The sequence below is a fragment of the Pipistrellus kuhlii genome, unplaced genomic scaffold (assembly GCF_014108245.1).
Source record: "Pipistrellus kuhlii isolate mPipKuh1 unplaced genomic scaffold, mPipKuh1.p scaffold_m20_p_5, whole genome shotgun sequence".
Lineage (NCBI taxonomy): Eukaryota > Metazoa > Chordata > Mammalia > Chiroptera > Vespertilionidae > Pipistrellus > Pipistrellus kuhlii.
Genome location: NW_023425551.1, coordinates 15,124,943 through 15,269,121, shown reverse-complemented (window position 1 = coordinate 15,269,121; position 144,179 = coordinate 15,124,943). Strand labels below are relative to the sequence as shown.

The window sequence follows — 144,179 nt, the reverse complement described above, 5'->3', positions numbered from 1 at the left end:
AAAAACCACATTGGAGTAAGGATTTACATGTTTTTATTACTTACTCTTTCATATAATGTTTTGAGTCATTTACTTACATTCTATTGAAGCATATGGAATAGCTTCATTGAGAGGTATGGGTGGTTTACTGTGAAATACACATGCTTTACGAAAATGTTGATTACTTTAATTGTAAATCCCTGTTTTATCTTTCAGTGGTAACTTAATAATAACAAATCTATGTTTCCCATCAGACAATCAATAACATTGGTTGATTACTCTGTGCCAAAAATTTTCTTTTATTCAGTGGTCCTTTTAACCTCAAAATAACTTAAAATGTAAGGAAACCTAAATATACACATTCACATAGTTTGGAAAGGACTTGGTAAACATGTGGGTAAGGATTTTATTATTTTAAGAAAGACTAAATCTCTACATGTCTACAGAGAGGACAAAAATTGAGGCAGAGAAGGAGTCGGGTGGAGGGGCACGGAGAGGAAGCAGAGTAAGCAGGCATTCTCACAGGGATACTGGAGCAAGACCAGTTTCCAAAAGTGGTTTAGTGCAAGAGAAGAGTTGTTAAATAGAAATATTTAAATATTGTTCACAATAACTGTTGTTGTGGGAGTCAGTCAATGAATGCCTCATGTGTCCAAGACACAGTTGAAGTCTGTACAATTTGATTAATAGGAGTCATGGGATTTAAACTAATCTTGAAAGGATTCTTTCCCCTGTGACTGGCTGACTGGGAAAGTCTCTACTGGAGGGAAGGCTGACCATGGACTTGCTGAGGGCTGTGGGAGAGTGAACACCAAGGGGGAAAGGGAGGGAGGGTACTGTGGAAAACTCTACTTTCTCCTCTACTCACAGAATACTTCAGGTACTCTCAACACTTTACTTTTGGCCACTAAATGTTTGAATTTTCCACACCAACCGATTCTGACACTAATTGCCTAGAACTAGTGCAGACCCCACAGGTTAAGGGCTCACTCCCACAGGATTGTCCTCCCGAACCCTCACTTCAGATGCCAATTGCAAGTAGTGGATCCCCAGGTTATTCACAACTTCTGTCTGACTTGGCTATTAACAGAGGTTCCCGCGATTCCCTCCTTAGGTTTGATTGTTTGTTGGAACAGCTCACAAAACTCAGGGAAACACATTTTCTGGTTTGTTATACTAGAATAATAAAGAATATGGTAATAGATACAGAGGAATATCCAGATGAAGAGGTACAAGCAAGGGTTCTGAGCACAGGAGCTTCTATCCCTATGAAGTTGGAGTGTAGATATGTTCACCAACCCAGAAGCTTCCCACATCACATGCTTTTAGGATTTTTATGGAAGTTTCATCACATACACATGATCAATGGTTAGCTCCAGGCCCAGTTCCTTCCTTCTTGGAGAAGGGTGGGTGGGACTTAAGGTTTTAAGCTTCTAGTCACGCCTTGGTCTTTTCTGTGACCACCTCCCATTCAAGAGCCCACCAAGAACCACCTCATTGGAACAAAGGTCTCCCCTATCACCCAGGAAACTCCAAAAGTTTTAGGAGTCCTGTGTTAGGAACCAGGGTCAAAGACTAAATACTAACAGGAATCAGGGGCAGAGAAATATATATATTTCTTATTATTTCACAGAGGATTTAAGGACACAAATGCAAGGCTTATAAGAAGGCATGGTGTGCGATTGCAATACTTTATAACTGATTTTAGCCCATAAGAAAATGAATCATTTATTTTTTTTTTATGACAAAAACTTAAGCCTCAATCAAGAGAAACTAGATTGACTTTTAGAGGTTTTAAAGTTCACGTTTTACATTTGTAAAAAGCAGCACATGGATTATACATAAATGCCATTCCCTGGACTAACAGAACACATCAGTCCAATAATTGCTTTTTGAATAATGCATATTAACAGCATGAGACAAAGCATGCAGGGCTCTGCACTCATTGGCAACAAGAAACAGAAAAGGACTTCATGTGAACTGTTAAAACCATGGTTTGGGAGTAGAAAAACAGACCAATAAATTATTTTCAGCTCTGGGGTGGGGGAGGGAGGGGTGACTGAGCAAAAAAGAGAGAGAATTCATGGACATGTACAACAGTGTGGTGATTGTGGTGATCAGGCAGGGTAGGGTGGGGTGGGTGAAGGTGAAAGAGGGCATAGGGAAGATAAATGATGATGGAAAAAATAAGATAAAGTGAAAAATAAGTTAAATAACAACCACAATTTAGGTTGCTCACATTAAATTGTTCTTGGATATGGTTAGGTTAGCAGACTAGTGGCCACTTTTTTTTTTAATCACATGTATTCATAGAAAGAACTAAATCCCCGTTTCCCTTAAATTTATAAATGGGACTATGTTTGATAACTTACAAAGAAGGGAAAAAGGTAGGGCTGACATGAGGCAATTTATCCTGTTAAGATAGTAGAATCAAGAATAATCCAAAAGCCCTGAACTATAGAATTCAAGAGAATGTGATTGAAGTCTTAACTATAGCACTTAAAAACTAGGTGACTTTACACAGGGTTCATCACTTGTTTGTTCCAATTTTCATTTATTATAATGAGATAATTATACTTAGAGTCAATTTCTGAGTTTTAGGTATCTTATTTTGCAGAGGGATAATGACATTTTCTTAACTGAACAATAAAGAGAAAAAATAAAAAATAAATATTTTAACCTGATTATACATTGTCACCAAAAACAGTTTTGGTTCTATTTATAAGAGAGGAGAAAGATAGATATTGGATAGACAGCCAACAATGTCTACAATATAGAAAAATCAGTATAGTAAATCAGTTTATTCACTTGTTTGCACATATTACACAGGCAGTTTCTAACTCTGGATGAACTGACATGAAAACGTTCACCTCAAGATTTATTGTTTGCAGCTCAGGTTGTATTTACTCATGGTACAATTATAAAATGGGTTATGAGTGCTCATTTATTTCCAGTGCATTCCAAGCAATTCAGAACATATTGGGATTATATTACATAGAGGTAAACTCAGAAAGTACCAGAGGATTTTTAACTCTCCTGACAACTGTGGGAAACCTTATCCTGGCTGACCCCAAAGCTGAACATCTGATAAGTGAAAGTCTCACAAGATGAAGAAAACAAGGAGTGGAATTAGCTCTGAGGATTTAATGCTCACCAGCAAGAAAGGATAAGACAAGTGGCTTTAAAACCAGGCTTTAAAACCAGATGGCCCAAGTGTAAATCCCTAGCTTTTCTGCTTGCTGGTTATTTGACCCTTGGGCTATTGACTCCATCGCCCCAAGCCTCAAATTTTCACCTACAGAACTAGGATCATAAAAAATACTTCAGTGGGTTGTTAGGACAGTTATATAAGACAATAATGTTAAAGGCCTACAGAGTTTATTCATAGCCTCTTACCTAGTTTACAATATCTCCATCTGTTAGTTCATCCAGACAATATTTATACCTCTTAATTCAGTGCAATCCACATTTCCTGGGCTATCTAACTCTATAGTTTGTTCTAGGGAAAAAAGTACTAAACAGTTATAAAAATAAAACACTAAGAGTTTCAAACAATTCACACAGTCATTTGACAAACTTTCTTTACACTTACAAGTGTAATCCTAATTTTCCAAACTCCTTTATTGAAGGAATGAGCTCACCCCCTCCCCAACACAACCTTTGGTTTAAGGCATCAAATAACACTTTAAGGAATTTTTGCACATGATGTTGAGAAATGGCATTGTATCCAATGCCATTAGCATATTTACATGTGCTAAATGAATATTTCCAGTATAGCTAAATGAATGTATACTATAATGTATATCTCAAAGAGAGGTTCCTTGAAGAAGGGTGACTTATAAAAAAAAAATACTGACCCTGCAAATAAAATATTTTTTTTCTCTATAAGTTATTTAAAAACCCAAGAAATTTGTTAGGGCTTGACCTAGAATTCTGGCTCTTTTACCTGAATTTAAAAAAAAAAAAGTGTTTCTGTGTGTTTTAATCCCTTGTACACGGGAGATGAAATTACCACTCTGAGTGAGTGGCCTGAATTCAGGAGAAATATATGCCCTGGGCTATTTTGTAAGCTAAGGTGAGGTTGTGCATCAGCCCTGGGTCTGTCATTGACTGGATGACGGGCTATGACTCACAGAACATGGGGTTTATTTTTGCCCTTTTCCCTGACTTAATATGTGACCTCAATCTTTTAACCCCTCTGCTTATGTGTCCTCCTCTGCTCTATGCCTTTATCTTTAGGAAATTTATCTTTATAGAAGATAAAGAAGAAGTAAAATATTGCTTGATAGAAAAAATGTGTTTTGCCATAGCAAAATATTGATTTCTCTGAATTGCTTTGTAAAAATGAGATTTCATTGAGGAACACGAGGATAGAAAATCTACCAAGTGTTGTGTTAAAATAACACTGCTGGTTACTGTGGTATTTGTTCCTGATATTATTATTACTTATAGTGCTATCTATATTCGTAGTGCTTTACTACAGAAATGCTGTGGTTTGAAATTTTGTCCAATTAGATATGTCATTTACAGAGCAACATAATAGGGAAAAACTACCTTAGTATATGTAACTATATATTATTTCTCTCCTCTCTTTGTCTGTCTCTCATTCCTGAAGAGAAAACAAAGAAAGCTCATTACTCATGTGTCTGAGACAGTAGTACAGGGAAAGGAAAGTATCTTTAGGAGGAGAAATGCGATTTGGCTGTTCACCTAGAAATAACAAGTGAGTTGGTGAGTTGCTTCTCTGAACTTAACTGAGCAACAGCATGGAGGATAATTGGCTCAGCAATCAGCTTCAAACTTTGAAGGGCCGTGGACTCATCAAGCGGGTTTCCCCCTCATTTTGGCGGTTTAAAAAATTGTCATTGACTCTCAAATATGAGCCAGGCCCTATTCTGAACCCGGAATAAACAACACAAATAAGCTTTTCTTTATAATAGAACATCAGGCCATGCTTGAAAATAATACTAGAATGCCAATGTAGGCTCCTATAAAAATTATATTTCTTGTCAAATACAAGAAATACATTTTATTTCTTCGTTCACTATCTCTTTACTTGTTTCCACCTGTAACCAGGCCATGGCAGAGCCACACCAGTCTGCCCTATACATCCTTCAATTAGCATTACATTGTTACCTCTAACCAAAGGTATCTCATGTCTAAAGTTAGAAACCCCATAATGTCAAAACCTGAAAAGACCTAAGGGTCAGCTCAGTACAACTATCTCTTTTGAGCCCCAAAAGTACAAAGAGATGAAGTAACTTATTGACGGTCACAGCTATTGCCATGAATGGAACCCAAATATCTTGGCTCCTGAAGTCAAAGTTGGTTACTATTTACTACATCAATTCATTATACTGTTCAGATTTTGACAGTATAGCTTAATGTGAGAATTTTGGAAAGTTATTAATTGACATAACCTTTCCATTTCCCCATCTATAAATGGACAAAGTTGATAATAATTTCATGGGAATATTTTTGTGGGGATAAAAATTAGATATCCATATGATGTGGTGAGTATAGTCTGCAAGTGCTATTTAAGCAGGTAATAAATGAAAGCAATGTGAATTGTAAAAAAAAAAAAAAAAAAAAAAAAAAGTATTTTTTTCCTGGAGTACTTTGAACAAGTCTAGTTAAATTACAGAAACATACAAGTTCTTAAAACTTGAGCTTTAGATGTAATCTGAAAAAAATCAAAGCGCTGAAAGAAATGACTGAGAAATGTGTGTAAGTTTCTTGAATGCTTGTTTAATTAAAATAGATATTTAATTCCTGGAGTTAAGCCTAGGCCAAATCTTAAATGATATGTAAAGGAACACAATAAATCTAAGTTTGGAAGAAGAAAAAGATGGGTGAAGCAGGACAAGCTTCCAGCGAAACTTCCATTTATTATTTTTTCTTTTTAAAATCTCCCAAGTTGTACACTTGGCCCTAACAATTAGATTCACTGCCCTTCAGAACACAGGAATATGTCAACACATATGACCCCGGCCATCCTGCAGATCGAATAAGACCAGCAACAGTCCTGTATTTCCCTCACTTTTGTCCCTTGCCTGAATTTAGCAGGTGGCTGCATATAATGTGAGCCAGCTGCAGGTGACAGAACACAGTCCGAAGCAGGTCCCAAAAGGGAGCTTGTCTGCTCTGTCCCTCACCGCTCTCGGCGTTTCCATTTCCTCTGCCAAGTTCAGTCTCTCTTGCCCTCTGCCTCTCTGCAGGCTATGGATGTGCACACACCGAGGTCTAAATTGCAGGGTGAAGTCATGAAACCTCAAGCCACAACCCTCCCTCATTATCATTTTCAGTTCTTTTCACCTTGACCATTACAAACCCTGTACATAACTTTTTTATATGGAATATGAATGCACATTGGCCAAGAGTAGTCATAAATTAGTTATGCCAGTGGTTCTTCTTTCCATATGAGCAAACATACAGCCATCTTAACAGCTCTCTACACGTTTTCCTCTATTATAAACCTTGAAAGCTGTGAAAAGTTAAGCTTTATTTTAAAATTTCACTTCTTCCTCAGTTGGACAACCAGGCAGGGACCAATATGAAAGCATTAGAATTTTTTAAAATCACTTTGCTTTGAAACAAAAAAAGTAAGCCATCTCTGTAATGTGCTTTGGTAGTATATTTTCCCATGAAATTAAATATTAGGTAACGTATTTGCCAGGGCAGAAGCTGGATGAGGACCCTCATTATTTTATGGTGGTGATGCTGTTGGCTTCGTGTGTGAATTGCTCTTGGCACTGTCCTTTAAAATAGAACCTCATGCCCAACCGGTTTGGCTCAGTGGATAGAGCATCAGCCTGGGGACTAAAGGATCCCAGGTTCGATTACAGTCAAGGGCATATGCCCAGGTTGCAGGGTTGATACCCAGTAAGGGGAATGCAGGAGGCAGCCAATCAATGATTTTCTCTCATCATTGATGTTTCTATCTTTCTCGCTTCTTCTCTGAAATCAAGAAAAATATATTTAAAAATAAAAAAGTAAAAGTAAAATAGAACCCCATTTGTACTTCTGGCAAGTGTCCAGACTTCTATGGCATATACTTTGTATACATACTACCTTCTACCGTTTATTCTATTATATTATCTCCATTTAAAATATATATATTTTTTAATATTTTTACAGAGAGGAAGGGAGAGGAATAGAGAGTTAGAAACATCAATGAGAGAGAAATTTCAATCAACTGCCTCTTACACAGCCCCTACTGGGGATGTGCCCACAACCAAGGTACATGCCCTTTACTGGAATCAAACCTGGGACCCTTCAGTCCACAGGCAGACGGCACCATCCACTGAACCAAACCCATTAGGGCAACCTCCACTTTTTAAATCCCAGTTTCTGCATGCATCTTTTTCTATACATATATATGTGATTTTTAAGGCTGCTTAGTAACTTTTCAGCATGAAGCATAAATGACTGGATGATAAATAAATGACTACGCTTCTCAATGTGATCTGTACATTTGTCTCAATCTCACAATTAAGTTTTAAAATTAACCCCCCAAAACCAACATTCTGCTTGATAATCCCATAGCTCATAGGGCAATCAATGCTAAGTTAATTCATGTATTTGTTGATTTCTGCTCTGTACCTGGCTCCTTGTTGTGCAGTAAAACAGTTCAAACAGTGGTATGTAAACAGGCATGGTTCCCAACCTCATGGAATATGCAACACATACACACACACACACACACACACACACACACACACAAATAAATATATATATACTAGTGGCCTGGTGCACAAAATTCATGCACATTAAAAGGGAATTAATTAAAGGAAATATTTTAATATTCCTATTTGCCCTTTCTCTATAAGTATCAGAGATGAAAGAAAATTAGTAAAATGTATATGAAAATCTCCCTCCTGTCAGAGTCTGGGGTACACCAAGGGACCCAGAGTCAAGTACATGCCCACCCACACATGACTTAAAATCATGTGAGACCAAGACCCGGTCGGCCCCACCCCTACTGAATGAGATCCAGACCCGGCTGGCCCTAACCCCATCAAGCCCTCCAGATGGGAGCTCAGCCTCATGTCCCCTGGCCTGGTGCTGGGCTAGGGCTCAGCCTGAGGTCCCCTGTCAAGCCCCACTGGGCAGGGGGCACAGCCTCAGGTCCCCGCCCCAGCCCAGTGCCACTCAGCCTCAGGTCCCTGCTAATCACTCATTATGAGAACCCCACCTCACTGTGGGCATAGCCATCTTGTGATGATGTGAGGATTAATTTGCATATTATCTCTTTATTATATAGGATATACGGTTTTAATGGCTACAACATCAGCATCAGATCAGTATTTTCTCTTCAATGCATTTTACTTCAATAGACCTTGTGATACCTTCAACATACTAATATGTATTTGTTTGCATTTATGACATAAGCAGTATTTACCTTAAAATTATCTAGTCTGACAGAGACTGCAGCCTGGCACAAAATCTTTCAGTTTTCCATTGAAGGTTGCTAGCACTGTCCATGTAGGAATTATTGATTAAGATTCTTCCTTCCTATAACTCTCTAATAGATTGTAGTCTCTGTTACTGTAATAGTTTAGGATAAAATTTATTTCCCTTTGCTCATTATAAAAGATATTTCCGTTGAGGGTCATGGACAATCTTCACTACCTAATAAATCATAGCTGTTATTTGACTGTTAACAAAATTAAAGAAGTGTATTACTGTGTGTGTGTATTTTTGTTTGTCTATGTGTACACATGTGCATAGTTTTAGATGTTTATAAATATGCAGCAAGTGATCAAATCCTGATTTTCTCTTAAGCACACAATTTTTTATCTTCTCTTTCCTTTTTTCCTCATTAAAGCATTTAGTTATGAAGTGGGTTGAACAGACGTAACATCTTCCCTCTAGCGTTATTGTCAAAGCTTTTATTAATCACATCCTTGCACAAGGCATTGGGTAGTTGCTGTACCAGAAGAGCAGCATATTCATAGTTTCTAGACTTTTCCCCTGTCAGAGATGATTCTTATGCAGCTTAATCTTCATATTCATGAAATTAAAATATTGGGTGTTTTGTTTGTTTGTGTGTTTCATGGAAGATTGATACAATTTACATAAACTCTCATTCTCCCACATCAGCAGTCATGTGGAGGTGGCTATTTTATCTGGTTCTTTTTCTTTCATAGCATGTTTTCTTTTCTCTGTTCTTGAGTCCGTCTTTCTCACATAAGAAATCCTTAAACATTTTAATATCTAAAATGTATAGGATACTAGGTTTATGTTGATTTTTAACTGGCCATTTTTTTCAAATCCTCTTGAGAAAAATATCTTTAATAATTATAACTGAAATAGCTCTGATGTGCACCATAGCACTGCACAATCCCAGAGGACACCATTATCATCTCTGTGACTTGTACTTCACATCCAGATGTGCACATGGGCCCACCTCTAGCTCTGGTCATTCTCCTACAGTCCCAGTCAGTCCACTGAATGTCCCATCTTCTCAATATCAACACGTCTAAAAATGACATTTTAACTCCTCTCAGCCCAATCAACTCTGCACTGATTTCTCTATTTTTGTTCTTTCAATCACTCAAAAGAAAATTCAGTATCTCAATGTCCTCCTTGCCTTGGATCGCCTTAGTCACAAAATGAATTGAGTCATCCAAATGTCCACATCTTTTCCTTGCTGGCCCTAATGCTCCTAGTTTAAGTTCCTTATTATTCCATGTCTGTATTATTGCTAGTTCCCTTGTTTATCAGGGCCTTTCTCTTTCACTGATCAAGTCTGCACTTCAAACTTCCATTGAAATTAGCTTATTGCCACAACTCACAGAGATGTCCACTTCCAAGAATTTCTATGGAACTTACATGGTTATTTTCTAAAATAACCAATAAAGTTGTAAACTTCTTGAGGGGCAAGGCCTCTCCTAATGCATATTGTACCATCTCACGTCCAGCACTGTGACTGTCACCTAGACTATGACCAGGGAATAAACACATGCTCAGACAGCTCTCTGAACTCCAAATGCATGTCTCCGGCTGTTTTCCTCGGCAAGGTAGTGAGCATGGCAATGTCCCCTAGAAAGTACTATGCCTAGCCCGACCAGTGTGGCCCAGTGTTTGAGCATCAACCTGGGAACCAGGAGATCAGGGTTTGACTCCCAGTCAGGGCACATGTCCAGGTTGCAGGCTCTATCTCCAAAAGGGGGCATGCAGGAAGCCACTGATCACTAATTCTCTCTTATTATTGATATTTCTATATCTCTCTCAGTCTCTACTCCTCTCTGAAACCAATAATATATATATATATATATATATATATATATATATATATATATATATATATATATTTTTTTTTTTAATCTTTAAAAAAAGAAAAAAATTACCATTACTGAATCCACCTACCACCATCTCTCCTGGATCAGTGACAATAACCTCCTTCTATTCCCCCACTACCGCCTTTCTTTCCCATAGAATGCACTGTAATGCATTTAAAACCCAGGTCAAATAATTTCATTCATTTGCTAAAAACACCCCATTCTAAATAAAAGGGCAAACATCTATGTCTACAAAAGGCCACATCATCTGTTCCTAAGCTACTTCCTCACTCTTGTCTTCTACAGCTCTGTCTCTTCACCACTCTGCTTCAGCTATACCAGGCACCACGCTGCTCTTCAAAACACCAACTCTCCCTCCTCAGGGCCTTTCCACATAGTGTTTTCTCTCTCTGGCATGTCCTCTCTGACATTTATATATCTACTCCCTAATTTTACTCAGGGTGTTTCCCAGAGAAGCCTTCTCTGACCCTATATCAAAATTATTACCTAATCCTATCACTATCTCATTAACCAATTTGTATCTCTACTGTTTTTATTTATTGCCTGCCTTCTTCACTAGAATTTAAACTACATGAGGGTAAGGAATTCATTGAGGAAAAGAATCATTAAACATATCCTCTTTCTTGGATATTTGACTATGAGCTGAAAATAGTGGGAATAGAAGCTGAAAAGATGCATAAGGTTAGAGGTATGCATAGATACTTTCTGAGTAAGAAGAATCTATGAGTAATTTGAATCAAGAGAGTGGGCTTTTAGGGAAAGGCAGTTATAATAAATGCAAGATAGACAGAAGCCCCATCAATATAGTAACGGGGGAGTACTGAATACTTTTTGCTGAAGGCAATGGTGTGGTCAGTAAGTTATGCTAGATTCTTCCTGGTCCTGGACAACATTTCCATATGTCAAAGCCTGCCTGTTCAGCTCTACTCCCTGCTCAGGATAGTTTCAATCTGCTCTGGTATTTGAGGAGGCATATACTTGTTGAAGTACTCTAAAATCTCAGGAGGAGGTAAATATAAAGCAATATTAACAGTCACTTACAAAAAGGTTTCACATCTATTTTTCAATTGAAACATGAACCCTAATGAAGCCGTTAAGAGAGGGATGTGTTCACTTGACAAGTTCAGCCAAGTTTCCCTTGTGGAGGTTACACAACTAATGCATGTATGATTTCTCTGAGTCTCATGGTCCTGCCACCATTTCAAAGAATCACATAGCTTTCCTTTGAGTCATGGAGACCATTTAAGCTCCAGATTGAATTTGTACATCATTTGTCATATCTTAAGGTCAATTAATTGAAATCCAATTTTGTAAGTCTCAACATCTTAGGTGTCTGGTTATTACTAATAGATATTGTTTGTTGTTTGTTTGTTTTTTCTTTGAAGGACAGGTTCTATTAACAGAGTCAGAAGGTCACGAATTTGCCAATGATAATGCACAACAAAACACAGGGGCTACATGCTCCAAGTTTCTGTGTGTTGAGGACTAATTGTATTTAATGACTTAGCAAATATGATAGTCATTAACATTCATAAGAAAATGATTTTGATATGATTAGAGGACAGCAAAACACATTAAAATTAAGCCAAAACCGGTTTGACTCGGTGGATAGAGTGTCGGCTTGCAGGCTGAAAGGTCTCAGGTTCAATTCTGGTCAAGGGCATGTACCTTGGTTGTGGGCACATCCCCAGTGGGGGGTGTACAGGAGGCAGCTGATCGATGTTTCTCTCTCACCGATGTTTCTAGCTCTCTATCTCTCTCCTTCCTCTCTGTAAAAAATTAATAAAATATATATTTAAAAAATAAAATCCACATGTAAAAGAGCAGTACAAATGACAAAAAAAGCAGGTTTTATAAAAAAATGATCTTTATTTCTTTAATATTCCATGCCAAATCATCTTCTAACTTTGTTGTCTATTATATAAAACACAAGGAGTAAAAAGAAATTCTGCCTTTCTCTGTTAACTATTTCCCTTGAATCAGTAAAGGGGTACCTATTTGTGAGATTTATGGTACTTCATTGTAGAATTATAGATTTTCAGTGCTGGCAGAAACCTGAAAGATCATCTAGTCCACCCATCTATCTTAGGTTCACAAAATGAGCTAGCAACTTCACTGTTTTATTTCCTGACATTGTACTTTTGGAAATTTCTATGAAGTATAACTAAATAAACCAACACTCAAAACAATGTATTAAGCAAATAAACAACAGTTCATAACAACAGCAATTGGAAGGTGGTCTTTGATCCCCTCATTCTGAAAAAGGCCTTTATGGTTGCTTCAACCCCACCACATGAACTTCATTATATCCAGGCTTCATGACCTCAACAGAGACAAGGACCCAGCTCTGTAGTTTGCAATAAAGACTAACACAAAGTAATGGTGAAAAAAAGAATTGGTATGTACAGAGTAGAAATCTAGGATACATTCTTTATTTGTCTGGTAAATCCTCAATAAATCTGGTTAGAGAGATGAGAATTCACTTGCAATTTTGCAAGATTGAATGGTAAATTCAATAAAAGATTGACATGCTGAGCAGGGAGAGTCCAGGAAAATCTTCCTGTTAGAATATTCTAATAATCTTCTTTGAGACATTCTTAATCAGTTGTACCTCCTTTCAAACACAGGATTTTAATGAGACACAGAGATGTTCTAATCTTTCAAGTCAGCTGAAGTTATTGCAAGAATAATAGTGTCAAGGCATCCACATGTTACATACTACTGTCACAGAGCTGTGATTGTTTCAGTAGAGGATTTAGCAAAAAAGGAAGTAAGGATTAGAGTCCTTATCTGCCTGACTCTAAAATCCACTGCATTATGCTTTCTCTCAATCAATATGAGCTGTTTATTCAAAACAGTGTGTTGTCATCTTTCTGGAATAACATGGAAATATTTACATCAAATATGTTTTTCTATAAGTAAGTAGGCAATATGTGTTGACAACATGTGAACTATTTGAAAATTCAGGTGTGACAGATGAGGAATCAAAGATAGTGGAGTAATATTAACAATGATCATTTCCATACACAGTGTTCAACTAATTATAAACTAGTTTCATTTACACTTTTCCATTTGAGCCTCACAACCACCCAGCTGAGGCTCAGAGCTATTGAAGAACTTATTCAGGGTCACAGAGGTAATAAATAAGTGGAGTCAATGAAAACCAAACCCAGTGGTTCCCATATAGCTTTTAAATTGCTCTACTCCACCACAACCCACATGCAGTTTAAGACAGAGGTCATTTTGAGATAAAATCATCCTATATAATAAAGAGGTACTATACAAATTGATTGTCACACCCTCACAAAGATGGCTGCCTACAACCAGGCTGGCAGGGAGGTTAGTGAGGGACAACCAAACAACTGAACAGCAGGTGACCACGCTGGCAGAGGGGAGCAGTTGGAGGTGACCAAGCTGGCAGGGATGGAGGGGAGGGGAAGAGTGTAGTTGGGGGTAATCAGGCAGGCAGGTGAACAATTAGAAGCCAGCAGTCAGACATCCCTCAAGGGGTCCTGAATTGGACAGTGTACAGGCTGGGCTGAGAGGACCCCCAACCTGTGCATGAATTTTGTGCACCGGGCCTCCAGACCTATATAATAAAAGGCTAATATGTGAATTGAACAATCAGCAGAATGACATGTTGCTATGATGCACCAGGGAGCAGACACTCAATGCAGGAGCTGCCCCCTGGTGGTCAGTGGGCTCCCACAGGGGGAGCGCCGCTCAGCCAGAAGCTGTACTTATTCATGGCTGGCGAGTGCAGCAGCAGTGGGTGGGAGCAGTGGTGGTAGGACCCTCTTCTGCCACTGCAGCAGTGCTAAGCTAGCAGTCAGACATCCACTAAGGACTACCAGACTGCAGGAGGGTGCAGACCGGGCTGAGGGACCCCTTTCCCACCCTGAGTGCACGAATTTCATGCACCAGGCCTCTAGTGTTTGATAAGATCAAATTTGATGATGCCCTTTCAAATTATGCAATTAGTGTTTTGTTTTGTTTTAAATTCAAGACATCAGGTTCAAGTGTAGAAAAATTCCCCAGTGGACAAATACTTCTGATTTAATTATACAGTGCTTTGGTTTCAAAATAGGGGGCTGAACACACACTGAACTCTGACATGCTACAACTCTAAAACTAAAAATTTGTATGTCTATGTATTTAAGTAAATATATACATCTATGCATGTATTTAAGTAAACAAATGCATTGCCACATTCTCACCAATAAAAGAAAGAAAACATTTTAAAATGGTGATGAATCTAAATTACTTAACAAATGGGATAGGATTTTAAAGATATAAATAGTAACCCCAAATGTACAGAAGCCCAAGGGAGAGACACCACAGAAAGGGAGAGCGACACCACCTGTGCTTCCAACTGAGAAGTGGGGAGGACTGGAAGCTGGGAAAGGCAAGGGTTACTCAAGAGGATGTCTGATTTGGTTGTTCCAGTGAAAGTGACATGGCTGATGAACCCTAGGAAACACACACACACACACACACACACACAAAAAAAAATAAAAAAAAATACAGAGAATATCTTTACAATTGGTAAGCAAATATTTCTTAAGGCACAAAAACAAAAGCAATTAAGAAACATTTGCAAATGTTCCTACCTCAGATTATAAAATCATCTATGCCATTAAAAACTTAAAAGATAAGTGACAGCCTATAAGAATATATTTCCAATCTATATAATAAAAAATTATATTTAGAACATTTAGAGAAAGCTTAAGTAAAACAACATCTTTTTTATTAACCAGTCTGGAAAAAAGTAAACATTAGCAAAAGTTGCCAAAGACTTTGGGAAAACAGGAACATATAAGATGTTAGTGAATGTAAACTGATATGTTCATTTTTGAGAGGAATTTGCCAATATCTAGTAAAATTTAAAATATTTATACCTAGGAGTTCTACTCCTGACATATACCCTTGACAGAATTTTACACCTTTGCCAAGTACGTTCATAACATTATTTTAATAGTGGAACATTAGAAGCAATCTAAAAGTGTATCAATCAACAATGGATAAATAAAATGTAGTGTGTTCAAAAATTGGAGGGTACAATACAATAATTTAAAAAACTATAGATTTAATTATAACAGCATGGCATGATCTCAAAAAACTGATAAGTAAAACAGACAAAAACACTACTAGTTTGGTATGTATTGGAAATTGAAAGATCCACAAGAAACCATATATATTTTACATACACTTTTGTTTAATTATAAAAATTTCATGATACTGATTGCCAATTAGGAGATGAGAAGAGAAACAATAAGGGGTAGTAGAGAGTGATCAAAGCAATTACTTCATCTGTACTGTTCTATTTATCTAAAGGGAGAATGTATTCTATTAACTTACATCATTGAAATCAATTTTACAAACTAGTTATAAAAAATACAGTGTTATACCTACACATCCACTTAGTGCAATTATTCTCATGCTTTATAGTTCATTTTGTAATAAAATTAATAGATACTATTTAGTGGTCAGCTACCACATGCGAGGGACTGTACCAGTAGCTTCAAGTACATCTCATTAATCCTACTAGTCATCCTGGGAATTTCATTTTCCTAAAGTCTGATAGGTGGAAAAAACTGTTCCTTGGAGTGGTCAAGCACCTAACTCATATATAGCAGGGCCTACGTTTGTAAAACCAGCACTCAAGCTCGTTTCTGTCACCCTCTAAAACCCATGCTCTTTGTATCCCCTATTAGTGTCCACTCCTGGATTTCCAGCATTCGGGATAAACTCAGCCAGTCTGAGGGATTTGTTAGCTCAGTGACCCAGTCTGCAGCACTAAGACTGTGCTCAGACCAGAATGTACCAGCTTGGAGAGAGGGAGGGTGATGAATGAGGCTTTTGTTTATGCCGGAGCAAGCTGGGCATGATGCATTACATAGAACTGAGATGGATGCAGTGTATCTGGCTTGGATGTGGTGGTTTCTGAAATGTCTGACCTGTGGGCAGAAATATGCTAGACTGGTGCAAATAGCACTTGGCCTAGAGAGGGGCAGTTATGTTTCTAGAAAGTCACCTGCATCACCAGTCATCTGCAAATTAGATGACCTAAAGCACATGTGTCAAACACAAGGCCCGTGGGCCAAATCCGTCCCGCCAGGCCTTGCAATGTGGCCCGCACCGCGCTGTCATCACTGCACTCCGCTGCGTTTCCATCACAATGACAGTTTATGACTGTTCAGTAAACCATTCGGCCCGCAATTTAGGCTGGATTTTAGATTTTGGCCCCTTCTCTGATTGAGTTTGACACCCCTAACCTAAAGGAAGGTACTGAGGGGACCCAGAGGCTCTATCTGTCCAGGAGAATGCAGTTCGCTCTGCCCAGCAGGGTGCCAAGTGACAGAGGGTCCTGGTCACAGAGCATTGCAACTGAGTGGTGCCTCTGTAGTTGGGCTGTGCACAGCCTGGGCAGCCATCCATGGTGGTCCTGTTGCTATGTGTCTTGACAAAGCTGCCTTCTTTGTGGTCTCTGTTAAGTAAGCCCTGTTTTATTAGTCCCAGCAGTGTCTACATCTGGTCTTTTCAAAAAAATCTGAACCATACATTGACATAAGCCAATGCAGCGGCTGTGCACACCTTATTATGGGCATTGGCCTCTGTTTTTATAGATGCTCAGGTTACTCATTGTGAAAGCACTTTTCTCAAGTCAACTTCTCACGTTTCCAAAGTAACCACTTAGATAATCTGTGTGACACATGTGTAATCATTTAGCATCTTATTATTAAAAGCCTTCTGAGGGGATAAATTGGATTTCCAGCTCATACTCCATTTACTAATACAATAAATAATTATTTTATATAGACTCTACTTTTTTCAATCCAAGTGCTCATATCTCACAATTCTATAATAATCATGCAAAACAAGTGCAATAACCCACATTAGTTCACATTGTAAATGTACCAGTCACAGGATCAGGGGAGGGAGGGAGTTGGGAGAGATGTCTTCTTAATTCCTGGATAATAACAAATGTTCTTTTGTTTGGGTATGGCTCTACTTTGTAGATGGCATTTTTTTTTCTTGTTCTTTCAGCAAGTTATATCTGTGACCCATTAGACAAGTCATTGCAAAGCACTGCTCCAATACTGTACATTGAAGCGCAAGTGACAGGAAACAGGCTTGTCCACATAGTGAACTAGCCCAGACCTGAAAGTCAGGAAATACTTGACATTCTAAAGATTGTCCTAAGGACAGTGATTTCTAATTCCATAGACTTTTCTTTCTAATGTGCGTTGTAGACACTCAGAAGTTTGCCTGTAGAAAATATTAATAAAATAAAATAAACCTGGCAGATATTAAGTAGCCCAAAGCAGAGTAAAGTAATGGTTGTTGTTTAAGAAACACCTTCATCGAGAATGACATGTGGCAGGCTAGTCTTGGAGGGAATGATCTCATTGGGGAATGGCAGTGTGCTGTGCCTAGATGTCATAGATCAGTGGTTCTTAACCTTTCTAAAGCTGCAACCTTGAATACAGTTCCTCCTGTTGTGATGACCCCCAAACATAAAATTATTTTCGTTGCTACTTCACAACTATAATTTTGCTACTGTTAATGAATCATCATGTACACATCTGTGTTTTCTGATGGTCTTAGGTGACCCACAGGTTGAGAACTGCTGCTGTAGAGCCTAAGACCATTGAAAAACAGATATTTACATTATGATTCATTGACAGTAGCAAAATTCAGTTATAACAGTAGCAATGAAAATAAAATTTTATGGTTGGGCCAAGACCAGTTTGGCTCAATGGATAGAGCGTTGGTTTGGGGACTGAAAGGTCCTGGGTTTGATTCCGGTCAAGGGCATGTACCTTGGTTGCGGGCATATCCCCAGTAGGGGTGTGCAAGAGGCAGCTGATCGATGTCTATCTCTCATAGATGTTTCTAACTCTCTATCTCTCTCCCTTCCTCTCTGTACAAAATCAATAAAATATATATATTTTTTTAAATTTTATGGTTGGGGGGGTCACCACAACATGAGGAACTGTATTAAAAGGCCTTGGCATAAGAAAGGTCGAGAACCACAGTCATAGATGATACAGCAAAAAATGGTGGTACCCTTTATTTCACATGTCCCTTGAATCTGGTGGGTAGAAAAGGCAAACTGCTTACTAAAGCCTTTTTATGAATATAGCTCATTAAGAGACCATAACAATAAGGTCCCTCACCTGGAATCCTGCAGAGACAAGGCTTTCACAGAGCTTTAAGAATGCCACACCTACCTACATTGTAAAAGAAAGGCCTTTACTCAGAGTGATTCTAGATGAAAGAGAACTGGCTGAATGCAGGAACCACATAGAAAAAACTCCTAGAGATAGCGAATTTGTAAAGACCTTTCCCTGGCTGTAATAGTAAGGATTTAGCTGACTGCCCTCAAAATGGATTCAGAGAAGGAATCTCATTCTCAGTGCTCTGTATCCCCTTTCATTTTTAGGCCTAGTGCTAACTGAACGGATCAGAGGATGCCTGGTCTGCCTAGATGCTGAGACTCTTCATGCAAAAGGAATACTAATCAATTTCAAATAAGTTATTGCAAAGCACATTGAATTAAGGATTTTCTGGCCCCCAGGTCCTCAGATAACACCAAGAGAAAGGGAATCATTGTTACTCAGAGTAGCTCCTGCCCTGACTTCCAGTGAGTATGGAAATTATAGGGATTCAGACTCACAAATATGATTATGGAACCAAGGAGTTATTTTTACTATACTCATACTTCAGGACACATAGCAAACAATAATTAAAACTGTATAGACCTTGCATCCCCCTTACTTCACTTACTCTTAATATCCGGTGAAATAAATAATTCCATTCTGCAGATGAGAAACCTGAAAGGGTTGTATAGCTTAACACTAGGTCACATGGTTTGTAAGTAGTGGGTTGGAGATTAACACCTGGCACTTCTGACTGCAGAACCTGTGCTGTTTTAACTATATGTTGTTGGATCTTACTGCTCAGCATTTAAGTGATTTTTCAAATTACTTTTCAATGCATCTTTCTTGAACAAAAATATAAGGGCTACTATCACAGTAATAGACATAAATAAGATCTTTTTTGCTATTCTGTTTTTTTAAAACTTTGTTTAAAATTGGAAATAAGAGTGTACTAAACTTTTGAATTTTCTAAATGGAGCTAAAACCAAATGAGAGATTTTTTTTTAAACTGCCTTTCTAAAATTCCAGTAACTGTGAGGCAGACTGAACTTTCAAAAGTCGTGTTGCCATTGAGATTGCTCCTCTCTAAATATAAAGGTGTGAAGCCTAAGATGATGTGAAGATCAGTGGCTCTCCAGCTGTCAAGCATCTACGCTAGGCCACAAACCCTGGAGGAAGATTTCATATCTTACTATGCTCCTTACAGACATTCTGCAAGACACATTGTATTCACCTCATTTTTGGGTAAGGGATAAAATTTTTTTTTTTTTTTTTTTTTTTGCACTGCAATTATAGTGTATTGCATGGGAAAATAACGCAGTATTCATCAACAAACACTAAGCACAAAACTAATCTGTAACTCTTGGGTCCTTTGCTATTCTGAGTCACAGCAACAGGAACTCCTAAGAAAGCAATGAGAAGTGCGATCACTTTTCCTGCAGTCTCCCTTTCTAGTTAGATGGCAGTGATTAACAGCTGCTTGCTCTGATGTCAGGAGAAGGGGAGAACACATTATTGGAGAGCGGAGGCCTGATTCTGACAGGATAATGTGTGCTACACATCCCACTCATCAGTCAGAGCCTCACACAAGTATGTGAACAAGTATGTGAAGTTGGAGCCAATAGCAGTGAGCTAGGGAAAAGTACCTCTATCTCAAACCATGTTAGATAGAGAAGAAAGACAGAGGACATCCAACATGCACATATTTGGCATCTTTAAAGAACAAAACAATGGAATAAATATTCAAGCTGTAATTTATGAGAATTTCCCTGAAATGAAAGATTTAAATCTATATATCGAAATGGTGTGCTGTGTTCCAGGGAAAGTTGGCCCAAATCGGTCAATACAAAGACATGCTGTATCTTAGAAAAGTAATTTTAAAATAACAATAACAACAAAGGAGTCTTTGATCAGCCACGAAAAGAAAAAAAGAAAAGAAAAAAAAAAAAAAAAAACCAAGTCTTTCTTAAGAGGCAAAAGAAAACCAGCTGAGCACGGGGGGGTTTCTCCACAGATACCCTTACTGTCATGGGACAGGGCAGCCGTTCCTTCAAATTGTGCACCAGGTTCTGTCTTTGGGAAAGCTGTCTTTCAGGTATAAAGACAACTGTTTCAGAAAAACAGTTTTTTAATGCAAGGTCTCAGGGATATTGTTTCTATGAGCCCTCCTTAAGAAATCTAAGAAGATACATCAATCAACCAAGAGAGGCATGGGAAAACTGAGCAATCTAACTGGCAGTGAGCATTGAAAATATTTCATTGCAATATAGAATCTAAAGCAAAGATGAGACTTAGAATGCAGAATAGAATTAAAATTATATTTACAATGTAGAATAAAACAGAAGGAAAGAGCAAAAGAGGAGAGTTTGTGAATGGAGTTCACCGACTGTCTTATCTATAGCAGAGATCCAAAGGGTATTTTTAGAAAATGTTTATTTGGAAATAATTTCAAATTTATAGAAAGTTGTAAAACTAAAAACAATATAAAGAACACCCTTACCCAGATTCATCTACTGTTAACATTTTACCCCACTTGCTTTATTATTAATTTCCTTTATCTCTCTCTATATACAGATATATATACACACATGAACAACACACAAAACACACATGCACACAAACATATATAAATGCTTTCTGAACCATTTCTAAGTAAGTTAAATACATGTGGACCTTTATCCCTAAATAGGTCAATGTGTATTTTCTAAGAATAGGGAAAATCTCTTACATAGTCACAGTATAATTATCCACCTCATAGATTTATATTGATACAACATTTATTACCCAATTTACCATCTACATTCAAACTTTGTCAGTGGACACAATAATATAATTTATAGCATATTTTTCCCTCTAAAATAAGATGTAGTCAGAGGTAGGTAGTATAGAGGGTGGGGCAAAAGTAGGTTTACAGTTGAAACACAGAATTTATTCTCTTATTATTTATTAATTACTAGAGGCCTGGTGCACAACATTTGTGCATTGAGAGGGGGTGTCCCTTAGCCCAGCTGCACCCTCTCCATTCTGGGACATCCCTCTCATAATCTGGGACTGCTGGCTCCCAACTGCTCACCTGCCTGCCTGCCTATTGCCCTTAACTGCTTCTGCCTAACAGCTTGATCACCCCCAAACCACTCCCCTGCCAACCTGATCGATGCCTAACTGCTCCCCTGCCAGCCCAATTGCCCTCAAAAGCCCTCCCCTGCAGGCCTAGTCCCCCCCAACTGACCTCCCCTGTCAGCCAACTTGTGGTGGCCATCTTGTGTGAGGGTGTGATGGTCAATTTGCATAATACCTCTTTATTATATAGGATGGTATTATTTTCCATACAAGCAACTGTAAACCTACTTTTGATCTACCCTATATTTAACTATCACATTCTTTAGTCTCCTTTAATTGGGAACATTTTTACAGCCTTTATCATATATGCCACCAATATTTTTTAAGAATGCCACCCCCACTCTTAACCATTTATTTTTAGTAGGAACACTCTTTACTTGTGTTTATTTGCTGTTTTCTCACACTTAGATCTAAGTGTACCTTCCTGAGTTCAGGCTGTTCAATGGCACATCTAACTGAAAATATGGAAGCAGGTTATTGTGGACTTGGACATCTCAAATCTCTTGCTGTTAGAAACTGTTAGACTCAATATGATGTATTATAGCTTAACATGCACTCCTCTTTGTTTCAAATTTTGCAAGAAAATTAAATATGCAAGAAAATCAGATTGATCTGGAACATGCCTCTTTAACACATTCTTTTGCCTTGAAGTATGTGGAATTCACAACTAGTAAATTCTAATTTGAACTGATTGACTTGTGTCCTATATCAGTATTTTGTACTCTATTTAAGGTGATATGTTATATCCGAATGTCTAAGACCATTTTTCTTAGTTATGCATTTTCTTCTTTCAAATGTAGTATAATATGCATATTTGTCCTCAAAAAAGAAACTTCTAGAAAAAAAAAAGAAAAATCTTAGTTGCTTGTTCCTATAGCAATAGCTACACACATAATGTGAATTACACATATGTGTTCTACTGTGGGGGCCATTTATTGGTCAGATGAAGGCTATCTAAAAATGTGTACTTATCATCAATAACCTGAGCTCCTAACCTGTGTCTGGGTGGCCTCTGCCATTACCTTAAGTGTAATCATTGCTTCCCTTTGAAAGAGAAACATTTGGTCTCTCAGCAGAGCTCACAAGACAGGCAGCAGTAACCTCCCCCTCTCTCCTTCCACCTTCAGAAGAACACAGACAGAAGCTGTGTTTTACTTGCTGGAGCTAAAAATAACTCATTTGTAAATGTGTTACTTAATCCTTTGAAGCAAAGGTAAAATACAATTACCCCTCCTGAAGGTGAACTTATCTAGGCGGGGACAGGCAGGTGTGAACCACCTTTCCCTGAGCTGCAGTGCTGTTCTTCTGATTGCATATGAGGTGGTAATAAAAGCACAGCCTTCAGTAAAAATATTTCCTTTGATACTTACTAACTGGGTAACTGATCAGACTCACAGTCTATTTCCCCTGAGGTATGAAGAACAAGGAAGAGAAAAGACATACTAGTTTAAAAAACCAGTTTCCAACCAGGAAAACAGGGACCACTCCTCATAACAGAAGGAATTTAATGAAAGGGATGGGTGAACAGGTGATAGAAGCTGGGAAGCCACCCAGGGCAGAGCTAACCAGGGGCAGGCACTACCATTTAGGCCAAGGAGGCAGATGGAGGAGGTGGGGGTACTACCAGCTGTCGAGTTGCCAGAATATTCTGTTTAGCACCGAAATCCTCTGTTGGTCACCCTCATTACATTGCCCAAGGCAGGGTCCTGCCGAAGCTAGAATCCCAGTGGCCTGCGTGGTAGGAGCTGGAGCCACGGAGGGTATTCAGCAGCTGCCAGAGAAGCTGTCTCCAGTAAGGAGCAGATGGGATAAGAACTACCCTGGCTTCTTCCTCATCCTCACCCTCCAATCGGTTCCTCCTATTGGCCAAATCAATCTGTCCATCAATTGAGGTGGGAGCCAGGAAAGGTAGCTTCCCTTTTCCCATGTAGAGCAGAACAGGGAAATGCCGAAGAACACACCTGAGGGCACACAGGAGCTATGACAGTGGACCTCTGACAGTGGGCAAGCTGAGACTTGGTTTCTAGGTCTGTGAAATGGTGACACAGTGCACAGTTGTGAAAAAATAAAGGAGGTATGGGTAGTTCCTAATATATAGCCTGGCACATTGAAGGTAGAGTGGTGGGAAGATATCTTTGCAATATTAGCCATTGGTTTCCTACTAGTATTTCCTTTCTCTTCTCAGTGCTTAGCTCAGAAGGGATATGGGCAGGAGAAGTAGCCTTGAGTCTCCTCTTGGATATTGCCTTCCAAAGCTTATTATGTCTTTGGGGACTGGAATGAAACTAGGCAAAATGTCTGACAAAGGTTTGAGTAGGGTAGAAGTTTTCTTTCTAGTTGACACCCCCTCCAGCCCCTGCCCCGTTAAACTAAAAATAGAAGGCATTTCAAAGTGAGAGGCAATAGCATTTTGGATAAAAGAATAGCTATTCAGGATGTACTGATTCAGGCAGAAGCCTGACTAGGAGGCAAAGGCAAATAGTATGAGAAAGGAAAGGGGAATAATTGTGTCAATAGAATGAAGGCATTTCTATTGGTGCAGATCACATAGCAGCGATGTTCATTCTAAACACTATTTTAAAATGTTAGTTCAGTAGTCATCAGTCTTTAGTCATAATAACTGCTTTCTTGTTATCTTTGCAAACAGTCCTTTGGGACACTGTTGCTTTAGGCCCAGTCTGAAGGTTATTTTGCCCTGTTTCGACATTCCAATGGTATGAGACAGGAGGTATGTAAGGCAGTTCCCCTGAGGTGGCAGCTCTGACTCTATTTTGAAGTGGTTCTGTTTATATTATTGTTCAAACCCAAAACCCTGATATTTAATGAGGATTCCTCAGCAAAATATTAACAGGGGGGGATTGGAGGAGAAGCAATAACCGCATCTGCTCTGGCGAATGCTAGATTCAAGGATCGCTTGGCTTCCCTCTAGTCAGAGCCTTGACGAGGCTCCAAAACCTAACTAGGATTCCGGGGTCCTTGAGGAGAAGGGGACCTGTGTTCTGTCTGGGGTGAGCCCCAGGGAGAGGCAGTGCTTGGGTAGAGAGGAGTGTCTGCATGGAGAACGACAGACTCCTCTGCTCTTCTCATCACCCAGCAGGGCCCATGTGTAGCCAGGTGAGTGTGGACCTGCAGAGGCAGGCAGACAGGAGGAGCTACTAAAGTGGCAGCCTGTGTGCAAGCTGAACCACGTGCTTTCCTCCCTGGAGCCCAGTGAAAAGCTTTTATAGAAAGATTGAATGAAGAAAGCGCCTTGGGACTTGCCTAGAAAACACATCAGTGTTCTCACAAATACGCTGCTATTTTCAGGGAGCCCAGGCCAGGACGGGCTTGGTATGCAGTGGATATTGGCTAGGTTTGGTCTCTCCTCTGCATCTCTACTGGATGGGCTAAGCCAGTTGGTAGATTACAACCCCTGCATGGTTGCTTTAGTAGCAGACACACAGTCTCAGATTTAAAAAAAAAAAAAAAAAAAAAAAAAAAAAAAAAAAAAAACTTTTGGGTTTTAGCTATTAAAAAGTAGAGTATTTTCTTACGAAGGGGCTGTTTCCATGAAGCTCCATATGGGACAGAGAATGAAACCAACATGGAGGATGCTGAAGTAGAGGCCTGGAAAATCTGGTCTCGATGGCAGCATTTGGACCCCGTGCTCAAGCTGTACCTGAAACTGATCCTATCCCTGGACTTTCCTGTTGTTTGAATCAATGTATTTCATTTTTTTAAAGCCCATTACTGTTAAATTTCCAGTCACATACATCTAAAAGAGTCTTAAATGTTACACTGTTCAACCAGTTTATTTACTGCCCCATGTGACTTAGGGTAAATGACTCGAGCTCCTGAGCCCGTTTCCTCAGGAGGTTTAAATGAAGTAAAATATGTAGCCCAAAGTATTCAACAAATGTCAGTTTCTTATACAGCATTGCCTTGTGTTCAAAGAGCTTAGGTTTTGAAGCTGAGCACCTACCTGGTTCTAATCCTAATCCTGTCATTGGTTTGCTAGCTGTGTCCTTGGGCAAATGACTTATCCTCTCTGTGCCTTCATTGTTTCAAAAATATGGGATGATAGCATCTGTGTCAGTCTCGTAGGTTTGGTGATACAGTAGATATAGAACTGGATTTGACATCAGAAGAGATTAGTTTATGCCTGGCTTCTGCTACTCACCTGCTCCTTGACCTTTTGTAAGTCATGTAAATAATCTTGATCTCAGAGATCCATAGCTACTATAACTGTTCTGTTTGTTTCAATACTCTTTGGAAAACCCAGTGTTTATCTGTCAGTGTGGTTGCCAAGTTCTTGATAAAATCGTGTTGTGAAATAGAATCATTTTAGAATCACGGTCAAACTGGCAGACCATTAAATCACAGGTCAAACTGTGATAATAAACATATTCTGGGGCCCACAGTCCTAGATCTCTGTTGAATAGGCTGAGAGTGAGGCATGGGAGTCTGCATTTTTAAACATTCCCTCAGATGATACTGATAATCACCATGGTTTGGGAACTATCATACAAAGGGGCTTGATAATCCAACAATGAGTCTGAATTCATTCATTTGTGGCTTCTTAAATGGATATTATGAATTTAAAGATAAGTATTTTAGATTAAAAATTATGCACACATAATAATAGAATGTTAGCTCTGGATTGAAGTGGAGATGGTCAAGTTTGATCCATTTATTCACAAGTTATCTTTTTCCAAATCTCTTGATGTCTAGATTCTGGAGGTTTGCTCAGGCCCCCATCTTTTACAGAAACAGCTTCCACTAGAGACTGGGTCCTGACTTCCCTTTTCCTTCCCCCCCACAGTCATTGCAACAGGACATTCAAGAGACATGCTCTCTGTTTCAAAGAATAAAAGTTGAGATTTTAGGCCCAGCCAGCCTGGCTCAGTGGTTGAGTGTTGACCTATGAACCAGGAGGTTATAGTTCAATTATGTCCGGGTTGCAGGCTCGATCCCCAGTAGGGGGCATGCAGGAGGCAGCTGATCAATGATTCTCTCTCATCATTGATATTTCTATCTCTTCTCTCCTTTCCCTTCTTCTCTGAAATCAATTTTAAAAATATTTTTTAAAAAGTCAAATTTCAGGCTCACTTTCTAAGAATTATTCTCAGTTATCCAGTTTCAGAGAGGGGTATTGCCTTTGCCTACCTCCTGTATTCTTTTCAAAACTCGGGGGGTCGGAGGGTAAGGCTCTAGGCTGGGAAGGGAAGGAGGTTTAGGTTTACGCTGATTATGTAATCTAATTTATAACCACAGAGAGGCTACGCAGAGCAATGAGGCACTGACCCTAGTAGGGAGATCCTCTCAGAACAACCTTCCCGTGGCTAAGAGGGGCTTCAGTGAATGTTTATTCTCCATTTCTGTTACCAGGCTTCAGAAATGTCCATCTGCCATGTGCCATTTAATTTTCACTCTTTCCCGGAGGCGGTGAATGGATGAATAATCACTCTTTTTATGTGGTGAGCAATATAGATCCCTCAGCCCTGGTCTTATTAATTCAAATACCAAATTTGTTTACTTAATGATAAATTGTACTTATTTTAAAAATAGCTTCATAAGGCATTTTTGTAATGTACACACACTATTCTGTTCCAGCATTTGTACTCTATTCTTACTCATCAATCATAAAACTCTTAATGAGCCTGTATTTCAGAATAATCAAGCAAACCTATTATTACTAAAAGCCTACTGATATTTCATTCAAGCTATCTGAAAAATTATTCCATTTAGATATAATTTACTTAATCTCTGTCTTTACATTTGGATTTAGTTGTAATTACTAAAGCTGCCATCTAATACCATGTATTGTTTTTGTTTCTAAAATGAGGAAGCCTGTTTAACTAGGGGAATGGTAAAAATGTTCTTTATAGTAGTTAATAACCTCTGCAGGAAATATTAATCCCCATAACACATGCATGAAGCTGAGTAAAAGCTTTCAATAATTTTCAAAGATAATTTGGTTTTATGAATAGAATCAAAATAGTATATGCCCACAGGGCATTTTTTCTTGTACAAATAACAAAGTCATAAATGTTTTAGTTCAACTTTTTGTACAATTTTTTTCTTGAAACAGAAGTTATAAAAATAAAATGAGAGCCAGAAACCAAAGTTCATGTCACTTGTAACTGGCTGAGCTTTCTAAAGTAAATTAATCTCTTGCCGAAACCAGTTTGGCTCAGTGGTAGAGCGTTGGTCTGCGGACTGAAAGGTCCCAGGTTCGATTCTGGTCAAGGGCATGTACCTTGGTTGCAGGCACATCCCCGGTAGGGGGTGTGCAAGAGGCAGCTGGTCGATGTTTCATTGACGTTTCTAGCTCTCTAGCTCTCTCCCTTCCTCTCTGTAAAAAATCAATAAAATATATTTTAAAAAAATAAAGTAAATTAATCTCTTTAAAACTTAGTTTCCTCGTTTTCTTAAAAGGGAAAACTAACCATCCATATTTTAATGCCAATATGAGGATTTAAGTGGCATAATTTATATGAAAGAGCTCTGTAAGACTCTTTGCAAATGTTAAAGATTATAATAACTCTGTGATCTTTCATAAGCTATTTTGGCTTTTAGGAAGATAAATCAATTCTAAATCTTTTGCAACAACTATAATTATCCCAATAATGACCTTATCCATTGTGCTTTTTGCAATATCAATGTCAGCTCAAAATATTATTGTTTCATCCTAAATTTGCATATCTGTCTGATAGGGCGAATTTCATTTTCCTTATTTTATACAAGAAGAGACCAAATATATATATATACCCAGTTAGGTAATAGTGTTATTATCTCAATGAGAGTCCAAGAGCTTTTCTGGAGGTCATCTGTCTTGAGGAGCTAGCGGGTCTTTATTAGCATCTTCCTCCAAGTGATCTTTATTAGCATCTTTCCTCAGTGCAGTTAAGAAAAAGAGAAGATGGCAGTGACTATTAGCTTTCTGGGTGTGCAGACATGTCTCTTCTAGGATGCAGGGCAGGCAGATGCAGAAAGACAAGTTGGCACTTCCCCGCACTGGCCCCTGGTGTGTCTGATACATCACTTCAGTGGCCAGACCTAGGAGAGCAGGAAGTCTGTACTGCATAGAGAGCGTGTGCATGTTCTTCTGAAATACTGCCATAAGGCACACAAAAAAGGAATGTGTGGCAGTACACCATGTCGCTCCCTCTGTGTGACAAGACCCTTCCTAGACACATTGTCATCAATAGTAGCACACACTTAGTAGGTACTTTGAGGAGCCTCCAAAAGCTGAGAGTTCACAAGTGCCCTCTACCCCTGATTAGTCGTGTAGGACCAGAAAAGATTCATCAGCTTTGATCCTGCATTTGGGGTCTTCAGAGATGATGATGCCAAGTCACAAAAGACAGGAGTCAAGGGCACTGTTGCTGAAGTGAGGATCCAGGTTACTATGGAATATAGAATGAGGGAAGAAGTGCCAACATTTCTAAGAGAAGGGTTTGTATTAGGGTTCTCCAGAGAAGCAGAACAATGGGACACATGTAAGGGGGTTTATTATGGGAATTGACTCACATGATTATGGAGACAGATATTGCCATCATCTGCTGTCTGGAAACTAGAGAACCAGGAAAGTCAGCAGTCTAATTCAGTCCCAGTTCAAAGGCTTGAGAACCAGGAGCTCCAATATGTGAGGGCAGGAGGGTATGGGTCTCTCAGCTCAAGAACTGCGAGAGAGAATTTGTTCCTCCTCTCCCTTGTGGTTTTATTTGGACCCTCCACTAGTTGAATGGTGCCCACCCACATTGGTGAGGGTGGATGTTCTTTACTCAACCTACTGATGCAGATGTCTTCTGAAATATCTTCATGGATACACCCAGAAATAATGTCTCATTAATTATCTGGGCATTCCTTTACCGAGTCAAACTGACACACAAAATTAACCATCACAGGTTTATAAGTGGAAGTGTGGGAGGAGGTCATTTAGGCAAGATAGGAGACACAATGAGAGCAGTGAGATGGACATATCATATTTCAGTACAATGAGCATTATGGGGTACCAAGGGGTTTTCTGCTCATCAATCATAGAAGACTTGCATCGCAGATTAAGAAAACTGCTTCATCTCTGTATCAGAGTACTAGAGGCCCAGTGCATGAAATTCATGAATGGGTGGGGTTCCTAGGACTGGCTGGAAATCAGGGCTGATTGAGGCCAGGTTGATCATGACTGGGCACAGAAGGAACAAACACTGGACACCGACACCACCATCATCGGTGCCCTGCCTCCCCCATCCTCTTCCCTCGCTGCCATGCCTGCCAGCCCAGAGGAGGGATGGGGCACAGGAGGTTGGCTTCTGGCCCTGAGGAGGGAGTCAGCCCTCAGGCCCCCATCCGCTGCCACCTCAGTTCCCCGTTCCATCCTGGGTCCCAGCCCAGGACCCAGCCCTGATCAGGTGATTGGGGCCTGCTGGCCAGAGGGAGGGACCGCAAAAGGTTGGCCAGCGGGGGAAGGTTGGCTGTGGGAGCATACTGACCATCAGGGTGCAGCTCCTGCATTGAATGTCCCCCTGGTGATCAGTGCGTGTCATAGCAACCGGTTGTTCTGCTTGCTTCAGTTGTTCCAGGCACTTAGGCTTTTATATAGAGGGATAAGAATCAGTACAATTCTCTTATAGTTACTTTGAAATCATTTTTGGCCTTGTGTTTTTTACTCAGTGGGTTAGAAGAAGGAGAGAGTCTTTCCAAATAAAGCCATCCTGCCTGTCAGCACCCTCATGACCATGTCCAGTAGATGGGCAAGATGTCCTGGGTCTTCCATATAATAGTCACAGGATTGTTTCAGATTAACTTACTATAAGAAGTACCTACCATAGCCTTATTTTTATTTCTACTGAGAATTTTATTTGCTCTAAACCCATGGTCAGCAAACTGTAGCTCACAAGCAACATGCGGCTCTTTAGCCCCTTGAGTGTGGCTCTTCCACAAAATACCACAGCCTGGGCAAGCCTACTTTGAAGACGTGGCATTAGAAGAAGTTTAAGTTTTAAAAATTTGGCTCTCAAAAGAAATTTCAATTGTTGTACTGTTGATATTTGGCTCTGTTGACGAATGAGTTTGCCGACCACTGCCCTAAACTTTCCAATGTACTAAATATACTGATTCAACAAATTGCCTCATTAGTAGTTCTATAATGGGAATACTTACTAATGCTACTTATTTCATCCAGGTGCTAAGACAACAAAGTTGTCACTGCACTGACGTGAGTCAGATATTAACAGTGGAATCCTTTGTTTTTATGTGGGATGAAACTGAAACAAAGCATTTCTCATGCTGTTGCTAGGTAACAGAAAATATTTGGAATGTTTCCCTCTCTAGGCAGATTCCCCCTTTCCTCCTATTCACATTCATAGATTTCAGTTATCAGTGGTGAGAAGAAAGAGCATTGGGTGAAGATTCTGGACCCAATGCCCTGTGTCTTCTTTACCACACAGTGAATGTGGGCCTTGGGCAAGTCAACTTTACCTACGTTTCATTATTGGTAAAATGAAAAATTTTAAAACAATTCAAAGTGGAGCTGCTCTTCATTTACACTGCAGGAATGTTTTCAGTGCCTATTATGGCACAGTATTAATCCCTAGGGACAGAAAGGTGAGTAAATGACAGTCTTTGTCCTCAAAATGCCTCGCATGTAGCAGGAGAATAGAAACAGTAATCAGCAATTGGGATGCAATATATTTTCTGATGTAATGAGATAAAGTTCATTGCTGTGGGAATGTGACATTAAAGCACCAAATACACTGAGGTTATGTTTCACTGTATGGAGACACTGACTGGTAAGGGTGGATTGATACTGCTGGACTGGATGCTCTGTCAGACAGTCCTTCACCCTCTAACACCAATGCCATGAATAAAAACAGATGTGGTGACATATCTCAAGGAGAAAGAGAAAGGCTCCCTGGGTTTAAATCTTAGTTCTTCCTTCACTCAGTCACTTAGGCAAATACTTCCTCTTCTTCCTTTTTTTTCTTTTTTAATATTTTTATTGAGTTTTTACAGAGAGGAAGGGAGAGAGATAGAGAGCTAGAAATGTCGATGAGAGAGAAACTCCGACCAGCTGCCTCCTGCACACCCCCCACTGGGGATGTGCCTGCAACCAAGGTACATGCCCCTGACCAGAATCGAACCTGGGACCTTTCAGTCTGCAGACGCCCTACCACTGAGCCAAACCGGTTTTGGCAGGCAAATACTTCTTTTATACCTTGTTTACATACCTGTAAAATGCAGAAATATCTCATAGGTTGAACTATCTCATAGGTTTGCCAGAGGTATAACACCAGTTGCTGCAGGCTAGACATTTTTATAGGTAATTCATATACTTTTATACTTTATTAACTTATAAGGTTCCAACACCTTCTTATAGGCTCTAACAGAAAGACAAGGACACTTTAAATTTCGGTTGTGGTTAATAAACTTTGCTGGTTAAGTTTTATAATTCTATCTCATGTCTCTCCACTTCCCATAGGAACCTGAGTTGATATGGGGCTGGCTGTTAAACTGGTGGTGGTGTTAATCATACCACCACTGGTCTTGGGTCTGTAGTTCTAAACTGAAGAAGGCATTTAGGCTGTTACCCAGACAGTTTGGCCAAGAAGCTTCCAAACATGGTAAAATTCATCATGGGAGCTCTAAACAAAGGGAACACACTTGCTGTTAATAATCCCTTCTACCACATCGTACAGACAAAGGGCTACCCTTTTCCTGAATCGTATAGGTAGGTGTCCTACTTCTTATTATCCTTTAAGGCACATGGGTCAAACACAAGGCCCACGGGCCAAATCCGTCCCGCCAGGCCTTGCAATGTGGCCCGCACCGCGCTGTCATCACTGCACTCCGCTACGTTTCCATCACAGTGACAGTTTATGACTGTTCAGTAAACCATTTGGCCCGGGATTTAGGCTGGATTTTAGATTTTGGCCCCTTCTCTGATTGAGTTCGACACCCCTACTTTAAGGGCACTCCATTCTGTTGGATTTTTATATGACACATGATCTGTCAATGGTATAAGGTACAATGACTTTTTTCTTGGGGAAAGGGAATCTCAAGGATCAATTGTATACATATAGGAATGACTAAATATTAATCCAATCTAACCTGGCCTTCAAGCCATTGGGTGTTTTACGGCTGTACTTCTGTTTCCTATCAAAGCTAAGTAGCTCACTGTAGGGCCCAGCCATGGGAGACATTCTGTTCTTTCTTTTCAAGCAGGAGAAGAGACACCTAAATCCCAGTGGAAAGGGGCTTCTCCACAGATGGCTTGGAACATCATGCGCCAGGTCTGTCCTCTCCAGAGGCCCATCCAGCCTCTCTTTAGCTCCCGACACACAGATGCTCCCTAAAACGTATCACTTCCTCTTTCTGTAAACAGCTTTCTCTTTTTCATCAACCTGCTGACCTTCCTCGCTCAAAATAGCAGTTTTTACTAACCAATGGTAACCTCATTTAAAGATGAGAAAGCTGAATCCCAGAGAGTTTGTGAACATCACACCACTTCTCACTGCTTGTGATTCAGAGTTCCGTAGGCGTGGACTGGGTGGGCAGCTGAGCAGCAGGTCAGCATGATAGAGCCAACTGGGAATTGAAAGTCTAGTATTGGAGTTATCAGCCTCCCCAAAATGCTCTCATAGGAAGTATAGCACAAGTGTTACAGTTATGGGTACACACACACAGGGATATGCACCACGCACATACCTTGGTACTGCTGTGTGGCCAGCAATCCAGAACTTACCCACACATTGAATCAGGGGAGAAGTGACTCATATCCTGCCAGCTTGAAATATGGGGCCTCAGAGTCAAAACTGAAGTCAATTTATGGGAAATGGAGGAAGTGGTGTTTGCTTAAAAGTTATAACTGCAAAACACGTACCTCTTCTCTCTAGGTGGCAGGGAGTGCATAAGAGAATTTCCTTGCTTTTGTGATATTGAGAGAAGAAATGGAAACATTCAAAGGCAAAAAAATAAAAATAAATAAAGAATTTGGCTCAGAGGTTAACAGTGATTTTGCAATGTGAAACTACAGATAATAAGTGAGATCTCCATTCCAGTTTCGGGGGGTTTTGCTTAGTTTTTTTTTTTGTTTTTTTTTAAAATATATATTTTATTGATTTTGTACAGAGAGGAAGGGAGAGAGAGAGAGAGTTAGAAACATCGATGAGAGAGCGTCATCGATCAGCTGCCTCTTGCACATCTTGCGGGATGTGCCCGCAACCAAGGTACATGCTCTTGACCGGAATCGAACCTGGGACCCTTCAGTCCCCAAGCCGACGCTCTATCCCTTGAGCCAAACCGGTCTCGGCTTAGTTTTGTTTTTTAACATCATGTTTTCACTCCAAGGAAAATTCATATCCTCTGTCTTAAAGTCATGTGATCAAAGAGCACATCCAACGTAGGGAACTTCATGGCTTCTGAGACACCATTGGAAACACAATAATGGGAAGCCAGGTCTCTCTTGCCCTGCCCTTCTTTATACTTTTTTTTTTTTTAACCCAAGTATATAAAAGGTCTCTCATTTCATTCTACTGAATTCCATATAAAATAGTTTATTTAAATATATTCATTCAATACATATGTATAACTCTGTTCATCTCCTCTCACCTTTTAGTTCTCTCTGAGCTTTTGGAAATCCACTTTTACAAGTACAAGGTCTGGCCAAACATATAATTTTATACTCAGATTGTCTCTTCTTTAACTATTTGACTGTAGTACAGTCATCTACTTCTAATATTTCTATCACTTTCATATTGTAAAATAGTTATTTACTATATAAGTAGACTTGGATTGGTCAAAATTGATATGAAACATTTATATATATGTAAGAGTTTGCTTTGCAAAAGGTCAAGTCCTCATGAATTACATTATATCCTGCCAGAGGATGAATCATTCCACTTGTTCGCTTGTTCCTTCCTAATTTTGAAATTCTCAGCAAAGCAAATAGAAATTTATCAGTCTGCTTTTAACAGAATGAGACTTTCAGATGTCCAATCGTTGAAATCTCTCCCTGTGCTACATCTTACCTCCTCATATGTGGCTTGTGTTGGGAAGGCATACATTTCAATAGAAGTTATATCACTTCTATTTCTCCTCTTTCTCTTTCTTGTAAATATTCTTTAATTTTTTTTAACTTTAGTTACTTTATATTTTACATATCACAGGAATTTGGTATATGTTTTAATATCTGTATTAAATACAGATACTATATTGTATCATGTGGATGTTCCATAATTTACATAAACATTTCCCTATTGCAGGAAACCTGGCTTGTTTCAGATTTTCTTTATAAATAAACATTGATGATTTATATTATTGCTTATGTAGTTTTTCTGAATCTTAGATTTTGTTTCCTTAATATAGATTTTTGGATGTAGTTCTTGATAAATTTCTACAATCTTTTAAACATTAAGATAAAAATATTTTTGACTTAGAAATCCTACTTTTAGGGACATAGTCTCTAAGATAAATTTTAGTGCTGTAAATTGGATCAAATAATATATTTATTTTTTAAAAGAATGGATATTATAAATTGTTCTTAAACAATTTCTAATCTGTTTTCCAAAAGAAATAATAAGATCTTAGCAATGTATATAAGTTAGGAAGAAACAGTCATTCAAAATTACAAGTTTAAAATATTCTTTCTAACTTATTAGACACAAAACAAAAATGTTACCTTGGTTTAATTTCCATGTACACAAGTAGGTTTATAGTCCTGAGTATGCAAAACACAGAGTTTATTCTTATATGATTATTTATTAATTTTTATATTATTTTTCATACAAACAACTATAAATCTACTTTTGCCCCACCCTGAATGTGATTGCCAGCAGGCTGTGTATATCTTTCAAAATTTATTTACAAATTATATTTCCTTATTTGTGAATTACCTTTCTCTGTTTTCTGCCTACTTGTATTTTTAAAATATTTTTATTGATTTAAAAGAGAGGAAGGGATAGAGATAGAAACATCAATGATGAGAAAGAATCACTGATTAGCTGCCTCCTGCACATCCCCTACTGGGGATTGAGCCTGCAACCCAGGCATGTGCCCTGATCAGGAATCGAACCATGACTTCCTGGCTCAAGGGTCAACGTTTAACAACTGAGCCACACTGACCAGGCCGACTTGTCTTTCTAATTAAAATCTAAGAAGATAAGAAAACTAAAAAATTAATAAATAACAGTAATAACTATTTATGTGTTTGGCATAATTAGTCTGTCTATTCTAACCTCTTGCTCATATGTTTCTACATGAATGATCTTTTTTATACATGGTGCTAAATATTTATTGTTTTAAACAAGTCTGTTTCCTTAGAGGATCTTATAAAATTCTCTGGTCACATTTGTGGAATGGACACCACCCAATAGGTTCATATTCCTATGGACTTAGCATCTAACTCTGCGTTAGTGCTTCTAGTTCACTTTGTTTTTCACAATACTCATTGTTCATGGGCTGCGCTTATAGACTATTCCCAAGTAGTTGTAATTCAGAAAATTACTTCAAAGCACTAGTTAAAAGCAGCAGAGCCTACCTAAGGATATTGATGTGCTAATTACACTGTCACATATCAGGATTTTTAAAAGAAGCCTAGAAAAGGTACACAAAAACAGCATTTGGATTTATGTGAAAGCCATAGAAATCAATCTGCTTTTGGAAACCAAGCCATTCTGCAGGAAAGGGTCAAGAAAACATTGTATTGAAGTGATTCATTGAAGATTTAAACTTCTATGTAATAACCAATTTGTAAAGAGTTATAGAGTTTTTATAAATCACTTATACATTAATTTACTAGTAATATTGGGATTTTATATGAATCAAGAGGCCTCGAAATGTAAATATCTTAAGTGAACAGGTCACAAAATTAATATCGCTGATTTAAAATAGAACATTGATGGATTTCTAGTCATTTAAGAAAATTGAGGTTTCAATCACTATGAAGAGTTTTAAAGCCTGAGAAGCAAAAAATTTAGTTGAAGTCTTTCCTGACTCTTAAAAATTTCCCTCTCAATCTCTGGACAAATGGTAGTTCTTATGTTGTTGTATGAGAATAATTGAGGGGCCCACCCAGCTGGCTTGGCTCAGTGGTTGAGGGTAGACTTGTGGACCAGGAGGTCATGGTTCAATTCCGGGTTGCTTGATCCCCAGTAGGGGGCGTGAAGGAGGCAGCCAATCAATGATTCTCTCTCATCATTGATGTTTCTCTCTCTGCACTCTCTCTTTTCCTTCCTCTCTGAAACCAATAAAAATATATTTTAAAAAAAGAATAATTGAGGGTAGAGTGAGAAAATAGACCCGAAGAGCTGGTTAATATTTCAGGTTATTAACTTATAGCATTTGTTGCCGGGACCGGTTTAGCTCAATGGATAGAGCGTCGGCTTGGGGACTGAAGGGACCCGGGTTCGATTCCGGTCAAGGGCATGTACCTTGGTTGCGGGCATATCCCCAGTAGGGGGTGTGCAAGAGGCAACTGATCGATGACTCTCTCTCATCGATGTTTCTAACTCTCTATCTCTCTCCCTTCCTCTCTGTACAAAATCAATAAAATATATTAAAAAAAAAAAAAAAAAAAAAAAAAAAAAAAAAAAAAAAAAAAACTTATAGCATTTGTTATCCATGTATAGAATAGGGGGAAAGTAGTGCTATAGTGGCTGAGTCTGCATAGAAAAATTAGAAGGTCATATCCATAATAGGAAACTGAAGGGTTGGAAAGTGAAAATACTGATATCCTGAAAAAATATATATATCAAATTTAAACAATAGTTCTTAATAGGGAGGTGGAGAATTTTGGACCCTCAGAAAAAAATTGTCAATGTCTGGAGACATTTTTGATTATTCTAACTTGGAGGGCAGGGTTGCCACGGGCGACTACGTACCTGGGCCAAATGCTGCTAAGCATCCTCAATGCACAGGACTGCTTCTCACAACAAAGAGTTACCTGGCCCAAATTGTCAATCATGCTGCTATTGACAGACCAGGAATTAATGAGGTATTTTTAAAAACTTGGTATATGTACAACTTGTCTTAATTCTCTCTCTCTCTTTCTCTCTCTCTCTCTCTCTTAATTTGTTAATTTGGTCATAGGGATTTAGCCAATAGGGAAAATATAATTTCTTATTATCAAATCTGTTTAACTTGTTGATGAATGGGTAAGATGTGTAACCCCTATTCTAGAAAAATGTATTCAGTTTCTGACCCTGCCAATTATTTTAAGTGAATAGTGCTTATCTTGTGCTATGGCAAATTAGTCAGGTAAAAATGAATTTACATAAAACGTTAAGACTGCCTCAATACCACACAGCACGAGATGGAATTGGCCACGACGTAATTAATGTGATTAATATGGATAACAAGCAAGATGCTTCAGGGCCCCCGTGGAACATTTGTCCTGAATTATCTGGGTTGACTGTCCACTCTTATTACGGAAACTGAAAGAGAGCCAAATTTTCTCTCCATGCAATGCAGAGATAAACCAGATGATGCGGTATATCAAGGTATAGGCAGGAGAAATCATTAACTAGGTTTGTTATTGCTCTTAATGAAGACTGTAACTTAAAATAAGGGAAACAGAACTAGGGAAGAAGATGTGGCAGATATTTTATCGTTATTGTGTGCTTATAGATGATGCCCTGCAAAGTTGGCAGTTAGTTTCCCTAAATTGTTCTCCTGCACAATTTCAGAAAAATGTCTTTCAAAATATGGAGAGGGGATGAACTACGTGTGGAAGTTGTAAGTGCATTAACCCTTTGTTTCTGTGGCCTAGTCAGACCACATTTGATGTCTTATTTATGTGGTCAATAGTGGGATTCTTTCACTGCTACTGTAATTTGGTGGGGATGTTTATTAACACTTGTTGGTAGTAACAGTAAATAGCTGTGAATAGTTTTGATAAGAAACTGCACACGTTTTTCTAGAATAGGGGTTCCACATCTTACGCATTCAAAAAAAGTTAAACTGATTTGATATTTTTAACATATTTTTATCATGCTAAGAAACATGAGTGTCCCCATAAAACACCTTGCTAGACAACCCAATTACATGCAAAGTTTTAAAAAGTATAATGAATCAAAACATTTGACATACTATTTTTAGCAGGTTACCACGTGGTATGAATTGTAACTTCTTTTATTAGGCAGCTATTTTCCTCTCACTAAGATTTGTTCATCAATTTACATTATATAAAAATTCAGGTAAAAAGCAAATTCCTATTGTTGTGCTTCAGGTCACGACAAATGTGGAACCTCTATTCCGTTAGTTTATACATTAAGCTTATGCTCCAAGCTATAGCAATAACAGATAAAGTAGAAAAGCAAAAGTATGTGTCCAGGTTCAAACCCAAGATGAAATATTCATGAACTAAAAATTGCACAGAAATGAACATGTACATGGGGCTGAAGCTATTAGCATTCTGGGACCTGGTTCCAGAAGCTACTGCCATGGCCAGGACTTCCATTCCCGCCCCGTAAAGGGAGCCAGAATCCTCCACAAGGTGGGGGATTGGGAAGGGGCTTTCTAGTGACACCATGGGCTCAGGTACAGCTCTCCGACCCAGGAGGTGAGAGTGAATAAATGCAGCTCAACGGCCTCCTGGCACTTAAGTTTTAGGGGAAGCACAGCCCCTGGAGAAGTGATCAGAGTGAGCCACAACTTCATGACCATGAGCTACACCAACCCATCTGCTGGCTCTGTGACTGCATTTGCAGGACCCCAGTATCACACAGGAGTTCCAAAACATCACTGTGAGTCTTTGTTGTGGATAAGGAACCTTGCTGGCATGTAAGAGGTGGAGCCATAGTTTCTTCTATGGTGTTGGCTGTTGAAGAGCAGTTAGTGTGTAAAAAAACTGTTCTGTCTTGCTAGACTGCCCATGTTCTGGTCCTCTGGTGAGAAAGAACAGGCTTTTCTTGGGACTTTTATTGTTGTTGTTCACATCTAATGGCACCCAAGTTTCTGGTTTCTTTAGCTCCAAGTCTAAAATGTAGACAAAAGGAAACCTGGGCTGCGCACTGCTGTGCATTCCGTGAATTTCAAGGTCCCCAGTCAATCTGCCTTCTCCTCTTCACCCTGTAGAGTTGTATTACATTTGTTTCACATATTATGTCTAGGGATTTTGGACATAAATTTTGTCCTGCAGGAATAGGGCAAACCAACACCATCTTCTGGGAAACAGAAGTCTCTGACTACTCTTTAATGGAATAAAGCTGGAATCAAAATAGTCAGAAATAAAGCAAATCCTGGTAGACATGAAAAAGAACATATAAATATTGGAAATAAGAAGATTGTCACTATAATTTAATGCCTGCTTCAGATATAGAGCTGAGGGAGGCAGTGCTCCTACTATTATACATTACAGCAACTCACCACCACCAACAATAAGCCAAACAGACTGCAAGTTTATGACCTTTCCTTAAACTGCCAGAGAACTGAGGTCACAGGCAACTGAGTAGACCTGAATTTAAGGAGAGATGGGAGCTGCCTGGAGAGATGGAGTTTGCACATGCAGCAGAAGCATCTGGACACTGGTGAAAAGAATGTGGACAAAATAGGAAGCTGACTCCTGTCAGTGCTTTTCTTGATCTATTGAGATGATCAGATAATATAACTTTCTTAGTAATATTATGTTGATTTATATTGAATTATGTTGATTTTTCATATTTTGAAACCTACCTTGCATTCCCATGATATGAATGCTTGTGAACTATTACCTTTTTGATATATTGCTGGATTTTATTTGCTAACATTTTGTTGAGGATATATATATATATATATATATATATATATATATATGGCATATTGGTCAATAATTTTCTTCTTTATAATATCTTCATCTGTTTTTGCTATCATGGTAGATAATTCTGGTTTCTTAAAATGAGTTGGGAAGTATTTCCTTTTGTATAGAATTTTTATTATTCCTTACTTAAATGTTTTATAAAATTTATCAATGACCTATTCAAAAGAAGAAAAAAAAATCTCAGCTGATGTGGCTCAGTGGTTGAGCATCAACCTATGAACCAGGAGGTCACAGTTTAATTCCAGCTCAGGACACATAACAGGGTTGCAGGCTCAATCATCAGTGTGAGGTGTGCAGGAGGCAGCCAATCAATAATTCTCTTTCATCGCTGATGTTTCTATCTCTCTCTCCCTCTCCCTTCCTCTCTGAAATCAATTTTAAAAAGAAAAAAAAGATCTAACAACATGAAACAAAGAAAACTAGATTTATTATGTTATTGTCTGACCTAACTGAATTCAAGCCAAAAAATATTGTGAGGAACAATGAGCTGTCAAAAACTGTTAAAATAAAAAATAATAAAGACAATAGAATAAGGAGGTATTGTTGCAATGAATACATATGCATCTAACAATATAGCCAGACACAGAATAACAGCAGGGTGAAGTAGAGTAATCACCAATTTTACTTGGAAAATTTTTACATGTTCCCCTCTATCAAAGAGATATAATTATTCATTTTTGTGAATAATGTTAACTGTTCACCTCTGACTTGGTACTATAAAATCTAGGAGGGCAGATGCTTTAATTCACCAGAGAAAATCATAGTAATGGACTCAGTACAAACTTACTGAGTGAATAAATGAATAAATCAATTGATAATTGGACCTTTACTTGGTCTATACTAATAATGAAAACTGTGGAATAAAATATCTATTAAATTAACCCATCAAGCACACCTGTGTGTGTGAGGGAACCTGAAGAGCAACAAATGTTTTGAAAAAGAAAAAAATTGCTCAACAAATTTTAGTGCTATTCCCCAGAAGTCTTGAGTTTTATTTTTAGCATTGGAATTTTAAATAAAAAATAAAAGCATGAAGAATGAGGCAGAAGAGAAATATAAAATACCATGCTCTTTAATTACATGAACCAAATATTTAATTTGGAGCAAACTAACAGCTGAATGGAATTGGAAGATATTTCCCAGATAGATAAGATATTAACTGGATTGTTTGGAGAGTTTAAAATTCACCCTGGATGGTGACAGTTCATACATCTTTTAATTTTAGTTGTCATATTCATTGCCTTCAGGATTGAAAAATAAGTACCTCAAGGTGCCTGTCAGTTAGTAGACAGAGTTGTTACACAGAGGAACTACAGAAGATATACTTTCAGAGCTTATGAAATTCAAATACTATGTAGCCAGATAAAAATAGCGAACAAAGCTGTAAGTTTCCAGAAGTTATGCCTAAGAGTAAAACATCTGGGCAGAACAGTTACCCCTTCTAGGGCAATTGAATTTAAAGAAACGAACATGATAATAACCCAGGAAAAATAGCCACAATGTTAAAGCTTTAGAATTCTATGTAGGTTCTGAAGAATATACAGACAGAAGACAAAACGATTTATTCAGCACTGAACAGCCTTCAGTTCATCATGCTTGAACTCAAAGTAGTCTAGTTGTGAAAAATTTATGTCCAGCTATTTAAAATAATTGACCTCAGTTGTAGAGTCTTGAAATTTTTACTGTCTCTGCTAAATTTCCATTTAAAACTGTAACATGTTTTCCAAAATAAGGGTTCTTCCCAGGAACCAAGAGGTCGCTGGTCAGGGCACATGTCCAGATTGCAAGTCCAATCCCCAGTAGGAGTGTGTACAGGAGGCAGCTGATCAAAGATGTTCTTCCTTCATTGATGTTTCTGTCTCTCTATTTCTCTCCCTTCCTCTCTCTCTAAAAATAAAATCATTTAAAAAATACTACATTAAAAATAAAAACAAAATAAGGTTTCTGAGTAACAATCTAGAATGCAGGAAATATATGAAATTTAACATTTAAAAAGTTCCACTTCCAGCCAAGATGGAATAACAAAGATAGGTCTTCACCTCCTGCCATGGAAACTTAAATCGGCAAATACATGCAGCAGCTGTTCTCAGATATTAAATTCCATAGGCATCACAGTACTGGGATCCCTAAGAGAAGGAAACAAACAAGGTCAGCCCTGTGATTGGGTACTTTTCTGCCTCAAACCAGTTTCAAGACTACAGAAGTAGAGCAGAGGAATGCAAACATAGCAGTGAGTTGAGCAGGGAGAAATTAGGGTTCGGGGAGGCTGAGGGATCTGCTGATGGTGGAACAGAGCTCTGGAAAGGAGGAAGCAACACAGATAAAGAGCCCCAACCGCTAATAGAAGTCCATTTGAGTTTTTGCTGAGCAATAGGAAGTGGATGCATAGGAGTGAACTCCACACAAATAGGCAAAATTGATCAGGAGGCTGCATGGTGAACAGTTTTCAGAGCTCACATGGGTGGAGAGATGCTCCAGCTCTGACCAGCCAGAGTGGATGCTCCAAAACGGTCCTACGTTAGTAGCAGGAATTAACTCATATTTTGACTAGAATTATGGTCAACCCCATGCACATTCTTTCTGGGGTAACTAAATCGTACAATTAGAATATTTTTGCCAATATCCAGGTTTAAAGTCTAACTTCCTAAAGTCCTTATAATAATTTTTTTTCATTTTATACATATTCAACAATATTACTTAACAGTTTTTAAAGTTAATCTCTATATTTGTATTTCTCAGCATATACAACCCATCTATTTCCTCTCCTTTGCAAATAAATCTGAAAAAGCAAGGATGCTATATCATGAAAATATAACCTTTTTTTGTCCACTAGATATATCAAAAAGAAGGATGAAATAAATTTGTTCCCATAGTCAGTGATTTCACTCTCAGTGATTTAAGTTTACATCAACAGTTTTGAGGTGGACTGGGACCTCGAGGTGGAGAAAGGATAATAAGTGATAAATGATGCGGGTTGGGCCAAGTAGTAGGTGCCGCTCAAGGGCCGGCTTTTAGTACAATGGTGACTTGGATGCTTTAGCTTGATTGATAGGCATTGTGGTGGTTACTTTATGTGTTAACCTGATTGAACCCAGGGATGCCCAGATATCTGGGGAGTATCTGTGAGGGAGTTTCCAAAGAGTTCAGCATTTGCATTGATGGGCTGAGTAAAGCAGATGGCTCTCCCCAGTGTGGGTGGGCATCACCTATTCCTTTGAGGTCCTGAGCAGAATAAAAAGGCTACAGTAGGTTGAATTCACTCTCTACCTGACAAGTGAGCTGGGGCATCAATCTCCTGCTGCCCTCAGGGCTCCTGGTTTTCAGACCTTCAGGATTCAGACTGAAATCTACACCACTGGCTCTCTGGCTCTCAGGCCTGTGAACTGTACCTCTGGCTTTCCCAGTCTCCAGCTTGCACACAGCAGGGTGTGGCCCTTCTCAACCTCATGATCATGTGAGCCAATTTCGTATAATAAATCTCACTCTGTCTATCTCCATATCTCTATTGCTTCTGGTTCTCTCGAGGCATGCAGCACCCTAAGGTCCACAAGAGGCTTAGAGCAAAGAGACTATTTCCAGATCCACCAGCTGGTAGGAATAGGACTGGCAGACAGAGCTAGATAGGGCTGACTGTAGATTACAGCTGCTCTTCAACCCCTGAATGAGATCAAGAGGCGACTAACACCGAAGTCATGAAAACTCTATGATATCGAGGACAGCTCAATTCGGAAAAGAGAAGCAATATCCTCCAGAATACCTGTAGGCTTTTTTTGGTGGCATGCTGCCAGGCAAGCATCATTTTTGGGTCATCAAGTACTAATCTGTCTAGTTTTTATTTTCAGAAGAAAATGAATATTTATTGCATTTATTATGTGTCACGGATAGGCATTTTGCTTATATCTTATCTTATTTCCCCCTTATTGTCCACATTTTCATAACAGGAAATCATAAAACTAAAGCTCAAAATAATTGTCAACATGAAGCTCACGAATTAAGTCATCATAGTTAACAATTGAACTCAGCTCTGTCTTCTTCCAAAAACAGTGCCCTTACTACAACTTTTCAGAGCTAGGAGGTCTTTTTTTTTTTTTTTTTTATCAGAACATCAAAAATTGATATGACCTTCCTGGATATATTCATATACTCAAATTCACAGGAGACTGATTCACTAAAAGCTTTCTAATGGAGAAATAAAACTGACAAGAGAGACTAGAGTGCTTGAATAAAAAGTTTTGTGTATTCTGTCACTAAATTAAAGAGTTATCCTGGGAAGCAAAATTATATTCAAAATACGGCTTGGTCAGGAGAAATCAGAAACAAAGGGCTGGAATGGGCTTTAGTATAAGGTGCATCCATTAAGGGTGATGGGGCTGTCTTCCTCAGTCAGAAGGTGGTTGCGTGGGTCAAGGCTCACTCTCCAGTGGGCAGTGCTGAGTATAGACTACCCCTGCTATTATGTGTACACAGCACAGAAAAATGCTTCTTTGTTTCAGAATCACTTGGCAATCAATCGTTCAGTTTATGCTGTGCACCTCTAATGGCCTGACTATTCAAGGCACTAGGGTACAATACTAAGTAAAAATGTTAAAATCCCTGTTTTTGATGGAGTATTAAAAAAATTTGTCAGAACCAAGGAAATCAAAACATTGACTCAGCTACAGCTTTACATATGCAAATGGTGTTATTTTTTTATAAATTGATTTCCTATAATACTATTCTCCACAATTTACTCTACTTCAAAAAATCCAGGGAGAGCTTGCCATCATCCCTGTGTGTTTTCTCCATAAGGTTACTGAATGGTTGAAAACCTAGGAATGCTTCTTGTAAAAGCCAGGAGTTCCCAGGCAACTTTTATCTTGTAATATTCCTGAGTGTTCCTGCAGCATCGCTGACCTCGCAGGCAGGCCACTGAATGCTTCAAAGATTTACTAAATCTCTGGAGAAGCCCCGTAAAAGCAAGAGATTGCAGTAACATGTTTTTTTATATTCATACAAAAAAATGTCATCTCTTCTGAGAACTCCCTGTTCCTGAGAGGCTGCTAGCTTGGTTCTCAAGTACCTTTTATGCTCAGACCTTTCTGAGACACTGACTTTGTGGTGGTTAATGTCAATAAAAGCACTCCCATAAATTCATCCCGGGCGATCTGAGGATTTCATGGAGCATTGTTATCCTATCGCAAGGAGGACTCCACGACCTTGATTCTCTCTTATTTACTTTTTATTCTAAGATTGTGTTGCATAAAATACCAGGAGAAATAAGTGAGCTGATGACTGAAAATTGAAACTCTTCTGATTATGTGTATTTTGATCAAAACACCACTTGTAAAGAATTTATCCTCAAAATAAAAGCAGCCTTTGCTCTCTGCTCACCAACCCCTGACAAAATTAAGTTTTAAAAAATCAACCTTTAATATAACAGAAAATGCTTGCATCTTCTAGTGATTAGATATATTTCATAGAGTAGATTTAAATCAAATGGTTTCTGCCTTAAAGCAGTTTTTATTCTAGGCTGAGTAGTCTTGTCTTGCTTGGGGAAATGGGCCACAGTCTGCCTCTTCCATTCAGGAGCTGTGTGTAAGCTTCACCACTAGAGGAGAGCACAGGGGTTAAGCGTGCAGCACCTACGTCAGATGGCAGGCTTTAAATCCCAGCATGACATTCATTGGCCGAATAATCATGAGCAAGTTGCTGAGCCTCCCTATGCCTCAGTTGCCTTATTTGTATAAAACGAGCTGTCTTGGTCTGTTCAGACTGCTATAACAGAATACCACAGATTGAGCAGCTTAACCAACAAACATTTCTTTCTCCCAGTTTTGGAGGCTGAGAAGTCCAAGACCAAGGTGCTGGCAGATTTGATGTCTGGTGAAAGCTGCTTCCTCATAATGGCTGTCTTTTCTCTGTGACCTCCCATGGCAGAAGGGGCAAAGTGCCCCTCCACCCCTTTTTTTTAAAGGGCCCTAATCCTACTCATGACCAATCACCTCCCAAAGCCCCACCTTCATCTATGGTGGCAAAGGAGCTTAGGTTTCAACATATGAATTTAAGGGGTTTGGAGACACAACCATTCAGCATATGGAATGAGGGTAATATTGAATAAATAGTATATATCTCACAGGGTTGCTGCAAGGGCTAGAGGAGTTATTACATGTAAAATCCTTAGAACAATGCCTGACAAAGAACATAGCTCAGTAAACATCAGTTTGCTACAAAGTGGTGGCTGCATCAATGCCACTCTGTCTCTTACTCCACATCTAACCCCCTTCCTCCTCCGCTTGCTTCTCTGGGATTGCACTCCCTGATCAAACCTTCAAAGATGCTTGTGGCCTGACGTTTGCTTCCTGAAGGTTGAGAAGGATGACCTCTAAGGGCCCTCCGCTCTAAAATCACAGGTTGTGATGCACATCGAGTAATTGCAGTCAGAAGACCTAGTTTCATGTTCTTTTTTTAGCAATGATATTTGTGCAAACTTGGGCTAGCCATTTAACCTCCTCAAGCATAGGTTTTCTTTTTAGTAAATGAAGAGAAAATGTACTTGATTCTGTGAAAAACAGCTTTTTCACAAAATGATTGTAAGAACTGGCTGGTTTATAGGATTGTAGAACTCTACAAATTTACATATCTGTTGAGGGCAGTCCTTATACCTTCCACCTCACATTTGCATAACTAGGGACTTCTGTCCCCCATTCACAAGAGGTAAGTATTGGGGAGGTTTCTTTTGGCCTCTTATTCCTCCTCCTCATAGGAAAGAGAATGATCCAGGTTTGGGGGTGAAGGGTAGGGTCCATGGTCATGTATGGCAGGCCCTTTTGATCTCAGGCTGTCCATTCATTGTTGCTTTTCTCTTAACTTCCTGCTACTCTGTTACCATATGTCTATCTATTCTCCAACATGTATAGCCTATGACTGATCACAGCCAGTGACTAGGTATATGAAGCCACCTGCTAATCTTGCAGCAGGTTAGATAGACAAGTGCACTTTGTGTCTGTCATACTGACTCAGCTGTCCTCACAGCAGTTCCCCAGACTCAGTGGGAAGAGGGTCTAAGCTGTGTGATCTCCATGGGGCACAGAAGCCTTGAAATCTGAAGGTGAGCAGCAACCAATGAAGCTGACAGTTTATGAGCCTCTGCTCTATTTTGCTGGAATCTAGGGAAAAAAAAAGAGGGTTGTTTCTCACAGCTCCTCCAGACCACTCAGCTTCTAGCAATAACTAACGCACAAGATCAATGCTCTCCTCAAACATTCCTGACTTTCACTCCTTTACTGATGTTAAATCTTCTAAAGGAAAAAGTAAATTTGGAAAGGTAAGTTTACAATCACTGTTCCTTTGCAAATAAGAGGAAAAAAAATCTGTTTTTGAAAGCAAGATGTAAAAACCATTAACAAGAAACAGAACCTCTGCTTTGAATTATGTTTAGATGGAAAACCAACTGGCCACTGTCCAATTGTCCCTCGATGTTCTTTTTGAAACTTAAGCACACTCTCTCTGTTCAACAGAATATACCATGAGTAGTAGACACTGGTTAGTTAATATGTGTTTAGACTGCTAGCAACAACAGTTCTAAAAATAATCAGAATAGCCAGTACATTTTTACTATCTGTAGGAAAGAATAAGTCTTTAAACACTATCACCAGGCCTAACCGGTTTGGCTCAGTGGATAGGCCTGCGGACTGAAAGGTCCCGGCTTCGATTCTGGTCAAGGGTATGTGCCTTGGTTGTGGGCGTGTCCCCTATAGGGAGTGTGCAGGAGGCAGCTGATTGATGTTTCTCTCTCATTGATGTTTCTAACTCTCTATACCTCTCCCTTCCAAGGGCCTCTAGTTCTTTAATAAGTCCTTAAGGTTCTGTTTCTCTAATTGAATCTTGAGTGATTCAAATTTTGACACTGGAAGTATTTTCACAGAACCTTAAGGACAGGTTCTCTGAATTGTTTTACATGATCTAAAATTGGTTTTTGGATACAATTAGATTTAGAATCATCAGTGACCCTGTCCCCAGTGTTTACAGCTAATCAAGTGGAACAATGAACTCAAGTTCATGGAATACCCTAGTGTGATTATACCACTTCTCACCCTGAAGCAGTTGGCCTGATGGAATGCTAGAATGGCCTTCTGAAACTCAGTTACAAATGGCAACACCAGGGTTGGAGTAATATCCTCTTGGATATTATATATGCTCTAAATCAGCAATTAGTAAGTCAAAGCCATTTCTTTCATAGCAAGGATTCAAAGGTCTAGGAATCAAAGGGCTAGAAATGGGATAGCTTTTCTCACTAGAGATGAACTAGGGAAATATTTGCATCCTATACTCATGACTTATGACTTTGATCATCTCAGACATTTTAGTTTCCAAGTAAAAAATGCATCCACTAGACAACACAGCAGTGGTTCCACAAAATTGAAACTTGAGATGGCCATTGACATTTTTAGGCAACTTGTGCCAGCAAATCACCAGGCAATGAAGGAGTTACTGTATTGGCTGAAATCCTTGATCTGGATTATTAAGAAGGGGAAATTGGGCTGCTTCTACACAATGTAAGTGGGGAGGAGTATGTCTGGGATAGAAAGGGAATGAAAGTTTCCATTTTGGACAAAGGGCCTACTGTACTTAAGGTTTATGGGAGAACTACAAATTGTGTGTGTGTGTGTGTGTGTGTGTGTAGACTTTTTTTTTTTTTACATGGCTGTGGGATAACCATTTGGAAAGAACAAGGAAACAGGTTTATTGTAGCACTTTGCTACTTGGAAGTAAACAGACAAACAAAAAAAGCAATAACTTCTTAAACTGGTTTGTACAAATCCCATACACATTATTGGCTGACACTTTGTGACTGATAATGTTTAATCAGTTAGTAGGTTTCAGAAATTTTTGGATGCAAATTTCATCTGAATATAATATCAAACTCTGTTCAGGCCTGTTTACTTCCTGATGTCCTTGGAGAATGTCTACCTGGTCACAACTTCAACATATAGGTAATGGAAGTTAAAGGGGAGAAGTGAAGTTGCTCAGTCAATAAAGACATGGTGCCACTCTTCTCTCTGTACACCACATCAACCTCCGTTTCAGGACCCTCACTTTTTCTTTTCTGACATTCATGGTGTTAATTACAAAGAAAAACAGAAACTTGGCAAGGAGATTTAGAGACAACTTACACTGCCTGAACTACTGGCAGGCAAATTAGAAAATTAAAAGGCAGCTATAAAACCCTGCTGCCATTACCCACCAGAGATTTCCTCTGAAGTAGGAAATTAATGGCAGTGGTCAAATTCAAACTTTGCAAAACCAGAGGCTTGCAACATTGATAACTGATGCGTTTAATGCATTTTTTAAGAAACAGAATGGAAAGTGAATTAAATTTAATTAAAAACATAATTGCGATATGAGCTAATCATGTTGTAGGCACTAGACTTTCCAGCTGTGGTAGGCATGGTCAGAAACTTCAATTTCCTTGCTTTGTGCATTTTGAGAACTCAAAATCAATTGTACTGTTTCAACAAAAGAACAATCTTGTAAGAACTACTGCCTCTAAACTGTTTGTTTTTTTTTTCCCACCAGAGGTTAAATATAGCACACCTCTGTTATATATGGCACACATGGTCACACACATGCACCCTATAAAAGTTTCCTGCCCTCAGCATCACTTAACCTAGACTTAACACAAGACCCATTCTCTTAATCCTCTGAGAAATGAACTGAACATTTCTTTGTTTTTTCCTCCCCCAATTTGAATTCTTTTTTTTTTTTTTTACTCAGAAAAATTTCAATTATTTCTATTAAAAGTAAGCCACAAGAAAGAGTTTTACCCTGAGCCCAAACTGCTGAATTAAACATAAAACCAGGAGGTGTTTTCACAGCTTGTGAGAACAGTCCAGTTTGTTTGCCTGTTAATTAAAGGGCTGATGATGTGCGGAGATCAGTGTCTTTGGCCAAATTCAGGCTGATTGTTTCCCAACTCCTCATTATCCCTGCCACCACCCTGGCTCGGGCCCTCATTATCTCTCACCTGGACTGTGGTAATAGCCTTCTAACTGGCTTCCTCCAAAACAGTCATTCCTGGACATGTGCCTTCAAAGTGTCCCTGCAAGATTCGTTTTCCTAAAGTGCTGAGCTGATCATGTCACATTTGCTGATCATGCTAAGAAGCTTTAATGTACCTCCCATACACACCCACACTCCTCAGATTAAACTCCAGCTCCTGAGGCTGCAGCTGTCACACCCATTACAGCAGCACCCTACCCTCCTCTTGCAGAATCCTCTCTCACTTCTCCTTTACCTCCAGGATTCATCTGGGCTCTATCTTCTTCCTGCTCATTGACCCACCTTGTGCAGTGCCAGCACAGCCAAGAGTTCAGTGGGCCTGGAAGGGGGTGGTGGTGGTGGTGACGGATTAAAGAAAAGACAGACAAAAGATAATATAGCTGGGGTTTGGTAGATCTCCTGTGCCTGGATGAGGGAACAGAGAAAGATCCAGCCAATCAAGCTGAGGCTTTATTTTATAGTCAGAGAAAAACAAGGTAGTTGTCAACATAGTTACGATGTTCTTGTGAGTTTCACTTGTTTTGGCAGCACTTGCTGCACCTCCCATAGCCCATTAGCTACCCAGGAAGGATCTAGGGATTGTCATAAGGTCAAGCTTAATTATGCTAAGAGGGCTCTGCCCTCTAAACTGGGACTTGTTTGTGGCTCTGCCACAGTCAATCTGAGGCTTACTCTAGAGCTGTTCCCTACACCACTTCCCAATCCCTTTTGCCTCCATAACTTCTGTTTCTTCCACATCAATTGCCTTCCCTTTTTGACTTATCACAATTTTTGTTTATAAAAAATAATGCCATCAGCCATCAAAACATGTCTCCAGTGTGACCTCTTTCCTTGAGATTATTTTTCTGTTTATCTCCCTCCCCTTCTCCAGCCAGATGAGATCTTTTGTTTATGCCTCTTTGGGACATCGATCTTATTCTGCTTTATATGTAGTTATTTTTTCCCTTCAGAATAATGTTTCAATTTCTTCATCCTTCCCCTTTGGAAAGAAATCCAATACCCTTTTAATGTTTTGGGAATTTCAAAAGAAATGAATTATCATGACTAACAACAAAAAAATCAAAGTAATTGTAGTATTTATTGTCCTTTTTAAAACTATAATGGCCCCCAAAAGAATATATCCATCGCTTGTTAATTATAACTCAAAACACTGGATTATACTGAAAATGTATATAAAAGCTAAGCATAATACCTATCACACAGGATGTGAGCAATACATTTTAGTGATTTTTATTATGATGATTAGCTCCTTGCGAATATGACTGTGAATTCCTGGTTGCAAAAATTCAAAACTGACTGGTCCATTAGGTCTATTTTTATTTCGTGGCAAATTTAAGATCCTGTCTTCTCCATGATGATTACAAATAGTAACAATACACTCCACATATCCTATGACACAGTGTATGGGCTTGCAGAATAAATGAAACAGTGGCCGAGAGAAAGAATGTAAGTTAGTGCAGTATGGGAAGTAAAATACCGCTACCTTAACTGGGAATCAGTGCAGCTCAGAATTGGATTCTTTTCACACTGAAAGAGATAGATAAAATGATTGACAGGTCCGCCAGTCAGGCAAACAGTTGTTTCAGAACTTTAAATTATTCAATCCCTGATGTGTCACCTCAGGGCTTAGATAGGAAATGTGACATATTATTCAAATAACTTATTGAGCCCACAACAGAGACAATATCTCAGTGTTTCCAATTCAATGATCTCAAATGGGGGTTATGTAACCAAAGGGCAACCTAATGATGTCAAACATCCATTTTAACTTAGGGAAAAAATAATCTGTGGTAAATATTTAAGAGCTTAGAATCACCAAAAAATAACTTACCTGAAATTTTCAGGTATAATTATTAGGAAAAGAGCCTCAGAAATTAAGCCAACATCAAAAGATAAAGTTAGAGACCAAACTCAATCACCTGTGTTTTATTTATTTGTTTGATTTTTTTTAGTTTAGTAATTTTATTGAGTACTTGGGGTCACAGTATGACCACATTGGACAATCACAGCTCTCTCCTCTAATTCCTCTCCTTATACACAGATAGCACTTTTATGACAACCCTTGATATATGCTCCACATCCCCGATAGTGCTGTTTAAAAATAGCTAGGAGTATTTTCTTGTCCCATGGCTTAGAAAAGCCTGGTCACACAAAATATGTCATTAAATGCTGCTGGCAATACCATCACACAATCCAGAAAACATTGTGTTAGTCATAAAATTAATCTTATTATTTGTTATTAAAAAACCAAACCCAATGTGTTCTGCAAGAAACAGGCGAACAACTTATGAGTGCTCTTTCTAAAATCAATGTAGACATTAGCAGGGTTATAGAGCTCAATAAAGAACTAGGAGTTCAAAGAGTCATTGGGTTCTGAATCTTATTAAAAAATTAAGTCCTCTATACCATATTTTACTCCCTTCTCTTTAAACTGCAAAATAGTATAACAAATAATTTTCATTAACTGGAGGAAAACTTTTAAGCAAATACCTAAGCCGGCTCCCAGGAATTTTATAATGTGCTATCTGTCTGAGTTTATGCTCTGACCATGGTGGGTGATGCTTGTGTGACAACAGGCTGAGTTTGTAAAAAGAGCTTCCTTTCTATGCTCTGCTGATAAAGTCAAGAAGTCTCTGGTTATCTTTATTTAGGAAAAACTGGCCAGGGGTCTGCAGGATCAAGGAGGAGTTCTGAGGGGAGGGGCCTGTGAGCTGAGATCTCAGTGATGTGTAGGTGCTGGGGGAGAGAGTCAGTGACAAATGTTCTTTCTGAGGAATGTGAACAGGGAGCAGGAGGGCCTGTCTGGAGGCTGGCTGGAAGGCTGGGGAGTGATAAAAAATCTCTCCTTTACCAACTTCAGTTGGGCATCTCTGATCCCTCTTATTAACTAGTCCTGTCTTTGGCTTACCTGGCCCACTTTAACAAGAATCCTGCTAAGTCAGTTTAGAAAGAATCCATCATCTTAGATATCTGATCACCCTGGCCTGCTCTCAGCAAGAATCCTATTAAGTCAGTTTAGCATAAACCAATCTCCCTCCCAACTTTGATACCTCTTCTTAGTAATTTTCTATCACTGACCTTCTCACTCTGCTGAGAGATAATAGTCTCACTGTCCTTATTGAAGTAACCTATTGTTGAAGTAACCTATTGTTGAATTAACCTAAGAGGTGAAGTCACCGATTGTGATATTTCTGATAGTCCCCTACTGTGATAGTGTTGACACTCAAAGGTGACCTTAGTCAGCCTTCTCTTACGGGAAACATTTGTCAAGGAAACCTAACATGCACCAGTCACAATCCTCGAACTCAGCTTTACCTACCTTACCTTAGAAAACAGGATTTGCTAACCTTAAAAGGAAATTCTCAAGCTCCTAGCCAATCATATTTCCATGTTGCCACTTCTAAGTTTCAGGAAAATTTGCTCTTGCCTAAAATCCCCAGGGAAGAGTGCCCCACTGTTGCATGGATTGTTTTCCCTTGAAGAAAGGACATCAAACTCACTATAGCAGCAGTCCTGAATAAGTCTTCCTTACCATTGTAACAGATCTCATATCATGTTTTCCCAGGAGTGGAGAGCAATGAGTGGGGCAGGGTGAAGGAAAGTGGGGTCAAAGAAGAAGAAGGGAAAGGAGCTGGGGGAGGCAGCCTGGGCCAGGCAGGCAGGGGCTCCTCGGCCATGTGAAAGAGTGAAAAGTTTGGGTCTCTACTGAAAGAGAATGGAAACTCACTGAAGAGTGTTAAGCCACCTAGTGATAGGATCAGGTTTGCATTTTTGAAAGTAATTTTGGCCTTTAACAAAGAGCAACAATATCAGTTTAAAGATTCTTTACAATATGTTAAGGAACATAAAAGAGAAATGAGCTCATTTATACATATCCAAGTCTGCACTGTAAGAGGCAAGGATCTGACGTATTTTGTGAGCCAACAGCTATTAGTGTCCCTCAAGTCCGGATTCCCTGCCTCAGCCCACCTGCAGCTAAAAGAAATTAGTAGTGAATGGCCATGACTATCCCCACACTCTGGGTATCCTGTACTATCTCATTACTAACCTTGTTTTACCAATAACTTTGTCTCTGATATGCAAAGTTATTGGTGAGTCAAGGTTAGTAACTCATTTTGCTGTATAAGGTATTCCCATCCTTAGTTGTGGGATGTTTCTTTTTCATTCACAGTCAGCTAATTAGCACAGCAGGTAAAATTTCTAGCATGAAAAATAGTTAAGTATCTGGAGGGCAACATTTTGCTTCATTTTTTGGCTGTCGGGTCCTTTGAGATCTTACCTGGTAGTGTTTTATGATTTGGCTACAGTATAAAATCTTGCTCCTTAAGTATTTGAAAATAAGATTTAAATTTGACAGGTGGAAACATGAATTGTGTCTGACCATGCTTTTGCAGAGAGCAATGGAGGCATTTTAAGAAATTGAGCTGAATGCTCTCATGTACTCTCTGTCATTAACTGTGATAATGACAAACAAAAAAGATTTGCTGTCCTGCTGCACAATCCTCCAATATTATATTATTATAACAGCTCAAAAAGCATATTCACTTCTAATCCATATGTAAAAATGGCTGTAATCAAGGCCTCCCGCTATAGTCATCACACAGACGCAGATATTTTAAAAAGGTGGAGAAGTAGGCAAGAATACCAACATCACATGAGTGTTTTCCTTCCCACCAGTTTTTCTGTGGGTGGCACTCAGCAGTTGATATTATTGGACCATTGACCTTCATAGCAATGAATGAGCATTAGACTCAGCAGCAATGATTGGTAAGAATTTTGTTTTTATTAAGCAGTAGGAATTATGGATTTCTATTTGGGTCAGAAAAACTTGATGTAATTAGAGTTTTAATTAGAACTGTTTGGCCTTAATTACCTGTTTGTCACTCTTGTTTGATCTCAGTGAAAATGGTTCTACTTTTAACTCACAGTTCCTAGTTCCACCTCCAACCTGCCCCCTATGGCCAATTAAATTGGTCGGACTAAAACCTAGAACATTTTGTATTAAAAAAAAAAATCACTTGTAATAGTAGAAAGAAATTGTTGTAAGCCAAGCTAAGAACAGAGGTAATTATACTATGGACTTCCGAAAACCATTTCCTTTTGTGGGAAGTGGCCACCCAGAAGCATCTGAGTTGTTCCTTTGCAGTCCCGCAGTAGGTAGACAATAATGTTGACTCGCACAAAACAGAACCAGCTCCATTTCTGCCATCTGGTCCCCCAATGTGCTAGATTTCTTTCTCACTGCAGACCAAGTTACATGCTCCCTGACCCCACCACTCTTGCAGGTGCTTAGCCCCACCCAGTGCAGTAGATGGTCTGTGGCGGGTAGGATGACCCTGGGGGAAGAAGACCAGATGGCCTGTGACACAGGGAACCCCTACTAACTCATGTGGGCCTCCTCACCTCACAGGCACATGTGCACACACACACCCTGCCCCAGGGTTTACTGCCTCATTGGACACACTGAAGATGACTAATGTGTGGTTACAGATTGACCATTTTATAGGAGGGGCCAGGGAAGGTCTTTCTGACTCCCAGTATCACTCAAATTAATCTGACATATGGGAGAACTTCTGTAATAAGAAATCAAGTGTTTTGTGTTAAGGCAATATTTTAAACTCCAAATGACTTAATTGAGATAATATCAAGTCACCAACATTCATTATTAATGTTTACTGAGTATCACTATGTACCCATGCTAAACATTTCACATATATTTAAATCTCAACCATATCTCTAGAGGGTATTTGCTATTATCACTATTTCATAAGAATATACATTAATTTTTCCAGGGGAACTTATATACTATCACATAAACAAGAAGTAGTCCAATCCTAGAAGCCCAACTCCAAAGCTGGGCTCTGAAATTTTACTCTGTATTTATGAGTTCATTTATGCACTAAAGTGCTCAAAAAGTAGCCCATGTTCCTGAGAAAATACGACAGAGATGTGTTCCTCCTTTCTTTAGATGGCTTTGGCCTTGGGATAGCCAGAGCACCAAGTACCTCTCAGCTAGGATTCCATGTCTCCGGTGGAAGACAGGTGAGCCAAAGGCCCGAAGAGCATGCCAGCTTGCCGTCTGTTCTATAACATGTTCCTAAAGCAATTCTCAGTGTCTTCTGCCCGCATTTCACTGGCCAGAACTGGATCATATTGTCAATTGATGCAAGAGAGCCTGGGAGGTGTCATTTTACGGATTCTTGTGGCAGGGGAAAAGAAGGAAAGATGGTGGGGGGTTGAACACTATGGGAAGCCAAGCCATAGCATCTGAATCAACATGCTCCAGACATGTTTTAGAGCAGTGGTTCTCAACCTTTCTAATGCCATGACCTTTTAATACAGTTCCTCATGTCATGGTGACCCCCAACCATAAAATTATTTTTGTTGCTACTTCATAATTATAATTTTGCTACTGTTAATGAATCGTAATGTCAATATCTGTGTTTTCTGATGGTCTTAGGCAACCCTACTAGTGGTTCTCAACCTGTCGGTCATGATTCACAGGTTGAGAACCACTGCTGTAGAGCCTAAGACCATCGGAAAACATAGATATTGACATTACGATTCATGCACAGTAGCAAAATTACAGTTATAAAGTAGCAACAAAAATAATTTTATGGTTGGGAGTCATCACAGCATGAGGAACTGTATTAAAGGGTTGAGGCATTAAAAAGGTTGAGAATCACTGCTTTAGAGGAACTTTGGGTCTTGAGTTGGAAAAGTTTTTATCGAGATGGAGCTGCTCTGACAAGGAATTCTGCCTGGATCGTAGATGTTCTGAAAATGTTAATTTTTAATAATGATTGGCACAGTATCTAGAAATTTGTCAGCATCATAATCCTATGATTTACGGGAAAGTAGAGTATATTTATACTGTACAATTTCCCTAATAAAATTTCATTTACACCATTATTCTATATCTTGGCACTGTAAAAAAAAAACAACAGATTTTAAGAACAGCAAGATGCATCAAAGGTTGCTAGGCTTTTATTTCACAAATGAAAAACTAAACCAGACCAGTGGTGGCAGGATTTTCCCCTGGGTAGCCAGTTAATGATAATGCCAAGGTGCTGGTATGTGGCGCACCTTCTCCTAGCATGAGCCACCTCACGATCAGCCCACAAACCACATCTTACCCAGGGCCCGGGCCAGGGAGCTACAAAAACAATGGTTTACACAATCACAGGCTTTCCTTTCTTTCATACCCAGAAATAATTTCATGCAACTATAGCTGTTTCAATCAATACATATTCTATTTGTATTTTTATAAATGCAAATTTTATTTTAAGGAGGAAAATTTCTCAACTGGAAATGAGGAAATTCCAGTGTGTGTGTGTGTGTGTGTCTGTCTGTCTGTCTTAAAGACAGAGTGAAAATATGTATATTCCATAGGCTATAAACCTGGTTAAAAATATAAATAGAAACATCTTGATATGAGTGTTTATATTTTTAATTAAAAATTTAAGATGCTAATATCTTCAGTGAAGCATACAATTAATACAGACCATTTTGCTAAGTAATGTTGCCATAGTAACTTTAGATTCAGGCTCTCATATGCTCACAATTTTTCATTCTAATAACCTTTATTGTTGATTTTTTAAAAGAAGGTGAAATTTAGCATCTGTGTGATATGCCATCTAGCTTACTGTCAGATATTAAACAAGTAATCATAACAGTTCTCTACTTTCTAAAATAATGCTTCAAGCAGTATCCACATACTAGTTGTTGCTTTGACACATCCTTTTTATTTTTTAAAGCAAACTGATTTGAAAGTCAGTAATTTAAAATATGGTTATAGTCATTGTTGAAGAAAATTGAAATTATACAAGTCAATAAGACAAGTCCTAGTGCTGTGTCTGCCAGTATAGCTATGTGACCTCGGTGTTGATGTGACCTTAATGCCTCTGGGCTTCTCTTTCCTTATCTGTAACTGAGATTGGTAAACTAGAATACCTCACTGTCATAGGATGTTCACAGCCAATGCTTCAAAGAGAAAATCCGATTTACATTTTCTTTTTGGTCCTGACCACCATTTTCACTGAATCAGTTTAGGAAGCCAAATCTCTAAGAGTTATGAGACAATTGATCTATTTCAGGAATTGGACCTTTCACAGTTGTGAGGCAGGGGAGGAGAATTGATGCTCTCACAGAGGTGTTGGAGGATCAATGGAGTGGCTGGCCCCTCCATTTGAGAAGCCAAATTCATGCAGCCTTAAGAGAAGCAAGCCACAGGGGAGCTGGTGGAGAAGTCTACAGGAGAAGCCTGGGGGTCCACAGCCACAGGTCTAGAGATAGACTTAGGGACGCTGTTGGTCAGCAGGCTCAAAAGTCAGGACAAATGGCTGAGAGAAACCGAAACCTGCTGGTATTTTTGACCATAGGACTTTCAGCGAGGAAGGCTGCTGCTTCTTCATTCTACCTCCCAAATCTTGCGCAGGATTCTCTTTTGGACAATTCTAATCTAGAACCAATAGGGATCATAGATGCAGCTTAATTAAGTTGGTAATAGAATAATTTCATGCAAACACAACCCAACAACGTGGCAGGATCTTTGTTCCGATTTCCTCTATGTTTTGAATCCTTCTGTTCAATGCATATTTACTAATACTCTCAGATCCTTGATGTAGAAAGGAAGGTAATTAACAGTTTTAAACAAGTGTGAAAACATCTGAGGATTTAGGGAGCATGTGGACAGTCTTGAAGTGAAGCTTTAGTCTAGACCTAACCTGACTGCCTGCTCATACCAGCTCCGCCCTCCTCACAGATGCCCGGGTCCGTGGGAGGAAGAGTAGGAGGTTTTGCAGAAATGGGACACAGAGCCAGAAGGGCAGGGGAGGCAGTGGGAGGAAGTAGCAGGTGGAGATACAGGATTGAGAAACACACAGAGGACAGGAGCTGGAAGAAGGGAACAGGAGTAACAGAAAAATGGGGGTTTGCAAGCAAGAACAATGAAAGTTGGACAAACAATCCTAAATGTACATCTGGTTGATCATAAGAATTACTTTGGGAGCTTCTGTTTTCCATCACAATGATATATTTTCTATATCCCACATATTTAAAGGTTGGTACATTGTAATTATACCAATTACACACCATACTCAGCTTAAGGAAAATAATATTGCCCACTGTTGAAGCTTCCTGGTGCTAGTCTCAGACTGCTTCTCTCACCCTGAGAAGGTGGGCTTTCTCCTGAACTTAGAGTCTAGAAATATGAGGGTGTTTGTTTTTCTTTTTAAAAGAAATGCACCAGAGAATAAATAATGTGGGTGATTGAAAAGATGATGGATTTGGTTTAATTGAATAACTTTTCAAGAGAAAGATCAAGAGTGTTCTGTGTACTCTGACCCTAACCCAGCTTCTCGGTGCTGTAGGGGCCACTGGAGTGGTCTCTGGGCATAAGGATAAGGTCTGAGTGGGCTGGCAGCGAAGTGGGGGGGAAGGTGGTTCCATGTTCTTACACTTCAGTGCCTTTTGCACTTTTGTCCACAGGCAAATGCTAGTCCTATAATTATTAGACTTAAACTGGAAGAGTAACCTTATGTGCAAATAGGTGCTTTGTACAAATGAGAGGCATTACAAGATAATTCTTATGTGTAGAAATTCAAGATCCCCACTGGAAGCTATTGCTTTGTAAATGATAAATTAGCAGAACCTTTCGATAAAGAGGGATATTGTCCTGTTGCCTTTTCTGGGACTTCTAGATTGGTATCTTTAGTATCTTCTAGATTGGTCCTTTTTAGCTTTGTCTGTTCTGAACAGCAAATAAATAGAAGTAAATCATGAAGAGGGGCTTTTTAAGCAAGTGAGGAGGAAGTACAGAGCAGAGAGAAGAAGGGTGGAGGGAGCCGAGGCTGCCTCCTTAAAGAAGGGACTGTCTTACCCACTTTTGAATCCTTCCCTGTGTCTTACACTTTGCCTGGCACAGAACCGTTTGTTGAATTGTTGAGTTAAAATGAGAGTCATAATTGGTCAGCAAAGCCTCCACAGCTTTCTAGTTTAACCATCTTTTCTAGCATCTACTTTGATTCCAACTCCACTGTTTTAGAACCACAAGCAGAACTGAAATTCACAGAGAAGTCTCCCCAGTGTGTCTGCCAAACACAGTAGTGACTCAGGAGTGGCCACACAGCAACGAATCACCATCCTTCAAGCCCAAGAGTCAGATACAAGTCAGCATTTTCATTCCTTGGCCTCTGTGCCCAGCTTGTCAAGATGCTCTATACTAGTAGGGGTGTCGAACTCAATCAGAGAAGGGGCCAAAATCTAAAATCCAGCCTAAATCGCAGGCCGAATAGTTTACTGAACAGTCATAAACTGTCATTGTGATGGAAACGCAGCGGAGTGCAGTGATGACAACGCGGTGCGGGCCACATTGCAAGGCCTGGCGGGACGGATTTGGCCCGCGGGCCTTGTGTTTGACACTTGTGCTCTATAGTAAACTTCTGAGACTGAGCCCACAGGGGTTGAGGAAAATGGTGAATAGGCACCATAACAAGTTTGACTCTTGGGGAGATTATAAACTAAAGGCAGATGTTCTGAGTTTTGGACCTAGGTCTGATAAGGTCAGTGTGGCTATGGGGCAGATTTCACCAACCTTAGCACCATTGTCATTTTTTAAAATGTATTTTTTTAAGGTATTACATATATGATTAAGGTATTACACATATTTCCTTATCCCCCCATTGCCCTCCACCATGCCCCCTCTCATGCCTTCATCCCCTGTTGTCTGTGTCCATTGGTTATGCTTACATGCATGCATATAAGTCCTTTGATTGACCTTTCTCCTCACTCCCACCCTCCCCTACCTTCCCTCTGAGGTTTGATAGTCTAATTGATGCTTCTGTGTCTCTGGATCTATTTTTGTACGTCAGTTTATGTTGTTCATTATATTCCACAAATGAGTGAGATCATGTGATATTTATCTTTCTCCAACTGGCTTATTTCACTTAGCATAATGCTCTCCAGGTCCATCCATGCTGTTGCAAATGGTAGGAGTTTCTCCCTTTTTACAGCAGCATACTATTCTGTTGTGTATCTGTACCATAGTTTTTTAATCCACTCATCTGCTTATGGGTACTTGGGCTGTTTCCAAATCTTAGCTACTGTAAATTGTGCTGCTATGAACTTAGGGGTGCATATATCCTTTCTGCTTGGTGTTTCTACAATAGTTTCTTGGGATATGTTTCTAGAAGTGGGTTTACTGGGTCAAATGGGTATTCTATTTTTAGTTTTTTGAGGAAACTGCATACTGTTCTCCACAGTGGCTGCACCAGTCTGCATTCCCAACAACAGTGCGCAAGGGTTCCTTTTTCTCCGTATCCTCACCAATTGTCACTTTGAATCAGATAATTCTTTGTTGTTGGGGGCAGTCCAATGCATTGTAGCATGTCTACTAACAATTTAACTTCTATCCACTAGATACTAGTAGAACCCCTTTTCAAGTTGTAATAGTTAAAAACACCTCAAGACATTGTCAAATGTTTCCTGGAGGCAAATTTGCTCCCCTTCCCCAACCCCCAATGAGAACTCTTGTTATAGGAAACTTCTATTTTCCTATTGAAGTTTTTCTCAAGACATTATTCTTGTATCAGAATCACACTGTGTGCTCGTTAAAATGCAGAGTCCTAAAGACCATTCCAGAATCACTGGCACAGCAGCATTTGTGTGTTTGATGAGCACCCTAAGACACTCTTACATAAAGTTCGCAACCATCACTTTCACTGGGTGCTACGTACCTGGTTAATTTTGGGAAGGCGTTTATATTGTCAGAGTCCTGGGTGTGGTTAGAGGGACTGTAGGACATTCCTCTGGCACTGGAGGGTTGAAGCTGCCCAATGAGATATGGAAGAATTAAAAACAGAACAAAGACTCTAAAATTAAACAGAGCCTGCCTAAAAATTTCCTTAAGGCTGACTCTGCCAATAAAAACAGGTGACATTTGTAACATACTTCCTCATGTTTAATGGGCCTTACTTCATGTCGTCTCGGCAGCCCTAGAAGGAAGGCACTTCATTGCAGATGGGAAAACTCAAGTTGAGAGGCATGCACACACATGCATGCATGCACACACAGAGACAAAACTGCACAAATGATGTCAGGAAGCCCAAATTTCTATTCACCAGTGAAGAGCAACTACCACCAGGAACCCAGACTTCCATAAAATCATTTGGTTTTAAAGGATCACATCCATCATATCTATTTTAAAGGCTTCTCCAGCAGAGTGTCCACTCTCTGAATAGCCGCCTCAAAGATAAAGTGCTCTCTTTAAGAGAACTGAGATAATTACATTCATGTCTAATTCAAGGCATTCCTTTTATCATGATGACTGTGGACCTTGACATCGTCTGAGATTCTTTGAGGATTTTCCTCAATAGGAGCCTAAAAACATGACAGAGAAGCAAACCTAATTACTATGTCCCATGTGGGCAGTGATTTTTTTATTTGTTTGTTTTTTGGATTTTTTTTTTGTCTCCATCCCCCACTACACACACACACACACACACACACACACACACACACACACACACACACACTATATTGGAAGCATTAAAATAAATCAAACAACTTAAATCAAACAACTTAATTTTTCAATTTTTGGAGGAAATAACAGGGAGTAACTGAAATAGAATTCACTCTGGTCACATTTTCATATCTGGAGCTGTCCACTTCTCTGAATTTAAGGAACAGAGTAGAAAAAGTTCAAAAGTTTGGATGTACCAGTATGCAACCCAAGAGAGTGCTCTTTGTTTTAAACAGTGCCCTTTGGCTGGGAATAAGGTTTTCCTCTCATGCCCTTGCAGTGTATCCTCTGAGCAGACGATGTGTACAGACCCCTTCTGGGTGCTTGGCCTCCCTAAACCTGTCTCCTCTGCAGCCGCCAGTGTCCCTATGTCTGAACTTGGTGGGGCAGCTCTCTTTATAGGACATAATAAGCCTCTCAGTGCCACAGCTGTGGGACCCTACCAAGTGGCCAGTCTGATAGTGGTGACTTCAGCCTGCCCTCACATTTCCTCCTCTCTGCCCTCCCCAACACACACACACACACACACCTCTTCCTGCCTCCTTTCTCAGACCTGATCCCAGGTTTCTAAGAGGGCCATGTGCCATTCTGCAGCACCGTTCCAACCCTGGGCAGGGGGAAAGGATCAGGCCAATTTTGTGCATAGTCAGGATGGAAGAAGCCTACACAGCATGATTTTTTTTTAAAGCCTCTGAGAGCTAACATTTTAAAGGTTATATGTTTAATGGGTTAATCAGATATTTTAAAATGAAAAGAACTTGAAGGAACTTGACAGGGTTACAAATGCTGTTTATTCAAAGCTACCAAGAACCTATAATTTTATTGCAGGCCATCTCTCGAAAAAAGGCTTTCTTCCACCTTTGAATCCACTGAGCTGTCATTGTTCTTGGGACTCTTTCTAGGAAAGTCATGATATCTGGCTCAATATTTATTACTTCTGATGAATACAGGCAAGATCAGAGATTTTTCCTATTCATTATAGAATTTTATTAATTTTAATGGAATTCAGAAACTTGAATGTCAGTTCAACTTGACTGATAATCTCTGTCTTGAAGGACACATAAGGTTATACTTAATATTTAGTTTCTTTTTCCTTGAGGGAGTTATACCTAGACTTCTTCAGTCTATTTCCACGTAAATATAACAGTGATGCATTATGTATGTTTGAAGCTATTATAAATATTTGATGCAACCAGAGTTTCTTTAGTCAGCAAAACCCTTTGGATCTTAAATCCTGGTAACCCTGAACCAAAGGGCAGGTTGGCTAAGAACAGATTTGTAATACAATTGTCTAAATGCAGATGAATAGTTGGAAGTTATGCACTGGTTTTCCAACATCAGTGATTAGAAATTTATGACTGAGGCTTAATATTTCAGGATTATTCTTCTCTCAGACACCAGCCAGTGCTATAGTGCAAAAATCAATATTACAGTTGCCACAGAAACTGGGATCACCTTGGAGATGATTAATACCAATAGGGCTAACAGTGGAGGTTGCAATCACATCATCTGGCCAAATTGCTCATGTCCAAACAAAGAGCAACAAACACTTCTATGATAACACCTAAGCCTAAGTCCTCTTTTCCTAGACGATTTAAGAATTATCATCATGTGTTTTTCTCTCTGAGTAAAGAAGTCTCTTAGTAAACAGTTACATTTTCATATACTAAACAGCTTTTTACTTGCTCAGTTTTATGGGAGTTGAATGGCTCAAGGAGAAGAAATGAAGGTTGGATGATAAAATGCGAGGGAAAGGGAAACTTAAGAACATGTTTATTTTATTTATTTTGTATTTTGCTATGAATCCTTATACTTTGAGAGTCTGGTAACTGTGTTATTATAATCATCTTTGAGGTTTTAAATGTTTATGGCTTTTACAGAAATCACCTTGGTTGAGAGAGGTTTGCCAAACCATCAAATTCATGATGTTATCAAGAAAGTCTATATTTGGGCAGGAAGAAAGTACTATTGCTTAAATAGGAGAGTTCTTAATGGAATGTTGAGGCATTAAAATAATATTTTATTATCTGGCATGATTGGTTAGAGATTAGGCTGTCCTGGCTTTAAAAAACAATAAAATCATTATCAATAATTTCACATATATTTCTCTCAGAAATTATACTGTCAGAGGGAGACATAATAATAGAAATAGTTATGCTTTTTAGTAAATAGGGTTACAGTATGAAAATATTATTAAAAATTGATAATATGAAAGATGATTATTTTGTTGCTAAATCCATATATATAAAACCCTAAGCAACTGGTCGACTGTTTGACCAGTCTCTATGACGCGCACTGACCACCAGGGGGCTGATGCTCAACACAGGAGCTGCCCCATCATGGTCAGTGCGCCCCCACAGGGGGAGCTCCACTCAGCTGACCCACGGGCATCAGGGACATCAGAAGCCTGGCTCACGGCTGGCAAGTGCAGCTGTAGCAGTGTGAGCCTCTCCTGCGTCTGCGGCAGCGCTACCAAGCAGCCCAGCAGGCCCAGCAGGCAGGGAGCAGCAGGGCGCCTGGTCAGGCTCAGGCTCCTCCCTGGCCGCCTGCCACTTCACACACTACTGCATCCCTCCAGAGAGGTTGGACTGCCAGTATCGTCCTGATCCCACAGGCCAAGGGACGTAGAGGACACAGGCCAGGCTGAGGGAACCCACCGACGCATGAATCTGTGCAACAGGCCTCTAGTTTATAATACTGCTTCTGGACAAAGTGGTGGTACTATAGATGCATTAATGATGAGTAGCATGGCTTCTGTAGCAGAAAATCCCAGAAATCTCAGAGGTTTAATTCTCTAAAAATTATTTCTCAATTCCAATCCAATTTTAACAGCCTACTGAGCAAGAGACCACAAATCTCATGGGCCTCCTTAGATCCAAAGAGAAGCACATAATAACATCTACAAAATCTTGCCAAAATACCTCCCTGATCATACAATCTATACATGGGACATGGGGGCAGAGAAACTTGACAAATAACATCAGAGAGATGCAATTAGCTAAACTAGAATGTGGAAAATGATAAAAGACAAATGGTCTAACAAAGCAGTTTTAAGAAAAAGAAAATGGAAGAGGAAGCTAAATATTGAGACTTGAGAGGCATGTTAGCCAACTATAATGTGTGGACCTTATTTAAATTCAGATATAAAGAAACCAACAGAAAGAAATTGTGAAACAATTGGGTAAACTTTAATACCAAGAATGTAATAGTATTAAAAATTAATACTTTTTGGTGTGATAGTGGTGTTTTGACTAAATTAAAATGAAAGAAGACTCCTTTAGGGATAAATGTTGAAACATTTACAGATGAAATGGTATAGGTAGGATCTGCTCCAAAATAATTCCAGAGGTGGTGCAAGTTTGGTGAGACCATTACCTTTTTGTTCTTCAAATCTCCCAGCAACAACAGGGACTTCACTAATTAGTATAATGATATTAGAAATGACTTTGCATTGCTAAAATTTGTGCCTTTATAAAAACAAAATGGTTGTGGGAGATGGGCTGCCCCTATAAAATCCGTGGTATTCAAGACAAGAAGATTGGCTGAAGTGTTTTTGGCATCATCCCTACACTTGCATGAATAGATTTAAAAGTCCTGGAATCCCTTTGATTTCATTCTTTATCTTTCATCTGTAGGGATGGTGCCGCGGTTTTATTCCTAAATTGTCCTGTATCCAGACACTGGTTCAGAGGATTCTAATTGCATCTGCTAATTTCTGAATAACTGAATCCTGACTCTAGATCAGCAGCGAATCTGAAAGTATGTTTGTGGGACCTCTGGGGGCCCCTCAAGATCTGAAAGAAGTTCGTGCAGTTAAAATTATTTTTCTAATAATAAGGCTATGTTTGCTTCTCTCACTTGCATTCTCTCAGGAGTGTAGGTGGAGTTGTCCAGAGGCTACATGCTCTGTGAAAACACCGTTATTCTGACAGCTAGTGTGTTTAGGGATGTGTGTTTACTTTATAAAAGCTTACTTTCCAATAAAATAAATACCCATGGACATAAAACATAACAAAAACTTTTTGGAGTCTTTAATAAAATTTAAGAGCAAAGGATTCCTGAGCCCAAAAAGTTGAAGTTACTATTACTTTAGATGATCATGTCTACCTTGACTGAAACTGTCATACAAGATGTTGATGGGTTTCAGGACATGCTACCCCAAATATGGTATCTTGGCATATTGAATATCTTAAGCTGAAAAAGTCTGAGGGAAAAACAGGAAGGTAACTCCGATCTCCCCCAACACTTGCCCTTCTCTCCTGAAAGCAAGAGCTAAACTTACCATGTGAAAAGGTGCCCCCTCAGTACCAGGAGGCAGGGAGAAATCTTATCACCTGAGAGAATTGAGGGCCAAGAAGGCTGTAAAACAATCCCTGGGCTGGGGCAGAGGACCTGAGGCTCCAACCCCGCACCTGCCCTGCAGGGCTTAATGGGGGACCTCAGGCCATGCCCCCTCCCAGTGGGGCTTGACGGGGGACCTGAGGCTGCACCCCCTGCCTGGTGGGGCTTAGCGGGGGTGGGACCTATCAAGTCTGGATCTCGCCCAATGTGGGTGGGGCCAGCTGGGCCTGGGTCTTGCGAGATTTTGAGGTGCATGCAGGTTGGAGGGGACTTGATTCTGGGTCTTGTGGCATGCCCCAGACTCTGATAGGAGGAAGGTTTTCATATGCATTTTACTCATTTTCTTTCATCTCTGACACTTCTATTATAGAGAAAGGGCAAATGGCAATATTAATATATTTTCTCTAATTCCCTTTTAATGTGCATGAATTTCGTGCAGCAGGCCACTCACTAGTCAGTAATAATTTTTTTAAAAAATCTTAATGGTTATGTGTGCTCACATTGGCTTAGGTCACTTTGTACCAGTAATGCAAACCATAAAGCATATGTGCTCAGGAAACTTGACATAGAGGGTTAGGAAGCTGGAAGAAGGGTAAGACTAGGGTAAGAGAAAACACAATGGAATCCAAATTCAGGCAGAGAAGAGAGCAGGAGATGTTGGGGGAAGGGCTGGTGTGGAGGAAATATAAAGGACTCACATGTAGAAGCCCTAGGTCCTAGATAAAGCAGGAGATAAGGGGCTTAGAGTCCTCCATTCCCAGCAGTTTTCTAAAATAGTTCTCTGACAACTAAGGGAGTTTTCAGAAGAGTAGAGCCTACAAAAATATAAATTCTCCATATCCCACCTGCTTGCAAAGAGAACAAAGATTTTTCACTCCATAGTTAGAGACAGAAGGCTTAAAATCAAAGTTTAATCAACTATTTAATTAACAAGCAGGAATGATTAATTAAAAAATTTTTTTTATTGATTTCAGAGAAGAAGTAAGAGGGAGAGAGACAAATATCAATGATGAGAGAGAATCATTGATCAGCAGCCTCCTGCATGCCCCCTACTGGGGATCGAGCTCACAACCCATGTGCCTTTGACTAGAATCAAACCCAGGATCCGTCCACAGGTTGACACTCTAACCACTGAGCCAAATCAGCTAGGACAGGAATGATTGTTTTAGATCTTTTCCTCTTGGGAGCTCAAGGGATGGAGTAAGTTGCTCTCAAAGAGCCATGTTGTAGAGATAGGAAGATTCAAAATGTCCTTAGGATCTCCCCTGTCTGAGTCAAGTACTCATTGCCTGGATGCTTTTTCAAGTGTAGATAAGGATATATGCCAGATAAACTGTTTCTCAAGTTTTGGGAGACTTTCTCTTTATCCTTTTTTAGTAATGATTTTAGTTCTGAAAGAGTCTATTTCTGAAAAAGCAAGAAACTTAGAGTCACTAAAATCCATAAATCTATTCAATTATAGGTGACATGACTTAATACTTTTTAAGTTTCTGGATCATCTCAGCCTTTTCAAAACTATTTGCCTTTGGTCTTCCTGGCCTCATCCAGCCTCTTCATTCTGAATACACTGTTTCCTCCTCATCATCCCTCATGTCAGCTGGCGGTTCTGTGCATCCACCCAGCAGAGAAGGCCAGAGTGGCAGGAGGGTCACCAGGCCAGAATGGATGGTTTGTGTCCAGAAGGAGGTGTGAGATACAAGTCGGAGCACAGTGACTATGCCCATGCAAGAACGAATTGGGGAGAGGGCAGTTATTTGAGTTTTGCAAGCTGCTTAAAGGACAGTTTTTCACCTGGCTTTGTTTTTGCGGCACCTAATTCAATGCCTGGTACACAATGACTCTCAAAAAGTGAATGCTATAGTGGCCACCTAAGGGCAGGATCATGAGGGACATTTCACTTTCTAAGTTATTTAGGTCCATTTTGAAAGACACAGCTCTAGCAAGAAGCAGCATCGTTGTCCAAATGAGGCAGGACCATATTCGGGGCCTAAGGTCTGCCTTGGGGAAGTGGGACAAGGAAAGAATATGAGAAAAGAATAAACCAGAAATACGAACTCAGGCCCTGAGATGAAGAAGACATGCCACCTGATCTAAGGCAGGGGCAGCTATCTGAGGGAATAGGCTAAAAGGCACACACTGCAGAAAGCCTAAAGGCAGGAAGATGTCTGGTGTGTTTAATGAACAGCAAGAAAATGAATGGCGAGAACTGAGTAAGGGGGAGAGTAATAGAATAGATTAGAGGGTAACAAGAGACAGATTATATAGGCTCTTGCTATGGAGACAGATTATATAGGGTCTTGCTATGGGTGGGAAACCATTGCAAGGCTTGAGGAGAAGTGACAATTTAGATACCACATTGAGAATAGATTGCATGGAAACAAGGAAGGAAGAAGTAGGAAGGCTAGTTATGTGGGTATTTCAGAATTCCAGGTGAGATATGATGGACTAAAACAATAGAAGTGGTAAGAAATGTGAGGCTTGTGGATATATTTTGAAGGCATAACCAACAGTATTTGCTGAAAGATTGGATACGGGATGTGAAAAAAAAAAAAGTCTGGAGTCAATGATAATGCTAAGGTTTTGGACTGAACAATTGGAACTGGCATCAATTGAGAAAGAGAAGACTACAAATGCAGCAAGTTGAAGGGAATGATCAGAGTTCAGTGTTTGATATGTTAAATTTTATTTGCCTATTAGTCCTCCAAGTGGAAAAGACAAAAGTCTTGGATGAAGGGTAAAGTTTGGAAGTCATGGCATTAGTTTTAAAAGCCAATATACAATTAAATATTATTCATCCCTAAAAAAATTAAATCTTGCCATTTATGGCAATCTGGAGGGAACTCAGGGGCATTGTGCTAAGTGAAGTAAGTCAGACAGAGAAAGACAAATATTCTATGATCCTTCTTACATGTGGAATCTAAAATATCTAAGATATTTAAGAGGGTTTTTTTTTTAATCTTTCTATTCATTAAAAAAATTATGTCAGAATTACTTTTCATACTTAACTTGGAAGAGTGAATATTTGCATTTTAAGTATATATTTTCTCATTCTTCTGGTATCTGCTGTTAGCTCATACATGTAAAAGTTCATTAAGAGCAAGTTCTTATTTCAGATTTACATCTAGGAAATGAAAGTAATTTGCATGCTCAGGTAATGTTGGAATTCCTGGGAGACTAGATAATGAGGAAAATGTGTTATGCTAATCACAAGATCTTTGTAAATGAACTATCGATATAACCTGAGATTCACAAGAAGCAGTAACTGAAGATAATTATTTTGACTTATGGATCATTCATGAAATGGAATATCTGCTTCATTTCAAATAGGGTTTGGGCCTTTATATTAAAAGGCAAATATATGAGACAAAAAGATAATACAAACTTTCAAAAAGGCCATTGACCAGCTCTACAAATACTAAATTCCTTTTTCATTTCAAAAGTTGCTTTTCAGTTTTTTTAATTTTTTTTAAACATGCAGTTTTTGAGTTGTTTTTCTCATTCATTCTAGGATCAAATAACCAAAAGTACCACCAGATTAATTACTCCTATACCTTCCCACAATTGGTTTATAAGTCCATGCCTTTTAGTCTAATAAAACTTAAACATTTATAACCAGCTACATATGTTCTCCCTTTATTATAGAGTATTTTACAAGCTGACCCATAGGTGTAGCTCAATATAATATAGACTGTGTGTTTCACCATGAACTAAAAAGTACATTAACTGGATCAATATGCATTGGGAGTCCAATATGTACCAACACTGCAATACTCCAAGACATCTTGATGAATCAAGTCTGAAGTCTAGAAAAATAGAAATATTGAGAAGGGAGTCTATAGAGAATATGTTAAAATCAATTCCAGAATTTCCTGGACTTTCCAATAAATAAATAATTCACTAACATACCTTCATCTGACAATAACCTTCACTCTGACCTACAGTCGACTCTTGGTTGACTATGATAACAGGAATGAGAGAACAAAGATAACACATGGTAAGCAGTACTTAGAAATACCACCACCACCCCCATTTCACTTTCTCACATGTTCTCTTTCTTCCTTTATGATCCCATGCCAGTGTTACCATTATGTTGCAGAATGATCAGTAATAAGTTTTACCTCTCCTTTAACCTATCAACCAGAAAACATAACTATAAAACTGTGTGAACAGAAGTAAATAATGAGATATATAATAAATAAAAGAAGTTGAAATAGAAGAGCCTGAATGATCCACAGATTAAATACTATAATATTTAAATAGTTGAGAGCAGACTATACTTTAGGACTAGACTCTTTTGGTGTGATTTATAAACAGAATAATTTTGAATCAGAATTTCTTAGTGTCTATCATTGCCAGAATTCTAAAGAAAGGAGTGGCATATATTAAATTGACTTTGTAAGCTGTCAAACATCTTGCTAGCCAGTATTAAACAATGTAGTGTTCATATGCCAAAGATAATATATTTCACTTAAATTATTCATAAGAAAAATGTTTTCCTGTCTATTAAATGATAATGAGCATGTTATACTTTAAGGGACAATTAATTATAACCCATATTGAATATGATTCAGGTTTTAAATGTTCTTCATAATTTTTGCTCATATATATTTTATTTGACCCTCTTAAAGGCCCTGAAATAGTAATAAAATGTAATAACGAACTCAAAAAATGTATAATATTTCCTGAACTTTTCAGCTGGCTGAAAAGTTAATTTGACTTCTCAAGTTATGAACATTGTAAATGATAACACAAGGAAATACATTTGGAATTTTGAAATGCTTTAGGGGAAAATATATCTAATGAACACAGAAAAATTTCTGAGTGCATAAAAAGAGTGACTTCATTTTTTTTAAATAACAACCTTTGAATAGCTCTGAGCTATTGATGACTCATTAGTTGACAACCTCAAATTAATGATTAATTCACTAACCTTTAGGGTGACTGATTCAAACTGAATAATAAACACTGGTAGTGTATTTTAAAATCAACTAAGAATATTTTTCACTGCTTTAGGGATTAAAAATTATGAGTTTGGTTTTATTCCTAAATAATGTATAAATAGACTGCCTTTTGCTGTGCATGGGTTTTCAATAAACAGGAAAAACATGTCATTCTCTCTCCTCTATGTGGGTCCCAAATCCACACCTCTTCATTTCCTCCTCATCTTCCTGCCTTCCTTCTAGTACTTGTGGTTTAGCGAATATGCATGTAAATGACTCATTTTAGTTCCATAGATCAACTTCAAAGATAATATAATGGCTCAGAAGAGCATGATGGCATAATTTTCATGGCAGTCACATAGTTAATATATTAAAACAAAGGAAACCAGTGCACAAAATGAATACTAAGAATTCCCATTTCAGACTATGCAACATCTCTAATGTCAGCCCCTACTGTATCATCTCCTTCCCAGCCACCCTACACACTTCCAAGATGAGATGAAAATTTCAACACTATGTTTCCCACCTGAAATTTTAGATACTTTGCCCTGTACCAGTTCTAATAAAGCCAAATCTATTCATTAGATTTTCAACATATTTTTATAACCCCCTTTTTAAAAGCCTGGTTTGAGTTTCATTGATGTTGATACTGAGAATCAACAGTCCTGGATTCAGGTGCTGATTCTGTCACTAATATGTGTGTTCCACTAGGTATCAACTGCAATTGCTTCTAAATTCTAGGTTTTTATGTTTCTATTAGCAAGTGTCCAGTCTTTCATACCACATGTCTAGATTATAAACAATTGCACTACTAACATCTCTAAGTTTAATTTGTAGAATACAGATATTCCTGGAGATACAATCTATACCATTTGATGAACGGAAAGACATGGAGATTTATTAGAAATCTCAATATGTTGTTAAATGGTAAATTTATAGGAGATGAGACAAAAATAAATAATTCCTTAATCATTTCTATAATAAAACTACTGCACCCATCAGTAGTAAAGAAAAGTAGTAAGGGAATACATGAAATTTAAGATTACACAGTATAGTGAAAAGCCAACTTGATGCTGCGCGAATGGCAAAATCCTTTGTGTAGAGAAATATACCAAAGATATGTTTCAATAATAGGAACTGACCTACCAACATATAAAGGTTGAGTAACTTCATTCGCTCACTTCAATAAGCTGTTTTGGGGCAGGCCTGAATTTTAAGTTACTACCTCAAGATGGCATCAATGAGTAAAAAGCACCTCAATGAAGTTGGCCCTTTTTTCTCTTGTGCTACAATCCTGAGAGAAACAGAATATAGAAAGAAACCAATGGAATTACTTCAGTTTGAATTCTGATCACAGAGGACTTAGATCATCATTAAAAAGGGATCTGACCCAATATCGAGGTTAAATACCCTATTATTGATATATAGTCTAGGATTGCATATAGGATGGGGAAAGGGTAACAGTAATTCATTGAAAGTAAGAGTCAGGATAATCCATGTCTAGCTACTCTTCTGGTTCTTACTTTGAGAACAACAAGTGGTTAAGATCATTGAACAATCTGAGTACCATGGCTATAGAATAATATCCCTGGGATGGCCACAGCTTTAGTATACAGGACACTATAGTTAAAGTTTTGGTAAACTGACAAATTTTTAACTGTTTTCTTAGCCTATGTTAGTCATTCATGGCATGTTTCAGTAAACATGAAAATGGATTAAATTTGGCCTAGCTGGCATGGATCAGTAGTTGAGCATCAACCTATGAACGAGGAGGTCACAATTTGATTCCCAATCAGGGCACATGCCCAGGTTGCAGGCTCTATCCTTGTGTGGGATGTGCAGGAGTTGATCAATGATTCTTCTCATCATTGATGTTTCTGTCTTTCCCTTCCTCTCTGAAATCAATGGAAAAAAAAGGGGGGGGTGTTAAATTTGAACTGCTAAAACAAGTAATTAAAATTTGACTTTATTTAGCAAATTGTTAAATGCTGATGTAATATCCATTTTGATATAAAAAATGTTTAACTTATATTACCACTGTGTCTTCTAAAATTAGATAGGAACATTTCATTTGAGCCTGAAAGCTTTTACCACTGATTGCTACCCTTTTTCTTTTTTAACTTAAATTCTTTATTGTTTAAGGTATTACATAAGTCTCCTTTCCCCCCCATTGACCTCTCCCTCACCCCCTCACTGTCTATATCCATTGGTTATGCTCATATGCATGCATACAAGTATGATGGCTACTCTTAAACCAACTGTGGACTTTTATTTTTTTTATTATATATCAAAATCAGTATTTTCTGCTTCAAAGAAGCTCTACTTTCTGTGTTTAAATTATTATGCTGACATTAAAATTATCAGTATTGGCCTAACCAGTTTGGCTCAGTGGATAGAGCATTGGCTTGGGAACTGAAGGGTCCCAGGTTTGATTCTGGTTACGGGCACATCCCCAGTGGGAGGTGTGCAGGAGGCAGCTGATCGATGTTTCTTTCTCATCGATGTATCTGGCTCTCTATCCCTCTCCCTTCCTCTCTGTAAAAAATCAATAAAATATATTTTTAAAAAAGATTATAAGTACTAAAATTAACGTAAATAAACCATACATCCAGCCTTGGGCCACCTGCTATCAGCCAGTACGGATGTCTTTCACCTTGCTTACAAGTCTGCTGACAACTGGCTCACTGCTCTGAAAAAGCCTCTTTGGTTTGGGGGAATGTATTAGTTCCCTAAGGCTGCTGTAACAAATTACACAAACTTAGTGGACTAAAGTAATATTTATTTTCTTACAGTTGTGGAGGCCAGAAATCCAAAATCAGCTTCACTGAGCAAAAGCCAAGGTGTCAGCAGGGCTGGTTCCTTGTTGAGGCTCTGCAGGGAGAATCCCTTTTTTACAACTAGACCTTTGCTCCTTATATTTATTGGCTCATGGCTCCTCCCTCCATTTTCAGGACCAGGATCTTAGCATCATCCATTCTTTCTCTATGTTGGCCACATCATCTTCTCTGTAGTCAGATCTCCTGCTTCCTAATTATAAGGATACTGTTATTTCATTGAGCCCACCTGAATAATCCAGGATGATCTCCCCTATCTCAAGACCCTTAATTTAGAGTTGGGAGTTCATTTTGCCACATAAGTAGCATTCACAGGTTCCAAATTGTGGACTTGGGGCATTTTTAGAGGCCTTCATTCATGCTACCACGAGGAATATATTTGGGGTTGGGATGGGGACAAGGTGAAGACTGGAAAGTTCTTTGATGACACTTTCAGATAGTAATATCACATATACTGTATATATTGAATGCTCACTATATGCCATCCTGGGCATTCTCCTGGACCTTCTAGTAGCATCAACTCATTTAATGTATATCAACTGAGGAGTGAGATTGGCACTCCATTGCAACACATCAGTGGTCTTGCCTCAATAGTTCTCAGCACCTCTGATGGGTCAGCGCCCAAGACCTATGACCAGAATAAAGTAGGAGTCTGGTGCAAATTCTGATCCTCTGGCTCCTACATCCATGAGTCTAACCATCTACTCTACCATAGCTTCTGCCCTTCATTTAAAAAGCAGACTGCTACAAAGATAGTGATAGGCAAAGAGATCTTAATCCCAGGGCACCAAGAACCCTTTACCCTTAGAGATAGCACTTTATAGTTTATGTTCTTACTCATCCAATTTCATGGTTGAAGAATCTAAAGGCTCGAAATTAATTGAAATGGAATAAATTAAAATTGGGAGATTACGTGATTTACTCACGGCTTCACAGTGGAGGTGGTAAAGCCACTGGAGCATATTGTGCTCTTCTCACCAACTGTAGACTCGGAACACTCACTCGGCTCTGCCACTTCTCATTGGCACACCTCATGTTATGGGCTGAACTGTATCCTCACAAAAGCCTATGTTGAAGTCTTAACCCCTGACCTCAGATTGCAATATATTTGGAGATAGGTAGGGCCTTTAAAAATGGTGAGTAAGGTGAAGAGAGGCCTAGAGGATGGGACCGTAATCTAATATGACTGCTGTCCTCATAAGAAGGAAAGAAACACCAGAGATACTGATGCACAAAGGCAAGGCTGTGTGAGAACTCAGAAGACTCCCATCCACAAGCCTAAGGAGAAACCGAACACCTTAACCTTAGACTTCTAGTCTGCAGATCTGTAAGAGAATAAATTCCTATTGTTGAAGCCACCATCAGCCTGTGCTATTTTGTTATGGCAGCCCTAACAAACCAACACAGTCCAAGATAGCCACAAGCCTTAGAAACTCTTTGGCCTGGCAGAAGTCAGCTCATGATTCAGATTCCTAAGGTTTCCCACAAGAAGAAATGGGTTTCTGAACAATTTTCACTATTTATAAAAGCCTAAGGGAAATGCACAAAATAGTCTAATTAAAATTTTAATACAGTAACATTAATGATTTCATATTCATCTGAAGCTTTTTTATAGCATGTTTCTTTAAAATGAGGTTATCGTTTACTAAACTTGATTTGTTTGGTAAATGAAGGACTCTGGTTTGTTGATGGAGAGAGATTGAACAGGAATCACAGCTTTAAGCCCCAATTCTTTCATTTGGATCCTCCAAGACCCATGCTGTTTAATCCTCTTCAAATTCTTAAAGCTCTTTCAGGGGTGAACTGAGCAAATTATATGGCTTTAGTCATTTGTCACATCAGGGGTGTTGAGAGCCATTGTTTTGAAATCTGTATCACTGACATTTGCTAGATAATATATACCTGGTTATTTTTCTGAAAGTTGATGAAATTTTAAGTGAAAATGATCCTAAGTGTATTAGTCCAGATTCTCCAGAGAAACTGAATGATATATAGATAGGAAGAGAATAAATAGATAGATGACAGATAGATAGATAGATGATAGATAGATAATTATTTTAAGAGATTGGCTCATGTGATTATGGAGGCCAAGAGGTTCCAAAACTGCCATCTGAAAGCTGGAAGCCTAGGAAAGCATGTATATAATTCCAGTCCAAACCTGAAAGTCTAAGAACCAGGTGAGTCAATGGTGTGCACCCAAGTCCAAGGGTAGGAGTAGATGGATGTCCCAAGTCATATGCATAATTTTGCCCTTTCTCTGCCTTTTTGTTCTATTCAGTCCCTCAACAGATTGTATGATGTTGACCTAAATTGGTAAGGACAATCTTCTTTACTCATTAACTGATTCAAATGCTAGTCTCTTCCAGAAACATGCCTCAAAATGTGGGCATCCCCTTAGCTCAGTCAAGATGACACATGAAATTAACCATCACACCAAGGGAACAAAATATGAAAATAACCTAATTAAATAGGTGAATGGAATTAGGCTCTCTAACAGGCAAAATAAAAAAGCTACAGCAACCAATACATGTACAAGAGTATCAACAACCTGCTAAAGAATATGTCTGAAAATTTGAAAAACGGTACTTTAAACAGAAATTTATTTTATTCTTAAAATTATAGCAAATAAATGAACACAAATTTCTATTAAGAACAGAAGTTTATTGAATGTTTTATAGTAAAATATCGAGCCTAGTTTATTGCAATGCACAGGTTTGATGTACAAGTTAACACTGTACCTCAAGTTAATGATGAAACTGCAGGAACCTGCAAAGGTATCTTCCTTTTCTTCTTCCACAACTGCAGTACTGATTGATATTCAGAAATGTTTAGGCATTGGGGAAGACCTGTCAAGCTTCCTGAGTATTCCATTAAACAGTTCTTAAAATTATATATTACTTTAATGGAAAATATGAAAATTTTCTGGTGGGAACAACCATTTTAATATTTATTATCTTCGATAACTGAGAACCACAATTCCCAAAATGTATTATACCATAAGAAAGTCTTTGGAGACAGCATAAGGCTTTCCAGCACAAGATAAATTTCAAGGCAATTTATTAAGTACTGAATTTTCTTAAACCACCAAGCTAGTCATATGTGAAGATAAAAATAAATGTCAAGGTAAAGCGGATTGTTTTCCAAATAATAGGATCTAAAAAATATTGGAGGGACATAAGGATGTGAGAATGAGTGGATACTGGATGATAATAGAGATGATCAGTAAAAGGTACTGAAACTAGTTAGTATTAACTAGCATATATTTTCATTCATTAGTCAATATTTTCTTCATGTATATTATTATTTTAAGGTAGCATTACTAAACACTTAATTGGTCCATTCATTTTTCAAGTCGGTTGCAAAGAAATGTCAATACTGGATGTCTAAAGTTACAGATATTAATATTTTCATTATCTACCACTAAAACTATCTCACATTCTCAGCCATGGCTCTTGAATACATGATTTCTTGATAAAATATCACTAAAATAGAACTGATGTTGAAAAATTACCTACCTACCAACTTAACCAATTTATATCAATTAGCTCATATAGAATTAAAACAATTCATATCACTTGGCTCTCACAGAAGCCAGATCTTTTTCCTTTTAAACAGTCTAATCAATTCTACATAAAAGCAATTATTCAGAATAGCACACCTAAGATTTGCACTCCTACTCATTTACAAGTATATATTGAGGCCTGGGCCTGAATTTGGTACTTCTAGTCTACACTTTGGTTCCCTACCTTTTCCAAAGTGGACCCTTTATTTTATGAATATGACCATCAACAAGAACATGAAAGTAAAGAAAATAAACTTTAATTCAGATCATGCTTTCAAAGGAATGGAAAAAAATAAAATCTTCTATGATAATATAGAGTACTCCAATCTTAGTAACCCAAACATGTAACTATCTCCATTACAGAATTAAGCAGCCAGGTCAAATACACTACGAACCATTTGATTAAAAATGCTTAAAAACCAATGCTTTAACAAGGAAACACTGATGAAAATAGTTTTAAAATACACAGCCTTGTAAAATTATATGTTTTTTTAACATTAAAACCTTGTTTCAGAAGTCCCCCGTTTTAGGTTGTTACTCAAAAACTCATCATGTTCAAAACTCAAATTATTGTGAGATCTTGAGATCATAAGCAGCTTCTCCTTATTGGTAAAGTCTTTTTTGATTGCCGTTGGAGGCACAAGCAACCTTTCCATTGGGTCCTCTTTGTTCTCCAGTTTCACATATCCTTTGCTGTTGCTTCGATCCAACCGAGGCCAACTTGGATGTTTCCGTTGTTCTGCCTGAACAGTTAGGGTGGAGCGACCTCGGTCTAAGTCTAAGGATTTTGAATGTGATGAGAGCACATGCAAAGATGTGTTGGATCCAAACTGTCTTCTAGCAGCCCCAGGAGACAAGAGCTGTCCAGCCCCAGGTCCAAGGGCCACAGAGGACTTGTACTGACTAGACAATGACTCCCCAATGGAATTATTCCGAGGGAGCATCATGCTGACTGGCTGGAAGGACTCATTGGTGTTAGGCAAAGGGACCACAAGGGAATCCATAGACAAATTCCTCGACCTACTTTTGAGGGTCTCCGCATCCTCGGTGATGTTATCTATACTGGGCTCATCAATCACACAATTATTAAGTTTGATCACAGGCAATGTAAAAGCACTGATGGATGAGGACACAATGGACTTGGTCTCACATTTCTTAGGGCCACCGGTCTTATCATCAGTTGTCTTGGAAGGAGATGGGTACAGGCCAAAGACAGAGACAGAGCTGTCGGAGAGCAAAGGTGGCATAAGATGCCCCAAACTCTTTTCATTTAGCACAAGTTCATCCTCTTCGACAGAGCTGTCCATCCGAAAACTGCTCCTAAAACCTGAGAAAGAGGAAATGGTGTTCGCTGCCAGTCTCGAGGCACAGGAGCTCCCATTCTGTTTTACTTCCGTGTCTCCTATCAGACCCGTGTAGATGCCATTCATATGCTTTTGCTCCTTGATTCTTAGCGTGTGGATGTCGATGACTGTGGAGTAGATGTCCCTCATGTGTATGATTTTGGTTTCTTTGTCACGGTTCTCGTGAAGGATGGCATTAGCACAAATGAAAATGAAAATGCCGATCCCCATTGTGAAAGGGCCAAGCATCTTCATCTTGTCAGAATGTAAATGCTGCTCGAAGAAGCGAACCACCACGCCACTCTGGTTCCGAATGACCTGAGTGGCGTTTGTGGACAGTGTTGTCTCAGCGTCGATGAAATGTTCTTTTTGGGGCCAATACCCAAGGACCGCCATTGCAATTCCAACTATGGAGATAAGCACTCCTAAAATGAGGAAAAAACCAGAGGGGGAATAAAGCCGGATTTTGCCTCGAACAACCACAACATCGGCCCTTGGCCGACGCCTGACTGGTTTCTTCTCTTGGGCAGCGGGCGACGGGCTGAGGCTGACATGATGCTGTGATCTGGCAGAGTCTTGCCTTTTCAAGGCAGCCAGGCCGGTTATCACTCCACCAGTGGCTATCATAGCTCCGTCTTTTATTCTGAAAGGAAGGGGAAAAGATAATCAGCTCAACATGTGTAGGGGTATGCTCATCAATTCAACCATTGTTTGCATATTTTTGTTGCTTCGTATAATGAAATGGGGCAGAAGAATAGCTTTTTAATTGGTATAATTTGGGTAGAAGTTTTATTATTGACTAAAGTAAAATCCTGGAGATTTCCTTTTTTGGCTGAATTAGTGTTTTTATTATTAATGAAGTGTAAGCTCAAGGTATAGTTTGCTTCAGTAATTTTACCACTTATCATATAAAATAGTCCCCTGGTGATCATCATACCCTGGTAAGTCTCTCTCTCTCACACACACATTATCCTCATTATCTGTGTTATTTTACAGAAATGGAAAAATCCAAAATACTTAATAAAACAAACAAACCCTAGACTTAAAAAAAAAAAAAAAAAAAGAATATGTCCTACTCTTGTGAAAGTCACCAAAGAACTCCTTAACTCCAACATTTGATTTCTCAATTCTCATCTTCCTTACTTCTCTGTTTCCATGAATATTACTGGCCCCTCCTTTCTTGAAACTCTTGTCCAGGTTTTTATCTTCCTAAGTCTTCTGGCTCTTCCCTGACCTCACTATTCCAATTTTGGATCATCTCCCCTCATCTAAAAGTAGACCACCATCCCCTAAGGGCCCGGACCTTGGCCATCTTCTCTTTATACTCTCCCTTGGCATTCATATCTGCTCCTACACCTTCTACCATTTCCTCTATGCTAATGATTCCCAAGTCTCTATTTCAAACCATAGCCTGGGTTTCAGTTCCACATTTCCAACTTCCCAGTAGGGGACACATACACATGCATGCACCACTAGCAAAGCTGAACTCACCTCCTACCAGCACTACTTAACTTTAATGGTGTCAGTTCTTTTGTTTTTTTAATGAATCTTTATTGTTCAGATTATTACATATGTTCCTCTCCCCTCTCCTCCTTAGCTTCCCTCCACCTGATTCCCAACCCCACCCCAAGCCCTTACCCCCACCACTGTATTCATCCATAGGTGTAAGATTTTTGTCCAATCTCTTCCTGCACCCCTCAAACCCCTTTACCCCTGTGATCTGTTAGTCCAATCCCATTCTATTATATGTCCCTGATTCTATTATATTCATAATGGTGTCAGTTTTCAGGCTTGACTCGCATAGTCATTTTTAACTCATCCCTTTCTTCTTCCTCTCATCTTCCAATCAGGTTCTAAGTTCTAGGAATTTTCACTACATGATATCTCTCCATTCTGCCCCTCCATTTGAACCTACTCTTCCCAGCCCTGAGCAACTCTTACCAACTCTTACTAGACCATTATAATAACCTCCCAGAAGCTCTTCCAAACTCCAACTGCTCTTCCTTCACAATCAAGCTCACACACTGAAGGCAGATTAATTACCCTGAAACACAGCTCTGAAGTTGTTGAAAGAGTGGAATAATGGATAAAATATTCTCCACCACCTACTCAAGTTTAATCTGGAATTTCAAACCCATGGAATTTAGCTTTATCTCCAGCCGCACCCTTTCATTTTCATAAAACTAAAACCCAACCATATTCCATATTATACTGTTTCTGAGACTTTGTTAATAATGTTTCTCAATCATCTATAATTTGTTCCCACTTCCCCCAACATATATTGGCATCTGGCTGGTCATCAAAGCTCTTCTTTCCACTTCCTTTATAAAGCCTTCTCTGAATGATTTAGCAAATCCCACATGAGCTCTCATTCCTAAGAGCATTTCAGCAAGTTTTCTATGGCACTCACTGTATTATAATGTCAGTTCTTGCATGTCTTGTGGTCAAACATCTAATCTAATTCACTTTTTTATCATCGGAAACATTCACTGTAGTACCTTGTGCATAGCCAGTGTTCAAAAGCTATTTGCTAAAATGCTCATTAAGGGAATAATTCTTCCCCTGAGATTTGCTGAATGGCCATAATATGAGTATACTAAATTTCCCAGTTAAAGAAACACACACACATAAAATTAAAACCAAAACAAACAGCAACATTTTGTGACTTGGTAAAATATTTGTCATTATTTGCAATGAATAGTTCTCAGGCTGCCAATCTGGCTAGTAGGATATGGAGGATATTTTAAGAGCCACATGATCTCTGGCAAATTTCTGAGAGGGTTTCTTCACAGCATCAAATCTTGTCTTACAAAATCAAGCTATCCTTTTGAATTTTTATTTATGATTTCTGTTGTGTTTAAATAACAGCATTGTGGATGATATCTACAGTTTTAGATAGCTGAACAAGCTGGTTAATAAATCCAGCCTGCATTGGAATTATAACTAGGATTAAAATAGATTAATGTTTGAATACCAAACTATATTGTAACCCATAGCTCTAGTCTATTAAATTTATCAAAGTATAAATATTACAGTTTAAAAGTTCTCCCAAACCTTGGCTAAAACAAAACTTTGTGTCAGTTTATGTTTTCTTAAAACAGTTATAAATGTTAGAATAAAATTTAGTTACTTCAATATAACAGGATAAGGATTTACTCTGAAATCCTTCAGAGTAGAATGAAAACAAGGGCAAAAGGCTTTCATCTGGTTTAAAAACAACCACCATGAATTATCATTCCATACAGATTCTTAATCCTCCTCCACTTGTTAAAACATTTTCTGCAGGCTGTGCCATTCTCCATTTCAGAGGCTGACTGAGGAAAGGGGGCTGAGAAAGAAAAATGTATGTATTCTGAAAGATAGATGGGAATAGTAAGGTGGAAAAAGAGTGATGAGGGACTGAGTTCCTTTGTGAGCAAGCAAAGCAGGTTAGACCAGACATGACAAAGTAGCATGGGCAGTTTAAGAGGATAAACATTCATTAAAAATGAAAGGAGAGAAGATGCCTGGAGAAGTTTAGAAATAAAGAATCAAATTGGGGGAAATCAAAGCACCACAAAGCTTCTTCAGCCAGTCTACCCTGGCCAGGTCTGGGCAGGGGTACCCCACTCCTAGGATTAGGGGCGAAGGGGGGGGGGGGAGTCCTTGTCCTCTTAATTCCACTGGAGACAAATGAACACTAAGTGAACCTCTATTGTGATTCGGGCCCAGCCCTGAGGGGAAAGCTAAGGTGTGCAAACTCAGTTACCGCTTCAAAGAGCTAGTACATTTACCTAAAACAGAATGAACTAACCCCTAGAATGAGGAGGATCTTTGCAACAGGCTTTAGGCCGACAAAAGCATTAACACTTAACAATCAAGTGAATAGCATTTCAGGGAAGAGAGAGAGAAAGAATAGCTGGATACCAGACCTCTGACCTGCCTTTAGCACACAGCTCAGCCCTAAGACAGGAAACCAGGTAAGGCTAGAAAGGAAAGGAGGGCCAGGTCTTGGAAATTAGGAAGTGGCACTAAGCTGGATGTTGGGCAATATTTAACGCTGGTGGGTTTTGTGCAACTTGAAGCCCTGTGGCATTCCACTAGAGACCTAGATGGACATTGTTAACTCGTGTGGATATTCATTCATGTAATTAATAAAAACTGGTGTCTGCAAATGCAATAGATATAGGGCTCAAAATGTTTCCTGGCCCAAAGAATATAATAATCAGCAACTATCTTTTCTAGGAGATCATTTGACTAATTATAAACCTAATTAGATGATCAGCCACATTTGGTTTTCATATTTTCAATATTCTTGGGATTTTATCAAAGGTCAAATCCGTGGTCAGCAAATTGTGGCTCTTGAGCCACATGTAGCTCTTTGGCCCCTTGAGTGTGGCTCTTCCACAAAATACTACAGCCTGGACGAGTCTATTTTGAAGAAGTGATATTAGAAGTTTAAAAAAATTTGGCTCCCAAAAGAAATTTCAATCATTGTACTGTTGATATTTGGCTCTGTTGACTAATGAGTTTGCCTACCACTGGGCTAAATTAGTAGATAGGCATATATTCTTCTATAGACAACCAACAAAAATTCATTTGAATTAACTCTTGGCTACATATTAATTATCCTATCTTCCATTCCCAGTGTTCACAAAACAGCCACAATTTTGCTACCGAGATTATCAGCTTAAAATTTGCACAACAGCCCAGCCAGTGTGCTCAGTAGTTGAGCCCAACCTATGAACCAGGAGGTCACTGTTCAAGTCCTGATCAGGGCACATGCCCAGGGATGCAGGTTTGGTGCCCAGAAGGGGATGTGCAGGAGGCAGCTGATCAATGATTCTCTCTCATCATTATTAATGTTGCTATCATCTCACAAATCAATAAAAATTTTGTTTTAATAATTTTCATAACTTCTTCACTGTTCAAAACTAGGGTCCTGCAGGGCTATCTATAGGCCTTCACCATCTTACCCATTCATCTCAGATCTCAGATCTTATCAGCAGGATTTCAATCTTTTTCGTTGCCTTTCTCAGTGAAGATGTGAACTCCTGCACTCATTCAAGCACTCTATTACATTCGACTCGCCTACCCTGGGCTCATCTTCCCTCTGGACCATGTTTATTCTACCCCTTTTGGCCAAAAGCTCTGTCCTTGACAGAAGATATCTTTCCTGTGTGTCACATGTTAACACTACTCCATCTCGTCTAATCATCAGGCTCAGTCTCTCCTATTCTTGCTCTGGTAACAATTTTTAAAGCCTTATTGTTGTTGTCTTTTACCCTTCTTACAAGCTTAAGGACATTCTGGAATTTGCTTTTCTTGGCACTAATTTATACCGGTTTTTAGTATTCACACACTCACGGGAGTTGATTCCTGAACTTGTAGACCTTCTGATCACACTGTGAGCCTACTATACATCAGACATGGTTCCAGATGCACTCACACACTAATAGCTGAGTTGATGATAAGTAAATAGGCCTACATAATTGAGGGACTTTTCAAATTTTTGAAGGAGACATTCCTTTTAGCCAACTAGGGACCAGGATGTTGTCTAAGTTCCAACAATGAATTAGCAGGAAGAACAGGATTGGTATTCATAATTTCAGGCTCCCAGTGCAATGTTCATTTTTGGTGAAATCTTTCTGTTGTTTTTATATGCTATCCCAATGCCTTGCAGAGTGCCTGGAATGTAATAAATTCTCAAGTTTGTTGACTGTGCACTGGCTTAAATATCATTGAAATGTGTTAGACACTAGGGACACTGATTTCAAGGAGTCTGGAGTCCAAAGGGAAAGCAAAGTGCACGTTCATAATGAACTGATTCTAGGATGGTGTCATGGGAACACTGAAGAATGTTCTTCCACACTATCTGGAGGCTTCCAAGAAGCAGCAGTAGTCATCAAAGGCTTAGTACATCAGTAGGAGTTTGCCATGCCGACAGACTCTAACTCATCCTTGTCCCTAATTCTTCCACTGGGCTCCTTGCCCCATGGTTTCTCTTTATCTTTTCACCTGAAGTGTGCCAATTATTTTAAATATACTTAGTAACAATGTCTTACGTGTTGGACTTTTTATTTTATTTTTTTAAATATATTTTATTGATTTTGTACAGAGAGGAAGGGAGAGAGATACAGAGAGGAAGGGAGAGAGATACAGAGTTAGAAACATCGATGAGAGAGAGTCATCGATCAGCTGCCTCTTGCACACCCCCTACTGGGGATATGCCTACAACCAAGGTACATGCCCTTGACCGGAATCGAACCCGGGACCTTTCAGTCCCCAAGCCGACGCTCTATCCATTGAGCCAGACTGGTTTTGGCTGGACTTTTTATTCTTATCTCTAAGATTAAAAATTCTCCAGAATTGTAAGGCTAACTACCAAATGGAAGTAGAAATGAATCCATGCCTTTACGACCAAACAAAAACATTATATAAAACTCCCATGTGGAATTCACAAATGTGATAGATGGAAATATTTTCTGTTCAAGCCAGAACAGTTTTAGGACTTTCTTCCCAATAGAGACATTTTAAACTTTCAAAATAGGATTTCTAGTCTATATCTTTACCAGAGTTCAAAGAGAAAATGCCTATGGTGACTAACATTTCAATCATATTAAATTTTAAAAGATAGAATAGAAATCACTTTTTAATGTGTAGCATAATGGTTTTGCACACGGATATTGGAATCAGAGAAACAGGAGACACATCCTTGCTTCATCATTTGATAACCATGCAATCTTAGCCAAGTTGTCTTAAACTCCTTAGCTAAGTTCTTCCATCTGTAGGATGGCAAAACACTTTTTAATACAAGTGCATCCCAGCTTATTGGAGCCTCAGTTTCTTCATCTATAAAATGAGGACAGTAATAGTACCTATAGGGTTGTTATAAAGCAAAGGAAATAATGAATGCACATCACAGTTTAACGTTTGGGAACTAAGGTCTATATTGAGTGGAAAGGGACATGGGTGGTTGACCAGCCTACCTGCTGGTCAAACTCCTGGTTGAAGGGACATTTGCATATTAGCCTTTTATTATATAGAATATAAAGTGAGTGGCCAGATTATTATGTATTCAGAGATCATAATAATCTAGCCACTCAGTGACATTAGCTATGTCTGATTTTAAGGTCTTCTTAAGGACAAAATTCAAAATTATGTAATATATATAAAATGTTGACAGTGTTGATTATACTAAGGTCTCAATAACTTAGCTAATATTATTAAACTCTTCATTGCTCACTATTAACTCTTTCATTGCTCAGCTAGGTAAACTAAAACTAAAATTAAATTTTAATGATGGCTCACTGCATATGGAAAGGAAATGATTGAAAATTTGTCCTGGGATTTAGAGTCAAAAACTATCTGAGTGGAATCTGTGCATTTTAGTGGGAGAGCATGAATAATTAGATGGTTGCAAAGAAGAGTTTACATAAGAGAGAGACAGGTGGGGAATATCTTATAGAAAGAATAAAGCCTGCCTTTCTTTTTAATTCATTCTATTTCTTTCAATTTGAAGACTTGAAACAAAAAAATAATAGCAATAATAAAAGCAGGGCAGGAAAACCCAAACCAGTTCATCTGATGATTTTACTCATCTTAATGATGCCATTGAACCAAATGCATGAATAATCTGAACGATTCTGCAAGCTCCATTCTGTTTCCATAGGGACATTTGGGCATAAAACAGACTGAAGACAAAGAGGAATGTGAGGGCTGGGGATATAAGGACTAGAGAAGATGCCATAAGGGTGAAATAAAGCGAAAATGCACAGAATGGTAATTTTGTGACAAAAAGGTTAAGCTGTGATTTAATGTGCACTCTGAAGGCCTTTGCTGGTCTGTCTTGGAGGGGATGGTTGCTTAATATTCAGTATAGTACTACATTCATATGAATGCTGGGATTAAAAGGAAGTATAGAGTTTTTTTATAATTAGCAGAATATCATTAAGTCATTAAATATAAAGCATTGCTTATGGTCAAGTGCATCCTGAGTGTGCAGAAAATGCCAGAAGTAGAGACTGCACTTCTATAATATGTGCTCTTGGTTACTGATGACTAAAACCTGTAACCCTGACAAACCATAAAATATGGGCCCAACCCAATTATGAGCTATGTAACAATGGCATGGAACAATTGCTCTCCAGTGACTAAAGTCTATAAAGTCCACAGAGCACAAAAGTCTCTAGGAGGCCAAATAACGGATCCATAATGAGCTATTAGAGAAAACCCTGCTGAGACCCAGTGGGAGCCATTTCCCACAGGAACATAAGAAATTAGAAGCCTATTTTCCCCCAACGTAGAGTTATGCTTCCTGCCCTCTACCCCAATTCTTCAAATTGGACAAGCTTTTACAATGACTGTCATACTCCCTTTACACTGCATTTCCTGACAGAAGTCAACTTGAAATTGGTGTAAGGATGCTACCCCTAAGGAAGTCACATATTTACTAAATGCAGGAAATTGGCTGAGCTTTCCCTGGGTAGAGAGCTGGAGTATTTAAAATCACAACTTGGACTTTTCATACACATCCCTCCCCTGCTGAACATACACAGGAACTTCGCTTAGAGCAGTGGTTCTCAACCTTTCTAATGCAGCAACCCTTTAATACAGTTCCTCATGTTGTGGTGACCCCCAACCATAAAATTATGTTTGTTCCTACTTCATAACTGTAATTTTGCTAGTGTTATGAATCGTAATGTAAATATCTGTGTTTTTGGATGGTCTTAGGCTCTATAGCAGCGGTTCTCAACCTGTGGGTTGTGACCCACAGGTTAAGGACCGCTAGCAGGGTTGCCTAAGACCATCAGAAAACACGGAATTTACATTATGATTCATAACAGAAGCAAAATCCCACACTGGAGATTGAGCCTGCAACCCACGCATATGCCCTGACTGAGAATCTAACTGTGACCTCCTGGTGGGGCAGGCAGGAGGCAGCCTAACCATCTAACTGTGACCTCCTGGTGGGGCAGGCAGGAGGCAGCCTAACCATAGTTGATGTTTCTCTCTCTCCCTCTTCCTTCCTCTCTGAAATAAAAAATATTTTTTTAAAAAGAGAAATTGAGACTTGAATAGGTTCTAACCTTCTTTCCAGTGATTGTAAATGCCCAGGAAATACAAATATACTGTTGACAGTCATGTAGGAGAAGGGGGAAAGATTGAGGGCAATAGTAAGTTTCAATTCCTGCTACTCTACTTTCTATCAAACATCTTGTATCAGTCTATCGGTTTTGCATGTTACCCAGCTGTGCCAACACAGTTAAGGATGCAAAGGATATTTCTTCTCTTCTGCAAGTAAGGAATCATCTAGCAGAGCGAAAACACCATTTTACTTAATGATGAGCTGTGTTATGTTTTAATCCACAGTAACATACATCAATTTTATCTTAAAAGTTTTCCAAAGATGGTAGCTCAAAACTACCATTAGCATTTTTTAAAACATTAAAATATAGTTCAAACTACATCATTTCCACTGGAGCATTTTACTTTTATTTTTCCTAGAAGTAAAATCTGAGAAGTATACATTTTAAAAATTAATTTTATTTTTCCCATCACCATTTATCCTCCTCTATGCCTATGAACATTTTATGTTGCCTATGAATTCTGGAATTTGATTTTTTTAAATCTTGTTAGTAATTTTATTGGGATCATGTCAAATCTGTACATCAACACTTGAGAACTGACATTATTATGCCACTACAGCATTTTAGCTAAAAATTTTTATTTTATGTCCGTTTTTAAAAACAAGATCTTTTCATTTCTTGTTACTTTTTGTTTCCTGGGTATTTTCTCACTGGGTTTATACTGTGTATTCTTATACTATCATTTCTACCTTTAAGTGGTTGTTGTTTGAATGATTATTGTGCATTAATTTTGTACTACGTTACTTTACTGATCAATGTTTTTAAAAAATGTTTTCAGTTCATTCTCTTAGGTGTTCCCTGAAACACAACTATATCAGATATAATAATATTCCCTTCCCCAATTTTAAACCTGCAATTGCTATTTTCCAATGGTTTCATCTAACACCTGGAGAGCAAATGTGAACAAGTAAGCAACCCAGACATCTCTGCCTCTCTCCTAATATAACTGGCACGCCTATGGTTTCACCACTGAAGAAGAACCAATCAATGCTGTTGTACTTAGGGTTTTAGCTAGAATTCCAGGAGACAAAATTAATTGATTCAGAGTTGCTCCTGGAGAGGAAGACCAGGAAAGGAGAGGAAGGAGCAGGTGAAGGGCAAAGGGCAGAAAAGAAGAGGAAAAGGTGGAGGATACAGAGGAGAAACATGTACTGGGAGAGAATAGAATGGGTTACTATTGCAAACGCTAACTATCTGAAATGACGACTAACACCTACATATTTTCTATAAAGTCCTTACTTGTTTCCATCTCCTCTTTTGGAAACATGTATCTAAGGACAGGAATTCTCTCCTGGGATTGCTGGGACTACTGAATCATCTACCAAATCCTGACTCTAAATATGTTACCTGAAAAGGAAGATTTGAGAATAGTAATGTTACCTGAAAAGGAAGATTTGAGAATAGTAAACTGCACAGGGAAGTATAAAAAAAGACAGGAAAGAATGCTGAGCAGTAAAAATGGTTTCAAGGGAGGCCTAAATTAGCAGAGGAAAACACTAAATGCAGGTGACCACTTTCCACCAGGGGAGGGTATTTTGGGGTCATGCCTGAGATATTTTTAGCTTCAAATACCTGTTATGCTTTATTATGGTTAGCTTTGCTGGTTATTTCCTGTGAGACAACCCAAAAGAAAAATGGACCAAAGATGTTAATAGCCAATTTATAGAAGAAAAATACAACTGTCCAGTTAACAAGTGAAAAGAGTAATACTCAATAGTATACAATGAAATGCAAAATAAAGCAATTTCAAAAGTAAAAATATAACTTCAATTACTAATTGACAAGAAAAATGGGATTGATTATGCCCATTACTAGTGAAGTATAAGGAAATAAACTCTAATAAGCTGTCAATGAGAGGATGAAATGGTACTTCTTAAACGTTAATTTGGGAATGACTTTTGCAAGTTTAAATGCCCATTCCCCTCCATCTCACTTCTGTGAACCAGCCTTTCAAAAGACTACACATACATGAAAGTACACATTTCATGCTCCAGTCATAGCAATAACTTGGGACTAGCTTAAATGTACATCAATAGAAAGTTGGTTAAATCAGTTATGCAATGGAATGAGACATACATATTTAAAAGGATTAATGTATGACAAGAAGGAAAATTTTTCACATATTTTTTAGCTTTTAGAAGAGAAATCAAGAGTAAGGTCCTGTTTATGCCAAACATACAAAACATGTGTTTGAATACATACTGGAGGGATATAGCAGGCAACATCCTATGTTTAAATTTTCTTTTTTTCTTTTTAAAATATATTTTATTGATTTTTTACAGAGAGGAAGAGAGAGGGATAGAGAGTTAGAAACATTGACGAGAAAGAAACACTAATCAGCTGCCTCTTGCACACTCCCTACTGGGGATGTGCCTGCAAATAAGGTACATGTCCTTGACCAGAATCCAACCTGGGACCTTTCAGTCTACAGGCGGACGTTCTATCCACTGAGCCAAACTGATTTCAGCGAAAGGTAACATCCTTATTAACAGAGCTTACACTTAAAGAATGACATGGTGGGTTACAGGTAACAACATTCACTTTTTATATGTAACCTCACTATTCACCTTTTTGCAAGGAGCATGCACTGCTTTATTTTATTTCCACTCTGGAACTCTAATTAAATACACGGCAGAGAAAAAGATGTTAAAGTTTGGAAAATTAGAGTAAAAGGCAGACCAACTTGATACAGGTTTGGATAATTAGATGGGCTGGCTCATTTAAAAAAAAAACAAACACAAGAAAATAGCAAATGGCTAAAATTTCTAACTAAACTAAGTCAAAAATTCAGGAAAGAGACTTACTTAGATCATAATCTTAAAGCACAGGCAACAATTCTGCCTACCTGAGCAATACCTGCATCTATTGGGTGCAAGGTAATATACAGGATGAATTAAGAATTGCCAAAACCTGTTTGGCTCAGTGGATAGAGCGTCAGCCTGCGGACTGAAAGGTCCTGGGTTCAATTCCGGTCAAGGGCATGTACCTTGGCTGCAGGCACATCCCCAGTAGGGGGTGTGCAGGAGGCAGTTGATTGATGTTTCTAACTATCTCTCTTCCTTCCTCTCTGTAAAAAAATCAATAAAATACATTTTTTTATAAAAGAATTGGTATCTGAAACAAACAAGCAAGCAAACAAACAAAAAAACCCGGTCAGTATTGCTCAATAGTTGAGCATCAACCTATGAACTAGGAGGTCACGGTTCAATTCCTGGTCAGGGTACATGCCCGGGTTGTGGACTTAATCCCCAGTATGGGGTATGCAGGAGGTACAGATCAATGATTCTCTATTCTCATGAAAGTTTCTCTCTCTCTCTCTCCTTTTCCCTTCCTCTCTGAAATCAATAAAAATATATTTTTATTTGCTTTATTAAGGTATTACATATGTGTCCTTAGCTGCTATGCATATAAGGGTACATACATTCTTTCTGATTGGTGTTTTGGGTTTCTTAGGATATATTCCAGAAGTGGGATTACTGGGTCAAATGGCAGTTCCATATTTAATTTTTTGAGGAAATCTCTAAGTCTTAATTGATGGAGACACTGGTCACTATCACAGCCTCCCCGACCCAGCCCTGCCTGCTCCACCCACGATTTCCGATAGTAATTCCTTCTCATAAAATAGTTCAGGGCTATGTTCTGCTTAAAGGTCATTCTAGGATTTGTTCAGACTTCAGTAAAATAAAGTTGACTAAAGTCTACAGGCTTACATAGATCAAAGTAAGCATTTGTTAACTGGTGACTTTTTAATAATGATGAATTCCAGAAAGAAAGAAAAAGTTTTATCTTGAATCTTTTCCAAGAGAGCTGTCAAGAGGTTCAAATTATTTATCTGGAGACTTTGGGGAGAGGTATTAAAAAATTGAGAAGAATGCACAATCAGAATGAGAAAGAAACTAGCATTTGTTGACTTCTGATATTTTTAAGGAACTTAATATATATTATCATGTTTAATCTTCAGTAAAATTATGTAAAAGAGGAAAAAAATACCATTTCATTGTGATTCAGAGAAGGTAAGTAATTTGTTCAATGCCATGCAGCTAAGAAGTAGAACAATATTTCAAAAGCACGTGATATCTCCTTCAATCATATTGCTTGTTAACAGAAATAGGATTGGGGGCAAGAGACATAACTGGAAATGTGGAGAGACAACAAGCAGATGAGGGTGCCAGTGAAGAGTTAATGTTATGAATTTAGGATGCAGTAAGAAAAAAATGTAAATTAAATAAGAACCAAGTATGTTATTTAAAGAAAGAAATCAAATGCATCTCTGAATTGCATAGCATAGTGCCATGCCTTCAGTATCTTCGTTGGTTAGGACAAAATGAGTTCAACTTCTAACCTTTATAAGAACCCACTTCTATAAAAATTATCAGGTCTGTATGTGGGAAATAACCAAATCTCCCCTTCCCCTCTATACACATCAAAACTATATCACCCAATGCATAGGCAAAATAAAGATCAAATATTCCCAAAAGCAGGTAACATTGGCAACAGTCTAAATCTATTTAGTTTTCTAAGTATCTTATTACTTTGAGGCACAATTTTTGCTATTTTATCTCTTCATTGCTACAGACTTATCCTTCTCTTAGTTTTGGAGACAGATGGTCATTAAAACATGTCTCCTATCACTCTAAAAACTGAATGGTATTTTAAAACCCAGTGAGCAGACTGATGAGTCTCAGAGGAGAGGCTGGGATGGGGGTGGGGAGAGATTAACCAGGAAACTCATGTGCATATATGTATTGCCCGTGGACACAGTCAGTGTGGTGAAGGCCTGGGAGGGGCGGGAGCAGGAAGAGGGGGTGAATTGGGGGGGGGGGGGGGAAGGGAAGCACATCTATAATACTTTCAACAATAAAGATAAATTTAAAAACAAAGAGCCCAGGCAGTTTAAAGATTTCATTCCCTCCCCCACCTAAAGTATCATGAGAAGTATAAGCTAAGGAGATACAGCAAAAGCTTTTATATTCGTAAGCAATGTTTACATGAAAGTTTTCTATGCCTTTCCAATGGGTAATTGGCAACATGTATATTTTTCTTTCATTTATATTAACAAAATGATCTGGCCAATTAAGTTTGGTACATTCAAATAAAGGAATACTGTGTGGTCATTTTAAAATGTAGACAAAATGTCTGACAGAAAAAAAAAAATGTTCAATAAGTAAGTTAATTGAATATGAAAAAAATAGGGCAAGCAATATCATTTAAAAAATATTTGTACATACACAAACAGAGCTGGAGAACAAATACAAAAATGTACACAACTGTCCAAAGTCTACTACTGACTGAGCTACCCAAATAGCCCTGTTGTAATTAAAGGCTCAGAGAAAAAAAATATTTTAAAAAAATCCTCATAAGCCATTTGGGAAAGAGCTCACTCTAGGATCCATCTAAATATAATTTTTCTTTGCTCATCTATTTATTAATAAACGTCTCAAACAGAAGGTCACTTAAAAATCTGAAATTTCTTTTCATTAGGCTAATGTGCCTTTATTTTCAAAAGTCAAATGATTTTGTTGTCACCTTAAGAGCAATTTAAGAGCCACAACTGTGAATTTATTGCTTGATTAAGTCAACAAGATAAAATTCCTTGTGAAAAATTGCAGGCACACTAATTTTATCTCCCACCAATAAAGCTGAAATAACTCTTTTTAAATGACTTTGAAAAAGGCCAACTGAATAACTAGCTAGCTACTACTGGGAGTATCATAAAAACACTCATAAATCTCTTAAATAGTTGGTTATAAGGTCCAAGTGTCTCTGCTACAAGGAAACCATTCCTTTACCCTTGTAAGGTAGCTGGCATTGTGTTTATTGTCTTACATTCACTAAGGCCAAATACAGCCTTCCCAAGTACTGGGCAGGCAACTCCCTGGATTTTCTCTCTATAAGGTTTTCTAGGATGAGATAGTTCCAAAGCATAGGAATTCATAATCAATAACAATCAAAACATTTTGGCAGATGGATAACAGGAAATACTAATATTGCAGAGTCATAAAGGGAGAGAAATAGGGTCAATCCAATGGTTCAAAAGCAACATGAGAAAAGCAGCAAAACCAGTACCTGAAATGGCCCTCGAAGTCTTGGGACCAGGGGAGGTAGGGACTCCAGGAAGAGTTTATTCAGATAAAGTAGTGCCACTCAATGTGGCAACACTGGTATAATCTGTAGAGTTGTCAGAAATGCAAATTCATGGGCCAAATGCCACCTAAAAAATTAGAAATCAGAGGATGGCCTGGCCAGTGTGGCTCAGTGATTGAGAGACATAAACCAGGATGTCACAGTTCGATTTCCAATCAGGGCATCTGACTGGGTTGTGGCTCAATCGAGTGTGGGGTGTGCAGAAGGCAGCCAATCAAGGGTTCTCTCTCATCATTGATGTTTCTCTCTCTCTCCCTCTCCCTTCCTCTCTGAAATTGATTAAAAAAATTTTTTTTTTAATTTTAAAAATAAAGAAATGTAGAATGTTTCTTGTTTTTTGTTTGTTTGTTTTAAATCAGAGGATGGGCTCATCCTTCTGTTTGAACAAGCCTTCCAGGAGATTCTGAGGCCTGCTGATGTTTGCAGGCCACTGAGATGCCTCAACAGGCCTAGCCTCTGCTCAGATAAAATAGGCAGGGAGGGAGGGGGGTAGATTGAATTGCTGACCACATTTCATCTAAAATAGGACTCTTTTTCTGGGGTGGAAGAAGGTGGGGGAGGGAATGCTATTACTAGAGAAATATGGCTGGAGACAACAGAGCCCAGCAGCGCCAGTAGGATTAGGGAGACTCCTCCTTGCTTTCCCTGGAGTCACACCTAGAGGACTCTAAAAACCATTAGGACCTATTTTTGCCTAAATTGCTTTGACTACAATCTGACCTGGTTCCTATCAACCTGGAAGAATCTGTGAACCATAAGCAGGACTGTGTGTCTTGCAGCTTAACATGGAGCAAAGGAATGCACAGAAACAAGGCTGCATGCTCAAAAATAATGAACGTGGCTCCAGAAAATGAAAGGTAGAATTCCAACTCTCTTTGTTCTTTAGCAGTTTATTAATCACAAATTTCCTATCTGGATGGAAAAGAATAACTGACCACTGTTACACATAAGTCATCCAAGTCAGTATGCTGTCTGTGCAGCACACAGACATTTCCACTGCACAAGGTTATGATGTTATGCAGCCCTACTTTTTTCTAGACAGGCTTCATTCCGGATGTTTCATTTTCTTAAGGGATTCTACATGCAACAAGGTGAAATAAGTTTCCAGGTATCATCCTATCTAATAAAAGAGTAATATACAAATTGACCATACCTCTACTACACCCACAAGCCATGCCCAACAGCCAATCAGGAGTATGCAAATTAACCCAACCAAGATGACTGTGGCCACAGAGCAAGCAGGAGGCTTGGGTTTCCCCGATAATGGAGGAAGCTAAGCTTTCCACACAACCTGACTGGACTAGGCCTCCACTCCAGGATACAAAGTTTCAATTATAGAAGATAAACAAATCCCAACAAAAATGGCTACAGCCACTGAGCAAGCATGAGGCTTGGCTCTGCTCAAGGTTACAAAGTTTCAATTACAGAAGATAAATAAATCCCAGATATGGTGGCCAGCCAGCAAACTACCACAGGCCCCTCGCCCAGGACACCCCACACCCCAAGGGAACCCCCACCCTGATCCGAGACACCCTTCAGGGCAAACCAGCTGGCCCCCACCCATGCACCAGGCCTCTATCCTATCTAATAAATGAGTGCAATTTGCATTCTTTATCTGAATGCAAATTGACCATCACTCCAACACATAAGATGGCTGCCCCCATGTGGACACAAGATGGCCACCACAAGATGGCTAGCAGGGGAGGGCAGTTGGGAGGAACCAGGTCTGCAAGGAAGGGCAGTTGAGGCAATCAAGACTGAAAGGGAGGGCATTTCGAGGTGACCAGGTCAGCAGAGGAAGGAAGTTGAGGGTGACTGGGCCTGCAAGGAAGGGCAGTTGGGGGGGACCCAGGCATGCAGGGGAGGGCAGTTGGGGAGGACCAGGCTTGCAAGGGAGGGCAGTTAGGAGTGACCAGGCCTGCAGGGGAGGGAAGTTAGGGGCAAACAGGCCAGCAGGGGAGTGGTTAGGGGGTGATCAGGCTAGCAAGCAGAAGTAGTTAGGGGGTATCAGGAAGGCAGGCAGGTGAGCAGTTGGGAGCCAGCAGTCCTGGACTGTGAGAAAGATGTCCAACTGCCTAGGAGGATCGGGCCTAAACAGGCAGTCAGACATTGATCAGTCCGATTAGAGAGGATGCAGCCTGGAAAGGATGCAGATTGTATTGGATGCAGCACCGTCCCCCTCTCCCCATCTCCCACCCTCTGTGCACGAATTTCATGCACTGGGCCTCTAGTTATTAACAAAGTTTGTAATCAAAGTCAGAACAACCCCTAATTACCTAGTTCTTGTAAGGTTTTCATTCACTTATTCCTGGCAATCCTAATAGGATCAGGTGTTGGCCATTAGGGTTGTTCACCAACATTCCAGTCAGTTCTCCTTCCAGGCCATAGGCCCATTGTTGTGCTGTATTTTCCTGACCCTCTGAAGTAAGGCAAGAGAAAATTGTTTCAGTCAGTGAAATGTGAGTCAAGAGATGTGTGCCCCTTCTAGACGAAAATCTGTAAGGGGCAGTGTGCAATTTGCTATCATCCCTTCCCCTTGCCATGATGACCAATAACCTTCCAGATAGTAAAAAGTCAATCATACCAGGTTCTGGTACAAGAATGAGGTGAAAGCGCTATTGGTCAATCCACAATGGACATGAGTGAATAAAATATATTTCATTATTTCAAATCATTGAGATTTTGGGCTTATTTGTTACAGCACATAACCTATTCTGACTGATACAGGTAGGTGCTATTATTATTCCAATGTTCTAAAAGTTGGAAAGTCTAAAATATACCTTAGTAACACCTAGAAGGGTAGTGTACTGAATAAATGAATTTTTAATGCCTAATCCTTTGGCTTCCCAAGCTAAAAGAAATTCACTAGCTGATTCCTCAAAGAGTTCCTCTTGTGATTCCAGTTCATACTTGGCCAAACTAAAATGTGATAATATTACATGACCAAAAATTTTTCAAGAGACTGCCTTCATCTAAAGTGATTAACATGTTGACCACTGTAACTCAGCTGGTATGTGACCAAAAGAAGGATCCAAACCTAGATCTTTCTGAAACTAAAGCTTAGGATTTTTATCACAACACTACATTACTAAGCATACCGAAAAAGACTAAAAACTCTGGTCCTTAATAGCTATCATCTTGAGGTCATAATTTAAATATGGCTTCAGGTTTTTATTTATAAAGTAAGAATACTTGTCCTCCTTTCCTCATAGGTTGTTATGATCTAAGTTCAGTTTAAATGTCTTACAAACTACACATTAATAGAATTACAACTAATAAATAGTAAAATTTCAGCTCTGGGACACTCTCTGGTTTATAAATGGCTCTAAAAAGGGGGGAAGTAATACTTTGTATTCACCTCTTTTAGAAGAAACGCTTTTTACTTTCATTATTAGGGATGAAAATATTTTTAAAATGTAATACCTTATTGCAGACTCCTCAAACAATATTAAGCACAATTTAATTTTGTCCTGATGACTCAAAGTGGTTTTTGCCTTGTTTTGATTGGAATATCAACTAGGACATGGTCTTGTGCAATATTCTGAACACCTTGTGAGAAGCCAAGCTCTTTTAAGAAACTCAAGGCCAAGAATGGGAAATGACTTTTTAAAAGCATAATCGTGATTAGTGCTGTCACACAAGTAAAGGTCCGAAAAGGTCTGGAGGAGACCAAGAAGACTCCGATGAAGACAGACGCTGCCATTGGGAACAGTGAGTTACTACAGCAACTTCCCCTGCCCAACGCTCGTGTGGGGCTTTAGTCTTAGAAATGAGAGAGCCAAGTGTGAATAGGTTTATTGATACTATGTGCAAATTAAGAGCAAGCAAAGTTGGAGTGAAGACATTGGGTATACATATTCTTTGGTTTTTATGACATCTGTTTAATTTTTTTTTTCTTTTTCTTTTTCTTTTTCTTTTCTTTCTTTTTTTTACTTTTCAATGTGTGTCTACTTCCTGGTTTTGCTGAGTTCTTAATAGGCCTGTCCATTTCCAGTGAGTGTAATGTTATATGTCAGACCAGCCTTTATGATAGAGAGCTTTTTAGATATGTTGTAGCATGAATTCGAGAAAAACATATCTTCTATATTTTACACTCCATATACATTTTCATAAAGAATCCTTTCCGCTAGTTCTGGATTTACCAATATGTTTACATTTTGTCACCTGAAAGACGCTTTCTATATGCACCCACACACTGCCAAGTCCACTGAACCGGAGTGGACAAGACTGCTAATGATAGTCTCAAACTTTTAAGAATTGCCATCCATCTGTGCTCAAATTTTCACATGGTTTCTCTGAGTTCCAACTGTCATAATAATTCAACACCAAAAGTAAGTGTTTAAATAATAGTCATATCAGGTTTTCATTGACTCACTCAATTCATGTATACATTTTTATCCAACAAATATTTACTGAGCATTTGCTATGCCTAAAGCATCTTGCTGGCAGCCGGGGATAAAATGATGAACAATTCAGATTTGATCTTCACCTCCTTGAATCTTTACACATCAGATGGCAACTGGGTTTTTGTTTGTTTTGTTTTATTCTGTTTTACATAATGGCACAACTTCAGATACCCTCCAAGAAATGTCTTGTTCGGGGCAGGGAAGGAGGCATCGAATGAATGACACTTAAGTAGAGAAAAGGAGATCTCATAAACAGGGAAAGGATGGGGAGATTTATCATAATTTAGTAAACTATGAATGTCCCCTCAAATTTTAGGAATGTATCATGTTATGGAGACTTTGATTCTCTTTTTTCTAACTACTGACATGTAGTTCTCTTTAAATTATAAAGAGCTGATTTCTTCACCAAGGAACAATACACTTCATTAATAATGAAGCTTGCTGTCGGCAAGTCAAGCCCACAGCAATGAAGAGAGCATACTAAACAATTTGTCTCTTCAGGTTCCAATTTTCTCTGCTGGTGTCAACAGGGTGCATGGGGAATTGCGGGTGGGAGAGGTTCCCTTACCCTCTTCTGCTCATCCTCTCACCTTGGCACCTTATCATGCACTCTGGAGGAGAAGAAAAATCCTTCCCCTTTAGGCCAAACTCAATTCTTTCCATCAATCCTGGTCTGTAACTCCCGACTCTCCCACCCCACTTCACCTCCCGCTTCTTAGAAGCTAAATTTCAAGTCCTTCCATGCCAATGAATTCTCTTTTGGATGGGGTGACAGTGGATAGATGATCTACAAAACAATAAAATCTTTTATACTGTCTCAAATAATTTACCTCCTATGAGTTAATATACCTAGAGTCTTTGACTCTCCCTTTTCTTTGTATTTCACTTCCAAAGGTTGCTTTGGAAGTTCGGTATGTTTCTGGCTAAAAAACAAAAACAACAACAGTATATATGAGCAACAAAATATATCCCTCCAACCCTTATTTGTATTTGCTGGCTTATTTGTTTGTTATGTGTCTCCTCCACTAGATCCTGAGCGCTAAGAGAACATTTTTAAATATATATATTTTATTGATTTTTTACAGAGAGGAAGGGAGAGAGATAGAGAGCTAGAAACGTCGATGAGAGAGAAACATCGACCAGCTGCTTCTTGCACACCCCCTACGGGGAATGTACCCGCAACCAATGTACATGCCCTTGACCGGAATCAAACCTGGGACCTTTCAGTCCACAGACCAATGCTCTACCACTGAGCCAAACTGGTTTCGGCACTAAGAGAACATTTTTGTTCACAAATATATAGTATGGTGAACATTATAGTACTTACAAACACCATTAATAAAAACTTATCATCTTTACTGAAATGAGTCTTGTGAAAATTAAATGCGTAATAAATTGATAAAATATTTCAGGTTTCAAATACTGAATATTTTATAAACACTGTGGGGTGTTTTTCAATTTATATTTTAAATGTTATAATTACATTGATTTTTATTAAGACGTTTATTTTAGCAGCAGTCAGAAGCAGACTGTTGTTTTCTTAATAGTAAATTAAGTTTAACAACTATTGCATGCTAATTGCCACTGGAATTCTCCTGCAAGTACAAAATAAATAATATTGTAAGAGGACAGAAATTAGTCCCCAAATCACACTCATTCGTAAGCATTAGGCTCTCATATGAAGATTAAAGGTTCTATTTGGAATAGGAAAGTTTATGATATTTTAGGCGAATGATGTTCAAAAACTCTCAGGTAGCAAAACTGATATATTTCAGTAACAGAGACAAGGCTAAGTGCTTGGGGCATAGTGAGGGGTGACCAGCACAAGATGAAGACTACAGGAACGGATGGGCTGCTCATGCAGCTGTACACAGAACTGTAGGCTTGATGAATTACATTTCAGCAGGTTAATGACGTGATCTGATGTGCAGACACCACTCTGGCAGTTGTGAGGATAATGAATCCCCAGGAAACAGGGATGGAGTAAGAAGGAGACCAGGTAAGAGATGTTGGTGGACTGGATGAGGGCCGGGACAGGAGGTGCTGAAAAGAACAGCACAGACCACAGATGCACTGATCTCTTCTACATAAGGGATAGAAGGGAGGAACCAAGGACATTTCCAGATCCCTAGCTATGAGAATGGCTGTGTCATTCACTGAGATAGGGAAGACTGGGAAGAAAACCTGTGCTGGGAAAGCAAGAGTTCCGATGTGGGCATGTTCAGTTTGAGAAGCCTGTGAGACATCAAAATGAAGATGTCACAGAGGCACTGGCTACTGGAGCATGGAGCCCGGGGGATGCCTACTTGACATGTCCTTTTTGACAATTCACAGGCACCTCCATGACAAAGTTGTGGCACAATTGAGGTAAACGGGCAGTCCAAAGAAAAGGACTCTGAAGGCAATTCTAGTGCCAAGATCTGGGGTTATCAGTATACATCCTCATGTGTAGAATGAGAAGTGCCTTTGACCCTTTGTTTGATTTAAAAGACTACAGATCAGATGGAATGCGAATGGGGACCTGCTGGTACTCGATTTAAAAGCTTTCATCATGGATTTTCTTTAGACACAAAATACTCTGCAGACAACCTACTCCTAAGTCATCAGAGCATATGTCTATTTTGGAGAAGACATGCTGTAAATATGTGTTTGTTTCTCATTGAATGCAGAATCAATTAAATATCAAAGCTTTGCCTTATTAAAATATCTATCTTCACATTAAAAATAAACTGGCATGAGGAGACTTAAGTAACTACTTTTCTTCAATTATATGTTCCAGAATCTTGGTGGGAAAATATAAGCACAGACCTTTTGAGTTTAGGAAGTGATTAGATAACTTCTAAATCAACATTTTAAAATGGCATTAAGCCTCATTCCCCTTCATGAATAATTCATTCATAAAGCCATTTAAGAGAGAGAAATCCATGCAGGAGTGGGGGAGCCATGGTACCAAGGATGGGATGTCAGAACTCGGTTAGCATGAGGAAGATGTTCACTGAGAAGGATGGCAGCCCCAATCAGGATGTTAAATATCGAGCAAAGCAAAGAAGTCATCCCCACAGGGAGAAGGTGGGGATGCCCATTCACAGAGTCTCAGAGCCCAACGAGAGCAAGAGATATTCCCATACGGGGCTGTGGTCCAGCACAGAGTGTCAGAGCCTGAGACAGGTGGACAGGACTCCCATAGGAGATGTTAGGAGGCCTGACATGGGTGTCGACACCTCAGTAGCATGAGGAAGGAACGGTATTGCACAGTAGGCCAGAGCAGGAATCAGGGCACTCACACTGAACAGGGAGTCCCCGTGGGGCTGGAGGAGGGCAGCAGTGATAAGAGGCTGCTTACTTATTGAGATGGTCTCTGTAGGGTACCTGGATAGCAATGAAAACATCTACCTTCCAGATCTTGGTTTCTAAATACCACTCTCCACTAAAAGGGATCAGGGCTTCTGGGAGAAATGACTAATTTCAGAGTTAGGACAGGGAAAGTATAAAATGATTTCAGAACCATCCCCACCCCACCCCCCCAAAAAAGCAAGGAAATGCTCCAAGAATAATGGGGTTATCAAAAGGACATAGAAGCCAGCTTGAATCTGCCACTGGCCAAAAATGGGACAATTGAGCATCAAAATAAAGGATAGTAACAGACTATGACCCATTAAAAATGAGACCATAATAATATAAATTAACAAATGAATAAGTTGAAAGTTTAAGAAGGGACGAGATACTTGTATTAATTCAAAGTACCCCCTCACAAAATATTTACTAATTAAAAATGGAAATCTATCTGAAACTTGATAGTGGCAGAACACCCCTAATCAAGTGATCAAAGGACTATCATCATCATCCGAGCGAGATGCGCTAACCTCCAGCACTAAATGACGCAATGAGGATACAGCATCAAGGAGGGATCCAGAACAAACTACTGTGGCATAAAAACTGTTTTATACCAAAGGCATCCGAGTTCCTGAAATCTCTCATTTGCCTAAAAGCAGAACCTCCTAAAAGAACTCAAAAAAACATTCAACTGTCATAAATCGCATCCCTGGGAACAACTCAGAAGTTGGTACTACACCTAAATAGATACTGTCACAAAACTATCATATCTCCCATCTATCCTCCTAAGGGCCCATTCATCTTTCTGAAAAATCATTTATTTTTCCATAAGTGTCCTCTGCTCCCCTGCACACACACACACCCACCCCCCCCCCCACCTCCTCTCCCCTCCGCCCCTTTGTTTCTAAGAAGTCATCTGTTCTCCCAGAAGTGCGCCCCTGGCTGGTCCTTCCCCATTCCCTATTAAGATAATATATAAACCCCAAATCCTGGGTGCCTCTTGGAATCACATTTCTTTGTGAACTCATGTGCATACATAATTACGTGTTTTTCTTGCTAATCTGTCTTTTGTCAGTTTGATTTGCAGGCCTCCCAACACTGAACCAAAGAAGAAGGTAGAGGAAAAGTTATTTTCCTCCCCAACAACACTACACTTCTGTGAAACTCCTGCCAAACCTGAAGCTAACAACAAAAAAGCATTCAATAAAACTGCATTGGGAGACATCCTACAATAACTGGCCTTCCAGGGTCAGGAAAGTCTAGGAAAGACGGAGGAAACATTCCAGCCTGAAGGAAACTGATGAGATATGACCCCTGAATCCAACACGCGATTCTGAACTAGATCCTTTCATTACCGAAGACATTATGGAGACAACTGGAAAAACCTGAATGAGATCTAAGGATTAGAGGGTAGTAATGTGCCAATATTAATGTCTTGAACTTGATGGTCGGATTGTAGTTACGTAATGTCCCTGTGTGTAAGAAATGCACGCTGAAATACTTGAAGGTGAGGGTATCATGCCGACAAGTTATTTTCAAGTGGCTTAGGGGGGAAAAAAAGTTTTTTGTATTATACTTGCAAAATTACTGTAAGCATGAGTCTTAAAAAATAAACACTTGAAAAAATGGTATTGATTTGCTTTAGTGTCCCATCCACTCACCCCAGAATGGTCAACTACTGGTTTGAAATAAATCTCCAGTGTCCACTGATATGCCATATTGATTTTCCGAACTTCCACTTGACGTGGGCAGCCTCCCGTAGTCAAGCATACATCCACTGAGGTTTCCCTAGCGCTACGGTAACATTGAGAGCTTATTCTTAATTAAATAAGGAGCCATGCCCCCCAAAATCAATCTTAATCAGAATTAAGACACAAGTTCTTTAAACTTTCTTTCATTTGGGCTTTTGAAGTAATCATTTTTCACATGTTCAATGGTTATCATTTAGCTTTGTTGAAACTGGAGTTCTAAATACTATTAAATTAGGATACCACGTGAAATATTTTACTAAACAGACTTCCTAGCACTATTAAACATTTTCACAGAAATGAGATTTTTCTTTACTTGTTTTTTTTCACATTTAAGCAACTACTGTGTATTTTCTTTAAATGAAAATTTACTAGAAAATGCCCACAATCACAATTATGTCATTTGCATTTAAAATATTTCTCATGGAAACGTTAATATTAAAGGCATAACAGTTTACCATACCACAGATTTTGAATCCATCTGAATTTTTGTCAGCTTTTAAGTTGTCCCTTACTGGACAGATTCTAATGTGTAGGATGAAAGCAAAGCAGTACATCCCAAACCATGAGGCTGGTCCTCAGTCTCTGCTTAAATCCTGGGCTGCACGGAGAATTCTCACTAACAGAGAACCCACGAAAGTGCTCTGATCACAAGGAAGTCTGCCCAGGAGATTTGATAAGGCTTCATTCCAAAACTTAACTCAAACACGTTCATCTTAGTTTCAAAAAACATGATTCCCCCCCCTAGCATTTTATTTTAAACTAGAGGCCCAGTGCATGAAATTCCTTTGGTGGGGGGGGGGGGGGGGGGGGGGGTCCCTCAGCCCAGCCTGCACCCTCTCCAATCTGGGACCCCTCAAGAGATGTCCAACTGCTCGTTTAGGCCCAATCCCAATGGGCAATTGGACCCCAATGGGCAATTGGACATCCCTCTCACAATATAGGACTGCTGGCTCCCAACTGTTTGCCTGCCTGTCTTCCTGATTGCCCCTAACCACTTTTGCTTGCCAGCCTCATCACTCCCTAACCACTCCCTGCCAGCCTGATTGATGCCTAACTGCTCCCCTGCCAGCCTGATTGCTCCTAACTGCCCTCGCCTGCTGGCCTGGTCATCCCTAACTGCTCTCCCCTGAAGGCCTGGTCACCCTAACTGCCCTCCCCTGCAGGCCTGGTCCCCCAGCAACTGCCCTCTCCTGTAGGCTTGATTGCCCTAACTGCCCTCCCTTGCAGGCCTGGTCCCTCCCAACTACCCTCCCCTCCTGGCCTGGTCACCCACAACTGGCCTCCCTTGCAGGCCTGGTCCCTCCCAATTGCCCTCCCCTGCTGGCCATCTTGTGGCAGCCATCTTGTGTCCACATGGGGGCAGACATCTTGTGTGTTGGAGTGATGGTTAATTTGCATATTACTCTTTTATTAGATAGGATAAGTGCAGTGTACAATTTTGCTATTAGCCAGATTATGTAAACTGCAATAAATATGGCAGACCTTCTAAAAGCTTATCTGATGTCTGAAGATTACAACCTACTTTAGCACCATGATTCACTGTTTTTACTTAAACAGTAAATTTTTATTAAAAAGAGAGAGAGAAGTGCCTTTTCATACATAAGGCACAATACTCCATAGAGAAAAACTGCCTTAAAAATCACACAAGGGTTGGCTATAATTAATCCTGTCTTTTCAAATGCTAGGCCACAGGCTTTTAAGATTCGAATTATCTTCTTTCTTTTTTTTCTTTTTTCTTTTTATCTAACCACCTGCTAGTCATAAGATATCAAAATACTTTATAAGAATGACAGGGGGAAAAATCCTATCTGTCTGAAGCATTTCCTACCCATCAACTCTTTGAACTTGAGCCAAGCCTGCCACAATGAGATGTATTTCTTAAGGAAAACCAAGCAAGGCTGCACTAGTCCTCCAGAAGCCTGCCAGATCCCATGTAGATGTAATGATAAACTTATGTAAAAAGGCTTGGCATGCCCAGAGGTCCAATCTTTCCTGAGTTAATTTAGTTAAGATTACCACTGACTTCATACAAACAGTTTGTTTTATATAAAGGAAAAGTGTGTTAGTTCATAGGGTAAGACATAAATAACCACTTAAAAATATACACTAAAATTTAAAAATAGACTTTAAGGCACCATGTGTCAGTTCATGTCCTATGGGAAGCAGATGTCCAGACAGAATTAGACATAGAAGAGATGATTGGGGGAAACACCTGTGACGGATTAAAGGGGGTAGGGTACAGAAATAGGCAGAGGAAGCCTCAGACCACCAACTCTTGGCACCTGAGGGAGAAAAGGGGAGAAAGAAGAATCAAGTAGGAAGAGCCTCAAGATGCGTGAGACTCTGATGACATCTCTGCCAGCCAAAACTCAAGCAAAGACTGCCCACGAGGTGACTTCTGTATTGGGCAGAACTGGCCCCTCCATGGTACCTCACCTGGGAGTGGCCCAGAGAGAGCGTGGCCCTGTGGGAATGCTGCAACAGGTCAGAAGTCGTGGCACCTGCAGGATGTTGGCCAGTGAACTTAAAAGCAATTGTTATGCTCTAGCTGGTTTGGCTCAGTGGATAGAGCATCAGCCTGTGGATGAAGGGTCCTGGGTTCAATTCCGGTCAAGGGCACATGCCTGGGTTGCAGGCTCGATCCCCAGTAGGGGGCATGCAGGAGGCAGCCGATCAATGATTCTCTCTTATCATTGATGTTTCTATCTCTCCTTCCTCTCTGAAATCAATAAAAACATATTAAAATAAAAATAAAAGCAATTGTTAGGACAATACAGAAACAACCTCATAAACACAGAGAACCCAACTAATGGTTGCCAGATGGGAGGCAGTTAGGGAGCTAGTTAAAAAAAGGGAAGAGATTAAGAAGTACAAATTGGCAGATACAAATAGTCACGAGGATGTAAAATACAGCATAAACATAGTCAATAATAGTGCAGTAATCATGGTACCAGGTGGGTACTAAACTCATCAGAGGGGGTTAGACATATAAAAATGTCTAACCACTATGCTGCACACCCAAAAACAAATAAAATATTGAATGTCAACTGCAATTGAAAAATTAAAAAAAATAAAAGCAACTGTTATGAACAGGAACCCAAATCAATAACCTTTTATTTAAAAAAAAAAAAAAAAAAACACTTCCTAACACCAGGTTTAATAAGAGCTTTTTAAAAATTGAGCACTTATTCTCAACCAGAACCTGGTATTTTTTTTTTTTTTTCCTGAGCTACTGTTCTTTCTCAAAAATTCGTTGTTTAAGTAACCATCCCCTCCGAGGACATGCCGAGTGAGGCCTGCTCTTCCTGAGACTGCCTTCACCGGTCTGCTGTTTGTGTATCAGACGGGGTAACAAATAGACCAGCCCGGGCAGGCGATGGGCGCTGCCTCTCCTCAGCCTCCAGCAGCACAGATGGACTTTGACACTTTGCAGCTGGCTGGCATCCCAACCACGGTTCCCCCCAAGTGAGAGAGGGAAAACGGCTGGAGTGACCCCTTTCTAGGCAATTCAATCAAGCTGCAAGAATGTGGACCAATCCATCCAGTATGACTTGTAGCTGTCAGACGTGGAAGGGGAAAGGAGAAAGGTGCTTTTTTTCCATCCTAGGGCAGAAAGAAACTATGTAGATATTCGATATCCCCAATAGAATTGACTGAATGCCTACTACTTTCAAAGCATTGAGATATAGTGAGAGGGACCCAGGACAAAGAGGGAGCAGAATGCCGGCATAGGCTCCGGCACCGCCCAGCTGGGTGGCCTTTGAGTCACTGAAGTGCTCCCAGCCTCAATTTCCTCAGCTGGGAATGAAGGCAGTAGATCACACCAACTTTCCAATCCCTATCTGCTTACAAGTTTGAGGCTCTGTAACTCACTGTTCACGGAAAGGTATTGAGACTTCTGCAAGGAGGCAAATAAATCAACCCACGCTCCTGTTTACCCAGTGCTATAACCTTGATTGCAAAGAGAAAGCTTCTACTATCTCAGACCTACTCAAAGCTCCAGGATGTAAATTCAACCTTCACTCCGAGGCTTTGTACCTACGGTTGACATCTTAACAAATGCAGAAAGGATGTCAAAAAGTAAATTAGCAAGGCGCTGTCAGCCAGACACGGAGAAGAGGATCAACTGTGCCAAAAAAATGTCCTCCCACGTGTAAAGGAACTGGTAATTGGAAGTCAGAGGAATCCCCCACTTCCCAGAGCAGACTGTGCAGAGGTGGGGCGTCCCTGCAGATGCCCAAACCCTTGCCAGAAGCAGGGGCAGCCTGGGGAGGGGAGACAGCTCTGCCACCCCTGCTCCTGTGCGTACTCACAGGGATTCATTCCAGTAGGAACCTGCGGGCAGAAGTATTGCCTTCTGTGGGAACGGAAGGGGATTTCGGGATGACAGGTGTCACACAGCAGAATCATACCACGCCTTGATCAAAATTCCTTCTTGCATATCAGTCCCGCATTTTCCTTTACGCAGGACCAGGCTTACAGACTCCGGCCTGAGTTGAGCACAACGGTGGTGGCTCCTTGGATACAGAGCCAAATCTTCCGGGGCTGGTGGGAGGTTTGTGAGAAATGGACAAATACTGACTTCAAACCCCAACCACTGACTCACAAGTGCAGTTTGTTGAATCACTCACTACAACCAGGGAGGTGATGCATGGCTATTTCCCCTCAACCTCAAAGCAGTGCACAGATAATGGGAATGACACTCACGTATGACTCTAATTGAAGAGCCATATGCACTACTCAATTTGTAAGATGAAGCATGGAGTCCTTTCTCAGAAGAGATGATATGACAAAACATGAAATGCAGATGGAGATTTTCCAAATGGAATTTGTAAGAGCGCATATTCAGGCAATGTAGAAACATGCTCTCTGGACCAACAAGACCAATATGGTTCCTTTCAAAAAGTCATAGGTCAAATAGTTAATGATGTCACTAAGTGATGTTTGGGTCAACTCTTCAGTGCTGAGAAAGTGGACACTGTGTTTCCCTGCTTTACATGAAATGCCCAAAAACGATCTTACTGAAAAAAGGACTCTTGACACTATAGCGTTTAGCAGCAAACTAATCTAACAACGCCTGGGCAGAAAATGACAGAACACTGGCCACTTCTGCAGTTGAGGCCATGTGAGCCCAAAACTGTCTGGGCTATTGAAAGTGACCTTTGGTCAAGCCCTCACGAGATGCTCTTAGAGACACTGAAGGCTTGAAAGTGATGTAAAACATGTGCTCACTGCACATCTGACCTGATCATTTCTGACCCCCCGCTTGAAAAATTACTTTGTCTCTAATGCCATGACGGAGGTACACACCTTTTTAAATAGGCCCCTATTGTAAGGATTGATTTATTTTTCCTCTGGTGTTTTTCCCTTGTGGTGTCAAGTTCCTTAAAGTCAGGGCCAGTAAAAGGAGCTCTCAACACCCAGACCCTTGGTATTCTGTCAACTTATTTTTATTTAATTTTTCCCTACAATTTTGTCAGTCTATGCTGCCTATCTCAACCTATGAAACCCTAACTTTATTCAGCAATAAAAAGTTATCCAATACCTACTATGTGCTAAGAAATGAGCCACTTAGCCCTAACAGGTTTGGCTCAGTAGATAGAGCATCGGCCTGTGGACTGAAAGGTCCCAGGTTCAATTCCGGTCAAGGGCATGTACCTTGGTTGCGGGCACAACCCCAGTAGGGGGTATGCAGGAGGCAGCTGATCAATGTTTCTCTCTCATCGATGTTTCTAATTCTCTATCCCTCTCCCTTCCTCTCTGTAAAAAATCAATAAAATGTATTTGTTAAAAAGAAATGAGCCACTTATATAGAAACAAAAATGAATTCAACATAAAAAAATCACAATTTAGTGGGATGCAATCAAGAAATGAAGGTAAGTGCTATGAGATACATATACACAGGATTATGTGGTAAGAGGACAAGCACACAGTGGAGCATTGACCTCAGTGAAGGGTGGCCAAGTGCTGCTTCTAAAATACTAGTAAAGAGGCAATGGAGCTTTGTCTTAAAGATGAATAGATGCTCACCCAACAAAGACAAGAGAAGAAAAACAAGGAAGAGGTAGCAGCAGGTACAAAAAGGCATGGAAGCACAGGGTTTGATTGCTAGAGTATGCCGGGAAACATCGGTGGTGAGACTGAAAGGTAAGCAGGAGGCAGGTCACAGAGGTCATCTGCATCATGCTTGAGAGGCTGACCATCATTATAAAGGCAAAAGGAGACACTAAGAAATAGCTCTGCCCCAGCAACAAGACAGATAGGCGAATGTGAAACCGGAGACTGGTTAAAAGGCTACTGTACTCATCTGGGCAAAGCCTGCCTTGAAGTCATTGAACTTGAAATGGATAAAGATGGGCCACATGGAGTTGAAATGGGAGGTAGGGTTAACAAAATGCAGGGGTTTGTGGGTGGGAACAGGGAAATGGTAAGGATGGAGTAAGAGATGGCTCTCAGGTATCCGGCTAAAGCAAATTTTAGACAATAACAACATCGACCATTTATTAAGCAGGTCAGGCATTGTTTTCTAAGTGATTTACTTGCATTGTTTAATTAATTTACATACATTACCTAATTTAATCTTCACAGCAATCCTGGGAGACCAGTACCCATTTGACAGATGGGGAAAGTGAAGCAATAGGAGGAAATAACCAGCACAGAGTTATCAAGTGGCGAAGGAAGACTCACTCCCGAGCCCTCACCATTCCCAGGACAAAGAATCCCGAAGGAAGTTCACAAGGAGCAAAAGAAGGAAGAGAATGAGTTCAGGCTTATACACACCAGGCTTCTGTGTCCAGAGCTTGTAAAATATACAACAGGAGGTCTCTTATAGGGCTGGAAATCCCGATTCCTGAATAGGAAGGCTATTAGCTAGACACACGTTTAGGGATCTACAGGGTATGGGGGTAGTTGGAGCCTGGGTGCAGGAGGTGTTACAGAGTTTGAGAGAGGTAGAGAGAGAGGGGACCATAAAATCTGCCTGGACCTTGAAGCCTAAAGTCTCAGAAATCTAATCTCAGAGTACCCTCTGCGCAGAGTGAACACACTGCATAGTGATCAGGGCATAGGGGGGAGAAAAGTCTAAGAATGTGGTAACATTAATGGCCTCTGGAAAGAGATTTGAGGTTATGGCTCGTGCTTACCCTTTTGGTTCAGAAGAAAACAGAAGTCCATTACACATAATGGACCAACACTATCATTGTAACGGATTATCTTTTCCTCTTCCCATATTTATTGCACTTCTACCATGTGTGGGGAGCTCTGGCCCAAAGAAAGCACTCCCCTCCAGGGGCTAGCTGTCTGGTCGGAGAGGGCGCAAGCAAATGAAGGATTACATCGCAAGAGAAAATAGGTCAGGTCTGTTGACATTTTTATTGTTACAACTTGAGTTGGGGGTGTTACTGACATATCGTAAGTAGAGATACAGATATGATTCAACATCCTGCAATGCACGGGAGGAGCTCCCACAGCCAAGAATCATATGGCCCAGACTGAAAACAGTGAGAAGGTTGAGAACTCCTGCTAGCATGAAGGGGAGCTGAGAAAGACCGGGAGGAGGAAGCCCACCCTCAAGGCGGCCTTGGAGGGTCAGCACAGCCTCTCAAGCCTGGACTCTGACTCCAGAGAGAATTGCCAGGCCATGAGCAGACATCTGATCTTAGTGGACATCTGCTCCTTGCTGGGCACTTTTTTCTCCATGGTCCCAATCCATTATCAGCATTTATTAAGCATCTACCATATGCAATGCATTCCTCCCATGCCATGAGGAAGAAATATTCATGAAAAAAAGCAGGATTCTCACCTTTAAGTGCACGAAGAACATCAACACTAGTCAAGCTTTTTCACATCATTTAAACCTCAGAGCAATCCTATGAAGTAGGCACTATGAGTCTCACTTTGTAAATTCAGAAACCGCTGACTGAGGAGAACTGAGGGGCCACAAAGGAAGTAGTGGAGCTCCTCTGAACGCAAGTCACTCTCCTGCTGCTCCTGCCCTCTGCAAAACAGCACCCACGGAAGGCCTGTCCCAGGCACACAATACCATAGAAGCCTTTGGTCATTTAGTTCAAATTTTCTCTGTGGCCGCTGCAGTTCACAACCCCTGAACACGTTTGTGTTAAAACTAGAAGACAGAGAAGTAGAATAAGATCCGGTTCTCCAGGATTCAAACAACTGAGATAAAATAAACAAAACTGTATGATTTATAATCATGTCTATCAGGCCGTGAGATTTTGTAACCAAAGAAAGACTGAATTGTATTGTAGTTGAAAATAGTTAGGAGGCTGTCGCACATTTTATTTTTCATACCTTTTTGAAAATCAATAAAGCATTTATAGTAATTCTTCCTCAACCAGAACATCCAGGAAACCAAAGCATTTATTTCTGGCCATTCCTAACAAGTGCTTAATGCTCTTGAAAGCAGAATAACTTTTACTAGCAATTTTAAGCCTTCTTAAATAAAGCATCTTAACAAAAAAGTGGTTAAATTCCTTTACTTTTCTAGAATATTCTCAGATGGAGAATGGTTACCTCATAGAGTGCAGTGAGAATCAAATGAGAAGACATGCACAAAGTCCCTAGCAAAGCACACAGAGTTCACACTAGCAAATGTGAGGCATTTTCCTTCACAGAAAGGTGAAATTTGAGTTCTAAAGTAATAGTTACCTCACACAGCCTACTCTTTATATTTGAGAAGGCACCTTTCAATGGTCACACATGTACAGGGGTCACACATGGACAGGGCTCCCACGTGTTCAGAGCTGGCTTGGTGAATATACAAGTCCTGGTCTCCTTAGTACTTCCCTGCGGGCTCATGCCTCACTCTTCCCCTAACAGTACCCACACTGAAATAGCTCTCCTCCCTGTCATTATTCCCAGCTTGTACTTTCCCTGTGCTTCTCAAAACTACACTCGGTATTCAGGAGGTGCACTACAGTGGAATGTGCCCAGGGCTAGGAATCAGAAGACAATCCCTCATCCCAATCTGGTTCCTGCTCCCACTAATATTTTGCTGTATGATTGAATCCAATTCTAAGCCTTTATTTCCTCAAGTCTTCATATGTAAAATCAGAGGATTATCTTAGATCTTCTATAGTCTACCTCAACCCAATCCACTGTTCTAATCTAAAATTATATTCTAAGGTTCTAATTAGTTGACAGGCAATGAAAATATCATTGACCTAGCTACTAGTAATTATTAAAAGATAATGGAGCTAGAATATATAGCATTGTATATGTAATTATTTTATACTTTACATAAAATGTATTTTATATATATATTCAGTACATCTTTACTAGATGAATGATGAGGTCTTTTTTTTAATAAGTCTGCTTGCCTTGCCCTTGAACTTAATAATTTGTGTTAAAATTATTGCCACTTAGTGCCTAATGCCTTGAGTTAAATGGTTTTATCAGCAGCAGTTCCTGCAGTAGTTGATGTAATTCATATAGAATAAGTATGCTTTAAGGGAGGATATTCAAATGCTTTCTTTTTCCAGTCCTGGTAATTTTAGTGTTTATAATCGAGTGATGCGTGTAATTTTTTTAAATACCATGATTATTTTAAAAATTAAATATATACTTACAATAGATAGTCATTGTTTCTGGTATCAAGATTGAGACAGCATGATAACCTAATTATGTCACTCATTAAAATAATCACCTTATCAGAAATAGAAACAATAGGGGTATGTAAATTTATACTATAGAATGATACACATGTGTGAAAACATATATAAGCAAGAATGCACATGTAACATCAACAGAAACAGAACTCACATAAGCCATGAGTTGTCACTCCAAGGAGATGGGCCCCATTTTCTCTAAGCACAGATCTAATACCTCTCTTGAGAATTCATTCTGGGAGTCAACAACTTAGTTAGGAAGCATCTACAAAGAGCTAATTTCCTAATATTGTAGTTTAAGTACATTTCCTCTTAAACTTGTATTTCCCTGAAGAGGGAGAAATGATTCTTACATTTGAAAACCGTTAGTACAAGCCTGCTTGTTTCCAGGATCACCCTAGGTCCTCCCACATTTTCCAATTTTTTAATCAAACCTTTCTGTTCACTAAAAGGTCAGCTCCTTCACTTCCCTCTTGATGTGCAGATTCCTGAAGTGGACATGATAATCTCCAAAGGACCTCCACTAGGGTAGAGTGTGATGAAGTTAATGAATCTTAAATTTTTGCTCTCTCTTCATTCCTGAGTGGTACTTGTCAATCTCCCTTCTATTCTCACAATACTCATTATGAAAACTTTTTTATTTTCAGAAGCAGAAACTCACTGTAAATTTTCAACTCTCTAAAACTTGGGATATCTACCCTTACATTTTCATGCTCTTTCCTCTTTTCACATAAAGCAAACAGGATTTTAAAAGTTTCCAAAGAGAAAAAAACAAAAAACACCAACCTATCTATTCCCAAGTCCAGCTGCCAAAAAGCTTCATGTATGACAGACTATTCCAAGGAAACATCTTTAAGGGTAAGAAAGCTGTTGTGAATTTGATGTACAATTCCCTCCACAGATTTGAGTCCCCTGGGCTCAAACAACTGTAAACAAACAAGAATTGAGGTGATCACATTCACATGATCCAGGGCTGCCAGCCTGTTAAAAATCTTATCTCGCTGGGCCACTGTGGCTCAATTGGTTGAGCATCAACCCATGGACCAAGAGGGCACTGGTTTGATTACCGGGCTTGATTCCCTAATACAGCGCATACAGGAGGCAGCTGATCTATGCTGATGGAAGTTTCTCTCTATATATCCCTCTCCCTCTCCCTCTTTCTCTAAAATCAATATAAACATTTTTTTAAACAACCCTATCCAGATAAAAACATTTTTTTATGTTTCTGCAACAAAGGAATTATGGGAGTTTTAACAAAGGTCTTTAATGCTGTTAACATTATCCTAGCTAATAAAAAAGTAATATGCAAATTAACCATCACTCCATCACAAAGATGGTGGCGCCCAGTCCCCTAAGCCTCGCCAGAGTCCCTCAGTCCTGCGGGGGGGTGGCCGCTGAGAGTCACGAAGAGCAGGCAGCGTGAGCGGCCTGGTGGAATGCTTGCTTCATTGCCACAGCAACAAGGCAAACATTCTGCCCCAGCCAAGGAGGGCCTCTTGGTTGCAGAGAGCCTCTGGGCAGTGGGTGTGGAGCAGCCAGCCCTGCAGAGAGCAGAGAACCATAGGGAGTGAGCCTAAACTGTTAGGGTCCGGATTAGTGAGGGTGTCCCTGAGGGCTCCCAGATTGGAGAGGGTGCAGGTCGGGATGAGGAACCCACGCCCAGTGCATGAATTTCATGCACTGGGCCTCTAGTTTTTACTATAAACAGAAGAGATCTTGGGTTCAGTTACAGACAGGGGATCCCTCACTCTTTCTTTTCAAGCATTTCAGTGCCTGGGGCACTACCACCCTTATAACGATATACCGTCAAAAAATAATAGAGCTAGAGTCTTAAAGGTCAATTCTTATTAGAACTGAAAATTAAAGAAAGAGCACTCTTCTACCAGCTCACTTTAACAGCAGTAAAGGATTATTGATGTATGACCCACGTCCCTGCCTCCACCACAACAGAGAGGTTTGGAAATACGTTCTCTGTCAGGGAGGGGCTGGAGTCCTGCAGAGTCTTGTAGAAAAGGACCTGGCTTTCAAATGCTGCTGATGAAGAGAAAGGAATACAGCCTTTTAACACAGTTTTAAAATTAACAGTATTGTAATGCAAACTGTTATATCAGAAAATGTTCCAAGATCATATCTGTTGAGATTATATTTTTATTAGGGGTTTTCTTTTCGTGTGTGTGTGTGTGTGTGTGTGTGTGTGTGTGTAAAAGAATTTCAGCATTAACCACCAAGAGTAGCTTTTAAATGCCAATGGTTTCCTCCTTAAAGTTTGAAAAGATTGGGCAATGGTGCATCCTTTGGGGGTGGGAGGGAGGAATGACATCTAAGATGAGAGCTCAGAAGCCTTCTCTCTACTCATCTGAAAAGATCATCGATTCCCATGTGCCAGTCTTTATGGATGACAAAACCATGGTTTCTTTTAGTAACTCCAAAATCAGGGAGTGAAAGAGAACCTATTAGGGCAACCTCACTGGCTCTGACAGGCAGAATCCCAGACCAGAGCAGCTTCCAGCTCTGCCTCAAGCCAACGCAGCTGCTCCCTTTCAGCAGAGATGTCCCATCACTCAAAGGCTGCCACAAGGAATATCCTTCCCCTTCCCCTTCAGAGAACAGGACTGGGCCCACTTCGAGCTCCTGCTTCACTTTGCTAGAGGCCATTTACCTTTCAGGGATGGGTTGAGATTACCTCAGAAAATGGAAACCAAAAAGCTCTTTTAATACTTTAGATATTTTTAGCAAGGACATTGAGTCAGTTGTGGTATAAACCCAGATACATACACACAAGTGAAATAAAGAATACAGGAAAAGTCTAGATAATTCAAGTTGAAGAGCTTTCCCCTAATAAACAAATTTTCCCAGAATATCAATATGATTTCAGAAAAATGGGAGTTTCCGGTCCTCCTAAGGATAACTGTTCATTTACATTTCAAAGCATGGCCAAAGGGCAAAAAGATCGCTCCACACACTCATCTGAAAATTCTCCCTGTGGCTTATTTATAAGAATGTGAGGTTACCCAGCATTATGAGTTGGTTGATGTTCAGACTCTCAGAAAAGTCTGCAAAATGGAAAGTGGTCTGAGAGATGGCTGGTTACAAGATTATAAGCCCCCTTTTATTCCAAGCAGAACCTGATGCAATTATGAAATTACAGAACTGCAAAGAAATTGATTTTTTTTCCTTTGGACAATGGCTTCTCAATAAAGGCATTTTATTTGTGGGACTTGAGTGGAGATGAAAGAACTGGAGGAAGGAGGAAAGATCTTGTTCAACAGCCTCCTAGAAAATGATCAATAAACTTACTTTTTTGAGTGTTTTTGCCAGAGTAGTGACTTATCTTTATTGTGTATTGAAAGTGTTTATTGGGAGAATTTTGGTTTGGCAAAGTAAGACAACTGCCTTATGTAATAAGGTTAACAAAACAAATCCCAAGCAATAAAGTCATTAGAATTTAAAGGAACTAGTGTGTGTGTGTGTATGTGTGTGTGTGTGTGTGTGTGTGTGTGTATTTGTTAGATCTCTGGGAGAACAAATAGATGATAAAAATGATAAATAAATAAAAAGCTACCTTTCAGGTGCCGATCAGTCCTTCAGAGCACTGACATTATCCCTCCTTGTAGTCACTCACTTACCTCCCGGCACAGGATCCCAGCAGGGAGCCCTGCCCACCTCAGGCCTTGCAGGGGCTCCAGGCAATAAGAAATTCAAAGTTTTATTATGTAATCTCCATAATTAGCAATGCTCCAAAAGTGCATGCAGGCAGCAAAATGTTAACCAAGGAAATCCCCTTTCTAGGTTTTTTGTTTTTTTTTTCTGATTACTTTCTTCTACATTTTTATCCAAAAGACTAGAGAGCCAGTGCATGAAATACATGCACAGGTAGGGTCCCTAGCGGCTGCTGGTTGGGGCCTCCCTTCCCTGGCTGCCAGCTGGGGCCTTCCTTCATTGTACGCCGCCCCCTGGTGGGCAGTGCAAGTCATAGCGAGTGATTGAACTCCCGGTCGAACTCCCAAGAGGACACTTTGCATATTAGGCTTATACCCTAATAAAAGGATAATATGCAAACTAACCAACACTCTATCACAAAGATGGTAGCACCCATAGCCACAAGATGGCGGCACCCAGTCCCCTCAGTCTCGCCAGAGTCCCCCAGTCCTGCGGGGGCTGCTGCTGAGAGTGGACAGCGTGGGTGGCCTGGCAGAATGCCTACTTCATCACCTCAGTGACAGAGGGCCTCTGGACAGTGGGCATGGAGTGGCCAGGGCAGGATGCTTGCTTCAATACCGCAGCAACACCCTGGCCACAGAGGACCTCTGGGGGACAGGGGGCTGGCTCGCAGCCTGCACAGCTAAGCACAGGACCAGAGAGGAGATGGTGGGCCTGCTTCCTGAGGAAGCAGCGTAGCTCCCTCCCGCCTCCGCCTCCTGTGGAAGCCACATGGCTCCCATGTAAGCAGCGCAGCTCCTGGCAGCGCACTATGTGGTTCCCACCAGCTCCCATGGAAGTGGTGGGCGGCCTACTGCCCGCGTTATCGCGCCATGGGCTACGTGTGTGTGTGTGTGTGTGTGTGTGTGTGTTTATAAACTAGAGGCCTGATGCACAAAATTCATGCACAGGGGAGGGGGAGAGAAGGGGGCCTCTCAGCCCAGCCTGCATCCTCTCCAAGCTGGGACCCTCGGGGGATATCCAACTGCCTGTTTAGGCCCGATTCCTATGGGTTCTGGCCTAAACTGGCAGTCGGGCATCCCTCTCGCAACCCGGGACTGCTGGCTCCTAACTGCTCACCTGCCAACCTGTCTGAATTGCCCCTAACAATTCTGCCTACCAGCCTGCTTGCCCCCAATTGCCCCCCTCCCCCCCAGCCTGATCACCCCCATCTGCCCTCCCCACTGGCCTGCCCACCCCCAACACCCCCCCTACCGGCCTGATCACCCCTAATGTCCCCCCCACTGGCCTGATCACCCACACTGCCCGCTCCTCTTGGTCCCTAACCGCCTCTACCTCGGCCCTGCCACCATGGCTTTGTCCAGAAGAATGTCTAGGTCTCCTGGAAGGTCTCTCAGTCTAATTAGCATATTACTCTTTTATTAGTATAGATTGCATTAAAAAATGACTGAACCGTATTCTTGTGTTTCTACCACAGTGCTAAAGATTAATACTTCTGCAAAGAGATAATAAATAAATGTACACCAAGTGTAAACTTTTGTCACTGAAGAAAAAGAAAAAGAACCTCAAACTGTCTGACACTGAGAAGCTTCTAAAAAGAAGGGAGGGGGGAAAGATCTGTTCAGAAACCTTACAGGAGAGTTATCTGCCCATTCACAACTTAACTTCCATGTGATTTGACCATTACCTCAAGTTGATAGAAAAATGCCAACATATCCAAAGGTACAATTGGGAAACATTCTTTCCTTTCCTGAATCAAGGAAATTGTTAAAGAAAGTTCTAAATGTCACAAAAATTAGTATTTCCTTTTTTATTAATTAAAAACCGTAATTTAAAAACGTAACAGAATATAATACATCCCCTAGAAAGGTATGCTTACAAAAACTTCAGTAACATGACAAATGTTTATAATAAACTAAAAAAATAGATGTGTAAAGGGGAAAATTTATTTTAAATGAAATAGTGATAAAAACAACTTATAATGTTGAGAAAGTACTTTAAGAAGTAGCTTCTTTTTTCCCTTCCTTATTTAAATAAATTATTCCTAGAGATTTCTTTGGGTTCATTGGCCCTCAAAGTTTTTGTAATTGCCAGAATTAGTCAGAAAAGTTTTAAAAGAGAAAAGTAATCCTTTGTACTCATTCTGAAGACAATTTTCACCACTTTTTGATATTCGTTTTAATCTCTATACCAGCCAAATGTGATTTAATAAGACACTAAAAATGAAAAGAAAACCGAAGACACTGGATTTTTAGCATGCCAGCTCATAATTTATTGATCAGTATTTTCAGAGAGACCTAGAAAGCAATACCTAGAGACAAGGCTGAGTTATGAGTTATGGGAACCGGCGCCAGGCACTCAAGTGCTCAACCTTAAATTTTATTACAATGGCTTCGTGGATGTTTCAAAACATCCAAATGAATAAGGCCCATCAAAGAGCTGGATTTTCTATTGTCATTTAAAACTCTCCACCTGGCTATGTTTTGGAATGCCAGCATGCCCTGACTTGGCTGCCTCTTTCTGCTCAGGATGGCTCGTCCTCTGAACTAGTTAATACTAGTATCCTTGCTGGATAAGACCAACACCTCAATCAAGGTGACGCTATCAGACCCATTGCTACAGGCACCTAATAAACCCTTCAGAGCTGCTGTCCCACTTCAATTTAATTCAGCGATTCAATAACCACCAAGAGGAGTCATAAACATAACAGAAAGACACGCCTAATTGTAAGGAGTGCACACAATTCATCAGTGGAGTCATCTCGAGCCCAGAGCAGGTGCCGTGAAGAGCCTGGCCACAGAAGAACGACTCAGCAGAAGAAACTGAGTAATAGTGGACAGGCTTTCTAGCAGAGAGGTGCCTGCTTAGTGCAGCTGCCTTGCCCCTGCCCCAGAAGGATGGAGAGAAAATTTCCCTGGGGGGTGGAAAGGGTTACTCTCCGAGGGCTGCAGCCTCTCTTCAGAACCCCGTCCACTGGTCTCCAAAAGGCAGCTGCTCAAGTCCGCTTCCACAGAGCGGCAGTGGGCTCTATTTTTGTAACACTGCCACTGGTAACACCACCAGCAGAAAACAACAGAAACTCTCCTTCCAATCGCCATGCCACTCTTTTTTTTTCTTTAAATATATTTGTATTGATTTCAGAGAGGGAAGGAGAGGGAGAGAGAAATAGAAACATCAATGATGAGAGAGAATTAATGATCGGCTGCCTCCTGCATGCCCCCTACTGAAGATCCAGACTGAAACCTTGGCGAGTGCCCTGACCAAGAACCAAACCATGACCTCCTGGTTCATACCTAGGTCAGTCGATGTTCATCCACTGAGCCACACTGGCCAGGCTTCATTCCTCTTTTGTGGTTGTCCTGAGGGTTGTTCTTAGGTCCATTTTCACTGTTTATACATTTGGGTATCAGGTAGAGACAGAAGCTGCACAAGCCACTCTCAGCGCATCAGGCTTCACTGCTGGCATGAGCAAAGCACCTTGACAGCCACCTCTCCCAGGTGAGGCAGGGGAGACAGACAGAAGAGGTGCAATCAAGGTGGCTCTAAAAAAAGGAGAAGTGCTTCCCCTAAAAAGGAGGTCAGCTTAGATAACAGGCAGAGATAACAGTTATTTCACACAGAGCACATGTGTCCAGGGCATCCTGGCGGGAGGGAATGAGACATGGGAGTTGGGAGGAAGGAGTACACCAGGCAGTGTCCACTATGTGCCACACTCTGTGCCAGATCCTTTACTTACATGGCCTTTCCTAACCCCCAGCAACCCTCCTGAGGTGCCATGTTGTCCCATGCTAAGGATGAGCAACGTCGAGCCCAGCAAGGTTCAGTCATGTGACCAACGTCACGTAGCTCTTAGGCGATAAAGCTCAAATTCTCCTGTGATTTTTCAAATTATCCCTGGTAAGGGGAGTCCCCGTTAAGCAAAACTTCACTTAAATCATAAATAGCCCAGAGAATCCAAAGTTGACTATATGTTTTCTAAAATATCTTTGAAGGAGAGACACTTCAGCTAGACAGCCAGATGGCAGTGGGTTCTGGTGAGCATGGCGCTAACTCCCAAAGGACTCAAAGTCCAGGACAGATTATATGTAAACTTTCAATCATAGCCTAAGAGAGTACCATGGACACTATCGGGTGCTCTGGTAACTTCATTTGATAAAAAGGTTATTTCTGAATCTTAATGTTTTAATATAATGAAAACTACGAAAATGAAAAGGCCACACCATACGATTAAAGAAAATGTGAAGTAAATGTAGTGTATCAGCTCTCGTTTGACAATGATTCACTCAAGGGTGGTTGTTGATTTTTGCACATTAGTCTCATGTACTCGGCAACTCTCCAGTGTACCTTCCTCTGCAGGAAGATAAGAACAAGGATTTCATTCTCCCTCAGGTCCACCATAGCCCATGACCTTCAATAGCAGGTATTTTTTCCCTCTTCGATTTAATGATCTAAAATGCATTTATAATAAGAGCAAGGATAATCCTCTAAGTCTTCTGATAGCTGTTCAAGCACTTTCCTTTTAAATTACATTCTTCCCTCATAGTGTCCTGGAAAAGAAGCTAGCTTAATCCTTTATTTGTGGTTTTAAAAACATGTCACAAAGATGATATATGACTAGTAATTCCTTAAAATAAATTTATAAGACAAATAAGTCCTGGGAATGTACTATATACGGCATGGTGACTAGAATTAGCAATACTGTACTGCATATTTGAAAACTGCTAAGAGGGTAGATCTTAAGAGTTCTTGTTATTAAAACAATTTTTAAACTATGTGATGATGGATGTTAATTAGACTTATTATGGTGATCATTTTGCAATATATATACATGGTATGTCAAATCATAATGTTGTACAACTGAAACTAATATAATGTTATGTCTCAAGTGTTTTAAAGTATATTCAAATACTTTAAAAGATATAACAACCCACTAAATTGGAGGGCAGCAAAGAAGTTGATAGTAAGAATAGATTAATAATCAGCATGATGAAACTGACCTTCAAATGTGCTCTTCTACCATTACATTACTGTGAAGGTATGGCTAGTGTATCTATTCTGTTCTTATGCAGTATCAACTGCAACATAAAATTCAGAAAAATTTTTTCAATAGTTTCTAATCTTTTTACCCCAAAGTTGGAAGGCTACTATATACATGTGAGTTTCACTGGTCAATTAAATTGGGGAAAGAAGTTGAAACCAACTCTTTAGGAAGGGCTCATTGAGGAGCATGTGGCAAGCTTTACTGCTAATGCCACACACACCTTTCATGAGTGGCATCACGCCCTTTGCTCCTTCCTCACTTTCAGGGCTGCTACATCTCCATATGCTCCTCTAGTCACTCAGAAAGGCGGAGGTTGCCAGAGCATGCTCCCAAGTCCCCTTCTTGCTCAGTCTCTGTTCTCTCCCCAGCTCTGTTCCCAACTACGTGCTAACGATTCAAATGGATGTCATCATTCCAAATTTCTCATCTGAGCTCTAGACCTGTCTGTCCAAATGTCTACTTGCTCTTTCCCCTGGGATGTCTCACAGGCATCTCAAATGTAATGTGTGCAAAACTGAACCCATGAAGCAAACATATGTAAAGGTTTCCTCATTGATGCAAATGTTACCACCATCCATCCACTTGCTCATGCTAAAATCTTGGTGTTTCCTGAACCACAGTTCCCATGTGCTTTCAGTTACCAATGTTTGCTGGTGCTGCCTTAGAAACCTCTTGACTCTGTCCCTTGTCGCCATCATCATTGTTGCCACCCAAGCTACAGCCCTGTTTTCCTTCAAGCATTCTTGCCTTCTTCAACCCCTTCACCACCAAACTGCCAGAGTGGTGTGTGAATGTAGATCAATTCATGTCATTCCTGGTTTTTCAAAGCCTGCTCTTTGGATTGAGTATCAAACCCTTACCATTTCCCTCATGGCTCCCGGTGGGCCCCTGCCCAGCTTATAACCTTCCCTTCTATCTTCTCCCCCTGGCTCACTATGATCCAATAACAGGACTTTCTCTCTGTTCCTAAAACAAACAAACAGAAACTCCTTCCTTCCTCAACCTTTCCACATGGATTTTTCTCTGGCATGCATTTTCTCCAGACAAACGTCTATGGATTCTAGTCTCATCATAGAAGGTATTTCCTGGGGAAGCATTCACTAACCCTCTGACTCACAACCCTCTCTTAGCAACCTGCATGTCTTTGTGGCACTAATTACACTTGTTACTTATGGTGTGATTGCTTTTCTCCCCACTAACAAAGTATTAACTCCCTCTCCACCCCATTCACAGCTTTTCCCTAGCATCACCCACAGTCAGCATAGTAGGTGCCCCATGAATACCTGCTGACCAAAAGAATGCTGATACTGAAGGAGGTTTTCTGGAAATGCTCCAAGTCGTTGACCCTGGTAGACCTGGTTCTTATTAGGTGACTAATTTCAGTCCAAATTTCACAGCTTTTCTTTTCCCTAACAGATGTGTGTCACATCCATCATTCAAGGGCCAAGGTCAGGAGGTGAAAAGTCTGAGTTTAATCCTGTATCTGCATCTAGTATTCAGATTTAGAAAAAGTGAAGTGCCTCACTGGACCTCATAATTCTCACTGTTGTATGAAAAAGTCTCCTTTTAGCGCTCATACTCTGGATCTGTGAATGCACACAGTTTTCAGAACTGCAACAAAATTTTGTTCTCATTCGAAGTAAAATGACTCCCATTGGCTTTGGAATTCTCTGGGCTATGCTTGCTTCAAAGTATTTACCAATGCCACCTTTATTTGATCTCATGGCTTTCAAGACCCTTGAATTAGAGTTCTGACCCATCATGCAGGACCGACAGGTGATGAATGCAGACATATGGGCCTCTGATCACTGCATAGTTCCTTCTGAGAATCGTAATGACCTGGAGGATGGGGCCCAGCAAAGCGTTCACTGTAGATTTGGATCCAGTTGATGCTTCCCATGTTATTCAGAATGAAGTCCAAAGTGCCCTGTGGCCCTAAGGCTCTCTCTAAACTCCTGCTTTGGTTTAATCACTGGCTCTTTTTAAAAAATATATTTTTTATTGATTTTTTTTACAGAGAGGAAGGGAAAGGGATAGTTAGAAATATCGATGAGAGAGAAACATCGATCAGCTGCCTCCTGCACACTCCTACATGCAACCAAGATACATGCCTGTGACCAGAATTGAACCTGGAACCCTTCAGTCCGCAGGCTGACACTCTAACCACTGAGCAAAACCGGTTAGGGCCACACTGACTCTTTGCTATTCAAGTAAACAACTTTAGTTGTGAATAATTTTTGTAGAAAAATAGCAATTGTGAAGAAATTAAAATTGGCACTCCAAGTCCACCTCAAATGGACTACACAGTAAGGTTAATAGTTCCCCTATAGTCTCAAGCAATGTTTTTAGACACCCAAAAAAACCTTCCAAGTTTAAATGCGATCCAAGTTCCTCCTTCTTGTGGAACGAGTCTAAGTTCACCACTACAGAAACTAGATACTGCCATGAGGCAGCTTCTCTTTGGGAAATGGGGTATAATCAGAATGTTCAAAGTAGAAGATCCCTGGTGTGTTTTGAGGGAATCAGTGACTAACAGAAATGAGAGATCCTTGGGTGAGAAATCTCAAGGGTTTTTACTTCCTATATTGGAGCAAATCTTACCTCACATTCTATCTACCACACAACCCGGCCCTGGGTGACGTGCTGGGAATACAACTGGGAATAAAACAGACAGGTCTCAGCCTGTCAGATAGGGTAAGACCATGAGCACAGCAATTACAACGTGCTATGACCACAAGGACCTGATCACAGAGCTACAAAGGCAAGGCTGGCAGAGGGTTAACTCCACAAAGTAGGGCTCTTGTCTTGTATCATCTTTTCCTGTTTAACAACATTAGTTCAAATCTGAAGTTCCATACAAGGTTCTCCGCACTACGGTCTACAGTAGGGGTGTCGAACTCAATCAGAGAAGGGGCCAAAATCTAAAATCCAGCCTAAATCGCGGGCCGAATGGTTTACTGAACAGTCATAAACTGTCATTGTGATGGAAACGCAGTGGAGTGCAGTGATGACAGCGCGGTGCGGGCCACATTGCAAGGCCTGGCGGGACGGATTTGGCCCGAGGGCCTTGTGTTTGACACATGTGGTCTACAGGATGGCCTCACAGGTTGTACATATTATTGGCTCTAAAACACATTCTAATCTCTCTGTCACTCAATTTTTAAAAATTGAGTGGTTCACCACAGTGTTTAACCAGTCCACATTCTAAAAGAGAGTTTTTGGTAACAAAGAGACAAAATTAGAAGTGATCATAAAATTTTACTTGTTTTAAAATGGTAGCATTTTTATTTAAAAAATAAATAAATAACCCCATAGTGCAGGCACAGTGAGGGGGTATTTCTGTGCACTGTCAATCACAAGTTCATCTATTATGAAAACCAGTTTTGCGTTAAGCATCAATTATCTTAAGACATGCATTACCTTTGACCCAGGAATTACCCCTTCCCTGGAACTTGCTTAAAGAAGTAATTTGAAATTTGTACGAAGATTTCATCAAAGTGCCATTTATAATACCAGATATTTGGAAACAGCCTGAAGGTCTAATTTTAAAGGAATGCCTAATAAATTATGGTGTGTCCATACAATCAGTTTTTATACAGATGTCAGTAAATCTGGCCGAGAAGTTGGAAATATTTAGGACACAAGGTTAAGCAAACAGAGCAGGTTGTACTATGTTATTAACTATGGAAAATTCATTAAAAATAAGGGGAAAGAAAATGTCAAAATGTTATGGTGCCTTTGGGTCATGGGATTATAGGCAAAGATTCTTCCTGAGTTTTTTTTATGCTTAATATATTTTCCAAAGTTTTTATTGAGAGCATGCATTACTGTCGATATAGGAAATAATAGTGTCTCTTCAGAGACACTAATTCTACTATATTGCAAATACTTGTATGTTCACTAAGCTGATCTGATATGTGGTTCACCAAGTGAGTGAAAATTTGTGCCTCTCTTATGCCAAAATCAATTCTGAGATTCCTTGAATTCACCCTGTATTCCAGCCCAAAGATGCTGATTCTCAAAAAGGAGAATATTCCTTAGCAGCTGCCAACCTATCAGCACCTCTGTGATAAACTCACTATTTGCAAAAGAGCCTGCCCCTTCTCAGCCTGACTTATCCCAAGAGACTCAAACCTTCTTTCCCTATTCTAATAGCTCTGCCAGCTTTGTTTCAGTGTGTTGTGGTCATTGGTTTATAGCTGTCTCTTCCATTAGATTGAGATTCTTGAGATTCTTATCATCTAACATCCTCAGAATCTAACACAGCACCCGGTAAACAGCAGCCATTGAATGAAGGTTGTTAAATAACTTATTAGAGCAGAGAAAAAAAATCATCTCACTAACCCACAAGAGAAACACTCACTCACAGGATCCTATGATAATGGGGATCTTGCTTGGCGCCTGGAATAAGATGTACTTTGGATATCACTTGCAGTTTATGAAAAAGCATATACCCAGGAGCTGGCCTGGCCATTAGAGCTATGCCTTGGTGTTCTCCTGTTAGATGGAGATGATGTCACAAAACATCAACACCGGACAAGGACACCTCGTGACCATGAGGAATCAGGACAGAAACAAGACCACTATGTACTCATATGGGAACACAAACAAAAGCACGAACACAGTCCAACCCCGTAATGACCAATACCCCCTAACCTAGCTAATGGGAGCTTGCAGCTTCTTTGCAAATTATAGTGTTAGCTTCTCTAGTCTTGCCTCCTCCTAAATGAGACTTAAGATACAAACTCATAGGATTGTCCCTGATCCAACCTGGAACAAAGCCCTGCTTCATTAACTATCTCCCAAAGCATTTAACAAAACCCAAATCCAACATTAACTAACTCCTAACACCCTCTTACTGAGACACCCCTCTCTCCCTATGATGTGCATTCTCAATGGCCTCACTGAATAGCAAACCCTATTTGACTACATTGAATTTCATGGTGGATTCTGGCTGGCGGGCATTGACAAGTTCCTAGCCCTACCTGGAATACCTTCCTCTGTCTCTCTTTCCATTTTATTCAGCAGACCTCACCTCCACTGGAAGCCCCATTGCCAGCTCCCAGGTTTCAGGTGGCTCTGTTTCTTTTAGTCTCCATCACACTTACATTCAGCTGCTACTATTAAGTTTGGGTTCCATAGTACTACGTAGCGCTATCATCTTGACTACTCTCTAAAAGATCCTCCCAACTCTAAAGATCATATTATTCCACTGTGTTGTTTTAAAAGTTTTATGCATGGCTGTTAACCTCCCCACATGGGCTATGAGTTCTCACAAATATGTCTCAACTACGTTTTCTCACATATCTTCGCATTCCCCTTCTTCTTAGACAGAAATGCAGGCCACATAATGAAGACCTACATCTGGTCATAACATCTGAGCAGACACAAATGTGACCTTGTGTTTGTTGGGGAACGCTGTTCCAGTAGTAAATAGTTTTATTGAGAGCAGCTTCAAGTACAGATTTTTCAGCTGGAATGTGTTCCCTATACCTACTACATTCTGTATGTGTTAGTGCTTTTGCTTATTCTCTCAATATATATCTGTTTCTTATTTATCATATTTAGGGCAAAGTACCTGTATGTCTAAAGGTAAATCCAGGCCATGGTAGCTGGCAGAGGTCCCTGCTCTTCAACTGAAAACAGTGACTAAAATTAAGCCTTCCAAACATCTGACTTGCTGACGTACATATCCTGCATAATGACAGAGATCCTGTACTGAAGGGAAAAACCTACTAGATTACTAGGTTTTGTGCCAAAGCCGGATATAATCCCGCCGGACAACTGTCTTCAGATGACCTGGTATTTGCTCATATGCACATGTCCAGAAGTTAACTCACGGTCCCCCTTCACAAAACATATGCCCCTGCTGACTTCACCATTTCTACGGCCCAGATTTGAAACTGACCTTGCCCTGCCAGGACCAGGATGACTCCCTGAAGACCCAGGATAAGGTCCAGACTTAGATGGATCTGGGTTTCTATGACCACTCCTTCATCTTCCGGTCAAGTTCCAGGAGTTCAGGCAAGGAACTTGACCTATCTAAGCCTCCATTTCCTGGCTTTAAAAAAAACCCTAATATTTACCCTCCCAGCCTTCTACTGAAGATTTGGTGAGATTATGTATGTAAGACGCATGGCAAACATTCTACAAATGTCATCTATTTTTCCTTAATAGAACCCAGTCTTCCACTCGGGAATCAGTCACCATTCTATATTTTCAGTGACTTACACCAGGAAGAATGTTTGAAGCTCGAGTAGATGGTAGAGTTCCTGTTCTCAGGTCAGCAATCAAACTCTAGTTGTTCTATTCAATTCCCCACCTGTTCCTGATACCACTTCTATCCACTTTCTTTGCTACATCCCAAATCCCAAACCAAGAATCTCCTCTCTGTCTGACCTGAACTTCTGGTACTCTGCTTGCCTGTTAGAAGGCACAACACTGCACCTGTCCCTCCCTGTGGCCTGCTATCCTGGATTCTGACCTTGGGCTTGAGAGGTCGTGTGGCACAGTGTCTTAAAGCAGGGGCTTTTGTTTCGGACTGCCGCAGTGTGAATCCCATTTCTACAACGTAAGGACCACATAACCTTGAGCCAAATTATTTACCTCCTTAACTTTCAGTTTTCTTCCCTTAGAGGACTATTATCAGATTTAATACAGTGAACTTAAAATAGTAAGGACCTGGCATATTAGGTAGGTATTCAATAAATATCAATGCTATACATATAAAGGCTTTGTCCCTAGCACTCCTGGTGGCCGCTGGTTTCCTTTCTATACAATCCAGTTGCCATTTCACATACTGGCCCAGACTGTTTACTTGGTCTCATCTTTCCTGATCTGTTTCATCACACAAATGCTTGGTCAACACAGATGCTCCCTCATCCTGACATGCAACCTCACCAGATTGTCCTTATCTTGCCCACATATGCCAATATTCTCATTTGGGACCTCTCACCTTATGCCTCCTAAGTGATAACACTAACCTGAGCCCACTGCATCCCCTCTGCCCAGCCATCTCCCACAAACCCAATGAATTTGTATAAATAATAGTTCTGTGTTTATCACTTCACTTCCCTGTTCAAACTTTCACTGAAAATGCCCAAAGCAGGGGTCTCCAATCCCGTGATCCCTAGATGACCTGGACTTCTGAAAATAAAATCCTTCGGCTGGAAATAAGGCACGGGGTATTTGATAAAAGTACAGAGATAAGGTAAGTGGTCGGCTCTGTGTACAATAATATCCTGCGAACCACAGTCCTTGTAGCGAAGTCCAATTCTGGAATTTGCATGACATCTGAGATGTCTCCCTGTGCAAACTTGACATCAGGGTGCAGGGGACTATCCCCCAAAGAGAGGGAGCAATTCTCCTTAATAGCAGAGAGCATCATTAGCTTGTGAGAACCTCATCTGTACATCATGGTGCTCCTCCAGCTTCCTCCACTCCACCCCATCTCATGCACATAGTGTTGGGCATATGAACCAGTCTACGTGGTCAAGGTACTCCTCTCTGCTGTACACAGACTGGTTCAATGACCACCAAAGCAAGTCCAATCCAAGCCCTTCCAGATTCCTGGAAATGGGACCCAGGAGAGACAAGACCTCTATTTCTTATGGATCAAAGGCCTAGAGAGGCAGGTGTGTTACTATGGACTGTCATCTTTCTCAGCATGTGGAAGAGGGCCTCAGAATGAAGTTCTCTGAGAGAGAAGAGGAGCTGAGAAGCAGGGGGAGAAAGAAAGAAGCCTGACAAAGATGTAGTGTCTCTGTCATACAGTTATGACTGAAGCGAGGACCACCTCTGGACTTTCCAGTCACATGAGCAAATATCAATACATCTTCCTCTTTGCTTAACCTGGGTAAATGTAGGTTCCTCTCATGTATAACCAGATGAATTCTGACCAACTCCCTTACACAGGAACATGGGGTGAAGAAAGAGGGGGAGAGACTTGTCACCCTTGGTACACTTAATGCTTTGAGCTGATGAAAAGGACACTCCAAGAAGGAATGCAGAGATCCACATCTTCTCACCTTGCTCACATTCCTGTGTAATTCCTGTGATTTCTGTGTGATTTCATGTTTCGTTGACAGTTTCAAAAGCACAACCCGCTGCTGGAACATATCCCATGAATTCCCAGCACAATGATCCAAGAACCCACACCTTCACGGGAGTATTCACTTTCACCAACTGCACGGGAAGCTCTCCGAAGAGTCTTATCAATGACTCTGTAATAATCAAATCCCCAGAATTACTGCAGGAGAAGGAAGTGAGGGGAGAGGAAGCACAGGCAGGAGTCATCAGACTAAACATCAACCATCAGAACTCAAGACTTCTCAGGAAGTCTTGATCTCATGATTGGAGACTCTTCTCTTCCAGAATGTAAACTAAATTTTTACTTGGAAATTTGAACATCACAAAAATCTGACACCAACTTTCTCTCTCTCTCCCATTTCCACAGGGTTTCCAAAGCTATCCTGTCTAGCTTCTCTTATCGCTACAAATCCTGCAGAATGGCAGTGGAGCTTATGGGCGGGTGCAAGGGCACTTTGCAGTGTTAGTCCTGGTTTCCTCACCTTTCCGCTCTAATTACTTCTCGGTTGTTGTGAAAGCCAATGGCCATTATTTCTGAAAATCCACTGAAAACCATCAAGTCCTAAGTGATCATCGGTACTCATTTTATTATGTATTGTGAACACAGACCATCCATGATGGGCCAGATGCCCAGGTCAGATCTCCTTACCTCCTATTATCATCGTAGTACCCTTTCCTTGTCGTTCTACCACCCAAACTCCACTGACACCATCTACACCACCCCACCACATTCTGATTTCTCCCTCTCCTTAATTCCTCTAGGCCTCATCATGCAGCATTTTTTTTAAAAAGGACAGAAAGATCACAATCCAAAGGCTTTGATCTGTTGAAAATAGGCCAAGGAATGTATTCAGGGCCACATAACCAGTTTTCTTTTTTTATCAGGATGACTTGGTCTTTCCAATTCCCCTTAAGGCACTTTGGCAACCCCTGAATCTCAAGGACCACCCCAAATCCTCAGGGATCCATAGCACATTTTCCAGTCCCTTCTCCATCAGCCTGTCACTTCCCATAACAGGAGCTACCTTAGTGTCCAGCAGCTAGCATGACACAGCAGGGGTTCACCTGTGTTCCCTGGGGATTTGGGCACATATCATACCTCAGCAGACAAAACAGATCTTAAGTCCGGAAACGGGTACACTTGGTAAAACTGCAGTTCATACATTCCTGAATAAAATACAGGGTCCCTCTCACGTGGGAACTCCTTTGTTCATCTCTACACAAGTTCTTATTCCAAATGTGTTCTGCTTGATGCAGACTCCTCATGCAGACTTGTTTAAGGACAGCAACATGAAATGAAATTTATATTTAAACTGCTTTTCAACTGTACATTCTATTTGGTACGTAATATGCATTGTCAAGAAGGCTTACTATTTTATCTTCTACTCATTTTTCTTAACTATAAAAAGTGACATCTGCTTTTACCTTTGTTCTTCTCTATTTTCCTGAGCTAAAGATGAATACATTTCCCTTTAAGCTGAGTGTCAACGTGAGAATGGAAGAATATAAACAAACAATTCAGATCCACTCCCCCTGTAAATCACTAGTTTCTTCTGCCCAATGAGCTGTTGTCAAAATTCTCAAACGACGCAAGTCCAACTACCACAAGCTAACTCTTGGAGCATTTAAAAGCTTCACTAAAAATTTCTCTGAGTTAAAATAACAAGCACAGCAGCCTTCTTTACAACAATTTCACCTGCAGAACCCTTCCGATTACAGATGTCTTTGGGATACTACATGGACTTACCTGGATCTGACACAGAAGCAACAGGTAAAACCTTCCTGTGCCAGCTGCCTGGAAATTGCACACACAGACTTCCCACGAAATAACTCTCGTCCATGGAAGACTTCCCCAGCCTAGCATACAGAGTTATACATAGCTAGGTTACAAATTATAGCCCACCTCATCTCATAGTTATGGGCTCTCTAATAGGACTTCCTTGGAGAAAATCATTCCTAGCACCTCAGAATATATTTTAAATAGTAAAAAAAAAAAAAATTCCCATAACATTAAATTGCTAAAGCATTTAACTATAGTTTCCACTTAATGGAAATAACTTCTGTTCAGAAGGACGCTTACGCTTTACTTAAGCTGTTTGAAAAGCATGAAACTAGGAGCAGATGCTTTTGTATGGGTAGACAGCAGCAGAAAATAAAGTAAGGTTTAAGAAGTTTCAAAATTTAGCCTACTTTTCACAAAATGGTAATATAGTCTAGTATCAGTAGCCAAATAATATAATAACCTGTCATTTTATATAGTAAGTGTTACCATAATACAAGACATGACAAACCACCAAAGCAAATGAAATGTTTTCAATATATTCAGCTGTCCACAACGACTTCAGAAAAATACCACCGCCACAAGTAAAGAGGTCAAGGTACTTTACTGAGTTCTTAAGTACCCCCGATTAAGGTGCACCTGGGTTGACTACAATTAGTAAATTACACTGATGTGAAGCACGCGGCTTTCTGGCATTACCAGAGCCTTGCACTGAACAATGAATTGTTTTTATTACGTGATATTCGTAATAATAACACACACACTCCTCAATCTAAATCTAAGAGCAGAAAATAACACAGACAGAGCTTACAACTGCACAGTATGAAATACTGGCTTGGACAATTCATTATAGTTTTTTTTTTTTTTTTTTTTTTTAAAGATTCATGAAGCAAATCCTGCAAACCCTCAACCCTTTCTCTTAAGGACAGGCTGTAGGAAGAAGAGGAGTGCTGAATTTGGCACTAATTGCTTGCCTCTCCATTTTGCCCGTGGAGATCCTACCCCATACAGATAACTGCTTCAGGAAGCCCTGAAAAACATTGTGCTCCTGCGGAGGACTGCTATCAGTGAACGCTGAGCACACCTTCACGGAGGATGCTGACTCTGGAGCGGGAACAAAGGAGGGTGTAGCTTGCAGAAGCCCAGCCGCGCACCGGGGCTCCGCGCTCCCGGAGGCGGGCAGCCCCGCACGGCTGGTCTTGAGCTCCAGGGACTGGGGCGTCCCGAACGGATGGGACTCCCCAGTTTATTTCCCAAACTTTAGAAGACAATGTTTTTACCCTAACTCTGGAGGCTGAAGCAGGCGAAGGGGGCAGCGATGAAGACGTTCCCCCCCCGTTTCGGCTGCAGCGATTGCCTGCCCACCCACCTCCCCGCGCCCACAGCACCCTTCCCTCCGCTCACCTGTCCTGAGCGCGGGGACTCGGCGGTCCAGCCGCCTCCCGGGGCTCTCACTCCCTCCGGGAGCGGTCGGGACGTCGGGCGCCTCTCGAGACGAGCGAAGGAGGAGGCGGCGGCAGGGTCGGGGTCATCAGCAGGAAGCTCCGCAGCCGCCGGCAGCCTCGGGCTTCTTCCCCATCCCGGCGGGGCGCGGGGCGCGGGGCGCGGGCGGCGGGCGCCGCGGCCGGATGAGTCAGGCGCGGGAGGGGGCGGCGGCGAGGGGAGCAGGACCGCGGAGAGGGGCGGGGACGGCCCTAGGCCCGCACCCGCGGGGCGGCGGCGGTCCCGGGAGGGAGGGCCCGCTCCTGCCCGTGCCCCCCAATAGCTGCGGGGACCCCGGCCGCCGCCATAGGGCGCACGGAGTCCGGGCGCTCCTGCCCTCGGTGGTCACCGGGCGCGGCGCGCGGGGCGGGGGATCAGGGCTCTCAGCTCCCAGCCGCCGCCAAGAAAGACAAAAGGGAGCCGGGGGTGGGGAAGGGAAAAGTTTTCTGCTTGGTTCCTGATGGATCCAGCGAAACCTTCCGCCCTGCGCGCCTAAGAGGCGGGGGGGAAGGGGGCGCAGGGCGCGGGCGCGGGGTGGGCTTCCAGGAGCGCGGCCACGGGACGCCGCCCGGGTGGGAGCTATCTCGCCGCCACCCGCGACCCCGGGGAGCTCCCCCGCCCTGCCTCCTCCCCTCGCGGCCCGCCCCCTCCGGGTGGATGCGGACGAGGTCTGCGCCTCGGGTTCCAGGACCCCCAACCAAACCCAGACCCCGCGCCCCAGCCGCAAAGTTGCACTGCCAGCGCCGGGATCGCCGCAGACAAAAACCAAAATACCCGCTTGCGGGAGCTCTTCTCGGGGCTGGGAGGGGAGAGCGTGGAGACGGACACACCCACCGCGGAGCGCGCCCTTTCTGCCGTGGAACCCCGGGCCCCCGAGAGCCGTGGGTCCGGCCCGTGCGCCTCCCCGGAGCAGTAGCAGAGCCCCGGAGCCCCGGCGGATTCCCGTATTCCCGGAGCCGGCGCCTCCGCCCCGCGCCCCTCGTCTCCTTATCAGACGCCGCGGGCGGGGCGGGGGCCCCCTGGCGGGCTGCGCGGGCGCTGCGCGCGCGGAGCCCAAGGGCCCCCAGCGACCCCTGACCTCCCTCCCTCCTGGAAGCGCGCGGTGATAAACTGTGGTCTGACCCCGAACGGGCTCAGAATGGGCGGCTGGGACGAAGAGGATGGACAGTGGTGAGGTTCAACTCCAAACACCAAAGCCAACGAGGGATACAAGTTACTCCTCCTTCCCCCCAAACATCCATAAATGGAGACTGTGCCCTGTTAACAGAGTAAACCATTAGGATGGTTACCTTCAACTGGACAGAGACAAAAGTGATGGTTGTGTATATTCAGGGCAATTCAGCAAATAAAGTTTCATGTGAAAACTGGAATAAGGGTTCTTCCAGCCCCGCCACAGAGCATGTCAGAGCACATCAGCTCCCAGCTCCCAGCTCCCAGCGCTTGGGGGTGCGGCGTGCCCGCCCTTGTGTGTCTCCTCCATGTATAGTTTAGGTGATGGGGCCAGAAGGCAAGTATAACATTCTGGTGCAGTGTGCTTGTGTATTTCAATGTGTGATCTGTTAAGCTCTTTTTTTCTATATAGTTATTTTATTATTGGAAATTAAAATTTAAACAATAGAAATAAATCTAGAGGTGTGAAAAATATTTTTAAGAGGAGTTTGTTTCTGGCGATGGGAAATGTATGAGAGAATGAGGGAAGGAGGAAGGGAGGGAGGGAGGATGGGAGTGAGATTGAGAAGTGGAGCAGAATTCCATGCAAAACTTTCCACATTAAAAAATAAAATAAAAATATTGGAAATCAGATAAGAGACTGTAGAAATGGATTGCTTGTGGAAAAATCTTCCTACCTTGCCGAAAAAATTTGGGGAAATTGGCACTTTTAGTAAAAATTTCACAATCCAAATGTTGAAAAGAAAAAAAACTAAAGGGAGGGAAGTGGAGAAATGAGTCACAGCTATAAGCCATCTGTAGTTTAATGGCTACCTCACCTGCATCTAGCACATCTTAGCCTACAGCCACCTGCTGAACTCTCAGGTTTTTTCACACGTTTGTCCAGGCACCCAGTCAAAGGATTGTGATTCCCCCTGGACTTGCTTCCTGTTGTAGCCTGTACATCTTATAAAGAAATACCCTGAGCCAAAACCAGTTTGGCCTGTGGACTGAAAGGTCCAAGGTTTGATTCTGGTCAAGGGCATATACCTTGGTTGTGGGGATGTTCAAGAGGCAGTTGACTGATGATTCTCTCTCATCCATTGATGTTTCTAATTCTCTATCCCTCTCTCTTCCTCTCTGTAAAAAAATCAATGATTTTTTTTTAAATGTGGAGGGTTTTGTTTTTGTTTTTGTTTTTGTTTTTGTTTTTGTTTTTTAAAAAAGAAATACCCTGAAGTCACTGTTTCCTATAAAAGGTGCTCCTGAGAGTGTGCACTTCCTGGTTAGGATCACTGGCTTCCCAAGAGGATGAACAGGCTCATAGTGGCCTTAGAGATCATCAGACAAGGCACTTATCTAAGAGAAGCAGTGAAGTGTTTTAAGATGGGGATCTTACCAGTTAGACATTGAATGACTGAGCCTTCCTCAAAGAGTGACTGATGAAAGGAAGAATTAGCACATTCTATGGCCACAGATATTAATGATTCCTCATTTCTAAACTTAGATTTCAGTGATTAGGGCATTAAAAAAGCAGCAGAAAGATGAACTACACCAAAAGGGAATTATTTACATTTCTTTTTAAAAAGAATTACTATTAGTCTCAGAAAAGACTAGGGTAACATGTCCTCTAAATACAGGACTGTCTACAATTCAGTAGACCAAGCAGCTCTTGAGACATTAGTTATGAATTCTTCCCTGCCATGAAGTGCTGTAGGCAAGCTCAGGTAAATTATGTATTTAATATCCGCTATCGGCCAGCATCTCTCCATCTGAAAAAAAAAAATCCCAGTGAATATACCATGTCTAATAGATTCTGAATTTAGCTCCATATCCATTTTTAAAGTAATGGATGAGACCTCTCACCATCCAGCTGCATTGCACTTCACACATAATATTTTCTGGTGTATCCGTCTGAGATGTGTAAATTTCCACTGGAACAAGCACATCTTAAAGGAATGCATAGAGAAAAGAGAGCACTCCTTCCTGTGATTCAGGCTCAACTACCTATTAACTGAGGGACTTCCAGCCTTGTTTCTCCCATTCCTTAAGTAGAAACAAGAACACATTTTAAAGAGCTTTTGTGCAAATTGAATGAAATAATATACATAGTACCTGTGACACAGATTCTCAACATGTAGTTATTCATGCACAAAACTTGTTTGAATCCTATTAACATAGTAAAAAAAGAAGACTCAAGAATAAATTTGAGAAAAAGTTTGATATCAACATTTTTACTCTTGGTACACTACAAATGCAAAACATATTAATGAATTGAGTTTTAAAATATCCATTGGATTGAAAAACAGTATGTATTCTTAAGTAGATGATGCAATGTGGCTAAGAGAAGGCCTATTAGAAAATTTACCTGAGATTATATCTATTTTCTTTTGTCATAAGGGTAGCCATAGCTTCTCCAGACTTGAGAAGAGGGTCCTCAACCAGAAAATAACAAATATCTTCAAAGGAAAACAAGTTAAATTGTTTGCCAGACTCTTATTTGAATTCTTTTGTTCCAGCTGTGAAATAGATTGATAGTCTTAAAACCCGGAGGTATCTCAGCTGGCAGCCATAGTTGCTGTTTCAAACGAGGGCGCAAATAAAAACAATGTCACTCAAAGAAAACGATCTGTCTGGTTTTGTCCTTAAAATATAGAGTGTGGTGGAAGGAATACAGAAGAAAGAAAAAGGGAGCAAAAACACATTTTAAAATAAAAATTTTAAGGGCATTTTTATTTCACTCTGATTTTGACTAGCACTTTGACATATTTTTAATTATTTCTCTCTCATGTGCAAGTGACTAATAGTTTAATAGATTTAGCAGCAGATATATAATACTTTCAACAATAAAGATTTTTTTAAAGAAAAATGTTGCTAAATGTGCAGTTTAGAATGCTACCTTTCTCAAGTAGATATTTTATAAAATTAAGGCTGGTAATATAACTTAAATATTTTATGAGTTCTATATAAACTTCCTTATTCATTAATAAAGTTGATTAAATTCTTTTTACCCAAGGATCCCTTTAAAAATGCCAGAGGGGCACCCTCCCCCCTTTCTAAAGCCCCCATTCTCTTCTCTAGACTTGTACCTGCATGAACGAAAGGATCACTACATAGCTGATAGCAATCCAAAAAAGTAATTTTTAAAAATTTTAACCATGTGGTTTGTTGCCATAATCTTATCACAGAAGGTATTAAGAGATTTGAATGAAATGGCAGAGAAGGTGATGGTGGTAGAACACCTGGTCTGCTGTCCTTGGTGCTGAAACAGTCATTGGGCATTAGCTCTTGGCTCCTAACAGTGTGGTCTCTGGCTGAGCAACATTGCCTTTGCTAGGGAGTTGCTAGAATAGCAGGATTTCTTTCTTTGGGTCTGTTTTTGTTCATCAGTTTATGTTGCAGCGATCAGACTCTCAAACCTCAGAGGGAAAGTAGGGGAGGGTGGGGGTAAGGGGAAGAGATCAACCAAAGGACTTATGTGCATTCATAAGGGCCTAGCCAGTGGCCATGGACAACAGGGGGGTGGGGCATATGTAGGGAGGGGTTTGGGATGGGAATGGGGGGATGAGGACAATTATGTGATACCATAATCAATAAAAAATAAAGAAAGAAAGATTAGCAGGATCCCAGGCCCCGCCCAAACCTACTGTTTCATGCTCTGCAACTAACAACATCCTCATATGATTCATCTGTTTGTTAAAATTTTGAGAAATGCTGCACTAGGATGCAGTTCATGTTGCCTTGTGACTTTCCTGATGCTTTGCTTATATCACCTCTCTTATCATCCCCTCTGGAGGTGCATTCCCAATGCTGCCTTTTTTTTTTTAGCTGCATTTAATTTTGGGTTGGCAGTGTGCTGTTAAGAGAGCATAGCCCTGCCCAGATGGTGTGGCTCAGTGGTTGAGCGTTGACTTATGAACCAGGAGGTCATGGTTTGGTTCTCAATCAGGGCATATGTCCAGGGTCATGGGCTTGATCCCCAATGAGGGGGCATGCAGGAGGCAGGCAATTAATAATTCTCTCTCATTGACGTTTCTATCTCTCTCCCTCTCCCTTCTTCCTGGAAATCAATAAAGATTTTTTTTAAGAGCAAGAACATAGCCTTTGAGTCAAACAGCTAGGTTAAAATCTCAGCTTGTACTGACCATTCTGAGCTACATTGTCCTTATTCATAAATGTCAATATTATTACATATCCTTATAATGCTGTTTTAAGGATTTGATAATAATAAAATAGTTTGTGTAAAACACTTAACCTGACACATAGCAAATGGTCAATAAATCTCTCAAACACTGTGTGAATGCTACATCCTCTCATCATAACACTGCCAGGCATTGTAAAAGAATGTAATCTCCAATTTCTGCTCAATGAAGTCAACAATCCATTTACATTAAATTAGTTAATACAATACAAACTTAAAACCTACCAAATCTTCAGTTTGGTATTTCTCCACACCCATACTTAGAACCTGGAGTAAAGAAAGAGAAGGTCTTTCTTGACAACTATGTTAGATCTGTTTTTATTCAATTAGAACAAGGTGATTTGGTATTTTGAATAGTAAAATGTGTATAAATGTCTGGATGCCTTAATTCTACTACCAACAGAAATCTGTACACATGTATAGCTGACTTTGTAAACAGTAGTTATTGACACTGATGTATAGACTCTAATTAAGCCATAATGTTGGTTATAATATAATGCAATTTAAATTGTGCTATTTATTGTAGAAGCCCTGGGAATACTGTTTCAAGCATGTATTTTAGAACATAAGGAAATATTGACAGTCATTTTTTCAAAAGAAACATCAAATATGGTCATCTGTTCCATTACAAGGGCCATTTAATGCGTTTGACACTGGGAGCATCGCTCATTGCACTGCTGAGCTGGAAACACCTGTTTCTCTAAGGGATTGAGCTATTATGAACTTGAGAAAATCGACTTTTCTTCTAAGTTCTATCTTCACTTTTTAAAGTTCCTGGAAAACAATCTTTATAATATATTAGATATCATTTCTTCTAGCTCCCTCATTTTGTAGTTTATGAACACGAGTCAAGTACCTGTCTCAGGATCATATAACAAGAGAGTGGTAAAGCCATGAGTAGAATCTAGGTCTTCATATTCCTAGTTCAGTGCTCATTCAACACTCATAAAACATGACTCATATTAGGCTGACTTAGAGTCTCCAGGTGATTGAGAGATTTTTACATATCCCTGAAAGTATTTGCATTTCCCCATCCTTACTACACCTCCACACCCAATGAAACAGCCTATGGTAAAAATAAAAGGAGAACTTCAGTTTTATAATGTTTGTTCATTAGTTCAGAAAGCATTCACATAATGTAGTGGATATTATATTCAGTTGGAGCCATATAAAAATGACAGATACAGATCCCTTTCCCTCATATTTATTCTGGTGAGTTTGGTGCTTTGATAAACATATAAATAGAGTATAAAAATGCCTTAAAAGGGGAACAAAATGGTGATATTAAGTAGGCATCATCAGAAAATTTTGGGGGACGTATAGTTCAAAGGAAATTTTAAAAATATGCAGATACAAGATTATGGCTTTAAAAAATAAGAAGCCTTCAAAAATGTGAGCAAATGGGATTAGAATTCAAGGATGAGAAATGTGTATGTGTGATTTTCAGAGGAGAGAACAGTGGTACATTCAGAGAAGTGCAGATAAAGCCAATATGGAGAGTGTATGCTAACAAGACAGGAGCTTTAAAAAGGAGATCATATAATACCTTAATAAAAAATGAGGGGAAAATAGATTAGAGAGATAGGCAGGGGCCAGCTCACATAAGGTCTTGCATTCCAAATTAAGAGTTTAGGTTTTATCCCTAAAATATTAGGGAACCATTGGAATGTCTTTCTGGCAGATGTAGTAGAGGTTATATGGAGGAGGAAGGGGGACTCAGAAGCAGGCAGGCAAAAATATTAGATTTTTATAATAGCCATGGTAAGGAAATACACCAGACTGAACTAGGACATTGGGAAGAGGGATGAATTTAAGAGATATATACTGAAAAATAGTATTTGCTGATTGGTAAGAGTGTGGGATAATGTCCAAGTTCCTGGCTAAGATACTTGTTTTTTTCTCCTCATGGCACCAATCAAAACCAGTAATTCTACACAAAATAAGTAGAATTAAATCATACTATTTCTTCTATAGTAGCTGAATGTACAGTGTATTATTTTAATCATTTTTAAGTTTAAAAACAAAATAAAAATATAATTGATAGTCTAAAACGTCTTGTAAATCGAAGACTTCCCAGGTTGATTCCATTTCACTTTACTCATCTAATTGCAACACTGGCCACCTTTTAAGGTCTATCATCATTGTCCCCAAGACACTTTCTTCCATTCAAAATAAGAGTCTATTCCTCAGAGTGTTTAGTTTTTAACTCAATTGATCATGAAGATCCCAGACACAATGCTATATTCTGAAAAAGATAGTATTTTATTTTATTGTTGCCCTATTCTTGACTTTGCATTACTGTTGATGAGGAAATGGGTATTTGGAGCCCTTTTTATTGGAAATAATGTACAATAAATGAGAATTGGTGGTTACTAGTGACAGGGATGAGGGTTTATTTATAGTAAGAAAAATAATTAAGTAAAGAGGTTTTAATTAAAAAATCCCTTAAATTATGAGTCACACTTGGGTTTTAAAATATGATAAGGAGCCCAACCAGTGTGGCTCTGTAGTTGAGCATTGACCTATAAACCAGGAGGTCACAGTTCGATTCCCGGTCAGGCTTGGTCTCACATGCAGGGAGTGCAGGAGGCAGCCAATTAATGATTCTCTCTAATCACTGATGTTTCTATCTCCCTCTCCCTTTCCTTTCCTCTCTGAAATCAATAAAAAAATATATTTTTTAAAGAAAGCAATAGCTTTTAACCTTTAAAAAAAATATATGACAAGGAAAATTGTGTGCTGAGCCGAAACCAGTTTGGCTCAGTGGTAGAGCATTGGTCTGTTGACTGAAAGGTCCCAGGTCCAATTCTGGTCAAGGGCATGTACCTTGGTTGTGGGCACATCCCTGGTAGGGGCTGTGCAAGAGGCAGCTGGTCAATGTTTCTCTCTCATGAACGTTTCTAGCTCTCTATCTCTCTCCCTTTCTCTGTAAAAAAATCAATAAAATATATTTTTTTAAAAATAAAATTGTGTGCTGAAATAATTTTATTGGACTTATAAATACTTAATATCTTTATTCATTAACATAGCTCCATGACTAGAGTTGATCCTCCTTTATTCATATTAATTTTTAATCAAGTCATTTTCTTATCTAAAACTTTGCATGGTTGCCTATTATAAGATAAAGTGCAAAATATCCAGCTTCTTAATTACAATTTAATGTAGTTTTGACCTTTTTAGTCTCATCTATAACCCACTTAGGGCATGCCAGGGTCTTTCTCAGCATCTACTAGGGTTCAGGAATCTGGAAAATGGGCTGTGCATAAATTGATGAAAAGGCTAGAGAAGAAATATAAATTTGGAAGGCATTTTGGGGTGCCAGACAGAAACTTAGTTCTAGTGACTAAGCTCTCTGAATGTCTGGACCCCTAGCTTTTTATTAGCACATTTTTCCCTAAAGCAAAGCAGATATACATATCAAAGATAAGGTTTGGTAAACAGTAAAAGATTATCAGGTTGGGGGGACTGCCCTCAGCTGTCTGGCAGTAGGCAATAATATGTAGATCTTCAACCCTGCTAAAAGCCGCAAGGTTCATCAACTTTTTGATGAACTTCTTGCATTTATGACCTGCTGGAATTAGCCTCCAGCAAGGACACTAACAGGACTGCTTTACCTGAATGTCCCAATGTTCAATTTAGCAATAGGGTATAACCCATGACCCAGGGCAGATACTAAGCATTGTCTAATCCAAGTTATCAGGGTCTGTCTCTTTTCCTTCATGAGCTCCCTGTGTTCATACCTGTAGACAAATAGCGTGTCTTATTTTGTACCACTTGAGAACACCTGATAAACCTCACTTCCTGCTGCGAGGAGGGCCTTAGCAGTTCCTGTGTTTACTCATTCAATAAACATGCGCCAAGACTCTGCCATTTGCCAGGGACTCAAAAGCATTCTGAATGCCGCTGTCTCTGAGGGAATTCTAGAGACGTGGGTGCTCTCCTTGGTCTCACCTCCCTGACACAGTGGTGGCAGGTACACTCCCATTATTAATGTAAATAGCTGACTTTTTAGGTTATACTGTAATTTGACAATAACTGGCATTTTAGATAATGAATTGTCCAGTTTAAAGGGAATACATTTGCATTTTTGAGCACTTAACAGAATATTATCTACTGTAGTAAGATTGATTACTCCAGCTTCAGGTAGAAAATAACTATAGGATAATATGTGCTCTCACAAGACTACTGCTTTGCAGCACATAGGAAAATATGATTAATTTTTCTTCTGAATATTTCTCAATGGAAGTCATTATGAGATGCCCATTTTACTTATGGGAAATGCACAAGTAAAAATCCATTTTCAAAAACATTACTCCCACTCTCCCAGTAGACCTTCTATAATGGTAATTAATATTCCTCCTCTCTGTTTTAGAATGTAAATTTCTTATGGATAATCCCATGCACCAGGTTGGAGCCCTTGAAGGTAGCATTCTACAGTAATTACACTCAGAGAAGCCAGGGTTCAACTCCCAGCTCTA

At 40.0% G+C, this 144,179-nt stretch overlaps 1 protein-coding gene across 1 annotated transcript; it reads right to left on the bottom strand.

The window, feature by feature from the left end:
* Positions 1-77,654: 77,654 nt before the first annotated feature.
* On the bottom strand, positions 77,655-134,583 carry TMEM200A (transmembrane protein 200A). The gene is made up of 2 exons (XM_036414975.2): positions 134,274-134,583; positions 77,655-80,558 (listed from the first exon to the last, which is right to left on the bottom strand). The coding sequence occupies exon 2, from the start codon at positions 80,540-80,542 to the stop codon at positions 79,070-79,072; it is 1,473 nt and encodes a 490-aa protein (XP_036270868.1). The 5' UTR covers positions 80,543-80,558; positions 134,274-134,583; the 3' UTR covers positions 77,655-79,069.
* Positions 134,584-144,179: the final 9,596 nt, after the last annotated feature.

Excerpts from the sequence above, each read along its gene's own strand:
- TMEM200A (XM_036414975.2), bottom strand. The coding sequence starts at position 80,542 with ATGATAGCCACTGGTGGAGTGATAACCGGCCTGGCTGCCTTGAAAAGG.